General features: G+C 38.8%; 1 protein-coding gene across 1 annotated transcript; it reads left to right on the top strand.

The window, feature by feature from the left end:
• Positions 1 to 17,115: 17,115 nt before the first annotated feature.
• On the top strand, positions 17,116 to 99,772 carry ENPP3 (ectonucleotide pyrophosphatase/phosphodiesterase 3). Its single transcript, XM_052645924.1, has 25 exons — positions 17,116 to 17,277; positions 23,164 to 23,239; positions 35,010 to 35,132; positions 36,897 to 37,022; positions 40,525 to 40,585; positions 47,328 to 47,425; positions 53,116 to 53,195; positions 54,979 to 55,098; positions 55,639 to 55,748; positions 57,202 to 57,267; positions 57,906 to 57,978; positions 65,219 to 65,327; positions 66,660 to 66,788; positions 67,164 to 67,195; positions 68,280 to 68,407; positions 74,518 to 74,584; positions 75,952 to 76,039; positions 77,911 to 78,089; positions 79,725 to 79,776; positions 81,489 to 81,643; positions 88,143 to 88,278; positions 90,193 to 90,270; positions 90,953 to 91,085; positions 92,765 to 92,921; positions 99,602 to 99,772. Exons 1-25 carry the CDS (start codon positions 17,116 to 17,118, stop codon positions 99,770 to 99,772), a joined length of 2,709 nt encoding a protein of 902 aa, XP_052501884.1.
• Positions 99,773 to 137,367: the final 37,595 nt, after the last annotated feature.

Raw genomic sequence — 137,367 nt, forward strand, 5'->3', positions numbered from 1 at the left:
AGGGATCTTCCCGACCCAGGGATTGAACCCGGGTCTCCCACATTACAGGCAGACGTTTTACCGTCTGAGCCACCAGGGAAGCCCATCAAATTAGGAGAGGAGTACATCAAGCCTGTATATTGTCACTCTGCTTATTTAACATCTATGCAGAGTACATCGTAAGAAATGCCAGGCTAGCTGAAGCACAAGCTGGAATCAAGATTGCCAAGAGAAATATCTATAACCTTAGATATGCAGATGACACCACCCTCATGGCAGAAAGTGAAGAACTAAAGAGTCTCTTGATGAAAGTGAAAGATGAGAGTGAAAAAACTGGCTTAAAACTCAACATTCAGAAAACTAAGATCGTGGTATCTGGTCCCATCACCTCATGGCAAATAGATGGGGGAACAATGGAAACAGTGAGAGATTTTATTTTCTTGGGTTCCAAAATGACTACAGATCGGTGACTGCAGCCATGAAATTAAAAGATGCTTACTCCTTGGAAGAAAAGCTATGACCAACCTAGACAGCATATTAAAATGCAGAGACATTACCGACAAAAGATACATCTAGTCAAACCTATGGTTTTTCCAGTAATCATATATGGATGTTAGAGTTGGACCATAAGGAAAGCTGAGCACCGAAGAATTGGTGCTTTTGAACTGTGGTGTTGGAGAAGACTCCTGAGAGTCCTCTGGACTGCAAGGAGATTAAACCAGTCAATCCTAAAGGAAATCAGTCCTGAATATTCATTGGAAGGACTGATGCTGAAGCTGAAGCTCCAATGCTTTGGCCACCTGATTGGAAGAACTGACTCATTAGCAAAGACCCTGATGCTGGGAAAGATTGAAGGCAGGAGGAGAAGGGGCTGACAGAGGATGAGATGGTTGGATGGCATCACCAACTCAATGGACATGAGTTTGAACAAGCTCCGTGAGTTGGTGATGGACAAGGAAGCCTGGTGTGTTGCAGTCCATGGGGCCGCAAAGAGTTGGACACAACTGAGCTACTGAACTGAAGGCACTGTGGGGCGAGGTTGGCTGCAGGCCACCGCTTCCCAGCTGAAGCGGGAATTGCTTCCTACTTGGTGCTAATGCTTTTATACCTCAGGAATTTAAAAAAAAATACTTGAGGCCTAGGGGCTGCAGCCTGCGGGAAATGCCCCTCCTGCAACTTGGGTCGACTTGATGTCTGTGAGCTGCTGACTTTCTGGGGCTCCATCAGCTGCCTAGAGCCAGGAGTTGAAACTGCACTTTTCTTGACAACAGGGACCATGTCTTCTCTACTTGGTAACCTCACTGGCCTTGCACAGTGCCAGAACACAGCAGGCTGTCAATGAAGTTTTTTAAAATGAATGAATGCATCATAATTGGTTTTTAATTGTTTTAATTAAAACAATTGAATAAAATCTACTATTTTCAGTTATGATAATCTAAAAGCAATAATATTTGTCAATTACTGAATACCTCGAAACTTTGGTAAGGATCGGGGTGGAAAAGGGTGGCAATGAGGAGGATTGGCCCACTGGCCTGGTCGGAGTATGCCAGAGCTTTATTCCTTCAAGCATCAGTTTGACATATTTGTGGAAACTTGGTCTTATTCTTCAAGCTGATTTAAGGGTCTCTTCTTTAGCCTCATACAACACTTTTGTGCAGAAGTACTAGAGAATTTCATTTATGAAGTATTTATCCACTGTTCCTTCAGTACTAGGTATTTAATGAACTGTATTGAAGAGTATATTTTGCAGAATGCCCAAGCTAGAAGGGTGAGAGAGTCAGAATTATTAAAATCCAAGTACCTTAGGGATCTACTTTTTTGTTGAATGCTAAACAGATTGTTTTATTGTGGATTATCTTTCATCAGATTCACTTCTAAGACAGCTTTCACTTACTATCTAGCAGATTTCCACATTTCTGCTCTGTGTTCCAAATCATTGTATTCTCAGCAAATGCCAGCTGTTCTTGATATTGGCCAGGGCTTGTACAGTTAAGTAGATAAGACGGTCAGTGGACTTCCCAGGTGGCTGTAGTAGTAATGAACCTGCCTGCCAATGCAGGAGACTAAGAGATGTGGGTTCCATCCTTGGGTTGGGAAGATCCCCTGGAGAAGGAAATGGCAACACACTCCAGTATTCTTGCCTGGGAAATCCCATGGACAGAGAAGCCTGGTGGGCTACAGTCCATAGGGTTGCAATGAGTCAGACAAGACTGAAGCGACATTGCATCATCATCAAGATGGTCTGTAAGAATTATTTGTCATAGCCAAATGCAATTAATTTTTATCTTATGCTCACTGATGCTCCATTTATTAAATAAAAGTTGGCCATCCATTTTTAGACCTTCTTAATGTGTTTTCCCCAAAGTCATTTTTTAAATTGATGTATAATTAAATGGCAACACACTCCAGTATTTTTGCCTGGAACAAGAAGGTGGGGTCTGGGCTTCAAAGGGAAGTAAGGTATTCACAGCAGGGTGAAAAGAGTTAACGTTTGGTGATCAAATATATGCCAGGCCATCTAAACAATAGAACATAGGTAAGACTTTGATCTAACCAGTTTGGTAAGTTCCTCTTTGTCTATCACGCCTAGTTCATATTTCACTATACTATTTATGGTGTGAGCTCCTTCCTCAAACAGGTCTTATATCTTAAATTCTTTTAGTTAATAAGTGGTGGGAAGTTCAAAGATTCTTCCTGAGTCTTTTCAGCATTCCAGAGTGGCACATTTGGGGGCAGCCTGCCCTGAATCAGTGCTAAACCAACTTTGCTTCCATGGGATACATGCTACTCAGTTATAATATGTTATCCCTTTTATATATTTCTGAATTCTGTTACTATTTTATTGAGATTGTATTTTTTTCATACGCCACTATCATCACCAACTCCTAATAAAACATGTCTTTTTTTTTTTTTGGGTGATCAGCTTTAACTAGTGAAAAAACTCCTGGGTATCATACGGGTCCAAATGACCTTTAACTTTTTTTTGAAGGTTGTGGAATACCTCATACAGCTGGAACTCATGCTGTTCACTTGCTAAATTTTGAGCTAATAATTCTCCTGTTGTGGCTTTGCTATACCAATATTTGACCTGGAAGATACATAGTTCCCAACATTTGGTATGTATATGCAACACCGTATGCCACTGTTAGGGGTCCTCAGTGATTCAGTGGTTAAAAAAAAAAAAAAAAAAAAATCCACCTGCTATGCAGGAGACAAGAACTCAATCCCTGAGTTGGAAAGATCCCCTGGAGTAGGAAATGGCAACCCACTCCAGATTTTTTGCCTGGGAAATCCCATGGACAGAGCAGCCTGGCAGGCTATAGTCCATGGGGTCGCAGTACAGTTGGACAGTTCTTAGTGGCTAAACAAGAGCAATGCCATTTTTACTATGTAAGAACTTCTAACGATTATACAGTGGAAGTGAGAAATATATTTAAGGGACTAGATCTGATAGACAGAGTGCCTGATGAACTATGGACAGAGGTTAGTGACATTGTACAGAAGACAAGGAGTAAGACCATCCCAAGAAAAAGAAATGCAAAAAAGCAAAATGGCTGTCTGAAGAGGTCTTACAAATAGCTGTGAAAAGAAGAGAAGCAGAAAGCAAAAGAAAAAAGGAAAGATACACCCATTTGAATGCAGAGTTCCAAAGAATAACACGGAGAGATAAGAAAGCATTCCTCAGGGATCAGTGCAAAGAAACAGAGGAAACAATACAATGAGAAAGACTAGAGATGTCTTCAAGAAAATTAAAGATACCAAGGGAACATTTCATGCAAAGATGAGCTGACTAAAGGACAGAAATGGTATGGGCCTAACAGAAGCAGAAGATATTAAGAAGAGGTGGCAAGAATACACAGGAGAACTATATAAAGAAGATGTTCATGACCTAGATAATCACAATGGTGTGATCACTCACCTAGAGCCAGACATCCTGGAATGTGAAGTCAAGTGGGCCTTGGGAAGCATCACTACGAACAAAGCTAGTGGAGGTGATGGAATTCCAATTGAGCTATTTCAAATCCTAAAAGATGATGCTGTGAAAGTGCTACACTCAGTATGCCAGCAAATGTGGAAAACTCAGCAGTGGCCACAGGACTGGAAAAGGTCAGTTTTCATTCCAATCCCAAAGAAAGGCAATGCCAAACAATCCTCAAACTATTGCACAATTGCACTCATCTCACATGCTAGTAAAGTAATGCTCAAAATTCTCCAAGCCAGGCTTCAGCAATGTGAACTGTGAACTTCCAGATGTTCAGGCTGGTTTTAAAAAGGCAGAGGAACCAGAGATCAAATTGCCAACATCTTTTGGAACACTGAAAAAGCAAGAGAGTTCCAGAAAAACATCTGCTTCTGCTTTATTGACTATACCAAAGCCTTTCACTTTGTGGGTCACAACAAACTGGATAATTCTGAAAGAGATGGGAATACCAGACCACCTGACCTGCCTCCTGAGAAATCTGTATGCAGGTCAGGAAGCAACAGTTGTAAGTGGACATGGAACAACAGACTGGTTCCAAATAGGGAAAGGAGTGCGTCAAGGCTGTATATTGTCACCCTGCTTATTTAACTTCTATGCAGAGTACATCATGAGAAATTCTGGGCTGGATGAAGCACAAGCTGGAATCAAGATTGCCAGGAGAAATATCAATAAACTCAGATATGCAGATGATACCACCCTTATGGCAGAAAGTGAAGAAGAACTAGAGAGCCTCTTGATGAAAGTGAAAGAGGAGAGTGAAAAAGCTCACTTAAAGCTCAACATTCAGAAAACAAAGATCATGTCATCCGGTCCCATCACTTCATGGCAAATAGATTGGAAACAGCGGAAACAGCGTCAGACTTTATTTTTGGGGGCTCCAAAATCACTGCAGATGGTGACTGCAGCCATGAAATTAAAAGACGCTTACTCCTTGGGAGAAAAGTTATGACCAACCTATACAGCATATTAAAAAGCAGAGACATTACTTTGCCAACAAAGGTCCATCTAGTCAAAGCTATGATTTTTCCAGTAGTCATGTATGGATGTGAGAGTTGGACTATAAAGAAAGCTGGGTGCCGAAGAATTGATGCTTTTGAACTGTGGCATTGGAGAAGACTCTTGAGAGTCCCTTGGACTATAAGGAGATCCAACCAGTCCACCCTAAAGGAAATCAATCCTGAATATTCACTGGAAGGACTGATGCTGAAGCTGAAACTCCAATACTTTGGCCACCTGATGCGAAGAACTGACTCATCTGAGAAGACCCTGATGCTAGGAAAGATTGTAGGCAGGAGGAGAGCGGGATGACAGAGGATGAGATGGTTGGATGGCATCACTGACTCAATAGACATGAGTCTGAGTAAACTCCGGGAGTTGGTGATGGACAGGGAGGCCTGGCATGCTGCAGTCCATGGGGTCATGAAGAGTCGGACACAACTGAGCGACTAGACTGAACTGCACTGAAGAACTTCTAAAATCCTGATATAAAGAATTCAAATTTTCTGCTGGAGACTAACTTCATGAGTTATCCTGAGTGTATTAGTTTGCTGCCATAGTAACGGAAATAGGTGGCTTAAAAAACAAAATGGTGCTTTCTCACAGTTCTGGAGGTTAGAAGTCTGAGATCAAGTTGGTAAAAATTTGAGATCAAAATTTCCTATTTTTCTCAGTAAGTCAAAATCCGTTAATATCATTATTTATATTTACAAACATATCAGAAATATTTGCAATTCATAGGTATATCAGTTGGTTGGTTTCTTTGGAGGCCTCGCTCCTTGGCTTGTGAGCGGCTGTCTCTTACCTGTGCCTTCACATGCTCCTCCCCCACGCGTGTCTGTGGCTAACGTCTCTTCTTACAAGTACACCAGTCATACTGGGTCAGGGCCCACCACAATGACCTTATTTTAACGTAATTACCTCTTTAAAGACCCCATGTCCAAATAAAATTGTTTTGAAGGTGTGTATTTGAGGGGCATACAATTCAGCCTAAAACTATTTCCTCTGGGCCACCAAATGCCTGTCCTTGTACTATGCAAAATACATTTCACCCATCACAATAGCTCACAAGTCTTAGCCATTTTAGCATCAATTCCAAGTCCAAAATTTTGTCTAAATATCTAAATCAGGTATAGGTCAGAATTGAGGTGTGAGGCATCCTGAGGCAATATTCCCTTCCAACTATGAATCTGTGAAATTAAAAAGCCATAAAACTAAAAGAAGCTTGCACCTTAGAAGAAAAGCTATGACAAACCTAGACAGTGTGTTAAAAGCAGAGACATGACTTTGCTGACAAAGGTCTGTCTAGTCAAAGCTAAGGTATTTCCAGGAGTCATGTAGGGATGTGACAGTTGGACTATAAAGAAAGCTGAGTGCTGCAGAATTGATGCTTTTGAACTGTGGTGGCAGAGGAAACTCTTGAGAGACCCTTAGACAGCAAAATCAAACCAGTTAATCCTAAAGGAAACCTACCCTCAATATTCACTGGAAGGACTGATGCTAAAGATGAAGCTCCAATACTTTGGCCATCTGATGCAAAGAGCCAACTCACTGGGAAAGACCCTGATGTTGGAAAAGTTTGAGGCAGGAGGAGAAGAGAGTGACAGAACTTGAGATGGTTGGATGGCATCATCAACTCAATGGACATGATTTTCAGCAAACTCCATGAGACAGTGAAGGACAGGGAAGCCTGGCATGCTGCATTCCATGGGGTTGCAAAGCGCTGGACATGACTGAGCAGCTGAACAGCAACAACAGCAAACCTGTGAAACCAGGTAACAAGCTATCTGCTTCCAAAGCATAACGGTAGGACAAGCCTAGGATATACATCCCCATGTCCAAAGGGGAAAATTGAAAGAAATCAAGGGGTCACAAGTTCCAAGCAACTCTGAAATGTAGCTGGGCAATTTCCTTTAGATTTTGAGGCTTTTGGTGTGATGCTCTGTCCTCCAGGTTGCGGATGGGGGTCGGCTCAGGAGAGTTTGTAGGTACTTGACTGGAATGACATGGGCATCCAAGCATGGGAGGAGATAGTGGTGAGGTTGAGAGGTTGAGAAGAAAAGAGAGGCTTTCTTCTTTTTTAGCAAAAAGAAAAATTATGTGGAGCCGACCAAAACAGATGGAGCAAAAGGGTGAACATAAACGTGTACTCAAGGAAGTGTGTTAGTGGTCAAACCAATGTGACTAGATTGGTTCAAAGTAGAGGCTTGGCACTGGGAACAGGAAATGCATCAAAAGTTCAGGAAACAAGCAAAGGCAGAAAAGGAGATTATGGTGACCAGTAGGACTTGGACAAATTGAGATCATCTAGGGTGTCTTTGGAAAGAAGGCCAGATCACTGTTAGAGCCGGCCTTCAGACAAATAGTTGGGTCTGCCTGGAGAGTGAGTCCAGAGTAGTACCTCTCAGAATTGGAGAGCTCTGAAAGCTAGGATGGGTAGTTTGAGTCAGCAGCTATTGAGATCATCATTTTGGGTGTATGAATAAAGGAGTGAACTTTGAGGAAAACAGAAACCTTCCAGGACCCCCCCCAAAAAACCCCAAAATGCAACAATATAAAACAGAACCATTTGGTTTTGAAGAAATACTGCCTTAGGTTTGAAGATTAGGGAGTGTACCTACCTGCCTAAGGAATAGGGTATAGCAATTCTAATGGAAAGCTGGAAACCCTAGAAGTTGAGGATGGAGATGAAACAGTTTAGAACCTTTGGAGGCTGGGAGTGGATGGGTCAGTTTGCTACTGTTGTTGCCTTCTCGCCCTAGCTTGCTGATGCTTGTCTTAGTTGAAGTCAGGTGTAGAAACAGGGGTCAAAGACCATTCAACTGGAGGAGCCTTTCTAAAATGAGACATGTGAATCCATGAATCATTGTCTTTCAGTCTGGCTGTGCATGGATTAGTTATTAACAATGATATCTGTTAAGGTTCTTCTCATTCTGATTGTAAACAATCTTTTATTTCATGCCCGTTCCAGTAAACAAAATCTCCAGGTTGAAATTCATGATCCTTTTCATCTGAGAGTTTTCTGGAAAAGTCATTATCAATTTTTAAAGTGTCTCTGTGAGACCCTGTCAATAATATAATATACTTCCTTTTGCACCATTGCGAGTGAAAGTTTCCAAAATACTGCTTTCCCCCCATAACCAATTTTTTCAGATGCTCATTGAGTTGAAAGATGTACTGGTGTAGTGGCAGTTGGGCTCCAGTAGACACTATAAATTTGTTTTGTTCTGTCTAAATCATTCCCCGGAGAAGGAAATGGTAACCCACTTCAGTATTCTTGCCTTGGAAATCCCATGGACAGAGAAGCCTGGTGGCATATAGTCCATGGGGTCACAAAAGAGTTGGACATGACTTAGTGATTAAAACAAAACAAAAAAACCTCCTAAACCACTTTTAGTTTAGTTTAGTCATGGGGTCAAAATTCCCTGCTTTTGTTGCCATATCTGTTTCCCTTCTATGGTGGCAATTTCTTGAGTCCCTAGGAAAGGAATCTTTTATTGGGTTAACAGGGCTGCTGGAGAGCAGTGGACATTCTCAAGGTTGCACAGGATGAATATTTAAAGCTGCTGTTGGGCTGCAGCATCAGCAAGCTGTTTCCTTTAGTTTCCCCAGTGTCAGGCTTGGAATGCCCTGTTGTTTTAATAATTGTTAAGTGTTTTGGTAATTGTATAACAATTAATAACTGTACAACCTATTTTTAAAAATAGATTGTCCTGAAGAGGTTAAAAACCTCATTGTTTTGTTAGCACTTCAAAAGTATACTGACCTCATTATAAATTCTTGTTACATGACCTTGTTACCTTACCAGGCGTTTTCATGTTAGCACAGCTGGTAAAGAATCTGCCTGCAAAGCAGGAGACCACAATTTGATTCCTTGGTCGGGAAGATTCCCCTGGAGAAGAAAATGGCAACCCACTCCAGTACTCTTGCCTGGAGAATCCCATGAATGGAGGAGCCTCGTGGGATACAGTCCATGGGGTTGCAGAGCCAGACAGGACTGAGTGACTTCGCTTTCACTTTCCCTGGTGGCTCAGCTGGTAAAGAATCTGCCTGTGATGTGGGAGACCTGGGTTAACAAGATCCCCTGGAAAAGGGTATGGCTATGCACGCAAGTATTTTGGACTGAAGAATTCCATGGACCATATAGTCCTTGGGGTCACTAAGAGTCAAACGAACGACTTTCACTTCACTTCACTTCACCTGACCTTTAGTTGACAAGCTAGAGTAAAGAATTCATGTGACTTGTTCTACTGACTTTGTTTCTGGTAAATAAAAGTTTGTAATTACATTCCTTGTGGATATTATTGCATTTGCAGCTTTTTAATGACCTTGCGTGTCAATTAAGTAAGACCTATCTGTAGATCTGCTTAGATCAGCCTTATCAATAGGAGTTTCTTGTAAATCATTCCTGGAGCAACAAGATAATCGGTTAACAAATTGGAGCCACAGTCATTTGCTTCTTATGATGCTGGAAGCAAATTTGCAAGATTAATGTTATTACATCCAACCAAGGTGATATGAAGGGCAGAAAGCAACAGTAGTTCATGAGAAGTTTGTTGGCTTACAGAATTGTGCTGAACGTAGTAGAGTTTAGAAGAGACTCAACTGAGTGTAAGATATAATCGGTTAAAGGAAACCCTGTTCTTATTTCTTTAGTATTCCATCTGAAATATCCCTCATACCTGCTACGAAGTCTAATTTAGTTTTGGAGCATGAAAACAAGTCATCCACAAGCATCAGAATAAGACAGTAACTGTCTATAAATGAAAAAGACTTAAAAAGCATGGTTAAAGACCTGACTACAAGGCAACTATTAAGGAAATTGGCAATTTCTGTGACATACAATATTTTAATATAATAGCTAGTATTAACACTGACAATATTCCAGAACTCTTCAAATTTTAGCAACTTCATATGATTTCTAGAGGCTTTACATTAATAATATTTACCTATACAACTTAAGAAAATGTATTATTACTCATTTGGCAGTGTTCCCCATGTAATTTTATATACCAGATATGTCTTTCTTTGGGATTTACAAGAGCCCTCTGAAGCATCCTGAAGTTAGCTGGAGGTCAAAAGGATTTCATGAATTTGATTTTAGAAAGATTGCCAGGAGAACACAAGGTTTTAAACATTTGGCCAAGTAGAACCATGTCAGTGTGAAGCCATGCTTATTCATACAAACAAAATGACAATAAGATTTCAAGGGCAAGTGAGAAAAGTTACTGGTAAAGAGGCTTTATAAATCTGTTACCAAAAGCAGATGAATATTTCAAGAAAACTTTGTCTTCTCAACAGAAAAGTAAACCAAGTTGCAGTTTTACATCATTTCACCTTTAAAATTAAAATTCATTCATTATTTATGCATTTAAATTTATTTTTAATTGGAGGATAATTACTTTACATCATTATATATGTTTCTGCCCTATATCAACATGAATCAACCATAGGTAATCATATGTCCCCTTCCTCTTGAACCTCCCTCATACCTCCCACCCCATCGCACCTAAATTCAATGTAACCCCTAAACCAAATTATATCAAAGGGCAGTCAGCCAGTTCACTCCAAAGATCCCTCTAGGTCCCTGCCTAGGAAATGTACTGGTAGCCTCTTAGACTCCAAATCCCAAGAAAAACAGCTAGAGTACAATTCAGGACATTTAAAGCAATGATGTTCAGATATCAGAAGAACTCACCAAAGCACTTTAGGAATACCAAGAAGAGGGTAGGACTCAAATGGCCCATGCTGGGACCAAGCACTGGTTTAGGGTGGACTCCAGGTGTCCTCTGTGGGTATTTTTGATGTTCTGCCAACTATGCCAAGAAAGTGTTGACAAAAATGCAATTGCCTATCAAGTAAAGAAAGTAAAAAAAAGGGAATTTTATTTGAGCCAAACTGAGGATTATAAGCTGGGCAGCTCTGAGAACTGTTCTGCCTGTTAGAAACTAAAGACACAGCCATATACATTTTCAAGACAAAGGATCATACATCAAAATGTGGTTCTGGAGAAGACACTTGAGAGTTCCTTGGACTGCAAGGAGATCAAACCAGTCAATTCTAAAGGAAATCAACTCTGAATATTCATTGGAAAGATTGATGCTAAAGATGAAGCTCCAATACTTTGGCCATCTAATGGGAAGAGTTGACTCATTGGAAAAGACCCTGATGCTGGGAAAGTTTGAGGGTAGGAGGAGAAGGATGACAGAGACGATGTGGTTCGATGGTATCACTGACTCAATGGACATGATTTTGAACAAACTCTGGGAGATAGTGAAGGACAGGGAAGCCTGGCGTGCTGCAGACCATGGGGTTGCAATGAGTTGGGTATGACTGAGAGACTGTAAAACATCAGAATGTTCACCAAGGATACATAGTGAGCAGGAATTCACAATGACCCCTACAGAGCTGAGAAAGAAGGTTATTCTTTAAGAAGTTACAGTGCTAGCATCAGAATAAAGGAAAAAATTAAAAAAAAAACAACAACTGAACTTCACATTTGAGCAGGGATCCCCCTCTTTGAGGAGCTCTGTTGATATGTATGCAGATAAACACTGCACATTAGGGAAGGAGGGAGGGAAGGAGGAGGTCCAAAAAAGCACAGAGAGAGAATTTTAGATTTACTTTTTCCTTGTGCTGCCTTAAAACATACATTTTATTTCATCAAAGTATAAAAGTATTTTTGCCTATGGTAGGCAGAATGTCAATGTCCTAATCCCCAGCCCTTGAAGATATGTTAAATTACATAGCAAAGAGAAATGAAATTTATAGATGAAATTAAGATTGCTAATCTGCAAACCCTCAAATAAGGAGGCTATCCTGGATTATCTGGGTAGGACCAGTATAATCCAAGGGCCCTTCACAGCAGAATAGATAAATTGAAGAGAAGAGTCAATAGGAGATATAACTAAGGAAGAATGGTCAGGAAGATGCAAAGTTTTTGGACTAGAAAGCGGAGAAAGGGGACCCAAGGAGTGTAGGCGGCTCCTGAAAGCTAGAAAAGGCAATAGAACAGGTTGTCCCCTGGAGGCTCCAGAAAGGAATCCAGCCCATCTGACATCTTGAACTTAGCCCATTTGAACTTTAAACCAAGAGGACTGTAAAATAATAAATCTGTGCTGTTTTAGGCCACTAAGTTTATGATACTGTGGCCTAAAATTTGCTAGCAAATTATGTGGCCTAGTTTGCTACAAAGCCACAGAAAACTTATATGTATCTTAAGTATCAATATTGGCTATCTGACAGAGATTATTTGTGTTATAATATTTACTATATTGGGCTTCCCAGATGGCTCAGTCGTAAAGAATCTGCCTGCCAATGCAGGAGATGCAGGTTTAATCCCTGGGTTAATGCAGGTGAAGATCCCCTGGAGAAGGAAATGGCAGCCCACTCCAGTATTCTTGCTTGGAAAATTCCATGGACAGAGGAACCCAGTGAGCAGCAATCCATGGGCTCGCAGAGTTGGACACAACTGAGTGACTGAGCATGCAGACACTATTTATTATAAAGTAATATTTTAAAAAAATATAGTAGAGGCATTCTTACCCTTCTTTTTATTAAAAGATATTTTTTCTTTACTTTTAATGCTGAAGATTTCAATATGTGTTCTATAAATAACACAACTTTGTTAGATCTAAAACCTAGCTTGTCATCTTTCCAGAGAACTAGCCTGCTGTCCTGATAGCCCTCTATCTGCTCATGATCCCACTCTTCTTTGGGTGATCTGGGTTTAGAATCAGTCCCCAAGCTCAACCTTCATATTTTTCAAACCCAGCTCATATTCATTTCCATAGCCTTCCTCTGACTTCATCGCACTGGGTCTGTGACAGCTATACCTACCTGGCCTTTTCTGGCTTCATCTCCTCACTCTGGTCCATTCTCTAGAACCAGGAAAATATTCCCAAAGCAAATTTTTTATCCTATTACTCTCTGCCTCCAAATCCAGCTTTGGAATTTCATTTCCAAAAGACTCACATTTCAATTTTTCCAATTCAAACCTTTTCATTTATTCCTTCTTTTGCCACAAACTAATTTTTGACTCCAGATTTATTATTCTTTTAATCATACCACATAGATTTTACAGACTGAAGAATTCTTATCCTTATAGCCTATTCTCATGTCCTGGATCATTTTATCTGTTTATAGAGGCTTTGATTCAAACGGTACTTTAACTCAGACCGAGAGTGCTTGTTGTGTTGTCCAGAATTTAAAACCTTAGTTTTTTAGTTATTCACTGTGAAGTCAATTGATAACACTATGAATATCATTGTTCAAGTGATGGGTTTCTATAAGTACATTAGTGCCAGACTTTGGAACTGCAGAGGACCAGTTAGTGAATATTTTAAGCTTTGTGGTCCAAGATGCATAACCAAAGGTATTAGGTAGGTATATGCATGAAATCAAAGATGTGTGCACTTATATAGTAAAAGAGGAAACAAAGTTCACAAATTTTTATTGATAAAATTGAAAATAAAATAGAGCTTTTCTCCTCTTGGTTTGGAGGATAATATTTTATTTAATTGAGGTTCAGAATTGTTCTACCTGGTCACTCAGATGGTAAAGAATCTGCATACCGTGCAGGAAACCTGGGTTCAATCCCTGGGTCAGGAAGATTCCCTGGAGAAGAGATTGGATACCCACTTCAATATTCTTGCCTGGAGAGTTCCATGGACAGAAGAGCCTAGGGGCTACAGTCTGTGGGGCCACAGCTGGACACAACTGAGCAAGTACACTTTCACTCTCAACTCCAGTATTCATCTGTGCTGACTCTTCATGAGATTTTATGTATTTCATCTTGAAAAGCAATTTATCACACACATGCTGCTAAGTCACTTCAGTCGTGTCCAACTCTGTGCGACTCCATAGACGGCAGCCCACCAGGCTCCCCCATCCCTGGGATTCTCCAGGCAAGAACACTGGAGTGGGTTGCCATTTCCTTTTCCAGTGCATGAAAGTGAAAACAGTGAAGTCATTCAGTTGTGTCCGACTCGTAGCGACCTCATGGACTGCAGCCTACTAGGCTTCTCTGCCCATGGGGTTTTCCTGGCAAGAGCACTGGAGTGGGTTGCCATTGCCTTCTCCTATCATACACATAGTTATGCAAAATACTATCAGTCCACGAATATGGATTCTACTTTTTCAGTCATTTTTTGGAGATCTAGTAACCCAGTCACTATATTAATATTTCCGTTTCGAGAACTTGGGTCCTATAGTCCATGGTGAGATTTTACCTTGTCCCTTCCTATATGCTGCTGTCTCTTAGCCCTGGCTTGGCATTGCTAGCACCACTCCCACCTGGACAGCTTGTTCTAGATTCAGCTCCAGTTTGAGAACTCCACTTGCCAAGGGCAAGCTAGCATCTGTGCTTCCTAAACCCATTTGCCTATATGGTTAGCCTTTTCCTGCATTTTTTCATAATAAGCCCTCTTTGAATTTGGCCACCTGCCCATCCATCCCTGCTATTATTTTATTTGAAGTCTCCCTATCTTGATGGACCTTTTCCTGTTGTTGGACCTGAGTCTAATATAAATCTCACCTCCACCACACTCAGTGTACCTAGTTTCTCTGAACCTTCCCAGTCCTGCTTGTCCAACTGCCACCCAAGCTCAGGTGGGAGAACCAGGAAGGGCAGTTGATGTTGGCAGGCCCCTGGGGCTTTCCCAACACATTAACCAGGGTGCTTACTGTGATTTTAGAAAATTCCAAGAATTCTGTGCATGCAGGGACCTTGTAAAATTTAAAAATTATTTATGATTGGTGGGGGATGTAGTGGTAGCTGCCTTCTAGAATAAGAGGATTCTAAGCATTTGAACATACAGAGTGAAGTTTTCATAATCCAGAAGGTGGAGATTATTCTAAAATGAAGGGAGAAAGAATAGTGAGACTTCCAGTTCCATGGACAGAGAAGCCTGGTGGGCTACAGTCCATGGGGTGCAAAGAGTCAGATACAACTAAGCAGGCATGCATGCACGCATACAAGATTCAAGTAAGTTAGTGCAGGTTCAGATGACACAGGCAGTCTAGTCCAAAGTCTAAACTGCATGGAAGATGTGGATCTGGCTGATGTCCAGTGCTTAGGAGAACTGTTAGGAAGTTTCCAGGACTCGAGAGACTCAAAAGAGGTTGGAGCTTAAGATTCAGTTAGGAGAAATGTTATAACAGAAAATATGACTGGAGGTTAGGCAATGCCAATATCTCTACTGTACACATTTGTACATGCCCCAGGTAGATTCTCTGAGGCTTACTTCTGTCAAGCTCTGAAGACCTAAGATATTTCTCTATTATAACATCCGACAGTTATAGGCATGGAGATAATCTGAGATCAACTTACAAAATCAAGAATCCAACGCCGAGTCTTTTACTTTGAAACAGACGTAAGACTTTATCAGAGGTCTCCTGACTTCCTTGTCTGGTCTTTTCTTGTGTTCTCAAGGTTGAAAGGGCTTGAGAAACAAGAGAGAAAGAAGGGAGAATGGGTGTTCTGGCAGTGTGGGAGATTAAACAACTGGTTACCATAGCCTAGCCAAGCTGACATACAAAGCAAACTATAACAGAGAGGAAGATAAAGTGGGAGCACTGAGAACCAGACTCAGAGAGACTAGATGGTCTTAAGTGCGAATGTGCTTAGTCACTCAGTCGTGTCCAACTCCTTGTGACACCATGGACTGCAGCCTGCCAGGTTCCTCTGTCCATGGCATTTCCCAGGCAAGAATACTTACTATGACTGACTATGCCCTCTTCCAGGGAATCTTCCCAACCCAGGGATCGAACTCAGGTCTCCTGCATTGCAGGCAGATTCTTTACCGATTGAGCCACCAGGGAAGCCCCAGAAACCCAGAAAAAAAACAAAGGCTTATATTACTAGGTGAGTACCTAAGTCCTAGGAATAGGATTTATAGTCCTAGGAATATCTTGCTTTTGAGACAAATTGTGATGTAGGCTTAATCTTTCTTTTATATAATAAGTATGTCATAGCACAACAATAATGACAAAATACCTTGCTGTGGGAATCTGAGAACCTGTCAGAAACCTACTTCTGAGAGATCACTCACCAAGGTGGTCTGAGCAGATGACCAAGTCCCTCAGGTCTGTTAGCTTTATCTGTAGGGGATTCCCAGGTGGCATCAGTTGTAAAGAACCTGCCTGCCAATGCAGGAGACATAAGAGACAGGGGTTCTATACCTGGGTCAGGAAGATCCCCTAGAGAAAGGCATGGCAATCACTCTAGTATTCTTGCCTGGAGAATCGCAGGGACAGAGGAGCCTGGAGGGCTATGGTCTATAGGGTTGCACAGAATCAGACACAACTGAAGCGACTTAGCACACACACATGTACAATTGGCAAGTTTGATTAGAATCCAGAGTGAATGTTTTCAGGAGAGAATTCAAAAGTGTATATAGGACTCAAAGCAAAGTGTTTAGACTAATCTTGGCTACATTAAAAAAAAATCACTAGGAAGGATATTTAAATATACTGCTTCCTTTGTCAAAACTCCAGAAGATTTTAATTCAATCAATGTGGAGCCTGGGCTTCATAACTTAAAAATTAAAATTAAAGAGCTACTTTGGGCAATTCGAAGTTTACCCAGTACAGAGAACCATTTGCCAAAGATATTCAAATATGGTCCTGCGCATTTCTGAATTTCTAAAGACCTGGTGGTTCATTGTGGTCCATGGAAAGAACTCCACAAGACCCTGAATTAGATTTTTTCAAAAGACAAAAAGAACAGTTCTCTACTGCTGCTGCTGCTAAGTCACGTCAGTCGTGTCCGACTCTGTGTGACCCCTTAGACGGCAGCTCACCAGGCTCCCCCTTCCGTGGGATTCTGCAGGCAAGAACACTGGAGTGAGTTGCCATTTCCTTCTCCAATGCATGAAAGTGAAAAGTGAAAGGGAAGTTGCTCAGTCATGTCCAACTCCTAGCGACCCCATGGACTGCAGCCCACCAGGCTCCTCCATCCATGGGATTTTCCAGGCAAGAGTACTGGAGTGGGTTGCCATTGTCTTCTCCGACAGTTGTCTACAGTGTACAGAAAATGAACTTTCATCTCATGACACTATTGTTATTACAGCTTTTTTTTTTTACTGTCTTAGCTATCCAATCATTAAAGAGCTGCGCTCTTTGCAAACATTTAAAAGCCAGTCACAGTGATGTAATTCATGCAGTTTCTCTTTGCCAGACTAGAAAAAGGAAAATCAGTCTGCTGTCTTCTGGTGGAACAGGTTTATTTAGCTAACAGAACAATGCAATCTACACTGAGTTTAACAACGGAAGAAACTGTTAAGAGAAAAACTGTTAAGAAGTACAAAATAATTTGTGTTGTAAGTACATTTTAATATTTTCACCTTTGTAGTTTGTGGCAAAAGGTACAGGTATGACTCTAGGATTGTATTTGCTTGTGTTGCAATTTAAATAAGAAGTTTTAAGTAACTGTGTTCAGTTTATCCCTGATGACAACTCTAAAGCAAAGTGAAGGATTTAAATCACATTTTGCAAATAAGAAATTTGCATAGCAACAAATTAATATTTGGTCAATCTAAAAAACTGGGATCTGTAGCAAAATACTTAGCAGCACTGATTTTACCATGATTATAATTATAATTATCTCCCAAGTCACCTTTGTGCCTTAGTATGTTAAGACCAGAGGGTGAGGAATGAAAATCAGTGTCTTCAATTCTTTTCCAATTCTTGATTTTGTGCCATTTAACTTCACTCCTAGGGATGGTCTCTTTCGCCTGTTTTCTCTTTCTAGTTCTTTTGTTCCGTAAGATCTCCCCTGTCCTAAAACAAGAACTTTCCTTGACTTTATTACATTGTCTTTTCTTTTTACCATCGAACTCCAACTCTCTTCATTGCCTCAGTTTTCTCACCAGCCAAGCGTCTTTTTATTCTCTAGTTTTAGGGTTTTTTTTTACTGCACTGAAGTTGCCTCCTCAAAAGTCATTATTTCTTCTCCCCTGTCGTTCTCCCTGCTAAGTCTCCATAACAACAGTACACAGATATTGTGGAGTAATTTCTCATTTTGAATTCTTTCCCCTTGCTTTCATGATGATATTGAAATTCCTGTTTTTATCACTTTTCTCCTTATCTAAATTATTTGTTTATTTATCTTTCTTCTCTTTGGGCATTTCACCAAACACTGTGTTAAGATCTTTTCCTTAGGGACTCTGACCTTATTCATGGATTTAAGAGTGTATTCTCCACCAAGAATTCCGCATAAGCTGCTAGTTCTCACCTCTGACTGAGTTTCAGTCCTAAGTCAGCAAGTGCCTTCTTGCCCTTCCCCCAGCATCTACCTTACAGTCAAAATTATTTGCATGATTTTCTCACAACTATTCCGCTGCAGTTTTCTCCTAGATTCCCAATTTTACTTAATGCCATCACCATTTTCTCTTTCATGCAAGCATTGTTTGGAGGTGTGAGTGAAACAATGTGTGTAAGTATTGAGCTCAATAACTATAACTAAGGGAACTCTCAAGATATCCCTTTTTTTTTCTGGGAATTTTGACATTTTTTATTCTGGGAACTTTTAGCTCTTATGCCATTTATCATACTTATCCTATCTCATAAATTCAGGGAATTATCAATTCCTTGAGAGCAAATCTTGTTTGTCATATATTTCCCTTCTTTGTATCCTTTTAATGGTTTATCAGTACACATAAATAGAAGATCAATATTTTAAAATCATAGTTTCAACCGTACTATTTCTAGATTTTAGTAAAAGTTGTACTAAGAAATTTAAAATGTACCTGTGTTTCTAGCATTCTTTATTCAGTTAAGCTAAAATCAAATGTTGGTTTCTCAGTAATTTTTGGAGTTCAGAGTACTCCCCTCTACAATTTGTAGATAGCATAAGATAGTTTAAGATATATTTGCACCTTAATATCAAGAAACTTGTTCAGAGTTACATAGTTAGAGTCATGATTATACAAGATTGAAAATGAACCTTCTTACCCTTGAGGCTTTCCAGGTGGCTCAGTGGTAAAGAATTCACCTGCCAGTACAGGAGATACAGGAGACTTGGGTTCGATCCCTGGGTCGAGAAGAGGAAATGGCAACCCACTCCAGTGTTTTTGCCTGGAGAATCTCATTGACAGAGGAGCCTGGCGGGATACAGTCCATGGGGTCACAAAGAGTCAGGCATGACTGATAGTTTTAACGACAGCTACAGCAACAACAAAAGACAGCTGCAGCTGCTGCTGCTGCTAAGTCGCGTCAGTCGTGTCCGACTCTGTGCGACCCCAGAGACGGCAGCCCACCAGGCTCCCCTGTCCCTGGGATCCTCCAGGCAAGAACACTGGAGTGGGTTGCCAGTTCCTTCTCCAATGCATGAACATGAAAAGTGAAAGTGGAGTCTCTAGACGTCGCTTATTTTTCCAGCAAGTTTGAATGGTAAAAGAACCAAAAATAAGGTGTAAACTGAAATGTAGCTGACTCTGATTCCTGAGGTTCATCATAGGAAAGTGTCCCAGTGCATTTTTGCTTTGTAACATTTTAGGCTTAATCTAAATCTGTGGCTTTTGAGAATGAAAATAAGGGGGAAAGTGCTAATGGTGTTATTTAATCACTGTTTATGTTCACTTTTCTTCTTCATCTTCTCTACTGAATGAACACCTGTGGGAGGTCACTGACCTTGGGCTAACTTTGAAACTTCATATGAGAATTGTTTTCATAGTATTTAACATGCTTCCCCATCCTTGAATTCATTTCCATTTTAAAAGTTAGATGTGTTAATTTTTAGTTGATTTCCAAAAGGCAAACAAACAAACAAATCTATACCTTATGTAGGGTCTTTATTATCAAAAGCAAATTTTGATACTGGTTTTTTTCTTTCATTAAAGTGATTTTTTAAAAAAATAACAAATTTCATAAAATTCTTTCCTAATTTCAACTAAGAAAATACACAACTTGAGTTGCAAGGTAAGTTTTATTTGGTACAAAATGAGGGCTGCAGCCCAGGTGAAAGAACCTCAGATAGCTCTGAGAGATAGCTCCAAAGAGGCAGTGGGGGAAAGTCAATATAAAAGATTTTGGTGAAGGGGGTTGTTGTTATTCAGTCGCTCAGTCAAGTCCAATTCTTTGCTACCCCATGTACTGCAGCATGCCAGGCTTTCCTGTTCTTCTACATCTCTCTGAGTTTTCTTAAACTTACGTCTGAGTTTGAGTTGGTGATACCATCCACCATCTCATCCTTTGTTGCCCCCTTCTCCTGTCTTTCCCAGCATCAGGGTCTTTTCCAATGAGTCTGCGCTTTGCGTCAGATGGCCAAGGTATTGGAGCTTCAGCTTCAGCAACAGTCCTTCCAATGAATATTTAGGGCTGATTTCCTTTAGGATTAACTGGTTTGATTTCCTTGCTGTCCAAGGGATTCTTCAAGAGTCTTCTCCAGCATCACTGTTTGATAGCATCAATTTTTGAGCACTCAGCCTTCTTTATGGTCCAGCTCTCACATCCATACATGACATAGATTTGACTTATGGACCTTTGTTAGCAAAGTCATGTCTCTGCTTTTGAATATGCTAAGATTATCACAGCTTTTCTTCCAAGCAGTATGACTACTGGAAAAAACATAGCTTTGACTATGTGGGCTTTTGTCAGCAATGTAATGTCTCTGCTTTTTAATATGCTGTCTAGGTTTGTCATAGCTTTTCTTCTAAATGTCCTTTAGTCTCATGGCTGCAGTCACCATCTGCAGTGATTTTGGAGCCCAAGAAAATAAAATCTCTCACTGTTTCCACTGTTTTCCCCATTTGCCATGAAGTAATGGGGCCAGATGTCATGATCCTAGTTTTTTGAATGTTGAGTTTAAGCCAGCTTTTTCACTCTCCTCTTTCACCTTCATGAATGGAAGGAGAAGTTCAGTGCTATTAAGCACTCATTTTACAAAAGATTTTCTGTTAGTCATAAGGAACTCATCTAAATATGAAGAGATGCAGGGATTAGAATCCTGAAATCAGTTTCTGAAAATAGCTAGGTATCTAAAGACCTGCTCCACCAGATTCTCTGGAGCACGGAGTGCCTCACTCCGCCCTGAACTCCCTCAGGGGGTGTTAAAGGTCAACAGCTGCAGCAGCACAGGGTTCACCCTCCCACAGAGTCAGATGGCACATGCCCTCGTCGTTCGGTCGCTGGCAATGCTCTTGGCAAGTGCCAGTTTGTGAAAGTGTAAGTGTTGGTTGCTCAGTCTTTGTGATTCCTGTGGACTGTAGCCCATCAGGCTCCTCTGTCCATGAAATTCTCCAGGCCAGAATGCTGGAGTGGGCTGCTATTTCCTTCTCCAGGGGAATCTTCCCAATCCAGGGATCAAACCTGGGTCTCGCACATTGCAGGCAGATTCTTTATTGTCTGAGCCACCAGGGACGCTATTTTGTACTTGATATAAGTAATCTGTGTACCTAATTAGTTACTTAAGTAAACTGTGTGTTCAACCTCTATCATCCAGGATACTTATCATTGGACTTGATGGGGAAAGAGGTCAGTGAAAAGAAATCTCTTTAACTTATATCACAGTTTAATTTCAGTCATAGTATGAAGTCCATTACACTGAAGAGCTTTGTCAGCATGGTGATAACAATTATATACAGAATCTTTAGTCAATGACTTCCAGATTACCCTAAAACATTTGTTTGCTATATAGATCAAAGCAGGTAACTTGCTAGTTAATAGTTTGGAGATTATATTTTTATATGTTAAATATATTCAGAGGAGAGTGAAAAAGTTGGCTTAAAGCTCAACGTTCAGAAAACTAAGATCATGGCATCCGGTCCCATCAGTTCAGTTCAGTTCAGTTCAGTCGCTCAGTCGTGTCCGACGCTTTGCAACCCCATGAATTGCAGCACTCCAGGCCTCGCTGTCCATCACTAACTCCTGGAGTTCACTGAAATTCATGTCCATCGAGTCGATGATGCCATCCAGCTATCTCATCCTCTGTCCCCCCCTTCTCCTCCTGCCCCCAATTCCTCACTTCATGGGAAATAGATGGGGAAACAGGGGAAACAGTGGAAACAGTGGTTGACCTTATTTTTCTGGGCTCCAAAATCACTGCAGATGGTGATTGCAGCCATGAAATTAAAAGACGCTTACTCCTTGGAAGGAAAGTTATGACCAACCTAGAGAGCATATTAAAAAGCAGAGACATTACTTTGTCAACAAAGGTCTATCTAGTCAAGGCTATGGTTTTTCCAGTGGTCATGTACAGATGTGAGAGTTGGACTATAAAGAAAGCTGAGTGCTGAAGAATTGATGCTTTTGAACTGTGGTGTTGGAGAAGACTCTTGAGAGTCCCTTGGACTGTAAGGAGATCCAACCAGTCCATCTTAAAGGAGATCAGTCCTAGGTGTTCATTGGAAGGACTGATGTTGAAACTCCAATACTTTAGTCATCTGATGCGAAGAGCTAACTCACTGGAAAATACCCTGATGCTGGGAAAGATTGAGGGCAGGAGGAGAAGGGGACGACAGAGGATAAGATGGTTGGATGGTATCACCGACTTAATTGACATGGATTTGGGTGGACTTGGGAGTTGGTGGTGGACAGGGAGGCCTGGCATGCTGCGGTTCATGGGGTCGCAAAGAATTGGACACGACTGAGCGACTGAACTGAACTGAACTGAAATATCTTCACTATTTTCTCATGATCAGAAACCCTGTTTCCTGGAAATGAGGTAGTTCATGATTTCAGAGTTTTGGGATACTTTTAAATAAATAAGGCTTCCTTTGTGGCTCAGAAGGTAAAGAATCTGCCTACAATGCAGGAAACCAAGGTTTGATCCCTGAGTTGGGAAAATCCTCTGGAGAAGGGGATGGCAACCTACTCCAGTATTCTTGCTTGTAGAATTCCTTGGCAAGAGGAGCCTGGTAGGCTTCAGTCCATGGGATTGCAAAGAGTTGGACAGGACTGAGTGACTAAAATAAATGAATCATTTAAATAAATGATCTCCAAACATTTATCTAGTTAAGAAAGGAAAATGTGCAAAGATAATTGGCCCCCTTGGTTTCGTTTTTACTTTAACTCAATTTGGGGTTAAACCAACTGGGATTAATGTATTTGAATTTAAAATCTGTAATCAACGGTATTTTAAAATTCTGGTATTATGAAAAGCTAGCACACTGTGCTGCTTTAACAATCACTGGGAGAGACGGGGTATCTGGATTTTTGTATATTTTAATGAAATTGTAAAGGTCACATTTTTAAAAATTTTATGACAGGTCCTTCTCATTTTGTTGGTGGCTGTGTCAGTTGCATTAGGCCTGGTGGCTGGACTCAGACGACCAGAAGAGCAAGGTACACCCCTCAGCATTTCCGCAGAATGTTTTTTTCCTTCTTTCTCCTCACCTTCACTATTAGAACTTGGACTTGCCCCCTCTCTCCTGCATGTAGCTCTCCCCCTGCTAGGCTCCTCTTTCTCCCATACCCCATTTTTGTGTGGTTAGCGCTATCCATTGCCACTTCTGGACTTTCCCCTTTGACCTCATCTCCCTTCTTATTTGAGGTTCATATCATTCCAGTTTTTCCCCACTAACTTTTCATCACCTTTCTAGAGGACTTTGGTAACTGGATCAAAGGTTCCTTCTCTCCCTACTCCTACTCTATCATTAATACCAGATGATAAACTCGGCCTTAAAAGTCTTAGTTGCTTCACTCCCAGGACCTCTAGCCACCACATTTGTACTTGACATCACGTTAATATTACCCTATCCTTGAAATCTAGTTATTTCTTGGTTAAGCAGTGCCACTTTCTTGAAATAGAGTGCACAGTAAGAGCTTCACAATTATTATTACTATTTTTGTCATAAGAAGCAAAGAAAAAATAGATTCATGGCTCAAAACATCAAAACACCTCACATGTCTTTTGCCATATCCTATTAGTATGTAAGAGTAAATAAACCATTTATAAGTGACTCTATAAATGCACTTTATGTGTATTTACTAATTTTGATATGTGTTGTTTAGACACTTTTACTCAGGGAAAGTATTGAAAGGTTGTTGCTGACACACGAAAAGATGCTGGGATTCTTGGCCTCTGGAGGAGAAGAATTCAATCAGGGCCAGAGATGAGGCTTGACCACTCAGAGCTTTGTGTAATAAAGTTTTATTTAAGTATAAAGGAGATAGAGAAAGCTTCTGACATAGACATCAGAAGGGGGCAGAAAGAGTACCCCCTTGCTAGTGTTAGCAATGGAATTATATACTCTCTAATTAGTTATTCAGCTCAGTTCAGTTCAGTTGCTCAGTCGTGTCCGACTCTTTGCGACCCCATGAATCACAGTACTCCAGGCCTCCCTGTCCATCACCAACTCCCGGAGTTCATTCAGACTCACGCCCATCGAGTCAGTGGTGCCATCCAGCCATCTCATCCTCTGTCGTCCCCTTCTCCTCCTGCCCCCAATCCCTCCCAGCATCACAGTCTTTTCCAATGAGTCAACTCTTTGAGTCCAAAGAATGTCTAGAGGTTGTTAAGACCTCACTAGACCTACTCCCATAATTTACATTTTAAGATAATAGGATTAGCCAGAAAGTTTTTTCCAGCGACTGTCCTCAAGCAGGATACATTATTGTTATGTAATCCTAAGGAATGTAGAGAGGAAAGAAGTTTGTCCCTTATTCCTCCTTGAGCACTCCAGACCCCTCTCTCCTTGGGGACCCCTAGACTTTTTATCAACCTGCTTAGAAAATGACTCTCTCAGTATGAGGTCAAATGTTAGAGAATTTATTCTCCTTTTTCATTTGGTTGTTCAGCTTCTAATGTGACTCCAGTGGAGAAAGTCTTATTGCTTCTTTATTGGGAGATCCTTGGTGATGTTAACTGGCAATTTTTCAACATGTTTTCAGTTAATTTACAGACACACAGCTCCCCCAGTGTCACATGTGAATGCAGTGGAACTGAGAGATGGGCATTGACTAGAATATGCCCATCTTTTCTGGTCATTTTGCTGCTGTGTTTCTGAGCTGCAGTTCCAGTCCTAGATCTAGCAAATGTTGGCAGGCCATTTTGGTGGTATTATTCTGATGTTAGTGCATACAAGTGGGCATCAATTCTTGGTTATTTCCTCCCACAAATCACATAACTTAATTGCAAAAGGCAGTAGTAATCTCTAAACAAAATCTCCAATTAATCCAGCTCTTTCCATCCCTTCCTTATGTTAGTACAGCTATTGACAGGCTCCCCAGAGTCATTGTTCCTCATTCTTTTCCTTTCATCTTGGTCCCTCAGGGCTTATATGCCATCCTTCCCCTCACCCTCTTGCCCAGGGGATTGGCATTTAACACTGACCCCTCTTTGCCAGCTTCCTTAACATAGTCACCCCCTCATTCTTCCACCACAAGTCTTGTTTTACAATCCCCAGCTCTTGATCATTTTCACCATTCTCTGCTCTAATTGACCTACTTTTCATAGGCAGTATTTTTTTTTCAAGTGCAAGTGTTTAAACTAGTTTTTTCTAGTTTGAATGACAATTTTATCATTTTTTTGTGCACATCCTTTTTTTACTTGTTTTCAACAAATAAGCACTGACTCTGTACTCAGTGCTATTCTAATTACTGGGGATATAGTGATACAAGAAACAGACAAAAATCCTTCAAAGAGTTTACATTCTAGCATGGAATACGGACAGGAAAAAAAATATGCAGTATATATTATATATATTATGATAGAGAAAGTGCTAAGGAATAAATAAAACTGAAAAGGGGAACATGAAATATAGAATCAGGGAAGGTAAGAAGTATGTAATAACTTTTGAGTAAAGAGCTAAAGGAAGTGGGGAAGAAACAAGGATATTTTGGCAAAGAACGTTTTAGGCATGAGAAAATAGCAAGTGCTATTCTTGCCTGGCATGTTCTATTTAAAGAATAACAGGAGATCAGTGAGCTAGAACTAAAAGGATCAGAGGGAGGGTAGTCATAAAATGAGATCAACCAAAGAGTCAGATCATAGAGGGGATGGTAGGTCAAAATATGGGCTTTAGCTTTCATTGAGTGTGATGGGGATTGATTGGAGGTTTTGAGTAAAAGAATGACATGGCGGTGTTTGCGTTTTTTTTTTTTTTCTTTTTAGTTTTAAAAGGTTTGTAGTTTTTTTTTTTTTTTTTCGTTTCACATATGATATTATACATGTTTCAATGCCATTCTCCCAAATCATCCCACCCTCTCCCTCTCCCACAGAGTCCAAAATACTCTTCTATACATGTGTGTCTCTTTTGCTGTTTTGCATACAGGGTTATCATTACCATCTTTCTAAATACCACATATATGCATTAGTATACTGTATTGGTGTTTTTCTTTCTGGCTTACTTCACTCTGTATAATAGGCTCCAGTTTTATCCACCTCACTAAAACTGATTCAAATGTATTATTTTTAATGGCTGAATAATACTCCATTGTGTATACATACCACAGCTTGCTTATCCATTCATCTGCTGATGGACATCTAGGTTGCTTCCATGTCCTGGCTATTGTAAACAGTGCTGTGATGAACATTGGGGTACACGTGTCTCTTTCAATTCTGGTTTCCTTGGTGTCTATGTGCAGCAGTGGGATTTCTGGGTCATAAGGCAGTTCTAGTTCCAGCTTTTTAAGGAATCTCCATGCTGTTCTCCATAGTGGCTGTACTAGTTTGCATTCCCACCAACAGTGTAAGAGGGTTCCCTTTTCTCCACACCCTCTCCAGTATCTATTGCTTGTAGACTTTTGGATAGCAGCCATTCTGACTGGCGTGAAATGGTACGTCATTGTGATTTTGATTTGCATTTCTCTGATAATGAGTGATGTTGAGCATCTTTTCATGTGTTTATTAGCCATCTGTATGTCTTCTTTGGAGAAATGGCTGTTTAGTCCTTTGGCCCATTTTTTGATTGGGTCGTTTATTTTTCTGAAATTGAGCTGCAGGAATTGCTTGTGTATTTTTGAGATTAGTTCTTTGTCAGTTGCTTCATTTGCTATTATTTTCTCCCATTCTGAAGGCTGTCTTTTCACCTTGCTTATAGTTTCCTTTGTTGTGCAGAAGCTTTTGATTTTAATTAGGTCCCATTTGTTTATTTTTGCTTTTATTTCCAATATTCTGGGAGGTGAGTCATAGAGGATCCTGCTGTGATGCATGTTGGAGAGTGTTTTGCCTATGTTCTCCTCTAGGAGTTTTATAGTTTCTGGTCTTATGTTTAGATCTTTAATCCATTTTGAGTTTATTTTTGTGTATGGTGTTAGAAAGTGTTCTAGTTTCATTCTTTTACAAATGGTTGACCAGTTTTCCCAGCACCACTTGTTAAAGAGATTGTCTTTTCTCCATTGTATATTCTTGCCTCCTTTGTCAAAGATAAGGTGCCCATAGGTGCGTGGATTTATCTCTGGGCTTTCTATTTTGTTCCATTGATCTATATTTCTGTCTTTGTGCCAGTATCATATTGTCTTTAGGGTTTTCTATGTAGAGGATCATGTCATCAGCAAACAGTGATACTTTTACTTCTTCTTTTCCAATCTGGATTCCTTTTATTTCTTTTTCTGCTCTGATTGCTTTGGCCAAAACTTTCAAAACTATGTTGAATAGTAATGGTGAGAGTAGGCACCCTTGTATTGTTCCTGACTTTAGGGGAAATGCTCTCAATTTTTCACCATTGAGGATAATGTTTGCTGTGGGTTTGTCATATATAGATTTTATTATGTTGAGGTATGTTCCTTCTATTCCTGTTTTCTGGAGAGTTTTTATCATAAATGGATGTTGAATTTTGTCAAGGCTTTCTCTACATCTATTGAGATAATCATATGGCTTTTATTTTTCAATTTGTTAATGTGCTGTATTACATTGATTGATTTGCAGATATTGAAGAATCCTTGCATCCTGGGATAAAGCCCACTTGGTCATGGTGTATGATCTTTTTAATGTGTTGTTGGACTCTTATTGCTAGAATTTTGTTAAGGATTTTTGCATCTATGTTCATCAGTGATATTGGCCTGTAGGTTTTTTTTTGTGTGTGTGGCATCTTTGTCAGGCTTTGGTATTAGGGTGATGGTGGCCTCATAGAATGAATTTGGAAGTTTACCTTCCTCTGCAATTTTCTGGAAGAGTTTGGTTTTAGCTCTTCTCTAAATTTTTGGTAGAATTCAGCTGTGAAGCCATCTGGACCTGGGCTTTAGTTTGCTGGAAGATTTCTGATTACAGTTACAATTTCTGTGCTTGTGCTGGGCCTGTTAAGATTTTCTATTTCTTCCTGATTCAGTTTTGGAAAGTTGTACTTTTCTAACAATGTGTCCATTTCTTCCAAGTTGTCCATTTTATTGGCTGATAGTAATATCAGTTGATAATTGCTGATGGTAGTCTCTTATGATCCTTTGTATTTCTGTGTTGTCTGTTGTGATCTCTCCATTTTCATTTCTAATTTTAGTGATTTTATTTTTCTCCTTTTGTTTCTTGATGAGTCTGGTTAATGGTTTGTCAATTTTATTTATCCTCTGAAAGAACCAGCTTTTGGCTTTGTTGATTTTTGCTATGGCCTCTTTTGTTTCTTTTGCATTTATTTCTGCCCTAATTTTTAAGATTTCTTTCCTTCTACTAACCCTGGGCTTCTTCATTTCTTCCTTTTCTAGTTGCTTTAGGTGTAGAGTTAGGTTATTTATTTGACTTTTTTCTTGTTTCTTGAGGTGTGCCTGTATTGCTATGAACCTTCCCCTTATCACTGCTTTTACAGTGTCCCACAGGTTTTGGGTTGTTGTGTTTTCATTTTCATTCATTTCTATGCATATTTTGATTTCCTTTTCGATTTCTTCTGTGATTTGTTGGTTATTCAGCAGCGTGTTGTTCAGCCTCCAAATATTGGAATTTTTAATAGTTTTTCTTCTGTAATTGACATCTGCTCTTATTGCATTGTGGTCAGAAAAGATGCTTGGACTGATTTCAATTTTTTTGAATTTACAAAGGCTAGATTTATGGCCCAGGATGTGATCTATCCTGCAGAAGGTTCCATGTGCACTTGAGAAAAAGGTGAAATTCATTGTTTTGGGGTGAAATGTCCTATCAATATCAATTACGTCTAACTGGTCTATTGTATCATTTAAAGTTTGTGTTTCCCTGTTAATTTTCTGTTTAGTTGATCTATCCATAGGTGTGAGTGGGGTATTAAATTCTCCCGCTATTATTGTGTTTTTGTTTATTTCCCCTTTCATACTTGTTAGCATTTGTCTTACATATTGTGGTGCTCCTATGTTGGGTGCACATATATTTATAATTCTTGTATCTTCTTCTTGGATTGATCCTTTGATAATTATGTAGTGTCCTTCTTTGTCTCTTTCACAGCCTTTGTTTTAAAGTCTATTTTATCAGATATGAGTATTGCTACTCCTGCTTTCTTTTGGTCTCTATTTGCATGGAATATCTTTTTCCAGCCCTTCACTTTCAGTCTGTATGTGTCCCTTGTTTTGAAGTGGGTCTTCTGTAGACAACATATATAGGGGTCTTGTTTTTGTATCCATTCAGCCAGTCTTTGTCTTTTGGTTGGGGCATTCAACCCATTTATGTTCAAGGTAATTATTGATAAGTATGATCCCATTGTCATTTACTTTATTGTTTTGGGTTCGAGTTTATATACCCTTTTTGTGTTTCCTGTCTAGAGAAGATCCTTTAGAATTTGTTGGAGAGCTGGTTTGGTGGTGCTGAATTCTCTCAGCTTTTGCTTGTCTGTAAAGCTTTTGATTTCTCCTTCATATTTGAATGAGATCCTTGCTGGGTGCAGTAATCTGGACTGTAGATTATTTTCTTTCATCACTTTCAGTATGTCCTGACATTCCCTCCTGGTCTGAAGAGATTCTATTGAAAGATCAGCTGTTATCCTTATGGGAATCCCCTTGTGTGTTATTTGTCATTTTTCCCTTGCTGCTTTTCATATTTGTTCTTTGTGTTTGATCTTTGTTAATGTGATTAATATGTGTCTTGGGGTGTTTCGCCTTGGGTTTATCCTGTTTGGGACTCTCTGGGTTTCTTGGACTTGGGTGATTATTTCCTTCCCCACTTTAGGGAAGTTATCAACTATTATCTCCTCAAATATTTTCTCATGGTCTTTCTTTTTGTCTTCTTCTTCTGGGACTCCTATGATTTGAATGTTGAGGCATTTAACATTGTCCCAGAGGTCTCTGAGATTGTCCTCATTTCTTTTAATTCATTTTTCTTTTTTCCTCTCTGATTCATTTATTTCTACCAGTCTATCTTCTACCTCACTAATCCTATCTTCTGCCTCTGTTATTCTACTGTTGGTTCCCTCCAGTGTTTTTGACCTCATTTATTGCATTATTAATTATATATTGACTCTCTTTTATTTCTTCTAGGTCCTTGTTAAACCTTTCTTGCATTTCCTCAATCCTTGTCTCCAGGCTGTTTATCTGTGATTATATTTTGTTTTCAAGATTTTGGATCATTTTCACTATTATCATTATTTGGAATTCTTTATCAGGTAGATTCCCTATCTCTTCCTCTTTTGCTTGGTTTGGTGGGCATTTATCCTGTTCCTTTACCTGCTGGGTATTCCTCTGTCTCTTCATCTTGTTTATATTGCTGTTTTGGGGGTAGCCTTTCTGTGGCAATTTGTGGAGTTCTCTTTATTGTGGAGTTTCCTCACTGTGAGTGGGGTTCTATGGGTGGCTTGTCAAGGTTTCCTGGTTAGAAAAGCTTGTGTTATGGTGGGTGGAGCTGGGTTTCTTCTCTCTGGAGTGCAATGAAGTATCCAGTAATGAGTTATGAGTTGTCAGTGGGTTTGGAGTGACTTTGGGCATCCTGTATATTGAAGCTCAGGGCTATGTTCCTGTGTTGCTGGAGAATTTGTGTGGTATGTCTTGCTCTGGAACTTGTTGGCCCTTGGGTGGTGTTTGGTTTCAGTGTAGGTATGGAGGCGTTTGATGAGCTCCTGTAGATTAATGTTCCCTAGAGTCAGGAGTTCTCTGTTGTTCTCAGGATTTGGACTTAAGCCTCCTGCTTCTGGTTTTCAGTCTTATTTTTACAGTAGTCTCAAGACTTCTCCATCTATACAGCACTGATGATAAGACATCTAGATTAATGATGAAAAGTTTCTCCACAGTGAGAGACACCCAGAGAGGTACACAGAGTTACATGGAGAAGAGAAGAGGGAGGAGGGAGATAGAGGTGACCAGGATGAGATGAGGTGGAATCAAAAGAGGAGAGAGAAAGCTAGTCAGTAATCACTTCCCTATGTGCTCTCCACAGTCTGGATCCCTCAGTGATGTTCACGGAGTTACACAGAGAAGAGAAGAGGAAGGAAGGAGACAGAGGTGGCCAGGAAGATAAAAGGGGGGAATCAAAAGGAGAGAGACAGATCCAGCCAGTGATCAGTTCCCTAAGTGTTCTCCACAGTCAGGAACACACAGAGATTCACAGAGTTGGGTAGAGAAGAGAAGGGGGAGGGAGGAGATAGAGGCGACCTGGTGGAGAAAAAGGAGAGTCCAAAGGGGGAGAGAGCAATCAGGCCAGTGATCTCGCTCCCAAGTAAAAATGGGTAATGAAGATTGGGTTCTTAAAGGTACAAAATTGAGAACAAATACTATAAAGCAAAGATTAAAAATCTAGAGTAGAGGTTGGATTTTCAAAAATACAATATTAAAGAAAAGAAGAAAATAAAGTCACAAGAATTATAAACTATATATATATGAAGTTTGCTTTAAAAAATAGAGTCTCTTTTTTTTTGCAAAGTAATAATAGGTTATAAAAATGAAAATTAAAGGAGTAATAGAGGACTTAAAATAAAAAAATAAAGAAAAATTAAAGAATGATAGTAAAAATAGTAAAAATACATCTAGGACTTTCTCTGGCATTGTTGTGGGCAGTGTGGAGTCAGTTCATTTTCGGATAGTTCCTTGATCCGGCTTATATTTCTCAAGATCTATAGGCCCCTTCCTGTGTAGTTGGTACTAACTACAGGGTTTTAATCTATTGCACCTGTCACTTCCAAGGAGGTTCCCTCTGTTTTAGCTTCTTCTGTTTGCTGGTCTCATCAGTGTCTAATTCCCACCCTGACACAGGGGGCGGTGGTGGACACTTTTTTAGGCTCACTCGTTCAGTCGTGCTGTGGAGGGAGGGACGCTGCAAACGAATAACACTGGTGCTTGCTCACAGTGTCTTGGCCACACTGGGTTTGCCCCTGCTCACGGCATGTGTGCTTTCCCTGTCTACACTGCTTAGGCTCTAGGTTGCTCTGCCAGGAACTATCTGAGACCGGCCCTGGGTTGCATGCACTTCCCAGGTCTAAGCTGCTCAGGTTCAGGTACTCGGGTTGTCCTCAGAGGTGCAGATTCGGTTGGGCCTGCGTTTTGTGCCCTTCCCAGGTCCGAGCAGCTCAGGTGGCCAGGTGTTTGGCGAGCGCGGTCGCTGTGACTTATCGCCTTCCCCATCCCTGCTGCTTGGTTTTCTGGGTGTACAACTGGTGCACCTTCTCAGGTGGATGTTGACCGTCCAGAATCCCAAGAAGTTTTGGTTAGCAACTAAGCCTGCTTGCATTTTGGTAGATAATGCCTCTCTGGGGCTGCGATTGCCCCCTTCCAGCTCTGGCTGCCCTCACCTGCCTGTCACCAGGCAGGGGGATGGGCTGGGCTAGGTCTGCTCAGTCCTTTGTTCTGTGAGCGGGCCTGGCGGTGTCTTAGGTTAGGGCTTTTCGCGTGGTAGCTATCCCACAGTCTGGTTTGCTATCCCAAGTTAGTTTCCTCAGATTGCCCTCGGGGCATTCAGGCCCGGTCCTTACTCTAAGCAATGCAGCCTGCGCCTCCCTGCCCAGCTCCCACTTGCTAGGGGCAAATGCAGGCATCTGCGCTGCTTCTCCGCTGGGGGAGTTACTGTTGGGCACGTAATCTGTGGGTTTTAGTTATTTATTTATTTTTCCTCCCAGTTATGTTACCCTCTGGTTCCAAGGCTCACCACAGACTCAGCAGTGAGAGTGTTTCCTAGCGTTTGGAAACTTCTCTCTTTTTTCAGTCCCTTCCCGGGATGGAGCTCCATCCCTACCTCTTTTGTCTCTCTTTTTCTCTTTTATATTTTTTCCTACCTCCTTTTGAAGACAATGGGCTGCTTTTCTGGGTGCCTGATGTCCTCTGCAGGCATTCAGAAGTTGTTTTGTGGAATTTACTCAGCGTTCAAATGTTCTTCTGATGAATTTGTGGGGGAGAAAGTGGTCTCCCTGTCCTATTCCTCTGCCATCTTAGGACCGCCCCCTGTTTGCTTTTCTATGTGATCACTCAGGCTGCTGAATAAATGCCCGAGTGATACTAGAAGTAGAGAGACAAGTTAGAAAATTATTGCAATGATATAGGAGAGCCATACGTCTTGGACCAGGGTGGTAGCATTGTAACTGGGAAGAAATATTTGGATCTGGAGATCTTTTGATGTAATAGATAGACTGTATCAACAGGTTGAATATGGAGTAAGAAATAGAATAGTCAAGAATGACCTCAGGGTTTCAACATGAACTCCTGATAAGGAATTTCCATAATTGAGATTAGATAAGACTGTCGAAGGAGTTGGTTTGGGAGGAATAATCAGGAACTCAGTTTTGGATACGTGAAATTTGAAGTATCTACTAGATGTCCAAGTAGAAAAGTCAAAAAGTAGTTGGATATATAAGGCTGGCATTCAAGGAAGTTCTGACTGCACATAAAACACGGTGAATACCAGCATCATATGTGGGATTTAAAGCAATGTGACCAGGGTATGCTAGCCTTAAAGGATTGGAAGATGAAGGAAGAAGACTAGGAAAGAGTGGACAGGAATGTGGGAGGGAAGTCAGGTGATTGCTGTGTCCTGAAAGCCAAGTGCAGAAAATGTTTCAAAGGAGCAGAATGAAAGTAAAAATGTAAAGGCATTTTATGTAAATGGTATATTAACCTTTCCCCTTACTTTCTCACTAAACTTTGTTGCTATCTAATTGCTATGCATGCACCTATTCTTATGCACCTATCTACTTATTGCATGTATCCAACATGTCATTTGACCTATGCCCTCTCCCAGTGTTGCTTTTCTGATATCATTCTGACTTAAGATCCTTTATATATTTCTCCTGCTCTTTCTCTGGGAGCTTCCCAGATCTCTCTAACCCTGTTGATACCTTGGTATGAGTTTTGCTGTGAAAATTTGGTGAACAATTTTGATGTAATAATGTTTGCTCTTCAATTCTGGGAAATTTTATTATGATTTCTTTAACAATATCATTTTTATTTTCTTTGTTTTCACTTTTCAGTACTACCTCCCTGTTTCAGGGTCAGCTAAGTAGTAGACTCAATTACATCTGCAAAGCCCCTTTACCATGTAAGGCAATATATTCATAGACTCGAGGATTAGGGGAGGGAACCTTCCTGAGAGCCATAATTCTGCCTACCACACCCCTCCACTGAATTTTTCATTACTGCTCTCACGCTTTTTATTTCCAAGAGCACCCTGAACATGATTTGCCTTTTTAAAATTAGTTTACTTCTTATTTCATGAATGTGATATCTTTTCTGAGCATCTCAATCAATTGCGTGTGTGTGTGTGTTTAACTCTTCTACTCCTTGCATTATTTCCTCTTTAAAAGCTTTCCGTTTTTCTCTTGTTTGTCCTGATCCTTCATGTTGGATGCTATCCTGCTATACTCAAAAGTCTGGTGACCATCTGTTCCATTGAAAAGTAAGACTTGTTCATCCTATTTTCTCATTATGGCTGTCCTCCATGTCTGCTGCCTCTGTGATGAAAGCAATTCCTCCCACTTTCTTCCAAATTAAGAGCCTTCTATTCTGAAGTGGGAGGTGGGGTCCAGACTTTCAACCAGTTTCACTACATTTAGCCTCTGTTTGTCCCTCCTACCCTCTCCTAATTGCCCCTGGTGTCTTTGAGTCTGGGACTTCTCTAGAGTCCTGGGGAAAAACCAATTATTATGTATTACTCATTATTTATCACTTTGCACTCATAAGTCAGGTAATGCAATAAAACTTCTCTTTTTCTGTCCTAATCTGTGCTGGGTACTTCTTGTGCTTCCACCATCAAACTTTGAGACATTGGATAACTGCTGAGCACTGATTGCCTAATCCCTTCTCCCTACAGGCAGCTGCAGAAAAAAATGCTTTGATGCTTCACATAAAGGACTAGAGGGCTGCCGCTGTGATGCGGGATGCAAAGGCCGAGGCGACTGCTGCTGGGACTTTGAAGACACCTGTGTGCAATCAAGTACGAACTCTGAGAGCAAATTTATTAGCATGTTGGTTGTGTGATCATTAATGCATGTGCAAATGTTCGCCAGACACTTGTGTGTTAATAGTTTGCTTGGACTGACGTAACAAAATCCCACATACTGAGTGGCTTAAGCCACAGAAGTTCTGGAAACTAGAAGTCTAAGTTCTAAGTGTTGGGAGGGTTGGTTCATTCCAAAATTGTGAGGGAGAATCCATTCCCTGCCTCTTTTCTAGGTTTTGGTAGGTTGCTGGCCATCCTTGGTGTTCCTTGGCTTGTAGCAGCAAAACTCAAAAATCTGCCCTTATCTTCAGATGACCTTCTCCCCGTTTCTTCACAGTCTTCCCTCTGCATGTGTTCATGCCCAATTTCCTCTTGTTACAAGAAGAATACCAGTCACACTGGGTTGGGACCCATGCTAATGACCTCATTTTAATTTGTCTGCGAAGAATCTTTTCTAAATAAGGTCACATTCATAGTAATGGGGGAAGAGAGTTAAGACTTCAGCATATTTGGGAAGGGACACAATTCAGCCCATAATACCTTGTATTCAGGATCTAGTATTAACCTGTCCTCTTTTTCGGTATTCTAAAGATAGAATTCACACTTTGTTTAGTTGAGGTTGAGGAATAACAGTTTCCAGCAGATAAAATACCGTCAAATTATACACATTTCAAAGGCAAGTTTTCCTATGGCTTGTCATCTTATTTAATTTCATTTTTAGTGATTCTTGGAGAGCATGACTCCTATAGAAAGCTGGTGATTCTTGGTGATTCTGATGCCAGTGCTCCATAGTGCACACCTTGAGAAACATTGTTCTTTTTTAAAAATTTATTTATTTTAATTGGGAGGAACATTGTTCTTGAGGTGGAAGAGACAGCTTAGTTTGCAATACCTAATTTTCTAGGAAGTCAAGGAAAGTGGTGGTGGCATGTCTAGTGGTTTAATGGTAATGAAGATTAGAAGAGTAGAGCTCCTTACATTACTCTGAAAAGGGCTTGAGGTAGAGGAGATAACCCAGTATGGATAAGCTCTGTATTCCCTTTGATTCATTATTAAAAATCTTTTCTTTCTAAGCACATAATATATAATGAAGAATGAAGAACACTGCATGACTGAAGCATACAGCTGTCACCTAGCCAATGCATTTGTCTGATCATAGGGCTGACATTAATGCCAATCACCATTTCCTGGCAGGTGGCCCTTTAGGAAACAATCTCCTCTAGATCTACCGAAACTGATCTCACATTAAGTGCTTATCTTGGAAAAATACCAGAGGCACGTTGGGGAGCTGATCTACCATTCTTTACTGTCAGCTGGAATGTACCCTGGCTGCCTGTGTGCTTACAGACCTGACCACGTTCCTGTTACTCCTGTTGTCACTGCCTTTTCCTTGATGTTGGTCCTTAGATCAGGCTGGGCAGGCTGCTTTGGGGTGGAAATGGTCACTCAAGGCTGGTAGTTCATTTATCCTTGGGTGGGAATAGGACAGGTGTTCAGTTTCTCCAAACTCAGAGGTGTACCTGATAGGTAGACCAGAAACACAGCTTATAAAGCTACATTCCTCTCTGCCACCCATGCCAAAAGAGGAAAAGTGGTGGATTGCCCCTTATTTGTGTTATGTATTTTCATTTGTGGATGCAGATAAACTAAGCATTTGACTGTATGATAATACAAGAAGAAATGCATGAAGTGTATATTTTTGGTATTGGATGGTTAAAAGAGGTTGTATGCTCAAAATTGAAATGTGTAATTCTTCAGCTCAAATATGGACGTGCAATAAATTTCGCTGTGGGGAGACCAGATTGAAATCCAGCCTTTGCTCTTGTTCAGATGACTGTTTACAGAGGAAAGACTGCTGTGCTGACTATAAGAGTGTTTGCCAAGGTAAGCAGGTGTTGCCCCTTTGCCTCCATGAGTTCAGTGACCCTAGAGCTGGCCTAGGCTGCAAGTATTAACACCAGTTAAAGAATTTTTAGCCACTCTGTGTGGAAGAAAAGATACAATGTGTTTACTGTGAGAAGAAATGTGTTTTGTGTATGATAGAGAAAATGAGCTCACAGCGTAGATATTATAGAAGAAAAAACTCAACGTTCCGTGTTGTCTGTAGAGCAAGATCTTTTTCAGTCCAATGACTATCGTAGACATCCTTGTGGTTTGAGACATGGGATGGCAGATCCTAAAGTTAAAACATCGCAAACAAGATTCTCTGGCCCAAATAGCAGTTGGTTAAACCAATAGGATTGTTGAAACAACTATGTTCTGAGTGGTTGGTTTAATGGCTGATTTAGGACTGGTGAGAAGTCATGCAGAGCCAAGATGAGAATCCAGGTTTATCAATGCCTGATTTCACTTGCTTTGCTACTTTAGGGGTGCAGATTTAAAAAAAATCACCAATCTCTCTAAATATCTGGTGAGAGTTAAGAAAAATGCACACATACATTTAGCAACAAAATTGCTTCAAGTTTTGCTGAAGCAATTGCTGTCAACCCTTTTCTCATAATCAACATGTGTAATATTTTTAGACAAAAAAGAGATTAAATTGAATTTTGATTTTTTTAAATAGGAAGAAAATGTTATAGTAGAAACATTATTATCCCTTAGTAGAAAATAGGTTTTGCATTAATAGACAAATCAGTTTTTATGCAAAATATAATTGAATATCAGCTAAGAAAGGCAATCAGAAAGGAAAGTAAAAGCTCCAAATGGTAAGTCTGTTTTTAAATAATAATCGGTACTTAACAGTGAATATTGTGTCATTAAAAATCCATCTAAATTCACAAAGCAAGTATAGTTTCCAGTTTGCTTGTTTCTCTAACAAGTTCACTGACCATACTGCCTCTGACCTTTGTAGTCTCCTGCCTTCTACCCTAATTTTAGAACTCTTAATTTTTTATCTCAGTAGTGATTCTCTGGTCATGTGGTAAATTTTCTCACTGAATTCATTGCACAGTGTTTCTTGAATTTAGCAAAAACAAAAGCGATTGTTACAGGCAATGTTGAAGTTTACCATTACCACTAATTAATTACTTTGATAATGTTCCCTGAATCATTTCAGTTTTATTTTTTAAACAAAGGTGTTTTCTCACTCTAAGAATTCAACACTTCACAGAGGTAAATGATTCTTGCCAAAATTGTGTCTCCAGGCAGGAGTTGGAGGGAATTTGAATAATTTTTTGTGTAAGAAACCAGCTAGTTACTTTTATATTTTAAGTTTAGAATTTTGAAAAAAAAAGGATTAATTTCTAATGTACAGATGGAAGAGAACAGTATGTTTTTACCATAGGTCCGTCACCTTTCTTCAGCAATGATCAGCTCATGACCAGTCTTGTCTCATGCTGATACAGTGAAATTTTCAAAAAGATAAAAATATGACTCTAATAAATACAAAGCAAATATATCAAAGAGTCATTAACTCTTTAAGGAGTCTTAAGCTGGTTCAGAGGCTCAGAAACTAAGTATACATAGAACTGAAAGCATGTTGGAACAAAATCACTAAAGATATAATTTTTGGTGGGACACAAATGATTTGCTGTGTTACAGGACAATTTACCTGCTATCAGACAAGAATCAGTTACACTGTTATTAGTTTTCTACTGATTAAATGAATCCTTGTGTGTATACTCAGTCACTCAGTCCTGTCCGACTCTTTGTGACCCCACCAAGTTTAGCCCACCAGGCGCCACTAGGCTCTGCTGTCCGTAGGATTTTCTCAGCAAGCACACTGGAGTGGGTTGCCATTTCCTCTTCCAAAACGCTATCCTTACTAAGGTATAAAATAAATACTAAAAGATAAGCTCGATAAAGGTATATACTTCTAGGCAACTAGACAATCCAGAGAGGGGTTTTTAAGATTATAATAATTAGCAGCATAACATTAAAATGAAGTCTAATTATCAGTTCTCCTTTTGCTCATTTTCAAGTTTTGGAGTTTTTTCTTAATAAAATACCCCCAACCTAGCTTTCAAAATTTTAGATTACATCAAAGGAAATCCTAATGTTAATATCATTCATCTATAAATATTTTTAGCATATATCTAAAAAAAGATGAACATTTAACAAAATTAGAATACGTCAATATATCTAAAAATGTCTTCAGAAATTATAATATTTATTATCTGTGTTCAGATTTTTCTGTTCCATGATATTAAAAAATATTTGTTTCAAGTAGGGTCCAAAGAGATTTCAGACATTTCAATTGGCTGATATATTTCAAGTCCCTTAAAAGTAGGTTCTCCCTTCCTTTAGTTCCTCTCCTGCAATTCACATGTTGGATAAAGGAGTCATTTATTCTGTAGAATTTTCCAGTCTGGGATTTGTAGATTGGATCTTATGTGACTTAAGCATTTTGTCTTCTCCCATATTTCCTGCAAACTGGTAGTTAGAATTAGAGGACTGTTCAGATTCAAGTGTCTACCTACCTATCTATCTATCTATCATGCATTCTTCACAAGTAGTGGTGTTACTTCCATCAAGAGCCATATCTGTCTGTTTGGGGTTATTTTGGTCATGTTAGGCATGTATGATGATTGCATGGCTCCATTGCATGTGTGCTGAGTTGCTAAGTTGTGTCCAACTCTTTGTGACCCATGGACTATAGTCCATTAGGAGTTGCAAATGATGGCATTCATATTAGATCATTTCTACTTCATTAATGAGCTGAAATGTTCTATAAATAGAAACATCCATGGAGTGAGAATTTTTAAGTTATGATATTAAAAATTTGTTCAGTTTTTCCCATTTAATATCAATATCAATTATTCTCCTTGGTTATTTCTCCTTTATTCTTGCTTTCTTTTCATTTTTCTTTAGACTATATACCTATGTCAATTAAAGGGCCCCTGGTAGCTCAGTTGGTGAAGAATTTGCCTGCAGTTCAGGAAACCCAGGTTTGATCCCTGGGTCAGGAGGATCCCCTGGAGAAGGGAGTGGCAGTTCATTCCCATATTCTTTCCTGCGAAACCCCATGGACAGAGGAACCTGGTGGACTACAGTCCTTGGGGTTGCAAAGAGCCAGACACAACTGAGTGATTAACACTCATTTATTAAGCTCATTTTTTCCTAGTGGTTGGGAAAGCATTGTCTTCGAGGGAAAAAAAAAAAAACCATTTGGGGAAAAAAAAAAGAAAGAAGCAATTGTCCCTTTCCAGCTAAAAGAATTCCCTTTGTTTTCTTGTAAAGATGGGCTTCTTGATATTGTTAGTATAGATTACTGATCTGTGCAAATTGCTACAGGCACTGACCTTGCCAACATGTGAGCTAGCATTTAACACCTTCTGTATGAATTTCGTCATTGGAGTAGCATGAATTAAGTCATTTGGAAAGATCGAATCCATTGAATGTTGGTTTCTCTTTTCTTGTCTAAAGATGTTGATCTCATGCTTTTCAGGAGAAACCCCATGGGTGGAAGAAGAGTGCAGCACAGCCCAGCAGCCTCAGTGCCCAGAAGGGTGAGACGGACACGGCCGTGTTTATCCTCCTTTAATAGATGGAACGTGGAAATGTAGTTAAGGCAGGACGAAATTTCCTCCACCATGTTTACACTTGAAAACAAAACAATTAACAAAAGATTAGCTTCCTTGTAGCTTCCAACTCACAACACACTTTGGTTTGCTTTATTGTTTACAAAGCAACTTGTATTAAGTTATTATCTTACAACAATGACTTAAAAAATGGTTGAAGTATCTGTAGTCACATCCCAATGTCCTATAAAAATCAGAACTAGAATTTAGATCTAAATGATGTTAGCCCAAACTCTTTTTCCATTGTCATCCTGGCCCCTCAGATTTATTCTCACTGAGGGAAAGGGAAGAGAATTGTCCATGGAAGGCCTCACTGTGCAAGGTGGACCTTGGAGAATGGATGAGGAAAACTCTGTCAGGTGGGCATGGGTGATGAACATGTGAGGCATCACATCTCACCCCACATTCCCATGAACTCCTTCACATGTTTATGATGGCTGCTCCTGGACTTGGTCCAGCCCCGGAAGTATGTCCCATGTCCCCTCGCAGTCAAGGTGGATTTCCCCTTTGCCTCTGGTATTCCTTTCTGCCCTTCATCTGCTTCACTCTTCTGGCCCAAGCAGTGAGTGGGAACATGATAACGAGACAAAAGAAAGAGAAAATACTATCAGGCTATAGAAAGAATTGATGGAGACATTTTTAGATAATATTACTTCATTAAAAAAAATGTGTGTGGATAATGTGTCTATTTGTATATCATGTTACTTTGGTTTATACCAGATCCAGCTATCCTTTTCAGAAGTTTCTAGTTAGAAGAGTAAAGAATTTAGAATTAAAAAAAAAAAAGACTTGAGTTTGGGTCCTGATTTCCTTAGGACTTTGCCTTAGTAACTTCCTTAAACTTTATCTATAAAATCAGAATAATAGTAATAATAATAATAGCAATAATAATAGTGCCAAGTTCAGAAGATTTCATGTGAGAAGAAAATCAACATCCTGATTGCATAGATGTATGACACTGTTTTTAAGCTGCAAGATTATTCTGAAGCCATATTTATAAACATAAATTTTAAAATCAGAATTGTGCTAATGACTTTGAGAGTTGGACTATAAAGAAAGCTGAGCGCCAAAGAACTGATGCTTTTGAACTGTGGTGTTGGAGAAGACTCTTGAGAGTCCCTTGGACTGCAAAGAGATCCAACCAGTCCGTCCTAAAGGAAATCAGTCCTGAATATTCGTTGGAAGGACTAATGCTGAAGCTGAAACTCCAATACTTTGGTTACCTGATGCGAAGAACTGACTCATTGGAAAAGACCCTGTTGCTGGGAAAGGTTGAAGGCAGGAGGAGAAGGGGATGACAGAGGATGAGATGGTTGGATGGTATCACTGACTCAATAGATATGAGACTGACTAAACTCCAGGAGTTGGTGATGGACAGGGAGGCCTGGCATGCTGCAGTCCATGGAGTCACAAAGAGTCAGACACAACTGAGCAACTGACCTGAACTGAACACAAATTGCAATATGTCACTTAAATTCCTGGATGATTGTTTTCTACACACTGTAAACAGTCCAAATTTTCTGTTTTTATTTTTTGAGATGTAGTTCTTGTGCATTGAAGTGTTCACACTTCAGTATAATTTTTAGAAATTCAGAAACCTATGTAACCCACAGATACAGAATATTTCCAATATATAGAATATTTCCATGTCCCCAGAAAGATGTCTCTGTTCTGATTTTCATCACCATCAGTTCAGTTCAGTTGCTCAGTCGTGTCTGACTCTTTACGACCCCATGGACTGCAGCACACCAGGCTTCCTTGTCCATTACCAACTCCTGGAGCCTGCTCAAATTCATGTCCATCGAGTCAGTGATGCCATCCCACCATCTCACACTCTGTCGTCCCCTTCTCCTTCTGCCTTCAGTCTTTCCCAGCATCAGGGGTTTTTCCAATGAGTCAGCTCTTCAGATCAGGTAGCCAAAGTATTGGAGCTTCAGCTTCAGCATCAGTCCTTCCAATGAATATTCAGGACTGATTTCCTTTATGATTGACTTGTTTGATCTTACAATCCAAGGGACTCTCAAGAGTCTTCTCCAGCACCACAGTTTTTGCTGATTGTATAGAGCTTCTCCATCTTTGGCTGCAGAGAATATAATCAGTCTGATTTTGGTATTGACCATCTGGTGATGTCCATGTGTAGAGTCATCCCTGTGTTGTTGGAAGAGGGTGTTTTCTATAATCAGTGCATTCTCTTGGCAAAACGCTGTTAGCCTTTGCCCTGCTTCATTCTGTACTCCAAGGTCAAACTTGCCTGTTACTCCAGGTATCTCTTGACTTCTACTTTTGCATTCCAGACCCCTGAAATGAAAAGAATATCTCTTTTGGGTGTTAGTTCTAGAAGGTTTTGTACATCTTCATAGAACCATTCAACTTCAGCTCCTTTAGCATTACTGGTTGGGGCATAGACTTGGATTATTGTGATATTGAATGGTTTGCCTTGGAAACTAACAGAGATCATTCTGTCGTTTTTGAGATTGTATCCAAGTAGTACATTTTGGACTCTTACGTTGACTATGAAGGCTACTCCATTTCTTCTAAGGGATTCTTGTCCACAGTAGTAGAAATAATGGTCATCTGAGTTAAGTTCACCCATTCCAGTCTGTTTTAGTTCACTGATTCCTAAAATGTCGATATTCACTCTTGCCATCTCCTGTTTGACTACTTTCAATTTACCTTGATTCGTAGACTAGGTTCCTATGCAATATCATTCTTTACAGCATCGGAAATCCACAACTGGGTGTTGTTTTCACTTTAGCTCTGTCTCTTCATTCTTTCTGGAGTTATTTCTCCACTGTTCTCCAGTAGCATATTGGGCACCTACCAACCTGGGGAGTTCATCTTTCAGTGTCATATCTTTTCATATTGTTCATCACCATAGATTCATGGTTTAGAATTTTATGTAAATGCACTCATACCATATATCCTTTTAAGTCTGTCTTTTGTTTTCTTTTTTGTTTGTTTGTTTTCTTTTATTGTTTGCTTAACCCAGTGTTTCTGAGACTCATAAATGTTATTGCATGCATTGTTTATCTCACCTGGGCTTTTGCACAGTGTGTTTTCCCTGAGTGAAACATTCGTCCCTTTCTCTTTTCATATCATTTCAGTTTGTTCTTTATAGGTCAGTTCACACATCATACCCCCTGGAGAGCCTGCTCTCACCTTACCAAGACTGAATCTATACACTTGCATAGCATCCTGTACCTGCATCTAGTCCTTAATCACTTCTGTTTACTTCTTAATTCCATCCCCTAGATAAGCGCTGTGGGACTTTCCTGGTGGCTCAGATGATAAAGAATCTGCCTGCAGTGCAGGAGACTGGATTTGATCCCTGGGTCGAGAAGATCCCCTGCAGAAGGGAATGGCAACCCATGCCAGTATTTTTGCCTGGAGAATCCAGACAGAGGAGACTGGTGTGCTACAGTCCATGGGGTCTCAAAGAGTCAGACACAACTGAGCGACTAAGCACACACACACAGTTAAAGGCTATACTTCCTTAATGCCTTTATTCTCAGTATCTAGCACAGGTGACAAGTTCCCTGGTGACTCAGACAGTAAAGCCTCTGCTTGCAATCCAGGAGACCGGGGTTCAATCCCTGGGTTGGGAAGATCCCCTGGAGAAGGAAATGGCAACCCACTCCAGTACTCTTGTCTGGAAAATCCCATGGGTGGGGGAGCCTGGTGGGCTGTAGTCCATGGGGTTGCAAAAGAGTTGGACAGGACTGAGTGACTTAACTTTCACTTTCACTTTTTTAGCACAAGTGAAATGAAGTGAAATTTGCTCAGTTATGTCTGACTCTTTACGACACCATGCACTATACAGTCCTTGAATTCTCCAGTCTAGAACACTGGAGTGGGTAGCCTTTCCCTTCTCCAAGGGATCGTCTCACCCCAGGGATTGAACTCAGGTCTCCCACATGGCAGGTGGATACTTTACCAGCTGAGCTATCTGGGAAGCCCATCTAACACAAAGTCCATCTCAGGTACTTGTTAAATGGCTTCAGTTCAGTTCAGTTCAGTCACTCAGTCGTGTCCAACTCTTTGCAACCCCATGAATTGCAGCATGCCAGGCCTCCCTGTCCATCACCAACTCCCAGAGTTCACTCAGACTCAAGTCCATCAAGTCCGTGATGCCATCCAGCCATCTCATCCTCTGTCGTCCCCTTCTCCTCCTGCCCCCAATCCCTCCCAGCATCAGAGTTTTTTCCAATGAGTCAACTCTTTGCATGAGATGGCCAAAGTACTGGAGTTTCAGCTTCAGCATCATTCCCTTCAAAGAAATTCCAGGGCTGATCTCCTTCAGAATGGACTGGTTGGATCTCCTTGCAGTTCAAGGGACTCTCAAGAGTCTTCTCCAACACCACAGTTCAAAAGCATCAATTCTTAGGCGCTCAGCCTTCTTCACAGTCCAACTCTCACATCCACACATGACCACTGGAAAAACCATAGCCTTGGCTAGACGGACCTTTGTTGGCAAAGTAATGTCTCTGCTTTTCAATATGCTATCTAGGTTGGTCATAACTTTTCTTCCAAGGAGTAAGTGTCTTTTAATTTCATGGCTGCAGTCACCATCTGCAGTGATTTTGGAGCCCCAAAAAATAAAGTCTGCCACTATTTCCACTGTTTCCACATCTATTTCCCATGAAGTGATGGGACCAGATGCCATGATCTTCGTTTTCTGAATGTTGAGCTTTAAGCCAACTTTTTCACTCTCCTCTTTCACTTTCATCAAGAGGCTTTTTAGTTCCTCTTCACTTTCTGCCATAAGGGTGGTGTCATCTGCATATCTGAGGTTATTGATATTTCTCCTGGCAATCTTGATTCCAGCTTGTGCTTCTTCCAGCCCAGCATTTCTCATGATGTACTCTGCATATAAGTTAAATAAGCAGGGTGACAATATACAACCTTGATGTACTCCTTTTCCTATTTGGAACCAGTCTGTTGTTAAATGGGTTACTCTTCAGTAAATGCATATTCTGGGAAACCAAATGGACATCGTCCAGACTCTCCTCACAATTTCCTTTATAATGTGCAAATAGATGGCTATGCTAATATTTTTTTTAGCTCTACTCAAACATATTGAGAGAAATGAAATTATTTTTGTTTTTAGCTGATAACAGCATTTAAAATTTTCTTTATGATAATACTGCACATTTGTCAGAATTTTTAAAGACGTATTCTAACCAAATTCCTTGGAAACACATATTCTTATTCAACAGTATAGATAAACTGCTTGAGCACAGAGTTGAAAATTTCTTTGCCATTCTTATTTGCATGCACTATGTTTAAAATTCAAAACAAAGTTACTGTGTTCATAGCTGTTATTCATAATAGCCCTAAACTGGAAAGTATCCAAATGCCCATCAACAGGATGAATCAATTGTGGTTTACTCATTCACTGGACTTCTAGACAGCCATGAGAATGAATGATCTACAACCACATGCAAAATTATGGATGGACCTCAAGCATAATGTTAAGTAAAAGCAGCTAGACACAGTGGAATGCACACTGTATGATTCTGTTGCATACAAATCTAAGTACAAAAATAGACACAGCTAATCTATGCTGTTAGAAGTCAAGACATTGATCATCTTAGTGAGGTGTGGTTTGCATAAGTTTTTGACTAGATGAGAGCATGAGGGAAAGATTCTAAGTAATACTCTGTTTTGTGATCTCGGTGATGGCTACACAGTGGCGCTCAGTATAGAAAAGAATCATGAAGCTATACATCTTTAATTATGTGTGTATAAAATACAAATACAATTTTAGAAGTGAAAAAAATATTAGATGGAAAAAAAAGATAGTCACTGGCTATAAAAGTTACCTTTTATGGGTAGCCAAAGTTACCTTTCATTATTGTAACTTACATACTCATCTAAAACGAGATTGTAATGCTTTGGAAGTTAATACTAATACGCTGAAAGTTCAAAAATGTAGAACTTTACAATAATAAAACATAAATTTCAGAGTTCATGAATTCCATAACACAATAACAATAGTTGTATCCAAAAAGTGGTAGAATAATTGTAACATATAATTTTGAGTGTGAGCATTGAACTCAGGAATCATTGCTTTTGGATATTTAGCCAAAGCCAGAATTGTGAAAGGTCTACAATATAGAATTCCATTTCTGTTGATGTTTTGTTGGTGAAGAGAATAGATTTCAAGTCTTTCTGAGGCTGAAGCCCCTGATTTTTCTCCACAGCTCACTGCCTGTTCATTGTAAACACTCAGGGCTAGACAAATTTCTTACATGGTATACTTGAGCGTCACAGATAGCCAGTGACAAGGAGCAAATGGAAATAAAGTTAGCCAAAACCGTTTAAACTCTAGAACTCAAAAGAAGGTAGATTCCCAAGTTAAAAGACCCAGATAATTTATGTGACACCTTTAAAAAAAATTGTACATTTAAAATAATAATAATAATAAAATTAAATTAAAAAAAAGAATGTATCCATATTAAAAAAATTGTATGTTTTTATATGGGTTAACAATGTACTGGAAACACTGATTATACAGGGAAATAATATTTAAAAAGAAAAAGGGAAACTTAGAACTATTTCTGACGTACTTTCTTAGCATTCTCAAATTTAGAGAATTGTAAGTAGTATAGAAAAGAGTCTTTTTGAAAAAATCAAAATACTGGTCTAAATTTTTGTTTTCCACTTTCAGATTTGACCTGCCACCAGTTATTTTGTTTTCCATGGATGGATTTAGAGCTGAATATTTACAGACATGGAGTACTCTAATACCTAACATCAATAAACTGAGTAAGCCTCCTACTATCAGATGTGTATGGATGACAGGTTAACTAGTTAGTTAATCTCTAAATAGTGCAGCTTTCTTTTTGACCTTTAATGTTAGTGATTTGTCTCAGCCCAGCTCCTCTCAAGAGTTCTGATGACTTTATTATTGACATCTATTTTATACTTGTTGGCTCCTCCTTCTTTTTTTGCAGCATGCTCATCTTTTTGTTCATTTTGTGATTGAATATAACTTCTGCTCTGTGAAAATCTGTTCCTAGATAATGTCTCAAAAATGGTGCTTATCATATCTAGGTTCTAGGTTTTAGCAAGGTGGATATGACAAGTAAGAATAGGAGCCTGAAGGAACCCGAGGAGACCAGACAGACCAGCATATACCAAGGCTCCCATAGGTGAAGGGGCTTCCCTGGTGGCTCAGTGGTAAAGAATTTACCTGCCAGTGCAAGAGATGTGAGTTTGAACCCTGGTTTGGGAAGATCCCCTGGAGAAGGCAATGGCATTCCACTCCAGTATTCTTGCTTGGGAAATCCCATGGGCAGAGGAATCTGGTGGACTAGAGTCATGGGGTCACAAAGAGTTGGACACAACTTAGCAACTAAACAACAACAACCATAGGTGAAAAGTCCAGTATCTCTGTCCAGTTCTGCAATCAAGATGCCTGGAACCTGGCTCCACCTCTTACTAGCAAGTTTACTTCCCCTGTTGGTGCCCCAGTCTCTACATCTGTAAAATGTTCACTTCCCACCTAATAGAAATACCACGAGACTATATACATAGTGGACCTTGGATGGGTTTAAGTTATTACTATAATTGTCATTTTTATTGTCATCTTTATCATGATGTTGTATTTTTGTGTTAGGGCATAATTTTATAAAGTTGATAATAGAGAGGAATGGAGTAATAACCTATATTTGGGAAAAAAATCTGAAAGAGGATAGATACACGTGCAACTGAATCACATTACTGTACACTTGAAACTAACACAATGTTGTAAATAAACTATACTCCATTATGAAATAAAAAAAAAAAAAGAGGAATAGAATAGCCAAGGACATAAAGCTAAGAAATATCAGAGGGTTGGCTCCAGGGCCCACGCTGTTCAGTGCTCTGCAGTTCCTCTCTTACTTCCTCCTTTTGTTAGGCCCTCTTTTACATCCATGGTCCTCAAATTTTAGGACAGTTTTATTTTCCTCCAAATTATTTTTTTAAAAAGCTGCTTGACTCTAAGCTGATCACCTTTTCTGGACCTTAGATTCATCATTTGTAAAATGAGAGGATTCAGTTCAGTTGCTCAGTTATGTCTGACTCTTTTCGACCCCAGGGACTGCAGCATGCCAGGCCTCCCTGTCCATCACCAACTCCCGGAGCAGTATGAAAATTTTACAGTATGAAAATGAGAGGATTAGACCTAATTATTTCTACTGCTAATTCCAGCCCTAACATTCCTTGACTGTAGAAGGATAAATTACTTCCCCTTGCAACACAAAGGGCTTTGACTCTTCAGCCTCCCCCTCACTCTTTGAGGCAGATCTTAAGCTAACAGATTAAGAGGTTGGTCTCTGACAGAACTGGCTCCAAATTCAGGATTTGTCAACTGCTGCTGAGTCACTGTGTCCTGGAAAGTAATTAACAACACTCAGTTTCTATTTCCTTATCTGCATTTCCTCTAGTAGTCTAGATAGCAAAACCTGGGTCCCAAAGGGAATTTATCTAACCAGGCTGAACCGAACCTCTTTAGAAGTGGAATTATTTGATTTGTTCATCCCACAGAAACTTGGAAAGGACACCAGTGAAATATTGGGCCATTGAGAGTCTTCCCTTTTGAAGATTTATACTATTTTTTAATAGTTTAATAGTCTCTTTAATGTGTGAAGACATCACCAAGGCAAAATGGGCTCTTCATTTCTAGGAGGCCCAATTAAGAGTAGATGTGGTAAAAGAGTTAGGATTAGGACCTCCAGAGAATGGTAGGCTTGAGATGAGGTATGTGACAGAAGGCATCACTTTAAGGAAGTCTAGGACTTCATCTCCATCTCCATCAAACTGCCTGGAGACTGAGCATGGTCTAATACCACAGTGCCATGAGATATACCGGTGACTACCAAAGGGTCATGGACTCTAGTGAGAACATTTTTTGTCTCAATGTGAATGAGAACAGACAAAAGAAGGTCCAGGATCAGCAAACTGTCAAGTGAGATAGAAGTAATTTGTCTTGAACTGGACGTCAGATTTCTTGGAAAGTTAGATGTGAAACTGGGGTTATGATAAGACTAGTAGTAAGCATCCTTGTATCCCAGGGATAAATCTCGCTTGACTTTGGTGTATGATCCTGATAATGTGCTGTTGAATTTGTCTTACTAGTATTTTGTTGAATTTTTTTAATCTAAATTCATGAAGGTATTGGCCTGTAATTTTCTTTTTCTTTAGTATCGTTATCTGGCTTTGGTATCAGGGTAATGTTAATCTCACAAAATGAATTTTAGCATATTCTCTCCTCTTTGTTTGTTTGTTTTTTGGCAAAGTTTGAGAACTGGCATTAACCGTTCTTTAAAGGGTTTCCCTGATAGCTCAGCTGGTAAAGAATCTGCCTGTGATTCAGGAGACCCCGGGCCTATCCTTTCTTTCCCCCAAAGAAAGGATAGGCTACCCACTCTAGTATTCTTGGGCTTCCCTGGTGGCTCACTTGGTAAAGAATCCACCTACAATGTGGGAGACCTGAATTCAATTCTTGAGTTGGGAAGATCCCCTGGAAAGGCTACCCTCTCCAGTATTTTGGCCTGGAGAATTCCATGGATTGTAAAGAGTCAGGTATGACTGAGCAAATTTCACTCTCCCTTTTCACTTTCCTTCTTTAAATATTGGCATTAATCCACCTTTAAAGGGCTTTCCTGACAGCTCAGTTGGTAAAGAATCTGCCTGAAATACAGGAGGCCCCAGTTCAATTCCTGGGTCAAGAAGATCCTCTGCAGAAAGGATAGGCTTCTTTAAATATTAGGTAAAATTAACCTGGGAAGCCATCTTGGGCTTTTCTGTTAGGAAGTTTTCCATTACTTGTTATTGGTTGGTTCAGATTTTCTATTTCTTCATAATTCAGACTAGAGAAGCATTAGAAGTGTTAGTCACTCAGTCATGTCCAACTCTTTGTGGCCCTATCAACTGTGCAGCCCACCAGGCTCCTGGGTCCATGGAATTTTCCAGGGCAAATACTGGAATGGGTTACTTTTCCTTCTCCAGGGGATCTTCCTGACCCAGGGATTGAACCCAGGGCTTCTGTATCATGGGGAGACTCTTTACATTTGTTCATAATAGTCTCTTATAATCCTTTTTCTTTCTGTAGTGTTGGCTTCTGACTTCACTGATTTGAGTCTTCTCTTTTTCCTAATGTAGCTAAAGTTTTGTCAATTTTATCTTTTCAAAAAACCTACTTTAATTTTGTTGATTTTTAAAATTGCTTTTCTCTTCTCTGTTTCACTTATTTCTGCTATAATCTTTATTGTTTTTTTTCTTGTTCGCTGACTTTGGAGTTTGCTTGTTCTTTTTCTAGTTCCTTAAGGTATAAAGTTAGGCTGTTTGCTTGAAATTTCTTCTTTATTTAATGTAGCTGTTTACTGCTATGAACTCCTTTCCTTGAAGCGTTTTTGCTGCATCTGTACATTCTTCAGCTATTTTATCCACTCATCCATTCAGTCTTCTATTCCTTCTTACAGTTTATAGTTACTATGGGTATATATTTATTCCATATATGTTTTCAAATTTTTGGTGTATTTTCTTTTTAAAAATATGTTTTTTAAGGAACAAAGTATGCAAATAATAAACTTAAAAAATGATACTGAAAGTTACAACAGATTCTTTCCTGATCTTCCTACTTTTTCTCTACAGAAGCAACTATTCTTTATTATTTTTATCCTATTTATTGTGCATCCTTCCAAAATTATTCTGTTCAGTCATAATTTAAGTGATTAAGATCAGGAAGAAATGATGATAGGTCTTGCTTATGATGAACTGTTCTCTAATAGCTCTTGTTCAAAGGCAGGTGGTTAAAAATGGTAGCTTGAATCTGTAGATAGTCCACAGATATGTCCTGTTTAAGACTAGGAAAGTGTCATGTTTTCACATCACTGGTAACTTAGTTTGCTTTTTATTCTATGCTCTGTGCCTTTAGACACATTTAAGAATTTGAACACATTATACATGCTTCAGGGAAGTAAAAGCAGAAATCTCATATCTCTCTTTATTGTATGATTGTCTTCTCCACTTAAATTCTTCTAATTATGTCAGTAGATTAGATCTCATTTTATATTTCTTATCATATGATTTCATAACAATATTAAATATATCTTTGTCTATTTGAGGACAAGGTTTATTTGTTGGTGGTACTGACTAAAAAAAAAACAAAACAAAAAATGGTTATTTTAATCTTTGATTATACATTATGACCTAGAGCAAGCTTTAGGTTCAAGTACATCAGAACCACTTTGGGCACTTGCTAGAAATGTAGATTATTATTATTATTTTTTTTTTAGCTCCTTTCCCTCCACCTTTCAACCCTCACTATCCCCACCAGATTCCTATTTAGTAGACTTGATATTGGATCCAAGAAGATTCTGAAGGAGGAAATTCCTGGATCATATTGGAAATACTGGTTTCCTGGCTGGGAAGGAGACCAACTCCAAGCCTATTTGAGAAAAACTTTATTATTTGCAGATGCAAAGTTTGTTGCTTTCTGGACAACAATCATTTGCATCTTTTGGTTTAACCTAAATAGAATCTCGAGTGGTGAAGTTCTCTTTTAGAATTAGAGGTGATAGGATTTTGGTACAGAAAATGTCTCATACTTCACCCTTGCAGAGGAAATAGCGATGTACCTTAGTGGTTCTGACCTTCTTCAGCAAGGTTATTGCACAGATGAAAACAACAAAATAACTGAAAGCAAAATTAATGCCCTGCTTTGTGGAAAACAGAGCACAGGAAACTTCGCCGATCAAATGGAAACTGTACTGAAAACAATAAGGTGGAAAGTTAATTTTGTAAACGTTGCTATGTGGCGTGGGCTTGTGCATTCACACAAGTCCAATTCCTTTTCGGTTTTCTAGATAGTTGTGTTGGCTTTTGTTATATTGGGAAGCAAAGATTATATAGAAAATTTTACTTTAATGAGCCAGGTCAGAAAGAGTGGAACAGCAAAAGCAAATACAACTGGCACTGTGTTGAAAGTTTAGGGTCTTTTTAGCTCAGGTGTCAGCAGTCTGGGCCTTTGGGCCAAATCTGGCCCACTCTGCTTATCCCTATGGTCTGCTAATGCTGAGAACTGTTTTCGTTCTTAAATGGTTGAGGGAAAAAAGAACACCTTGTGCCACGCAAAAGAAATTACATGAAATTTCTTTGTCTTGATGTCTACAAATAAAGTTTTGTTATAATAGAGCCATGCCATTTGCTCAAAGCCTATTTACTTATTATCTGGCTCTTCACAGAAAAATTTTCCTGATACTTGACTTAGCACTCTCCTCTCCTGAAAACTGTCATTCCTTGAAACAGAGGAATTTTAAGCATCAGAATTTTAACCTCTTGCTATCTGCAATTCACCCCCTAGTTAGTTTTCTATTTCTCTGGGAAACTTTCATGTTCATAATTTTAGTTATTCAAACAACTTCTGAGGAAGAAACAACGTCTTAATTTCTCACTGTCCTTTGTTGCAGAAACATGTGGAGTTCATTCACAATACCTGAGACCTGCCTTTCCAACCAAAACCTTCCCAAATCATTATACCATTGTCACGGTAAGTGCTTGGTCCAGTGGCAAGACTGACAGAGCCCCGATGGGCAACTGACCACACCAGACGTGCTGAGGCAGGAGCTGGCCAAGCCACAGATTCAGGATCATGTGTGGTAGCGATCACAGCTTAATTCAGGCTGGGAAGGAATGTCTGAGTATGAGGCCAGTCCAGGGCTATGAGATGTTATCTATGAATGAATGTCCCAGTGTTCAGCTTATTTATCTCTGTGACAGGCCAAGATAGCCTCTAGGAAATGGGAAATACCTTCTACTCTGATTGTTTGATTAGCCCCCATTTATCTGAAGGTCTGTGGGAATGGTAGGCTATGTATGCAGACAGCCACTTTGATGTGCAGAATCTCTTTCTTATCTAGTTTTAAAAATTATATTTAATTTGGTGAAGTCTCTTATTTCATAGTTGAATTCAAACTGGCTATATCTCTTTAAATAAAGCAAATAGAGCAATGAATTCTCTTCAGTGTATGAGAAGATGTACATGAAATGATCAAAATGAACTCAAAGGAAGATTGAGTTTTTTAATATTTATAGATTCAAGGCACATCTTAAGGAGTCCTCTGCCTCAACCTTTCTTGCCAAAGAATATTATATTTTTACTACTTTGCATTTAGTCTTTTATTACTGTGTGTTAGTTGTTCAATCGTGTCTGACTCTTTGCAACCCCATGGACTGTAGACCCCCTGGCTCCTCTGTCCATGGGATTTCCCAAGCAAGAATACTGGAGTGGGTTGCCATTCCCTTCTCCAGAGGATCTTCTTGACCCAGGGATCAAACCCAGGTCTCATGACTGAGCAACTTAGCGCAAGCACCCGCACGCACACACACACGTGTAAGTCTACATACATAATATATAATACATATATGTGTTGTGGTCATACATATATGTATGTTGTTGTTTAGTCGCTAAGTCATGTCCAACTCTTGCAACACCATGGACTGCAGCCTGCCAGGCTCCTCTATCCATGGAATTTTCCAGGCAAGAATACTAGAGTGGGTTGCCATTTCCTACTCCAGGGGATCTTCCTCACTCAAGATTGAACCCACATCTCTTATATCTTTTGCATTGGCAGGTGGAATTTTTTTCCACTAGCACCACCATATGTCTATATAAATAAGGGATTATGTATAAGTGCTATTACTATTCTATATATGTGCATGTATCCATATTCATATATATATAGTAATGTTCTGAAATGATGACCCTAAAAGTCTATCTAAATGTAGTTATAATTGCCTATGGTATCATAGACATTCAGTGAAAATGTGTGGAATGATTGAATGAGTCTTTGTGACTGGAATGAATGAATGAGTGGATTGATGGATGAATGATAGGGAGAAGCACAGAGACTTGACAAGCTTCCTTCTAGAGTGCTGATAACACATTTTAACCCATTGGCCAACATCTGATACTTAATAGCTTCTATGTAACAAATATCTTGCTCTTATGGCCAATAAACCAATTCCTAATCATTATTGTAATATAGAATCTATAATCAGAAGTTATTTAAGAGTTACATTAAAACCATCAACACAAATCATCTTCCTAACATCATTCATTTGCAGCTATGGACCATGGTGGAACTGGTATATATGTAAAAATAATACATGTATTTGGTATTTGGGTTCAGATCTAGGGGTTTTATATTGAAAGGTATATGACTTCTTTTCAAATAAAAATTATAGGTCTTATGCTATTTCAATTTAAATGCATGTTTTGTTAATGTATTACTTTATCTTAAATCTTTTTTTTTCTGAAATTATCATTTTAGGGGTTATATCCAGAATCACATGGCATCATTGACAATAATATGTATGATGTAAACCTCAACAAGAATTTTTCACTTTCTTCAAAGGAGAAAGATAATCCAGCTTGGTGGCAGGGGCAACCAGTACGTGTCATTCTCCATTTCCCCACATGACAATGGATCACTGTTCTCTCTCCACTCTGAGTTTTACATTGTCTTTTTAATTTCTCAGAGCTAAGGGTGGGAAGGTGCTTAAGCACTATTTATAATTATGATTTGGATCTTTTCAATGTATATAATTGTTCACCTAATTTGCCTTGAGACTTGGATGTTGAATTATAAATATATCAACCTGGAATTTACTCAGAAAGATTATCTGTTAACTTCTAACTCATTGCATTTTATAAATTTTTAAAAGGGAGAGAAGAACTGTACAATTTTACTAATTTGAAAAATGATCTTTCTTATTGCTTTCCTATGTTTTTTGATTTTTGAAATGGATACCTAGATAATAACTTTTTAAAACTGCTGCAAGGACAAATTCAAAATAATTTCAACACCTTTTAATAATTAAATAATTTTGCAATGGTTTAATATTGTTCAGTTTCTCATAAATAGCGCCATTTCTACTCAAACTGATTATTTTCTTGACCTCCACTTATTTAAAATTTTCTCTTCTTATAGATCTGGCTGACAGCAATGTATCAAGGTTTAAAAGCTGGTACTTACTTTTGGCCAGGATCAGATGTGGCTATAAATGACACCTTTCCTTCCATATATAAGAGATACAACGGGTAGGAAAACACCTGCAAATGTAATCCTATCTAGGCAGGAATGATTTGAATTTTTTGTTTGTTTGTTTGGTCTTAATCATAATGGTAATTTTATTTTTCCCATTATTTGGGCCAAAAATCTTGAAGTCAATGTTGATTCCTCCCTCTTACATCTCTTATCCAGTTTGTCAGTAAATGCTTATGCCTCTAATTCAAGATATATGCAGTCTGAGAATTTTTGATTACTTCCAGCACCAACACTGGTTTGAGCTGTCATCCTCTTTGTCTGTATTACCTCAGTTGCCTTTTAACACATCTCCCTCTTTCTATGTCTGTTTCTTGTAATCTATTCTCAATTCATCAGCCAGAATAGTTATTTAAAAAAAAAAACAAGTCTGAATACGACACTGTTTTGCACCCCTCACTTTCAAGGCTCTCAGTTTTGTACAGAATAAAGCCAACAAGCCCTGGTTGGTAGTGGCCCTGCTATCCCCTTGCCTCTTAGACTCCTTTCCTAACATTTTCCTGGGTTCTCTCACCCTTCTCAAGCCATGCTGACATTTTTGGTGGCCCCAGTACACCAGGACACCAAGCTTGCTTCCACTGCAGGGCCTCTGCAAAGGCTATTCCTCTGCCCGATATAATCTGACTCCATTTATCTGCATAGCCCACTCCTTCACCTCCTTCTGGCTGTTGCTCAAAAATTACCTTCTCAATATTGTCTTAGCCTGATCACAGTAAGATATCAAATTCAAATTCTCCCACTTGAGTTTCTCCAGTGCCCCTTCTTCTGGTTCCCGTCTTCCTTTTTTTCCCGCATTTATCACCTTTTAATACACTATGTAATTTATTTATGGGCATCACTGACTCAAAGGACATGAGTCTGAGCAAACCTAGGGAGACAGTGAAGGACAGGGAAGCCTGGTGTGCTTCCTTGTGTTCATGGGGTCACAAAGCCTGGTGTTCATGGGGTCACAAAGAGTCTGACACAACTTAGCAACTGAAGGACAACAAACGGCCTATTTATTGTTTGTCTTCCTTGACTCTAATATGACCTCTAGGAAGGAAGGCATCTTTGGTTTTCTCACTGATAAATTCCATTTAAAAGGAACAAAATTATGGCTGACAATAGATAGTACACATAACTGCACAAATGAATGAAGTGAACAAAAATAAGCAAATTGAATGGATGAATAGTAACTAATGTAAAACAGTTTTATTTTAATTGGAGTAACAGTGAAGGAGAGATGAATGAGAAGGAAAGACACAATTTATATCAAGGCACAAGTATCTCTGTATAGATGTTGAAAACAGGAATCTCTTTGAGTAATATTAAATCCCTCTCAGTGTTCTTATAGTATATGAACACCAAAGAAACGTCCAAAAATATCAATCTGTCTCCTTGAGTAGGAATATAACAAAGTTCTCCTTGAGTTGGTGAATTTTTTAAAGTTATTTTTACTTTTCATTTCAGAAGTGTCACATATGAAGAGAGGATATTTACATTGTTACAGTGGCTGGACCTACCCAAAGCTGAAAGGTAATACTTAGTGTCAGGGAAGTGCTGGCTTAGCGGGTTATCTGTGGGAATAAAGTGAAAGTATTTCTTTACTTTAAATGACTATTTTGGGGAAAAAACAAAGCAAAACTTGGCATTTCCTTTTTATGGGCATTTTTCAAGAATTGTTCCTAAAACTAGGCATTTAAAGAAAGAACTTGTGTGGCAGAACAAAGGGTCAGTAAAACGTCATAAACCAGGAAACACAAAGGGCTGAAGCACATCAAGAGAGGCCTTAACCGCAAGAACAAGACAGATTGTTCAGAACTGAGTCAGACCAGTGCTTACATCCTGGAAGGTCTTGTTTACTTCCTGCTGGACCACTGTTCTTGCCAAGGCCAAGTGGAACCACTAGGCCTGGATGAAGAGAAGGAGGTGAAAGTGAAAGTCACTCCATTGTGTCCAACTCTTTGTGACCCCATGGACTATATAGTCCATGGAATTCTCCAGGCCAGAATACTGGAGTGGGTAGCCATTGCCTTCTCCAGGAAGACAAGGAAAGATTAGAGGAAAAGAGGAGGAAGCTGCCACAAAGTTCCAGATCCACAAGTCTGCCAGATCCAACATGTACCTTTATTCCAAATGAATAACGTCTCTCTCTGTTTCGATTTTACCCCTAGACCCGATTTTTACACCGTATACGTGGAACAACCTGATTCTGCAGGACACAATTATGGACCAGTCAGTGCTGGAGTAAGTTTTTCTTTTTTAAACAAAAGTAAATCATCTGACCTTCACCCACAGCATGAAATGCTATTCTTTAATTTCCAATGAATACAAGTGTATGTGATATATATAAGAAGACATAAATAGTTAAAAATATAAAAAATAATCTGCTTAATCAGCCATAAAATAGTTAGAAGTCTGAAAAGAATATCTCTTATTAACCATATCTTGATTAATTTGATAACATTTATTGAGTACTTAGATTCTGTGTTGTTACTTCATGTAAGAAGAACATCAAGGCTAGATCCTGTGTGTCAATATGTTAATATACCCCATTTCAAGCCATGTCACCTGAAAGTCCATTGTGAACTATCAAGCTGTCTATCAAAGCACAGTTCCTTAAGAATTCATTATAATTAGACGATATATTACTGATCAGGCAGAGTTATTCTCTGTCTAAACCGCCATTACAATTCAAGTAGACTCTTCAATACTTGTCTCTTCATTATCTAAACCATTTTGTATTTACTACAGAAATATAGTCCTTAAGTATGATTTTTTAAACAAGCTGATTCTCTTCTAAAACCCACTCGAGCCTGCATTGTCTTAGACACAATGTAAAGGTGCAAAGGTCCCGTGAGTATGGTGTCTCCCACCCCCCCACCCCCCCACCCCCGCCGCCATGGAGAATCACATCATGGTTGTCCTCAGTTGGAATGCAAGTGTGTTTATTCTGCTAGTGTGACTTAGCTGCTGGTTAGAAATAACCTTCTTTTCCCTTCTCATTAAATCAAAATGATTTCTAATACAAGCCGCACTCAAGTCTGACTACTTTGAACCCATTGGTTTTTTTAGTTGCTCAGCTGAGTCTGACTCTTTTGCGACCCCATGGACTGTAGCTCGCCAGGCTCCTCTGTCCATGGGATTTCCCAGGCAAGAAGAGTAGAGTGGGTTGCCATTTCCTACTCCAGGGTCCCTTCCTGACCCAGGGGTTGAATCCACATTTGTTGTATCTCCTACCTCGCCTGATAGATTCTTTACCGCTGAGCCACCAGGAAAGCCCATGGAACCCATTAGTCCTCTTTTATATTTCTACGCCACCCTTGACTCACAGAATTCAAAACCTAATCAGGTTATTCTAAGAGTGAATGGCTTCACTTCAGTTCAGTTCAGTCCCTCAGTCAAGTCTGACTCTTTGTGACCCCATGGACTGCAGCACACCAGGCTTCCCTGTCCATCATGAACTCCAGGAGGTTACTCAAGCTCATGTCCATTGAGTCAGTGATGCCATCCAACCATCTCATCCTCTGGTGTCTCCTTCTCTTCCCGCCTTCAATCTTTCCCAGCATCAGGGTCTTTTCAAATGACTCAGTTCTTCACATCAGGTAGCCAAAGTATTGGAGTTTCAGTTTCAACATCAGTCCTTCCAAAGAATATTCAGAACTGATTTCCCTTAGGATGGATTGTTTGGATCTCCTTGAAGTCCAAGGGACTTTCAAAAGTCCTCTCCAATGCCACAGCTCAAAAGCATTGACTCTTCAGCACTCAGCTTTCCTGATAGTCCAACTCTCACATCCATACATGACTACTGGAAAAACCATAGCTTAAACTAGACAGACCTTTGTTGGCAAAGTAATGTCTCTGCTTTTGAATATGCTATCTAGGTTGGTCATAACTTTTCTTCCAAGAAGTAAGCGTCTTTTAACTTCATGGGTGCAGTACCATCTGCAGTGATCTTGGAGCCCAAAAAAATAAAGTCTGACACTGTTTCCACTGTTTCCCCATCTATTTCCCGTGAAGTGATGGGACTGGATGCCATGTTCTTAGTTTTCTGAATGTTGAGTTTTAAGACAACTTTTTCACTCTGCTCTTTCACTTTCCTCAAAAGGCTTTCTAGCTCTTCCTCGCTTTCTGCCACAAGAGTGGTGTCATCTGCATAACTGAGGTTATTGATATTTCTTCTGAAATCTTGATTCCAGCTTGTGCTTCATCCAGCCCAGCATTCTTCATGATGTACTCTGCTTGGAAGTTAAATAAGCAGGGTGACAATGTATAGCCTTGACATACTCCTTTTCCTATTTGGAACCAGTCTGTTGTTCCATGTCCACTTACAAGTGTTGCTTCCTGACCTGCATACAGATTTCTGAGGAGGCAGATCAGGTGGTCTGGTATTCCCATCTCTTGAAGAGTTTTCCACAGTTTACTGTGATCCACACAGTCAAAGGCTTCAGCGTAGTCAATAAAGCAGAAGAAAATGTTTTTCTGGAACTCTCTTGCTTTTTCAACGATCCAACATATGTTGGCAATTTGATCTCTGGTTCCTCTGCCTTTCCTAAATCCAGCTTGAACATCAGGATGTTCACAGTTCATGTACTGTTGAAGTACATTAGCTTACTAGCGTGTAAGATGAGTACAATTGTGTGCTAGTTTGAGGATTCTTTGGCATTGCCTTTCTTTAGGATTGAAATGAAAACTGATCTTTTCTAGTCCTGGGGCCACTGCTGAGTTTTCCATATTTGCTGACATATTGAGTATAGCACTTTCACAGGATCATCTTTTAGGATTTGAAATAGCTCAACTGGAATTCCATCACCTTCACTAGCTTTGTTTGTAGTGATGCTTCCTAAGGCCCACTTGACTTCACATTCCAGGATGTCTGGTTCTAGGTGAGTGATCACACCATCATGGTTATCTGGGTCATGAAGATCTTTTTTTGTATAGTTCTTCTGTGTATTCTTACCACCTCTTCTTAATATCTTCTGCTTCTGTTAGGTCCATACCATTTCTGTCCTTTATTGTGCCCATCTTTGTAGGAAATATTCCCTTGGTGTCTCTAATTTTCTTAAAGAGATGTCTAGTCTTTCCCATTCTATTGTTTTCCTTTATTTCTTTGCACTGATCACTGAGGAAGGCTTTCTTATCTCTCCATGTTATTCTTTGGAACTCTACATTCAAATGGGTATATCTTTCCTTTTCTCTTTTGCCTTTCACTTCTCTTCTTTTCACAGCTATTTGTGAGGCCTCCTCAGACAACCATTTTGCCTTTTTGCATTTCTTTTCCTTGGGGATGGTCTTGATCCCTGCCTCCTGTACAGTGTTACAAACATCTGTCCATATTTCTTCAGGCTCTCTACCAGATCTAATCCCTTGAATCTATTTCTCACTTCTACTATATAATCATACGGGATTTGATTTAGGTCATACCTGAATGGTCTAGTGGTTTTCCCTACTTTCTTCAATTTCAGTCTGAATTTGGCAATAAGGAGTTCATGATCTGAGCCACAGTCAGCTCCTGGTCTTGTTTTTGTTGACTATATAGAGCTTCTCCATCTTTGGCTGCAGAGAATATAATCAATCTGATTTCGGTGCTGACCATCTGGTGATGTCCATGTGTAGTCTTCTCTTGTGTTGTTGGAAGAGGGTGTTTGCTATGACCAGTGTGTTCTCTTGGCAAAACTCTATTAGCCTTTGCCCTGCTTCATTCTGTACTCCAAGGCCAAATTTGCCTGTTACTTCAGGTATTCTTGACTTCTTACTTTTGCATTCCAGTCCCCTATAATGAAAAGGACATCTTTTTTGGGTGTTAGTTCTAGAAGGTCTTGTAAGTCCTCATAGAACCATTCAAATTCAGCTTCTTCAGCGTTACTGGTCAGGGCATAGGCTTGGATTATGGTGATATTGAACGGTTTGCCTTGGAAACTAACAGAGATCATTCTGTCATTTTTGAGATTGCATCCAAGTACTGCATTTTGGACTCTGTTGACTATGATGGCTACTCTATTTCTTCTAAGGGATTCTTGCCCACAGTAGTAGATATAATGGTCATCTGAGTTAAATTCACCCATTCCAGTCCATTTTAGTTCACTGATTCCTAAAATATTGATGTTACTCTTGCCATCTCCTGTTTGACCACTTCCAATTTGCCTTGATTCATGGACCTAACATTCCAGGTGTCTATGAAATATTGCTCTTTACAGCATCAGACTTCACTTCCATCACCAGTCACATCCACAACTGGGTGTTGTTTTTGCTTTGGCTCTGTCTCTTCATTCTTTCTGGAGTTATTTCTCCAGTGATCTCCAGTAGCATATTGGGCACCTACCGACCTGGGGAGTTCATCTTTCAGTGTCCTATCATTTTGCCTTTTCATACTGTTCATGGGGTTCACAAGACAAGAATTCTGAAGTGGTTTGCCATTCCCTTCTCCAGTGAACCACATTTTGTCAGAACACTCCATCATAACCCATTTGTCTTGGGTGACCCTACACAGCATGATTCCTAGTTTCATTGAGTTAGACAAAGCTGTGGTCCATGTGATCAGATTGGTTAGTTTTCTGTGATTGTGGTTTTCAGTCTGTCTGCCTTCTGATGGAGAAGGAAAGAGGCTTATGGAAGCTTCCTGATGGGAGAGACTGGTTGAAGGGGAAATTTGTTGTTGTTCTGATGTGCAGGGCCATACTCAGTAAATCTTTAATCAAATTTTCTGTTGATGGATGGGACTGTTTTTCCTCCCTCTTATTTACCTGGGGCCAAACTATGGTGGAGGTAATGAAGATAATGGTGACCTCCTTCAAAAGGTCCCATGCAGGCACTGCTACACTCAGTGCCCCCAACCCTGCATCGGGCCACCACTGACCCACACCTCTGCTGGAGTCTCCTGGACACTCACGGGCAAGTCTGGGTCAGTCTCTTGTGGGGTCACTGCTCCTTTCTCCTGGGTCCTGGTGAGCACAAGGTTCTGTTTCTGCTCTCTAAGAGGCTTAGTAACTATCTAAAACATATTCACCATTTCTTCTTTTCCATTTTAATTGTTATCCATGTTTGATTTTATTTGAGAGGGAATACACTAATCTGAGGCTTCCAAGGTGGCTCAGTGGTAAAGAATCCACCTGACAACGCAAGAGACCCGGGTTCTATCCCTGAGTCAGGAAGATCCCCTGGAGTAGGAAATGGCAACCCATTCCAGTATTCTTTCCTGGAAAATTCCATGGACTGAGGAGCCTGGTGGGCTACAGTCCATGGGGTCACAAAGAGTCAGAACGACTTAGCGACTAAACAACATCTCTAATCTGCATTTGTCTGATCCCTACGGCTGACATTAGGCACCATATCTTTTTCTTCCTTACAGTGCTCTAGTTCAGTATCCAAATAAATTTTGAGTATAATTTGGACAAGTGCTTCAAAGGAACAGATCAGGATTTCCTGAGAGATCTTGAGGGGTTAAGGCTGGTTAGAAAGTTCTCCGAATAACAAAAGGGAAAAAAAGCTTACAAGTGGCCTGATTAAGGGAGGAGCTGAGCACGTTAGAAGAACACATAAAATGAGCAATGGATGGACAGACAAATGGATAGGTGGCTAGACACATAGACAATATGATGATGGTAAAAATAATAATAGCAGCTACTTCCTACCATGTACTGCTCTATGCCAGGTGCCGTGTGGATCACCGAAGGAGAACCATCTCTCACTAATGTCTGAGCCCTATGAACTAGGGGAGGGGGCTAAGGGAAAACCTGTAACAGGAGGCAGGCACCAAATCTTGCAAGTTCTTCTAGGCCATAAAGTGTGCAATGAAAATATTGAGGCATTTTAATCAGGGAAGGACCTGATCAGATCTATGTGAATTTTAATACCATTTTTACTGTGTAAGAGGAATGGGTTAGAGGAACCAAGGGAAAGTAGGGAGAGATGAGTTAGACTTTGCAACATTTCAGGAAAGAGATGGTAGTGACTTGGACTATGATAGTGACAGCCATTGTGGATAGAAGATGTGTTTGAGATTAAGAGATAGACTTAATATGACTTTGTGTGAGACAGGTGATGGGGTAGGAGAGTTTCAGATTTTTAACATAAGCAGGCAGGTTCATTCCAATAAGGCCACTGAAGGGGATCTTCTTAGAGGACATTATTTTGTAATTGGGATGCCTGTGATGTCTAAATGGAGATGTCCAGAAGGCAACTGAATGTGGATTTAGAGCTCAAAGGAGATGAAGATCAGACTGCTTGGCAGTATTTTTATAGACAGTCATGGAAGTGGAGATGTCCTAAAGAAAGAAAGAGTGAAGCAGGAGAACAGAAGGATTAAGACTAAGCCTCACGTGAAATTTAAGAAGAGGCAAAACAGATGGAGAAACATTACCTTGTTCTAGATCTTTAAGTTAAACCTCAAGTTTCCTGGTCTCTATAACTGGAAATTCCAATAGCACCATCCATGAATATTTACTGAGAGAATTAGATTTCATTAGATAGTGCACTAATAGTAATTGGCTTGTAAAATTCTTTCTCAAAAATAAAAAGCAATAAGTTTCCCCAATCCATTACTATTATACATTCTATTTACTGAAAAAAATAATGAAGTCATGTTAATTACAAATTTATTCACTTAAATCTTAAGTCAATTCAATGTACTATATTGATAAAGTATAGAAAAATCTAAAATCATGAAAGAATACAAACAAAATAAAAATGAACTCCAATTCACTATTCAGAGACAACAACTGTTAACAGTACCTTGATATATTTTATCTTGGTTTTCTGTTCGTGTGCTTTTACTATGAAATGCTAAACATGTTTGAAAACAAAATTGCATTATGCAATATGTATGAGTGTGTATACAGTTTGATTTTAACATTTTCTATGTACCATTGTATTGTGATTGTTTTCCTATGGTATTTGTAAAATATATATGTATATATTTTAGTGGCTATTGAGCATGCCCACTGGAGCATGTGGCATAATTTTTTTCTTGTATTTAAATTGTAAATAAATAATGTGATGACTGGCCTTGCATGTAAATCTCCGTTTGCACTCTGTTTACTTCAGATAAACACCCAGGAACAGTATTATTAGGTTACAGCTTACACCCCTCTCTAACTCCCTGGCTACACATTGTCATACAGTCTTCTAGAACGTGTGTAGCCATTTGGGCTCCTACGGAAGTGTCTACGGACTCTTCTACCCAGCATTGGACACTATCAGGAAAGTATTTGCAGTTGAATAATGTTTGTTGATGTTGAACACTTTTTCTCAGATATTTATTGACCAGTCTTCTGTCTTATGGAAAATGCTTTAATATTTTTTTGTCTATAGGAATATAAGGAATTGGTCTTTTGTACATGTAGCATGGGTGCTGGGCTCTGATATCCTATTCAAAATCCAACAATTTTGGAGAAGGAAATGTATTTAATTCTTGCTCTGTTAGATAATAACTTAAGTAATTAAGCCTTAACTTATGAAGATGATCTTAACTCCAATTTTTTGTCCTTAGGTAATTCAAGCCTTACAGTCGGTAGATAATACTTTTGGATTGTTAATGGAAGGCCTAAAGCAGAGAAACTTAGTCAATTGCGTCAATATAATCCTTTTGGCTGACCATGGTATGCTTTTTTAAAATCATTTTTTATCATTGATTCTATCTTATCCCTTCGGGGAGCACACAAATATAATAAGGAATTTTAGAGTCTGTATTTCTAGACCTAAAAGCTCTTAAATGCATTAAGAATGATAGGCTGTGATGACTAGAGGACCAAAATTTGTACTTTAAGTTTAATTATTCTAACAGTCATTCTGAAAAATTTATCCATACATTTCATTTTCTGTAAAAATGGAGTTAGAACTATCCAGGGATACAGTTGGGCTGTTATTCAATCACAAAAAGTGCCCTTTTTTCCAGTAAATGATTCTTTCATTTAGATTGCCTTCAATTGACTGTGTTGACTAACTTTACGATGTTCTGCGTATTTTTCTAAATCATGTGAATAGACTTCTCTAAAGTCCTAGCACTCCACATTTCTCTACTTGAGGTTAGCTCTTCATTTCAGTTAACTTGTATGTTTAAGGAAGTGAGATGCTGCCACGCCCTCTGCAACCTCATTTTTAAAGTACTCATTCATTCAACAGATATTTTTAAAGTGCTAACTCAATGCCGAGCAGTTTCCTCGATGTGGTGTGTGAGGAAGTACATAAAGGAGAGGTGGACCTTTTCTAGATGGGGTGGCCTAGAGGGACAAGAAGATGAAAAGGAGCATGTCTGTAGAACTTCTGTATATATCTTAGGACATCAAGATGATGTGAAACATAGTAATTAAAGAGTTTCTAATTGTTCTAAAGTTAAGGGAAATGTTTTAATACATATCTTGTTAAAAGAAATTATAAAACATAAAAATAATGAAGTAAATAAAAATAATACAAAGAAAAGTTTGGACTGAGTCTGAAAAATCTTCAAATAAAAAAAAAGAGTTAGCTACCAAATCTTTTTAGGAACATATGCTGCTCATATAAATTTAAATAAGACCCTTATGAAAAATAAATATTCTTTAAACTTTGTTCTCCTACTTATTTTACTGTTTTATAAAAATGCATGCTATCTTTGGGATTTGAAAGTATTTCATCTTGCCTTATGTACAAATCAAATTTTACAGATTAGCTCTCTATAGAGAACATTCTTTTTCAAAATTAACTGATCTACATTGAACAGATGATCTGTTTATAATTCTTATCCATTCTTTCTTATAAACCTGATTCTTCTCTTCTACTAACAAGACTTTCAAAGCCTGCCATTTAGAATGAAGTAATTGGGTAAACTGTAAAGCTTCTCAAAAACTTGGTTTGATATATGTAACATAAAATATCTGCTGTTTGACCTGATCAGAGACAACCAATTGTTACCATCTTATACATTCAGTGAACATTTTTTTTTTTAAATTCAGGAATGGATCAGACCTATTGTGACAAACTGGAATATATGACTGATTATTTTTCCAGTATAAACTTCTACATGTTTGAAGGACCTGCCCCCCGCATCAGGACTCGTAACATACCTGATGATTTTTTTACCTGTGAGTATGAAGATGCCCAAATAGAAAAATAATGGTAAAACTAAAAGCAAATAATATAGGCCCCTAATTCTGAGAATTCAGGCATTACCAGGCCCCCTCTTCTGACTTCTTGGGAAGACTACACAGAAGTAAATAAGAAATTAACATGTTTAAGTACTCTCTGTTGATAAAGTCTATGGTAATATCTAACATTGTTAGGTTAAAATATATTCCACTCCATTCTTAAATACTAAAATAATTCTTTGCTTAAAATACTTTTTATTTAATTGTACCAGATCATAGTCATTAATAAGCTATGTCAATTCACCTGAATTATTTAAATTTTATAGTTGTGAAGTTTCAATTGTAATATGACTTGTTTTTCTTTTCAAACAGTTAATTCTGAAGAAATTGTTAGGAACCTCAGTGTAAGTATACTGTCTCCTAATACATATATCTAGATTAATATAATGTCTTTAACCTGGGTTTCAAGAAAATTGTATTCTGTATTATCCAGTCCAAACCATTTATAATTTATTTCTTAAACCTCAGTCAGCAATTTTTTTATATTCCTGTCAGTTGCTTTTATTTTAGCTGTTTTCATTTTGAAATTGACACCACTATAGGAAATTTGTTTTGGTACCAATTTCACTGACTTCTAAATTGAGCGGGCTAATGTTTCATTCAAAGAATCTAGGCTAGTGAGTTTTGGGCAACATCATTTTTCACATTTTTGTATGATTTAATATCAAGAAATAGCAAATCATGGATTTTATAGATCTTTTTATAGAGTTAAGAGCAGTCATTTCTTTAAGTATAATTGAAACTGCTTTTAATTGGCTCTTGCATCTCAGGTTGTAAAAGCAGGGCAAATCTAGACAGCTCAAAGCAATTGGGATTTTTCAAGGTGAAGTTCACCACTTCTGGAGACTGTGTAGTGGTTTTAATAATTCTGTGTTTAAAGTATATTTGCAAATATATATCTATTTATATGGATTCATAGGTTAACCATTGCTTAGGGTGGGGCTAGATTTATTTACATATAGGTAATATGCAATTATAGTAAAAGCAGAATAAAATGTGAGTGACTGAAGATACAGAAACACTAGGGAAAGAATAGTTACTATAACCTGGGACACACTGCAAATTTGAAGTATGAATGACTGCTTAAGCAGAAATGCCTTCATGTTAATCACTTCTTTTTTCTCTTACACCTAATATCCTGATCTTGAATAAGCATGAGGGGTCATCTTATCCCTGCTAGTGAGGGTTTACATGTAGTGTACCCATGCTGATGGAGGGGCGGTGTAGTGAATTTTTAATATACAGATTCTAAATCCACATGTTGTTTTCCCTTAAGAAGTCCTGTTGGTGAGTTGAGGAAGGGCAAATGCTTAATAATCCCAGAGGTGCAAAGGGATTTGATAACACAGGCTTTGGAAATCCATTACATTTGTGCAGAGTTTGCCCATTTTATAGATGTCAGGAAGAAATAATTTACCTCTTTTTCAGTGCCGAAAACCTGATCAGCATTTCAAGCCCTATTTGAGTCCTGATTTGCCAAAACGCCTACATTTTGCCAAACATGTCAGAATTGACAAAGTCAATCTTTTGGTGGATCGACAGTGGCTAGCTGTGAGGTTTGTGTGTCTAATGTTTCTCGTAATACTTGTAACAATCATCTTTCATAATAAATTTTCCTTGACCTTATCCTGTTATTATGATCACATGAATCTTCCTGAGCATGACAATTTCTTGATCTTTTATATGTTATCTAGCACTTCTGTATATGAAATGACTGTTACTAGGTTGCCAGCCTTAGCATTCACAATGTAGATAAGAATGAGGAAGAAGGCTGACTGTATCAATTGTTACAGAGATTATTGGTACCAGCACGTTCTCAGTCTCCACTCTGGTCTCCGTTAGGTGGCAGACAGGATATAAAAATGATTTTAGTTGTCTCACAGGCTGGTAATGAGTAACTGATTAGATGGCTCTCTAAGATCTTTGTCATCTTTGTGGTTTCTCTGAAAGAGCATGCTTATGTCTGTAAGGCCAAGCTAACCAATTAGTTATAACTTTTTTTTTCTAGTTACAATTGTGATTCACATTGATCATTGAGCATCTGGAAAATATGTCTGTTTTCAGAAAATATAATCCATAATTCCATCCCCAAATAACAAATTAATTAATTGATTCGGCAAAATTTTATCTGTGCTTTCTCTGTGTGTAGCAAACCTTGTTCTAGGCTTTTGGGATACAGAGATAATTCCTGCCCTCCTCGTCAAGTGGAGAAGTCTGATAATAAGCCAGTACACAAATAAATACACCCTATCTGGTAGTTTACATTCCCTTTTACATTCCCTATCTCACAGTCCCTATATTTTTTGTATTTCATTACAGTATTTTTTCCATATGTGTAAGTGGATATAAGTGGAATCAGATTCATATTATGTTTTCTGGCCTATCTTATTTGTATGTTACATAATACAGAGGAAAATAAAGGCACAGTAGCTGAAAGATATGTTTAATAAAGGAAGAGGAGATGAAGGAAGAGAAGAAGTTGGGCACTAATATAAATGTGTACAGAATGAGGAACTGAAGATGTACTAGAGTCTATTTTCTGAGGTAACAGAAAGCCAAGCAGAGCACCACTCGGCCAGAGAGAGTGCAGTTTAACATAGTGCCACTAGGTGGCACTAGCCTTTCTTCTTGAAGTTTGAGCTCCTTCAGCTCAGTGGGCTGTCCTGTGCCTTAGGACAGCATTCTCTAAAAAAAAAAGGATTAAAATATATGAACATGATTAAGCTTTACTTCTGTTAGATTATAAGTTTTTAGTAGTGTGTGTTTGTAATATATAAATGTGAGTTCTCCAAATATTTACTGTTAAGGATATGAGATCAAATGGTATAAGGAGATGAATTAGGAGACTAATAGTACAACATGAGAAAGTGCCCATGGGTTTGACAGCATGGACTATGGGCTCTGGAAGGAGAGCCCAGCCACAGTAATACCTCTGGGTTTCAGTCTTTATTCAGTTCAGTTCAGTTCAGTCGCTCAGTCGTGTCCGACTCTTTACGACCCCATGAATTGCAGCACGCCAGGCCTCCCCGTCCATCACCATCTCCCGGAGTTCACTCAGACTCACGTCCATCGAGTCCGTGATGCCATCCAGCCATCTCATCCTCTGTTGTCCCATTCTCCTCCTGACCCCAATCCCTCCCAGCATCAGAGTCTTTTCCAATAAGTCAACTCTTCTCATGAGGTGTCCAAAGTACTGGAGTTTCAGCTTTAGCATCATTCCTTCCAAAGAAATCCCTGGGTTGATCTCCTTCAGAATGGACTGGTTGGATCTCCTTGCAGTCCAAGGGACTCTCAAGAGTCTTCTCCAACACCACAGGTCAAAAGCATCAATTTTTCGGTGCTCAGCCTTCTTCACAGTCCAACTCTCACATCCATACATGACCACAGGAAAAACCATAGCCTTGACTAGATGGACCTTAGTCGGCAAAGTAATGTCTCTGCTTTTGATAATTCTGTCTAGGTTGGTCATAACTTTTCTTGCAAGAACACTGGAGTGGGTTGTCATTTCCTTCTCGAGCAGTGAGATGTAAACAGAGCAGCAGCCCCAAAGTTCAAGTTGTGAGAACTTGGGCATAATATTTCAAGGCTTCATTTTCTCAGCTGCAACATATCATGAGCCTGGTTTTACTATTCTCTTGCTATGTGAACACAAAGTAAACTAACTTACATCAGAGGAATTGTTGACCACAGCCCTAACCAGAGCAACAGGAAAGTCTCACCTGATTAGATCTTGGGGTTATTCTATCTCCAGCTCTTAACACATGAAGCTCAGGCTACCTGTTTTCTAAGTTAAAATACGTCATCTTTAGTTATAATGTTCAATATTTGATAAGTAGATTAGATTCCATTGTTGAAAATTACAGCAAATTTCATCATTTAATATAATCTATTTTCCTCCTTCTCCTCCTTGTCTTGCCCTTTTAAAAATGTGTTAGATTTTACTAGTTTGGAGGAACCCAGTTATTTGAAACTAGTTGAAGTAATGTTAAAGTTCCCTTTTAGATAACATGAATAATAGCTTTTTATTTGATGAATGGAAACTGACAAATCATAAGTAAGTCCAGGCACCTTTCTCACAGTGGAGATAGACACAGACCCACTGAGGATAGTCACCCAGGCAGAGAGGATGGCAACAATTCTAATCAGGTGTAGCAACTGTTGCAATGGGATCAAGGACAAGGCACAAGGAAACAAAAAGAGTGATTTCACACTGTGGGTGCAAATGCCAGAGAATGTCAGAGAACACTCTCTGGAGGGCCTGACTTCTGCTCTAGGTTTTAAAGACTCAGGATGGGTTAGGCTACATGCTGTGACAAGGCAGGTCTGCCCAGGCAGTTGTCATTCTGAGCATTGTACAGAGACACTCAGCCCAGAAGATGAGTGAGAGAGGAAATCTAACCCTTGCTCAGCTCAACAAGCCTTGACAAGCTGTGTTACAGGAGGAGATGGACCTACTTTCCTTGCTGGAAGGCACTCATCTGCTTGCCAAGCCTTGGGCACTGGCAGCTTGTAACTTCTCAGAGGTGCTTCTTTCTCTGATTGCTCAGCTCAGAGCAGTGGAGTACTTTATTTTATTTTTTTTTTAAGCCAGTAGGAACTCTGGGGCAAAGGAAGGTGGAAAGATAGTGTCAGGTTTCCAGGCAGAAGGATCAGACTCCATCAGCTGAAAGTAGATCCATATTGCTAGAGCGCCTAGTGAGTAAAGCTGACCTCTGCACAAAGGACCTTATTTGTCACAACTAAGGAATGTGACTTCGTAAAGAAAGTAGGAGAGCACTCAGAGATAGAAGGTGGCTCAAGGTGAAAAGGTTGGGATTTGCATTTCAGAGCGCTCACTCCAGCTGCCCTAAGGAAGAGGATGGTCAAGTGAGTAGCACGGAGGCCAGTTAGAAAAGTGAAAAAGTGTTAGTAGCTTTGTCGTGTCTGACTCTTTTCGACCTCATGGACTGTGGCCCACCAGGCTCCTCTGTCCATGGAATTCTCCAGGCAAGAAAACTGGAATGGGTAGCCATTCCCTCCTCCAGAGGATCTTCCTGACCCAGAGACCCTACCAAAGTCTTTCGCATTGCAGGCAAATGCTTTACTACCTGAGCCAGCACACGTCATAACCCATTCTTTAGCATGATGACGGCCCCAAGGGAACCTTGGAGCCATGGGGGGTGGTAAAACTAGTCAGTTAGCACACTACTGGGCAAAAATGTACGGTGAACTCATGACTTAGATTTTCCAGGAAGTTACTGGCTCATTTTATTCTGTCTCACATTTGTACTCATTAAAACACGTGTTTCCATTTCCAGGAGGGATATATAGTGTTAAATACATTCGAGGATGTGTGTGTATGTGTGTGTTACATGGAAGATTCTGCAGTTCAGAGTCAGGATAACCAGTTAAGGTCAGATCCATCATAGCACAGAGCAGTGAGAGTAGAAGAGAAAAGCGAAGGAAAAGTAACAGATATGGCAGAGAAAGATAGGACTTGGTAACTAACTGGGTATCAGGAGAGGTCTTGCTCATCGCCCATCTTTGTCGTTATCCAGTTGTGGCAGAGAAATGGGGCCTTGATTTTGACTTTATTAATTAAACACAGAGAAGAGAAAAGAGAATTTGCTCCAAGAGATTTTAGATAGTACTTGGAATTTGAGCTAAATTTTGAAAGATAAAATCATTTCATCTTTTCCAAGTGCCAGCTTCCGTTTTTCCATATATAATTTCCAGAGCCAAATTAGTGTTTGGAACACTTGAACATGAATAATTAGAAGAACAAATTTCTAAAGTTTTCATTTGGAAAACCATAGAAAATAGAGTTTTTCAAACACTATTTTTGTCTTTTGCTTCCAAATGCAGTTTTGTAATACTAATGTTTTTCTAATGGAGCTGGATTAGGAGCTGAAACTATAAAAACAAACAAAAACTAGATTTTTTTTTCTGAAAACTGAAAAATACATAAAGGATCGATTTTAGAAAATTTTATCAATGACTTGGTTCAAAAGACCTTTTCTTTCTTTCATTAATGAATACTCTAACTTTCCACACAGAAGTTAAAACTGAATTCACCTCAAATAGTTCCAATAATCTTAGGAAAACCAAATATCTATTCAATAAGGATAAAAACATTTTTTAAAACAAGTTTTACCTTCTACCAACAATTTTATTAGAATTAAGATGACATGAGCTGGCACCTTACAGTAATGAGCTTAAATCCCATTTAAAATAGGACTTCTCTTATTTTCTCCATCCTGGGTAGTATTTAGTTTCTCCTTTCTTCCCTCATTTGGGTAGAGTTGAGTGTGACCTGGTCACTGTTGAGATTTATTTTTATTTTTTATTTAAGATGAGTGAGAATCAGTTATGAATTTTTAAAAAGTTGAGTATTTTTAAGACACTAAATTAAAGCCTGTTCTTAAGGCTACAGTGTAAATAACCAAAACACTGTGTATGTGAGTGTGTGTGTGTATTTGCCCATGGGGTAGGGAGAAGCAAATGAGAGAAGTCTTGTAAGGCCCAAGTTTGGATATAGTCGACATTTTCCCTTGGGGGCCTACTTTGAGGGCTTCGCAGGTGGCGCTAGTAGTAAAGAACCCACCTGCCAGTGCAGGAGACATAATGAGGCCGGGGTTCAACCCCTGGGTCAGGAAGATCCCCTGGAGGAGGGCACGGCAACCCTCACCAGGATTCTTGCCTGGAGAAGCTCATGGAGAGAGGAGCTACAGTCAGGCTACAGTCCATAAGGTCGCTGAGTCAGACATGACTAAAGCAACTCAACATGCGCACTTAATTTGAACCAGTATAAAACTGTCGTTCAGTCGCTAAGTCATGTCTCTTTGCAACCCCTTGGACTGCAGCTCAACAGGCTTCCTTGTCCCTTGCTATCTCCCAGAGTTTACCCAAGTTCATGTCCGTTAAATTAGTGATGCCATTCATCTCATCCTTTACTGCTTTAAATAATTTTGGTTCATTTATCACTATTTAGTTTTCAAGTATGAAAACTGTATATAAAATAGCTAATATTGCTCAATTCAAAGATTAAAATGTGAAAATGTAAGCAAAATACAAATAAATTGATTTTTAAAAGTCTTTCAAGTAATAGAACAACCTCCTATGGAAGAAAATCCCAAAAGTTAAATATAAACTCTGAATTTAAAGAATATACTGGCTTTTCCTGCTCAAATGTTATAATTAACTTACCCTGAGTTTTCTCTGTCCATATTATCATATTATTTCCCTAGACATACCAGCCATAAAATAGGAATTTATATTTTCCCCAGTTCCAAAGATATATTTTTAAAGTACTGAAATGCTTAAAGAAATATATTAATGAAATTAATCTTAATCACACAGACATGGCTGTGTAAACATTCAAGTAAGCCTGAAGACAATTTTTTAAAAAATATGTGACTTTGTTTATCTTTCTCTTAATGTTTAAGAGTCAAACATTTTTGAATTCTATTTATAGATGCTGGAATTCTCCTTCCTTCTCTCCTACCATTCTCTTTGTTCTTCTGTGGCTGTGAATTTGAGCATGAAAATAAATATATTTATGCTATTGTTGACAGAAAATTTTACTTATATAAAAGCAGAAACCACATCAAAACCTAGAAAGCTCAGTTTGCAATAAGGTCTCATATCAAAATAGACTGATCACAGTGTAATAATATTTTTTTTATAGGAATAGAGACTATTCGTACTGTGGAGGAGGCAACCATGGTTATGACAATGAGTTTAAGAGCATGGAGGTAACAACTTATTGCCTTTTTTAAAGCAAATATTTATTGAGCACCTACTTTGTGGCAGACAATGTTCAGGACTCTTGAATACATTTGTGAACAACACAGATAAAGACCTCTGCCCTCGTGAAGTTTTCATTCTAACAGGTGTATATAGAGAATTGGCATAACAAAGCAATATGCTTTGCTGATTATCTTGGGAAGGTATATATGTGTATATTTGTATTCCTGTCACCTGAAAATAATTGCTTACCCATGTTTGATTCTGTTCTTCTAGTTATTTATATTCTAAAACAATTAGATCTGTTAGACATAATGTAATTAAGTTACCTTTAATTAGAGCAGGAAATGGCAACCCACTCCCATATTCTTGCCTGGAGAATCCCATGGACAGAAGAGCCTGGCAGGCTACAATCCACAGGGTCGCAAAGAGATGGACATGACTGAGTGACTAACACACAAAATCAGCTAAACATAAATAAAAATGTTTAGGTCTCTTTATCCTAAAAGTAAATGAGAGATGTATTTGAGAAATCAGTGAGCAAATATAAGTTGTACAAAAATTCAATGCTTAGAAATTTCAACATTTTTTGTCATGTAGTAGTAATATATATGAATGGTGATATGCAAGGAATATAAAAAGAATATATGATTTGTGTGCTACTGCTAAGTCACTTCAGTCATGCCCGACTCTGTGCGACCCCATAGACAGCAGCCCACCAGGCTCCCCTGTCCCTGGGATTCTCCAGGCAAGAACACGGGAGTGGGTTGCCATTTCCTTCTCCAATGCATGAAAGTGAAAAGTCAAAAGTGAAGTCGCTCAGTCGTGTCCGACCTACAGCCTACCAGGCTCCTCCGTCCATGGGATTTTCCAGGCAGGAGTACTGGAGTGGGGTGCCATTGCCTTCTCCTATGATTTGTGTGATGAATTTCTAATTTATATTATCCAGATATTGTAGAACTGTGCTGGCATTGATTGTCCACTATTATTTGTATTCTCCTGGTCTGTTGACATAGGAGATGCTATGGAAGTAGGTGGATTTAGAAGTAAACACAGTATAGATTATACTTGATCGCACTTAGTACAATATCATAGGTAGAAATGATGCAAAAAATCATTTTCAAATCTGGAAAGCAGGCAATATTTATGATAACTATAAATGGAATATTGAAAATTGTGATCACTCCATTGTAACTTATATAATATTGTACAACAACTATACTTTAATAATAAAAAAAACATACAGCAAAGAAAATAAATTATGGAAAGCATTCCTTACAGAGGAATAAGATATGAATAGAAGAGTTGTTAAATCATGTCTCTTATCTGTTTTTGAGTTTACATGGCATTTAGTAACTGGACTTTTAATGCCTAGGCTATCTTTTTGGCACATGGACCCAGTTTTAAACAGAAGACCGAAGTTGAACCATTTGACAATATTGAAGTCTATAACCTATTATGTGGTAAGTATATCCATATATATTCAACAACCAAATGTGAATTGAGTTTCAAAAATATGAATTTTGAAGTTGGTGATATGCTGATATCACTTCTAGGTGATATCCTAGAAGTAGATGCTCTGCCTTAGGAAGACAGAAAGTAGAAAAAGACAAGGGAGAAATATTTATTAATCAGAATTATTCAGCTATAAGTGTGAGGTTTTTTAAAGTAATGATAGACACTAAACCTTGGGAGAGGAGAAGGAAATGGCGAAAATATTTGGAAGGAAATGGCTCCAGTATTCTTGCCTGGAGAATCCCATGGACAGAGGAGCCTGGTGGGCTACAGTCCATGAGGTCACAAGAGTCAGACACGATTGAGTAACTAAACAACACCAGACCTTGGGAGACCAGCTTTTCTGTTAGTTACTATATGGAAATTTAATAGAACTTAGGTAAACAAAATTACACTTCCAACTTCTCAAAACATGAATAACACACCTAAAAACAGAAGTATTTTCTTGTGATTACAGACAGAAAGCTTCTGGAATAAAAGGAGGTTAAAAAAAAAAAGTCCTGTTTGGATCAGCACTTATTACACTCAATGTTAAAAACCTTAAAGAACTGGAGTTTTGGGGAATCTAACCCACCTTCCTGCTGATATGCTTACCTCAGACCACACATCACTTAGCAAGACAATGAATAAGCTGCAATTTCACCTTTCACTTTAGGAATTTGTTAACATAAATTTGCTCCCAATTGTCACTCTTAATCTTGCCACTGGCCTGTGGTAATTGAATATGACTTAGATACCAAAGACTATCCATTTAAAAAAAATGTGTTGTAGCCTTAACAACTTAAATTCTTGGTTCCCAAGGCTGAGTTTGTGGTCAGAGCTGCCAGCCCTTTTCAGGGAGGGTTTAAAAGGAAAAAGAGAGGATGGCAGTTCTAGGAGAGATCTCTTTGAAGGCCTCAGCAGGAGCCACGTACAACAAGGGTATGTTGGTGCAAGCTTTGTATGTTCTGTTTTTATAGGAAAAATTATTTTAAGCAGAGTTCACCAGTTTATTACTTTAAAAGTATCTGTACTTAAAGAACTTTCCTATAACTAAGCAAATATACTACAAGTAATATTATAAATTATTTAACTTCTTTAAACTTGTTTTTACTGAAAGGGTGGCTCAGAAGTTAAATCCGCTGCAATGAAGATTCAATCTGGGTTCAATCCCTGGGTCAGGAACATCCCCTGGAGAAGGAAATGGCAACGCACTCCAGTATTCTTGCCTGGAGAATCTCATGGACAGAAGAGCCTGATGGGCTGCCGTCCATGGGGTCGCAAAGAGTGGGACACAACTGAGCGACTAAGCACACAAAATTGTTCTTACCAAAAGTATAGCTTTTTATGCTGCTGCTGCTGCTGCTAAGTCGCTTCAGTTGTGTCTGACTCTGTGCAACCCCATAGACGGCAGCCCACCAGGTTCCCCCATCCCTGGGATTCTCCAGGCAACAGTACTGGAGTGGGGTGCCATTGCCTTCTCAGAGCTTTTTATGCTAGAAATCCATGATATGCTTAAGGCATAAAGTGACCATTTAAGCAAAGATACTTCTCTCTGGAGGAACAGAAACAGTTCATGAATATTCCTGCGGCTCATTTAGAGCAACTGTTCCTATTTTCTTTTTTTCTCTCTCTCTCTCTTTTTTTTTTTTTTTGGCTCCTATTTTCTAGAAAGATGAGGTAGGTAAATTGGGAAGGAAAGGGAAAGCTGGTAAACCAAATGGCATATACAGCAGAATTTATTAAAGAAGTAAATAGCAGGTGTTTGCTTTCTATCATCTTCTGCATAGATGTTGCTGCCTTCTAATTTAAAACTCCTTTGAATTTATTTTTTAAACAGATCTGCTACACATTCAACCAGCACCAAACAATGGTACCCATGGTAGTTTAAACCATCTTCTGAAGGTGCCTTTTTATAAACCGTCCCATGCAGAGGAATTGTCAAAGTTTTCTGTTTGTGGCTTCACTGCTCCATTGCCCACAGATACTCTAGCATGTTCATGCCCCAGACTACAAAATGTAAGTAATAACTTTATGGATCCATAAGAGTGTAAAGGGCAAGCTCATCTATAACCAGGGTAGCTAACAACCAGGTTTCTAATTTAGCTCAGATGTTTACTAAATGAGTATGTGGTTTCTCTGAACCTTATCTGGAAATAAGAAATACATTGCAAGATTAAGTTTTTGAGTATGTTTGGTAAACTGGAAAGCACTATTTGGCAATTGTTACTCCATGGTGGGCTAACTGTCCCTGATCATTCAAAACAGTGGAATCCTGGGGCTCTCTTTGATTTCCCTCATAAAATACCTCTCCTACAGCGTAAGAATCATATGGTCAAACATGGTTATTTCAGAACAATAATACCTAGAGGGGCCAAGGACTGAGATCTAGCATCAGACACACCCACTAGAATAGGTGGTGTTGAGTCTGATCAGCAGGAAGTCTAGCATTTTCAGTGGGAGGTATTTGATCAACGCTTGAACACTGGTTGACAGTCAGCACTGGGAAGGTCTTTTTAGTGGTCAAGTGCCAAAACTAGTTCAGGAGTAGGATTTCAGATTCCCGGAGACTCTCAACAAGGTGAGATTCCAGTGCTAAGAGGGGTTTCCCAAAGGCTAGCGATCAGAACAGGAACTCAGAATACAAGGAGAAAGCCCCTACACCTCTGCACGAATTGGAGCACATGGGTAGGGCTGAGATTTCAGAATGGAGTTGGAATGCAGTTATCAGGAGTCTATCAAGCTCAAACTAATGTCAAGGTACACTTGATGCCAAGTTCCAAGGGTGGTTGTAAAGCTAAGTAATCAGTTGCTGCCTCAGGTAAGAGTTGTTTCTTACATTCAGGGGACAGGGAAGACTTTCCATTCTCTAATCCTCAAAATAACATTATATCACAGAAATAAGGGCATAAATAAATTACCAACCAAAAACGATTTAAAGGGACAAAAATCTAAGCTTCCTGCAAAAAATCTAATCTACACTGAAGATCAGAGTAAAGGTGTGGGTTTCCTACTGCTCCAGATAACCTCAGTAGAGCCACTATTTAAAGTAATGATAATAAATGTCATGAAGCAGGTGTTTTATTCCCCTGTTTAGAGATAAAGAGGACTCTGAAAAGTTAGATGAATTGTCCAGTGTCTCAGAAGCTCAGTCTATCTGACTGGAAAACACAAGTTCTCTGTAAGGAAGGTCCCTTCCTGCTCAAAGTGTGGTCCCAGGACCAACATCTGCATGGCTTGCAAGCTGACTGGAGATTCAGAATCTCAGGCCCTACTGAGCTCAGGCATACACCGAACCAAAATTTGCATTGAAGCAAGACCCTCAAAGGAGTTGCATGCACATATATTAAAACGTGAGAAGCCCTGGGATGTTGTCATCCCAGCTTAGTAGTTGATTCCAATCACAGTCAAAATGATCAGCCTTATCAATTTTTTCTTTGCAACTTCCCACACAAAAAATGTATTCCTGCGAATAGTAATATCTCCGTATCTTTAAGTTAGTGAAATAACTGGTATTTAAACTCAAGTTAGTCTGACTTTTTTGTTCAGTAGTAAAACATTTATGCGATTACTACAGAAATAATCTTGGTACCTTGTAAAATATATGTTGTTACTTTGATTCACTTCTTCCCCATCTCCCACATTATCTTGCAGAATTCTGACCTTGAACGTGTGAATCAAATGCTAAATCTCGCCCAAGATGAAAGTAAGTCAATAGAAACTATATTAAATCTTTGTTGTTTAGCCCTAACAAAACACCATATTGTCTTTTTGGGGCTTCTCTGAAATAAGCTTACAGTCTCTTTTGACCGTGAAGATTTTATTGTCAACACACAGGAGGGAAAAATGCCGCAGATCTAATCACAACATCATAAGCACGCAGTAGTTGCAATGGTTCCAAGGATGGGACAGACTCCTTGAAACGGCTATGCATCACCTATAATCCTCTATTCACTTTTTTATATGTGAAAAGACAAATTGCCTGGGTTTAAGTCCTGTGTTACTGCTTGCCAGCTGTGTAACCTGGGCCAGATTACTTAACCTCTCTGTATCTCAGACTTCTCACCTATAAAAATAGTACTCATATCATGTAACTGTAAAGATTAAAAGAGCGGATGGGTAGAAAGAATTTAGAAGTGTCTGGTCTGAAGTAATGTAGTTATTACCTGTTTTCTCTTTTATTTTTTACTTAAAAATTTTTTAATTGTGATATAATTGATATATAACATTATAGTAGTTTCAGGTATACAATATAATGGCTTGATATTTATATTTATTGTGAAATGACCATCACAATAAGTCTATTTAACATCTGTCCCCATACACAGTTATAATTGTTTTTCTTATAATTAGGGTTTTAAAAGTTTGCTTTCAGTCAGTTTCAAATGCGAAATACTGTATTATTAACTATTGTCAACATGTTGTCTTTTAAGTATTCTTGTACAAAACTCTCTAGGCCTGTTTTGTCATTTGTAAACTGGAAATACCTATTTTTAGACCTGTTATGAAGATTAAATGAGTTAACATACGTCTGTACTTAGAATAGTGCTTTTCACACAGTAAAAGTTCAGGAAATATGTTGGCTATTTTGATAATCTTATAATCTATTGTTATTCCATGGCATAAATACTTTGCAGGATTTTTAGCCATCAGTGCTTGATGAAATCTGGAATATAATGGCAAACAAAAAAGAATAAATACATTAAGACATACTTTTAATAAAATTCCAATTTCTTTCCTAGGACAATCAGCAAAGTGATTAATCTTTGTTATAAGTATGTGCTTTTAATTTTAAGGTTTTATCTCTTCAAGTATGTCTTGTGAACTGTTAGCTGTTTAGCTAAGTAATTTATCTAAGCCTTAGTTTCATAATTTGTAGAATGGAATAATAACACCTACCTCATAGGGTTGTTGTTAGACGCAAAGAGGTTAAATAAGTAAAAGAGTTACCAGCTGCTGCTGCTAAGTCGCTTCAGTCATGTCTGACTCTGTGTGACCCCATAGACAGCAGCCCACCAGGCTCCCCCATCCCTGGGATTCTCCAGGCAAGAACACTGGAGTGGGTTGCCATTTCCTCCTCCAATGCATGAAAGTGAAAAGTGAAAGTGAAGTCACTCAGTCGTGTCCAGAGTACCTGGACAATAGTAATCCATCAGAGATGGGTGGTTTCTATGCATAGACCCCATGGACTGTAGACTGCCAGGCTCCTCTGTCCATGGAATTCTCCAGGCAACAATTATTTACTGCAATGGGTTGCCATTCCCTTCTCCTGGGTATCTTCCTGACCCAGATATTAAACCTGAGTTTCCTGCATTGCAGGCAGATTCTTTACCATCTGAGCCAAGAGCTCAGAGCCAGGCTGTACAATAGAAACATTTGCTAATTTCACATTTTTATTTTATGTTATTTTTATTTTAGTAACAGCAACAGAGAAACTAAATTTGCCATTTGGGAGGCCCAGGCTTATACAGAAGAACAAGGAGCCCTGTCTCCTTTATCACAAGGAATATGTCAGTGGATTTGACAAAACTCTCAGGATGCCTCTTTGGAGCTCGTATACGGTCCCTAAACCAGTAAGTTACCATGTCCATTGGTCCACAGAGGCTGGAAAGAAACTGTAGTTTGTTTGATTTTTCTTTTAGAGTGATACTATTTTTTAATTTATTTTTAAAATTGGACTATAATTGCTTTACAATGTTGTGTCAGTTTCTGCTGTACAACAGTGTGAATCAGCCATATGTGTGCATACATCCCTCCTTCTTGAACCTCCCGCCCAGCCCCCACATCCCACCCTTCTCTCATCAGAGAGCAGTGAGCTGAGCTCCCTCTGCTGTGCAGCAGCTTCCGACTAGCTGCCTGTTTCACACATGCTAGTGTGTATGTATCAGTGCCGCCTTCTCAATTCATGCCACCCTCTCCTTCCCCTGCTGGGTCCACAAGCTGTTCTCTACATCTGTGTCTCTCTCTATTCCTGCCCTGCAGATAGGTTCATCAGTTTCATTCTTCTAGATTCCACATATGTGTTAAGATCTGGTATTCATTTTACTCTTTCTAACTTACTTTACCGTGTTTGACAGACTCTAGTTTCATCCACATCACTACAAGTGACCCAATTTGTAGTTCTTTGACATTTTAAATGCGGAATTTTGATTTCCAGTAGAGATACCAAAAGGAGCCCACTGGGCTTGTGGTTTGTAAGACAGTGTCCCAGGTTTTACTTGCAAATACTTGCAAGTGCTACATGAATGCAAAAGAGGGATACTTGGTGTTTTGCTTGAAGAAAGTAGAGTGTTTACAGGCCAGTTGGCCAACTGGTATGGCAGGCAGAAAAAAGGTTTCAAAGAGAAGCAACAGGAAGTACAGAGGCACACGTTTCATTTGGTATTTCCCAAGTATTGGTGGGTGCACCTAAGAGGTGATGGTAATTTATTTATAAAAGGTTTTGTTATTTATTTGATTACTTTAAAATACTATACTATCTGTTGTGTACCATGGTAGGTACAATAAACATAACGTGAATAAGAGGTAATTTTCTCCTATAGGGTTTAGCACTCTAAGAAGTCAGGCTAGACTTCTATGCATATAATAGGGGTCAGGTCTCTCCAGATTGAAGTTGAGAATCCAATTGTTTCAATCCTCTGTTCTTGTTTACTATTTGGCAAACTCCTTTTCAATTAATGTCACTGGGACAATTGGCTTCCATAAGAAAAAAAGAATCTCAGCTCCTTACTTGACATCATATACAAAATTAAATTACTGGTGAAATTATAGACCCAGATGTGAACAGCAAACCCATATTTTCTCTTGTGTATATCTCTATGGCCTTAGGATAAGGAAGGAATTCTTAGTACATAGAACAACAACAAAAACTAAAATAATTCAAAGGAAATTGATTAATTTACATTAATGTGTGGCAAAAAACTAAGTGATGGATGGATTTGCATTTCATATAAGAAACAAATGATGAATATACAGGAGAAGGAAATGGCAACCCACTCCAGTATTCTTGCCTAGGAAATCCCATGGACAGAGGAGCCTGGCAGGCCACAGTCCATGGGGTCACAAGCACTTGGACCTGCTTAGTGACTAAAGCACCACCATAAGTGATGAGTATACAGAATAGTACTTAGGATCCAGAACAGGCTGTAAATTTCTGCCTATAAACAAGAGAATCACAAGCATCTTACTTAATAAATGGGCAAAAGATAAGGACCAAGCAATTGAACCTCATTAACAATTAGGAAAAAATAAATAAAAGCAAAAATCAATCTGCCAAATATCAACCCAAGCACTCATTCATGGCAGGAATGGTTTTATTTAAGGCATTCCCCAGGACCATACAGCTGCCCAGTAAAAGTTTACTAAGTGAATACACTGGATAAATTAATCCCAACCATTATTTTTAAAGAGCTAAAGAGAAAGCAGTACTCCCAACCACAAAGGTAAATAATCAGGAAGCTATTTTTTGTAGAGAAAATTGGTATTTTAGATACAAAGATTCTGATGACAAACCCCTACTTATTACTGTTCTTTGCTAAGGATACAGATATTCCATCTCTTTTTATGGAAAGGAAGTGATCGGTGGTATCCAGTTTATTTACTCTTCTTGTTCCAATTCAAGAGTTTTGGAGAAAAATAAGCATGTTTTCCCACAACTAATTAAGGCTTTATTTGTTCTCAAAGCCAACTCTCCTGCTGACAATGGTTTAATTGTGGCCAGTGGTAGACAAGCACTCATGTTGTTTTCCAATGTTGGCAAATATTTTACAAAGTTACCTGAGTTCATATGTATGGTTAATGGCGACATCAATTTCTTAATAGGCACAGTGTTCAGTTATTTGTGATTTTCATACAGTGAACATACTGTGAAGCATATTATGAAACAAATATGAAGTTATTCATTCCTTAAAACTAATTTCTGTTTGTTTTTGATTTTGAGAGGGGCAGTATGTTCATGGCCAGTTTTATTAGTCAATTCTCTTTTGAAAAATCTAGGTACCTGGGATTATGTGCTGGTAAGGGGAATGTTTATGTTTCTAATACTTTCCCCTGCTGTCTTGCATTCCTGAATTTATATGAGCTTTAGCGGAAACCAGAGGCAGAGAGATTTTAAGTGGGCTCAGACTAGGAGTTTAGTACAATTCTTTTTTTGTTATTGTTTTAAAACGAGCGTCTTTGTTACCCAAAGTTCCTGTCCTTTCACTGGTCCCACAGAACTGCTTGTGTATTTCTCCCTCCATGTGACAGGATGGAATTCTAGCAATTTTCTGCTTTCTAATTCAGAAATTACTCTGTTAGTATGTTGTGGTTCAAGAAAATTACATACAAGGATGTTTTGAGATTCACATAAAAAATGTTGTAAATCAGCCCTGTGTTTGAAAAATCAGACTTTAAATAAGCACTTTTTGGAGCGTGGACCCAATTGGCTTGTGTTTTTAAGTTTTATGGAGCTTTTGTTTTTCTGTGGCTTTGGTGGGTTTTCTAATTGTTGTTGTTATTATCTCAGAAGAGTTTTGGGGAAGTAGTTGTGATTTGAAATCAAGGTCCTAGAGCAATTGCTTCAAAACTGTTAAGGTTGATCAGACTGTATAAGGATTTTGCTTTTGTGCTTCCTCAGCAGGAAGATGTAAGGTGTTCATTTTTTTTGTTGTTGTTGCTAGATGAAAATTTAAAATAATAGCAAAAATTACAATTGTTATTTAGCATATACAATTCAGAAATTGAATATGAAGTCAAAAGGCTTTTTCAGAGAAGAAAATCAAGGACACTTTGAAAGATATCTCCCTCTGCCTATATATAGGGAGAAGGATATATATATATACAAATATGTACACGTGTATACATATGTATAAATTTCAAATGATGGAATATTTACAAAGCCTTTTTGTTTCTAAAGCTTGTTAGCAGTGATATTATAAATTATGACCCAAATATGTTTTGTGAGTCTTTAAAAACTAGGGACATTGTTGTGTATTGCAAAAGATTTTTTTGAACTGTAATAAATATTTTTCCCTATAGAAAAAAAAATGATATGACCAGAAAAATAATTCTAAAATGTGTATAATTGTTATTCTTACCATAAAGCAAGATAGCAGTTCTTCCATCTTCCTATAAATATGTTTTAGCTTTGACATTCAGCCTACAGATAAGGAGAGTTTATAATTTCAATAAAAATGATTTTATCCCTTTTTAAGTTCTGCTTTGTCTTCATGCCCAACCAGAAAGTATCTCACTTTCCTGTCTGTGTTCATCATCTACTTCCCTTGAAGAATTTTGAGAGCTAGAGAGTTCAGATTTCATCTGAGTGTCTGAGTTCTATTTATTGTTTTCCTGACTTTCTATCCTCTGACTTAAAAAAACTCTAAGGAACTCAGAAAAGATGGCAGGATGAAACATCAACTCAATATTCTGGGTGTCCATATGGTTTACTGGGTTAGCTGTAAGTCTCCCTGGTTCTCTCACTTCGCAACATCTTTTTTTGGCCATACCTAGTGGCATGCAGAACCTCCTTCACCAGAAACTGAACCCCTGCCCTCTGCAATGGAAGCATGAAGTCTTAACCATTGAACCACCAGGGAAGTCCCTGCAACATCTTTATGTGCCCCTTTCTACCAAGCAAAGAAACCTGGTCATTCAGAATTATTCAATTTATGTTTTTAAAAGAATATGAACAAATGCTTTTAGCATTCTAGTGTCCATCACCAACAGGACAATGAAATAAATGGTGAGAGTGGATATACTGTATCTAAAACAAATACCTTCATATTTCTTAATCTACTCCTTGTTTTGGTGGCTATATCACTGAGGAGCTTCCTAAGAAAGGAAGAAGGGAAGATATATATTTGAGACTTCATCTCAAATGTGCATCTCAAAATGTTTTTATTCTAAATAATATGCATAATTATGGAATAGCTTTAGAATTTCAGAAATATGTTTTCTTCAAAATTAATGATATTAGACTTCTAATGTTTGTATATGCTCCTCCCTTTTTTCTATCTCTTGTTTTTAATTCACTTTTTGAGAAATAGCTGCAATTTCATTTTCTAGAGCCTATTGAAAATTTTATTTCTGCTGTCATGTTTTTAAATCCCAAGAGCACTTTCTCTTATCTCCTTCCTTTAAAAATGCTTTCTGTTCTTTCTTTATGATACCATATGTACACTCATCTAGCTAAGAAGAGAGTTTTCTTCCACTCTCTGCATTGTCTGTTTTTCTTCTTGGTTCCTCTTCCCAACCCCAACGAATATATCTGATGGTCCCTGGCTGTCAGCTCATGTTTTAAGGGTGAAACACTAAGCTATAGGCTCCATTATAGATGAATTAGGAGGACCAGACATCTCGTTGGAGATTCTCAATTGTATCTAATTTTCTTTTCAGGCTGGTTTGTTTTCCAAAGAAAGGACACTTCTAATCTGAATCAACATACACAGGGACGATGAGACAGGAGGGAATCTTACCATTCAGTACATAGACTTTTAAATTTAATTCCATTGCTGTGTACGTGTGCTTTAGCCTGATTGTCCTTCTGGTTCAGCCTCTCCAGTGAGCAAACATTCTGTCTGGCCTCTTTTACAGACTTTCAACCTATCCTCTTCTTTCCAACTTTACACACATCCCCTGTTGTTAGGAGACTCCCAAGTTCTACGCCTCTGGTGTCCTACAGTAAGAATCAGCTTCTTTGGGCTTTCCCCAACTACAGGCTGTTGCTTGTCCATGTTCACTGGCTTACCAAGTCAAGGTTACAGTAGTAAACAAATACGTTTCTTTAACTTCCTGTTTCTGAAAAATTTTTATCATCTCTTATGTGTCTTTATTATTACTGTTCTTTTAGTAGGATTTCAGAAGGAAGCAAAGATAAATGTTTGTGTACAATCAAGTTGAGAAATTTACTCAACTTCTGTATAGTTTTTTCCAACTGGAGTACTGCAGTATGTTAGGGGTACTTTCTCTACTTGTCCTTCCCCTCATCATCTCCCATCTGTTCTATATCTCATCTTGGGGATAACACACAGTGTAACTTGCCTTTTCCTTTGTTAACTGATCTTGTGCATTTTATTTATTTTTCCCCAACTTTATTGAGATATAATTGACATATAATGTGTATAATGTGATGATTTGATATATGCCTATATTAATAAAATAATCATCACATATGTTTTAGCGGTAGTCGTGATTTAGTCACTGAGTTGAGTCCAACTCTTGCAACCCCCTTATTAGACATCATAGCTAATTTTTGCTTTTAACACAATATAGTGAATAGAGGAAGAACATTCTAATTTAATCTTCTCTTTTATAAATTGCGAAATGATTTTTTTTAAAAAATAAGTACACAGAGGGCAATAGAGAGCTTATGAATCAAAATCTCTGAAAAATTTAAATGAATAGCAAAATGTTTATATACTCATATGCTAATCAAAATATGATTATATAATACTATATCACCTTAAGTACTTAGGTGGCACATTTATAGGACACCAGCTAGTAAATAAATTATTGTGTCATTCTTTAAATAAAGTTGCAAAGAAAATAAAAAAATTCTTATATTTCATAACCAATAAAGCATAGCTACAAATTTATTAAAGTTCCCAATTAAGTAAATTCATACAACTATAGCTTCTTTAAGTTAATCTTAGGTAACACTAGAAGTTCTTGTTCAACTGAAAAATACTATTCTTAATTCTATCTATATTTTAAATATAAATTGTTTATATTTATTTTAAATTTTTAATTGCAAGCACAATATAAATTACCACCTAAAAGTTAGATCCCAAAAGGATTTGGATGTTTAGGAGTAGCTCTCATTACTTCTCTGTACTCAGTTCAGGTTTTATTCTGCAAATAATCCTTTCCAAAGTGTATTTGATTTGCCCTCCCTGTGTCCCTAACCAAAAGGGAACCACAGAAGAAAACATTGCTGAAGACATCCATTTCCATCACTTGCGTAGACCTGATTCACTAAGAAAATAGGAAAAGGTTAAGTGAAAAACATTCTAGGGAAGTTACAAACCATATAAGGGGACGGGTGAGCCACACGTGGGCGTCATTTTTTTCTTCTCTTCTCTCTTTCAACAGGGAGACACATCGCCTCTTCCTCCCACTGTCCCAGACTGTCTGCGGGCTGATGTCAGGGTGGCTCCTTCTGAGAGCCAGAATTGTTCCTTCTCTTTAGCAGACAAGAATATCACCCACGGCTTCCTCTATCCTCCTGGTTTGTATAACTCTTTTTTAGAGCAGCAGCTTAGAAAGCCCTCATCAGCTGGATGTGGGCATGTGCCTTAAACATATGCTCCCCACCAAAACTACCTGCTTGGGCTAAACTAGCTGCCCAGGAGGTTTCCAGTGGTTGTGGGCCAGCCTGGAGCAGTGCAACAGCTATAATAAAAGCTAATAAATTTTGCACTGGGAACCACACATCAGCTCTGATCTGGCCCAGATGTTCAGAAAGTTCGGCAGGTTTAAGTTTAATTTTAAAACTGAAGTCTCTTTGGAGAAGGACACAAGCGTTTAAAAAAACAATTTTTTTTTTTTTCTCCATTCTAAGGCTTGCATAGAGAATGCAGCTGTGAGTATGAAGACAAATTAGCCTGGAATTTGGGCCTTTTGCTCACGCTGTATACCCAACAGCTTTAAACTGTGGATTAAGCAGCTGAATGAACTTGAAATATTTTTTCAGAAAGTTTTTCTCTTGGGAACATGCAAAAGCCGGTGTGATTTTTCTAAAACTCAAATCTCTTCTCTGTTCAGCAAGGGTTGTCATTTCCTTAATTTACTCAAGAGATTTTCAACAATTTTAACTTCTGGGAAAGGGTTTTCTCCAGATATTTGGCTTCAGTTTTCTGGAAGCCATAACCAAAAAGGTCACTTTAGAGATTTATAATTCAGAGATTCTGAGGCTTACAGTGGGAGAGAAAAGGCTCAATGAAAGCAAGTATTACATTGATTCAAAATTCCTAACAGAATTAGGATAATAAATTGATGTATCTTACTATAATCTCTAGAGACAATTAGAGCTCCATCAAATGTATGTAAACCCTAGGACAAATCTGAAATAGTTGCAACATTTGATCCACAAAAATTTTTAAATTGACCCATAAAATAGTGTCTGTTAAGCCTTAAGATATTGGTTGATTTATAAATGTTTGCCTTGATAAGGAAATGAAATTAAAAGCTAAACAGCTTGTCTCAAAAAATATCAAGGCTAGAATGAAACTCCCTTCTAATTTTTCATTACAAATTCTGTTAGCAATTCCATTCTGGGCAAATTCTTATTTTTCTCTGAAAAGAAGATAATGTTTATTGACTTTCCAACTTTCAGAGTTTAATTTAAAAAGTAGAAAAGTTATAGAGGGTCTGAGGACTGTGAACAGCATCTGAAATCTTTAAGAAAAAAGCCAAAAAATCTTGCTTCTCTTTTCCTTTCGGTGCCCATACATTGGCCTTTCAATAGAGTATTAGTTAAGGTAGCCAAGTGCAGTTTAAATAAAAATAGTGTTATAAGAAACACTCATAGGCTTGCAGGAATTTAAATCCTCTCAATATTTCAGCGAGAGATGCTATGAGACAAATGAAGCACAGAGAGACATAGCATATTGCCCAAGTGGGTCAGCTGGTGGGCAGCAGAGCTGGGATTCCAACCCCAGTATTCTGGGTCCAGAGTACACACACCCAGCACACACTCTGCTAGACGTCATGTCCCTGAGTCTTCAAAGCCAATTACAAGGCCTAGGGAATTCCATGGACAGAGGAGCCTGGTGGGCTGCATTAAGAGTTGGGCACAACTGAGCAACTAAAACATTCACTTTCTTTGTAAATTCAGTATAATCTTATCTTGAAGCCTTAATTTAATTACATTTGTGAAGACACTATTTTTCTACCTATCACCTTCTGAGGTGATGGGACGATAGGACATGGACATATCTTCTTGAGGGTCACCAACCATCTGCAAGGTATCAGATGCATAAGACTGCCTGAATTATGAATGACGTCTACCAGAGAGTGTTTTGTGACTCTGTGTTTTGTGTGTTAATAAATTTACATTAAAATGTAATAGTAATAGGCCTATTATATAGAATGCTATATATTCTTTTGTAGCTAGAGTTAATAAGATTTATTTGTTTTGCAGCAAACAATAGAACTTCCAACAGTCAATATGATGCTTTAATTACAAGTAATTTGGTCCCTATGTATGAAGCATTCAAAAGTAAGTATATACTTAGATTATTAATTTTGGTGACTCTTTGAATTTCTAAACTAGACACATCCTTAACTGAAATTTGTTTATGTTACTAGTCATTTTGTTCTTATGTTTTAAATATTGAAACAGGAAGGATATTTAACATAAATTCTTTTCACCTTACTTGAACTTTGGGCAACTTGTTGCTAGAAATTTGATAATATTTTAATCCTAATTTTACTGTAAAGAGATAATCACAAAATAAAACTTTTAAAAATTGTACACATTTGTATTTATATATGTACAATTGTATGTAATAATGCAAATGTATTATTTCCATACAAAATAAAATTTTTCTGACACTCACCATAAGTAAATGAAATGTGTTCATCCTGAGTCATAATTTAAAAGGCAGTATGTATGTTCTGATCATTGTTTAATATTGTCTCCAAAGCAGTTCAGCCCTCGGAAGGCCTTCGGAGACATATTTAACTATAATTTCAAGACTGCAACTACATCAACAACAATACCTACCATGGATGTGGCTATTTAGTTTTGCTGCTTAGACTGTTTTGCAGAATTCCTCAGTGACCACTGACAAGTATTGAAGTAGAATTGGATGTTATTTAAATGTACTTGTTTATAATAGAAAATATTTCCATGTTCAATAAAGGTAGATATTTTAAGCACTTTATTCCTTTATTTTTAGCCATGTGGAATTACTTCCATAGTGTTCTCCTTGTAAAATATGCCATGGAAAGAAATGGAGTCAATGTGGTTAGTGGACCAATATTTGATTATGATTATGATGGCCATTTTGATGCTCCAGATGAAATTGCAGCGTAAGTAATTTGAAACCAAATGGACATTTTGATTTAGCAATAGGGTATCATAAGGGGAAACCTAAATATTTTAAATTAAAACTCAGTATTCTATTATATAACATATTTATGTAGAAATATAATTGTTGACTATTTTCAACTAGTCTATCAAAAGAATTCACAAAAATTTTATATGGTAAAGACTTAAACCAACAGGCAAAGAAAAAAATGTCCAGGAAAGGTTTAGCAAATTTTTTATTTGGAAAATTTCTCAGCTAATGAGAAAGGAAAACATAGTTTTGTGGCAGCTAAGGAAGCAGGGAATGCTCACTGTGCTATCAGAAAGTAGAGAACCATTTCAGCAATAAATAAAAAAAAATCAAGAAGTGACTATTCAAAATATTGCCCAATATTTCAAATAGTGGATGATTCATGAAAGTATCTCCCAGGAGAGATTATAGGTGTCCTGTAGAAAACTAGTCCTGTTTATCTTTATAAACTTTATATTTACAACTGTCTTTGTAAACTAAGCTGTATATTTTTGTACTAAACCTAGTCATATAGATTGCTAAGGATTACTCCTGAATCCAGGTCTCAGGAACAGAGAGTTGAAGTGTCATCCATGATTTTTCTATTATCAAAATAGATAATAGAAATGTACTAAACTAAATGTACTAAACTATGGTAATGTCTAAGCCTAGACTATGTAAAACAATGATCTCTACTTATACCTTCTGATAAGATAACATTTATGACCACTAATTAAGCTTGTCACCTTTTAAATTTTGTTTGCCTTGTCCTTATGTCAGTGTTTATTGATCCTGTCTTTCTCCATTTAATAATTCTAGCAAATGTTTGATAGCACTTTACTCCAAGCTAGGTACGCTTCTAAGCATTTACAGATACTTTATTTAATCTGAGAAAGATCCTCATGTTAAATTCCATTAGCTCCCATTTAGAATAAGAAACTGAAGCACAGAGAGGTTAAGAAACTTGTACGTTCCATAGCTAAGTAGTAAAGCCAGAACCCAGGCAGTCTAGCTCTGATTCTAAATCACAGTAACATAGTTATACCAGTTATACCATACTTATACCAGTTCATTTTCCTGTTAGTGGACTCACAGTAATAGCTTACCTTTATTTGGCACTTGAAACTTTTAAAGGCACTTTTATGTTTGTTATCTGAGACTAAAGGGCTGTCAGATCAGTTGTATGAATTTATCCCTGTCTATGCTGTGAAAATGGTACCGCAGGATCACCTCCATGTTAAAGCTGAGGAAACTTAGACAGTCATAGAATATTAGAGGATTAGTACACATCCTATGTCTAGTAGAAGTGTGCGGCTAGTCTTGGAATCCCAGATCCTTCATTCCCAGCCCCTGCTCTATTAGGAAATGTCACTAGAAAGTATAAAGTCAACAAAACTGGGAGGCAGAATATCATGCTCTGCTTTTCTTTGTATTCTAATATTTTCCATGGTAGAATGACCAAGCTTGGACTTCTGTAAATCTTGATTCTGGCTCAACAAGGTTTAAAAATGTGTGATAAGATTTTATATTTTCTATTTATTTACTTTCTTTAGCTATAATTTTACCTTGGTGTTTCTTAAAAAATATATATATATATATATATATATATAGACACATAATCTTCAGAAGCAAAAGTACAATAACATCAAATGTTTTCAATTATGCTTTTAGCTATGCAGTCAACACCAGTGTTCCCATTCCAACGCACTACTTCGTGGTGTTGACTAGTTGTAAAAATCAGAGCCAAACCCCTGATGCCTGCACTGGCTGGTTGGACGTCTTACCCTTTGTCATCCCTCATCGACCTACCAATGTGGAAAGTTGTCCTGTGAGTATGCCCCCAGAGAGGCCCTGGGCCCAGAGAAAATGATTCATCAGAGCTCATCTGGGCTTTCATAAGGTGGTTCTGACTACAGTACATATTTTAGGTGTTTCCTAGGTTAGAGTCATACTAAATGTGACCTCGTTTTTGAACTTTCCCTTAGACTACTGATCTCTATGTAATTAACATTAATTTAAACATGAATATTTAAATATTAATGTAAACATGTACATGCTTACATGAACATGTGTTTATATATGCTTGTCATATATATTTTGTTTAGATATATTTACTCACATTCACTAATAAGGGAAGGGTTGTAGCTTATTAATCTTTTATTCTGAATGCATACCTTAAGGTTCTGTCCCAATGTTGGCACGAAATTAATGCTTCCTAAGTGAATACATAAATATAAAAATCCCATCAACTTGAAACATGAGGTCTGAAAATATACATATATATTATGTATATATGTATATTTTCCTAAATATATACATATATTTACAAAATAAGTTGGTTCAAATGACATTCCTTGTTTAATATCATGTACTAGGCCACTTCAAAATCTTGTGGATCAAGGCAAATTACATGTAAATATTTACTTTGACTTCATATATGTTCTTCATAGAAAAAATATGCATCCTGATCATTGATCTTTACTGAAGTCATTCAACAAATATATTGAATACCTTGTAACTGCACAGTATCATGACAGATTCTTTTTAGAATGCACCAGGGAAGAATATATTGTCTCTGCCCTCAAGGAGTTCATATATAACTTTGATATGTAAATTATATATGTAAATGTGATGCACACACACTAATGGGTTAGTTGATCATATAAGAATTATTTTTAAAATTAGAAAGTAAAAGACACTACAAAGTTGGGATTCATTGCCAAATACTGTTATAAGGATATACTGTTTCAAATTCAAAACACATCTAGCTGGGATAATCAATAATGGTTATATAAACTGAGGTGGAAGTAAGGCCCTAAAAGATGGGCATCATTTGAACAGAATGAAAAGATTAGAAACACTTTTCCATGGAGATAATGAAGGGAGGGACTTGGTAACTGCCTGGATGCAAGAGCCAAAAGAAAATGGAGAGTCAAAGCTGAATCAGAGATTTTAAATGTAGACAATTAGGAAAAAGAAAGGGAAGTTAGGAATGAGAACTATTTTGGCAGGTAGGTAGGATAATTAAGAGTAGGCACATTTGATTTGTAGAAATGGGCATTCACATGGAAAATCCCATGGGCTATTAGGGATGGATTAAAGCTTAAGTTCTAGGCCAGGTTGAGATTCTTCTCTATTCTTTCAGGTATTGAACATGTAACTGCCTTCATCATGCTATGTACTCTGGGCAATACACAAATAAATCAGATATGAATTATAGCAAAAAAAAAAAAAGGCTCATAGTCTAGCACTGAGAAGCCTAGTCAAATAGAGAAAAGAAAAATAAGTGGCACAAAGAGGGACAGGTATTTCAAAGGAGAAATACTTTCTGGTAAGGAAAGCAACATTCTAGCTGAGTCTTGAAGATAGGGTTTGAACTTGAGTGTTTGATGGTTGCTTTCACTGACTAGAAATGGAGCGCAAAGGTCAGAGGCTAAGCAATGGATCACTCACAGTCCTAGAACCATGAAGAGTTTCCAAACAAGAAGCTATCAGGAGATGTTGTATAGTTGACACTCTTCTCATTTGTCTTGTCTGAAGTTTATTTAGTTGAGACAAGGGGAAGCAATTATTATGCACTTCCTCTTCTAGTGGCAGACTTCTGTGACTGACACTCTGGGTATGATACTCTTTTCCACTCAATCAGGAATAAATAGTTCTTTATCATAGAGGTTCTAGGTAGCCACTCATAACGGGTGTGCAAAGAAGAAACTATTTGCTATCCCTAGTTTAGGCCCTTATTACCTTCTATTAGGACTTTTAAAAATGAATTTTAAGTAGCTTCATTGTCTCCTGTCCTTTTCACCTTGACCTCTGTATACCATGACTAAGTTCCTCATCTTAAAATTTAGCTTTCAGTTACAAGTATTTTCTCATCTGCAAACTTTGATTATCTATATACCCTGAGTAAAGTGAAAGTAAAGTCGCTCAGTCATGTCCGACTCTTTGCAACCCCATGGACTGTAGCCTACCAGGCTCCTCCCTCCATGGGATTCTCCAGGCAAGAGTACTGGAGTGAGTTGCCATTTTCCTTCTCCAGGGGATCTTCCCGACCCAGGGATCGAACCCAGGTCTCCCAAATTCCAGGTGGATGCTTTAACCTCTAAGTCACCAGGGAAGCCTGAATAAAAGTACTGTACCAAAACAACAAAAATCTCCCAGCCTGTACTTAAGGCTTTTCACAATTTACCCTCAGTTGACTTTGCAGACCCAACTTCCAGGCCAACTGAAGTTCTTGAAATTACTTGACCAGCTCTTGGTTTTCCCTACCTCCATGTCCTTGCTCATGAGCTTCTCTCTTCTAGAATGGCTTTCTCCTCAATCTGTTAAAAATTCCACCTACACTTCAAGGTAAAGCACAAATGGTACAAAGCTTTTCCTCTGCATCCACAGTGGAGATGATCTCAAAATTAATAAGGCATCATTTCTATTGACTAAGACATGAAGACCAATAAGCTGGACATACTCCAAGACTTTAAAGAATTGACAGGATAGTAATCAGGGCATGACACTGGATAAACAGAACTATGAGACATAACATGTTGAATATGAAACAAGCTATGATTATAAGAGAGGCTGTGACATTGATACATGTGACTGTCAATTTGATATGAAGGAGGGAAAGACAGGACGATAAAGTCAGGTAACTGAAAATTTAGGTGTGACTGGCCAAGAAATACAGAAAATGATCCGTTGTTTTGTGAAAGATAAATTTGTTGTTTGTGGTCCTTCAATTGAGAAGTTAGTTGACTACCTAAGAGGCTACAGTAGAGAACAGGATGCAAATGCATGGGTTTTGGAGTTGAAAATCTGAGTTCATTTACTGATCTGGCCTCTTTGGCGAAACAGCTGAGTGTCACTTTCCTCAAATGTGTGAAACAATTCACCCCCTAATGATGTTGTTGTGAAAATTAAATATTTCATATAGATTCCTAAAAACTCTCAATAAACAGTAAGCAAGTGGCGGTCATTATAAAGAAATCACATTTCATGAAGGAGTTACATTCTAAAGTCAATATAAAGTGAAATCTTGTATATAGATAAAATCACATAGAATCAAATCACCAAGAAAGTACAGTACCTACACAAGCTATACCTTGAAAAGAAAGTTAAAGTGTTAGTCACTCAGTTATGTCTGACTCTTTGTAACCCTATAGACTATTGCCCACCAGGCTCATCTGTCCATGGAATTCTTCAGGCAAGAATACTGGCGTGGGTTGCCATTCTCTTCTCCAGGGGATCTTCCTGCCCCAGGGATAGAACCTGGGTCTCCTGAATTGCAGACAGATTCTTCACTGTTTGAGTGATGTAGAATCCGCCAACACTTCCACTAGTATTAGAACAAGAAATTGTGCTTTAATTGTGAAATTGTGAAATAGTTAGCTTGCTTTAAGGGTTATACTATATGAAAATTCTGCATTTTTAAATATTCTAATCACTGAGTCTGTGGAGGTACTCACACTACAAGAGGTTTGAGGCAACTGACACCATTTGTAGAAATGGTAGATTCACAATTCCACCGCACACTTGATGTAGAGAACTTGATTCTTATTTTCTTTCTTCCTTTGTTCTTCCATCATTTCTTCCCTCTTCCTCCTTTTTCTTTTTTCCCTTAACTTTGTATTATTAAATTCCCGTCAGATAAATGAGAATGTTGCTGTAAGTCCACGTGACTATCTGTGTTTTAACTTAGTATATGTTGGAAATGTAATTGTGTGTATGCTTGGTAGTTCACTCATGTCCAGCTCTTTGCAATCCTATGGACTGTAGCCAGCCAGGCTTCTCTGTCCATGGAATTCTCCAGGCCAAATACTGGAGTGGGTTGCCATTTCCTTCTCTCGGGGATCTTTCCGACCCAGGGATTGAACCAAGGTCTCCTGCATTGTAGGCAGATTCTTTACCATCTGAGCCACCAGGGAAGCCTGGAAATGTAATTGGGGGTATACAATTGTATTGTAAATAGAATTGGGGATAAGACAATACAAGTATGGAATTTAGAGGAGATCAGAATTATAGAGATAGATTTTGTATTAAATCACAGGAGTGAAATGAAATTGCCGAACAGAAGAAAGTAGAGAGAGAAGGCCCAAAGATCAGATGTCTGTTCTTCCAAGAGGGCAAAAAACTGAAGTGAGCTGAGGAAACAGAAGGTGTCATTGAATAAGGGAGCAGAGCTATGGAAGATAAAGAAGGAACTTTCAAAACAGCTAAGCGAAAGGGCTACAAAAATCCCACTAAGTTAGGCGATCCTCGTCTAGATGGTTTCATTAGTGTGATGCCAGCAATGACCAGACTATATATAAGTGAATAAGGAAGTAGTTAGGAGAAAAAAACACTGAAACTGATATCACCTCAAAAAACTTACAAATTGAGTTTTATTTGGGGTGTATACAATTTTATGTAGTAGGTATAATACATATAGATTAATAAATAGATTATGTAAATGATCAAAAGCATATATTTAAATGTGGTTCATAGAAACTCAATATACACAAGGCTTCTATTCTTTCGGGATGCATTGGTACACTAGAGCAGTTGTCTATAGCTGAATGCTGTTCAGATTGGTTGGTGCTGGTGAACCAACCATTTCATTTCTGATATGAAATAGCTTGAGTATTACCCCTGCCTAGGTATAATTATGTTGTTCTTTAAGATCATTTCTTTGCAGTTTTACAAAAGATTGTCAGGTGTTCACTAAACATTCAGTTACATGGATACCAAATAAGCCAGGAGAAAATAGAATAATAAAAGCCAAATGGGAGAAAACTTTCTGGGAAAAGTGATCAAAACCATTCAATGTTGCTAAAATGTGAAAAAGTGAAATGAAAGCCGTTCAGTCATGTCCAACTCTTTGCCACCCCATGGATTATACAGTCCATGGAATTCTCCAGGCCAGAATACTGGAGTGGGTAGCCTTTCGCTTCTCCAGGGGATCTTCCTGATCCAGGAATCGAACCAGGGTCTCCTGCATTACAGGCAGATTCTTTACAAATTGAGCTATGGGGAAAGCCCTAAAGAGTGAAGGCAGGAAGAAAAGACTGAATTTGATTCCCATTAGAAATATGAGTTAAAATTAGCACATCACATATTTATTTAACAAACAATAACTCACCTCATGAATCTTACCTGGAAAAATACTTTAGAGGTTTGAAACAGTGATTTCCTCTTATACTTCCTCTGGCTCAAATAGTAGCTGCCTATTTTAAACTTGCATATTTAAAAAACAAGTGAACAAGTATGCTAAAGTTAATTGAAAGTTATCCATGCAGACTCATCTAATTAACGAACTTGTAAACGTTCTTACTTTAAAAAATAGCTAGAAATTTAGCAACTTCATATGACTGTCAGAAAAGTCAAAAATAAAGAATAAGGAATTTCATAGCAATCCATGGCTCCAAATTATTGAACTAACCCATATATATATGTGTGTGTGTGTATAATGTTTATGGTAAAGTTTTTTTTACTATGCTATTTATATTTTTTTCAATATACTATTTTTTATTTTTAGTTAAAAACCTACTGAAAGTCAAATGGCCAAGAAATATCTGAAAAGACACTCAATAATACTCAGAGTAATAAACTTTAAACATGGATAAAGCACTATTTCGCAACATGGTTTGGCAAGGATGTGGGGAAATGGGGATTATCCTCCACTGTCAGTGGAAGTGTAGATTGTTGTATACACTTTGAAGAGTGTTCAGTTCAGTCGCTCAGTCATGTCCGACTCTTTGAGGAGTGTTAGGTTTACTATTTAGTAAAATTAAAGTGGCATATACTCCATGTTTATATATCCTAGAAACTCATGTTCTTAAACATAGAAGACATTTGCCAATTTATTCATGACACTATTATTTATAATGCCAAAAATACTATCAATATGTCAATGAAAATATAAACTCAGCTGCCACAAACCATAGCTAAAAATAGATGATTTAACTAGCTTTAGATATTTCACTATGAATAGATTACAAACATAAAATTGAATGAAAAAGTATAGAATCTCATTTATATCATTTATATAAGTTTGAAAACATAAATCAATGCTATATATTTTATATTGATGTTCAGTAAAAGTTAAAAAAACACACAGACTGGATTCACACTGACTCATGAAAATGATTTCCTCTGAGTAAGACCTGACTTCATAGTCAATGTTTAATTTCTTTAAAAAGTTATATCTGAAGTAAATATAAAAGTGGCTCTACTTTATGGCAGTCTGTATTTGCTATCGTATAGTTTGTACTTGCGTCTTTCTTTTTACGTTAACATACAGCAAAATTTAGCTCTATCAAATTAAGATTTAAGGCAGTAAAAACCATACGAACAAATGTCAAATCAATGAGTTGGATATTTTAAGCTAATATAATGTTCTATGTCAATATACCTGAGAAAAAAACAAGCAAACAAAAAAACCATGGGAAAAAGGGACAACTTCTAAGTAATAAAAGAATTTTCTGTTGATGAAAAATCATGCTCCAGGGGAAATAATCTTTTGCTTTTCTGTTTCAGGAAAATAAACCAGAATCTCTTTGGGTTGAAGAAAGATTCAATGCACATACTGCCCGCGTGCGTGATGTGGAACTTCTTACTGGACTTGACTTTTATCAAGAAAAAGCACAGCCTGTCTCTGAAATTTTGCAACTAAAGACATATTTGCCTGTATTTGAAACCGTTATTTAACTTAATATATAAAACAACTTTGGCAAATTGTAAATGATTTTTTTCCTGTTGAAGACCATAAAATAAAATTTTCTGTTTTCCTTAACTCCACTAAAAGCTGTATTGTGTAATTTTAATTATTCCTTTCTCTCTTTCATTTATATAAAACTATAATGTTTTAAAGTTACACAGTTTGCACAGACTGTGCTGTTATTCCTTCCTTATTATCTCATTTATAATCCTTGGCTATCTTTTTCTTCCCAACATTATCTAAATAGAAAGCAGAGTACAAGAAGTAGGTCTCACTTTTGAACCGAATCAATTCTACATCAGTTTTGTTATAAAACTTTTTACACTTAGCAATCAGGAAATATGTATTAAAATAAAAAGAAACACACATTGCCTTCATTCAATAATTTCATTTGTAAAAGTGGTGCCAACAGATATACTTTGCACAAATGCATGAAAGTATCATCTTTTACGAAGACCAAGTGGTAGTGATGGTTAAGTTGCTAAGTCATGTCCAACTCTTGTGACCTCATGGACAGTAGCGCGCTTGGCTCCTATGTCCATGAGATTTCCCAAGCAAAAATACTGGAGTGGCTTGCCATTTCCTTCTCCATACAAAGACCAGAAAATAACCTAAAAGTCTTGTTGAGCAAATTATGTTCATGCATGCTAAGTTGCTTCAATTGTGTCCGACTGTGTGTGACACTATAGACTAGCCCATCAGGCTCCTCTGTCCATGGGATTCTCCAGGCAAGAATCCTGGAGTGGGTTGCCATTTGCTACTCCAGGGGAATCTTGCCAACCCAGGGAATGAACTCGCATCTCATGTTTCCTGCACTGACAGGCGAGTTCTTTATTTCACCATTAGCACCATGTGAGCTAATGGTAAGCCCAGGTGAGCAAATTATGGAGTTTATTTAAACAAACAATGGAATGTGACTCCACTGCTATAAACAAAGAAGTTGGTCTATATACTGATGATGGTATGGCTATTGTTAAATGAAGGGCAAAGAGTGGTAGAATAGCGTGTATAGTATGCTATCATTTTTAAGGGACGGGCAAAACTTCTCTCTAAGTGAAAGTGTTAGTCTCTCGGTTGTGTTGACTCTTTGCGATCCCATAAACTATAGCCCACCAGGCTCCTCTGTCCGTGGGATTCTTCAGGCAGGAATACTGGAGTGGATTGCCATTTCCTTCTCCAGGGGATCTCCCCAACCCAGGGGTTGAACTTGTGTCTCCTGCATTACAGGCATATTCTTTACCGTCTAAGCCAATCTCTTTAAGAGCTGGATAATAAAAAGTTTTTAGGCCATACAGAATGTTGCAACTACTCAACTCTGTTAATACATCAAGGAAGTGGTCATAGATGATACATAAAAGGAAGTGGAGTAACTGTGTTTCATTAAAACTTTATTTACAAAAACAGATGGGGGCTAGGATTGATCCATGGACTGCAATTTGTCAACCCTTGATTTATGTCTTAAGCCAGGGTAGCACAAATTAATACTGAGAGATGGAGATACAATTTTTATTTTGCGCCTTTTGACATTGCCAAAAATTTTTTTTAAAAAAACTTACTTTATACATATGTATCTCTTAAATTTTTCAAAATTTGATTTTTAAAAATTTATTTGTTTTTTATTGAAGGATAATTACTTTACAGAATTTTGCTGTTAAATGTGATTATTAAGCAAAGAGATCCCAGTATTCATTTGGTAGGTAATAGTATTGGTCAGATTTTAAGATTTGCAGACTGGCAATGTTCCAGACTCCTTTCTGATATATATACACCAGTTCATCCAAGGGACACAGACTTTGTTAGTGACAAAAAATCTTGTGGCCTGAGCTTCAAAAAGTCAGACTATTACTATTATGACTTCAACTGAATTAATTATAGCTAAAAGTTAAATGTTAGCTTAGGGTCATTGGATTTTTATTAACGCCACATAAAGAATTGGATTTAAAATGTACAATATAGAGAGGCTGAAAGACGAGACAAAAAGATGGAAATTATTTCCAGCTAAGTGTCAGTCAATGTTGATGCCCTGTATATACACAGAATTCCTCCAATCAGTGGTCCCCTGCCCCACCGTGGCCTATAAACCAGATAAGACCACCTGGAATTTAGACCCCACTTTGTGGCAAGACAGTGAAGGATGGTTTAGTGCTGAACTGCATTTAAACTCTGGATGCCCTCATTAGTTCTGAATTTCTGTTAAAGTAACTAAATTGTTTTCGGTGTCAGATTAAATGGGTGCTCAACACAGAAATAAAAATTTCACAAAGAGAAACATTAAAATCACATATTTTTGCACAGAGATTGTGTAATGTACTTTTTTTGGTATCATTATCTCATTAAAAAGATATATGTATGTGTAAAATCATTCTGACGGAAAGACACTGAGTTAACAATTTATGGAATTACAGGAGATTTACAATTGCTAATTTATAACTGTCAGTATGTAGTCTAGTTTTTATAATGAACTTGTTTGTAAAAATGTAAAACATACAGCTGGTTGCATTAAGAGAAATATTTATTTAGAAAGAATTTGAAAGACACAGAAAGGTTGTAAGAATAGCATAAAGAACTCTGTATAACCTCCACCCATCTTTACTAATTGTTAATATTCTCATTATGTATATTTATGGATAGCTTTAATTTTTCCCCTGAACTTTCTGAGAGTACATTGGAGTCATCATGCCCATTTATGCAGCAAAAGTTCAGGGTGTATCTCCTAAGATCAAGGACATTCGTACAACCACAGTCAGGAAGTTTAATGATGATACAATATCATTTTTTAATCCAGATCAAATCTAGTTTTTTTCTCATCTTCAGTTATGTCCTTTAAAATATTTTATTTTCTGTGACCATCCCCCGCCCCCGCCCCCAAACAGAATCATGCATTGCATTAAGTTTTCTTTCCTCTTTGGTACAACATTTCCTCAGCCCCTACCAAGTAATGTTAACATTTTGCAGAGTTTATTTATTTTGTAGGCTGTTCCTCGGTTTGGGTTTGTCTATATTTCCTCATAATGTTTTGTATTTTTGGCAAATGCTACGTCAGTGGTGGGCTTCCCTGGTAAAGAATCTGCCTGCAATGTGGGAGACCTGGGTCTGGGTTTGATCCCTGGATTGGGACGATTCCCTGGAAAAGGGAATGGCTACCCACTCTAGTATTCTGGCCTGGAGAATTCCATGGACTGTATGGGGTTACAAAGAGTTGGACACGACTGAGTAACTTTCACTTTTTTTACATCAGTGATAGCGTGCTCAGTGCTTCATTTCTGGGAACACAAGATGTTCAACTTTACCATTACTGCTGAGGCCAAATTTGGTCCCATGGTTACGTTGGTGTTCACTAGGTTTTCCTTCTACAAAGAGAGTGTTTACTCCTTATAAATTGGGAGTTATTTGTGGTGAGATAGTTGAGAACCAGAAGTATCCTGTTTCTCGTTAAATTTTTACCTGTTTTTAGTATCCAATAATAATTCTTCCTTGATTCAATTTTTACTATGACAGTTCCAAAGGGTGATTTTAAAAACTGCCATTATTCCCCCTATATTTATTGGCTTTCTACTGTAAGGAAAAGAGTTCCCTTCTTATTTTTTATTTGTTTTTTTTTAATCTGTAGAGACTCATGAATTCTTTCTTACTCCAACTGATTAAAATACACTGAATCATTGTTTATTTTGGTACTCAAATCACCCTCAGACTTGACCTGTGTAAGCGCCTATAAGTAGGCTCTTATGTCCTTTTGACATGTCATTATTTTTTTAAGAACTTCCTTACTTTTTAGTAAAAAGAAATGTTTTAGGCTCATCTTGTATGACCTGTACTAACTCTGAAATCAGCCATTTCTCCAAGGAGCTCTGGTTCTATTTATTCAGTGCTGGTGTCTTAATTAATTTTGGAGCATCACTGTATCTAGGCTCCTTTAGTCAACAGAAGTATGATCTGTAGCTACATCTCTGTCTGTGTCTCTCCATTTATGTTTATAATTACACATATAAAATGCAATGAGTTCAGTGACCATTCAGTAAGGTTATGGTCCTTTCTAACTCCTCATTTCGTAATAGTATCTTCCTTCTCCAATAGTGAGAAACTTGTCTCCCAACATTATCAATATTTTTATTCATTGCTCACTCTTACAATACAAGGAATGAAGGAATTGCTAAACAATACCATTGAGAGAAAAAAATCTGCCAAGTAGAATTAAGAAATGTTTTCGGTTCTTTGTGTCTCTAGACTTAGAATTTATAATCAGATTCTGTGTCCCAAAATGACTAGGATTAATTTTTCCCCCTTCAGTATAGATACATTATTCTTTCACGGATCATGCCTTTGGTGTTGTATCTGAACATCACACCCAAGGTCATCTAGGTTTTCTGCTATGCTCTGTGCTAGGAGTTAATAATTTTGTATTTTACATTTATGTCTATGATCTATTTGGAGCTGATTTTGTGAAAGATGTAAGGTCTCTGTCTAGATTAATTTTTTTTTTTTGCACTTGGATGTCCACTTGTTCTAGCATCATTTGTTGAAAAGACTACCTTTGCTCCATTGTATTGCCTTCACTCCTTTGTCAAAGATCAGTTGACTACCATAGTTAATTAAGTCAATCCCCTATGTGAGAGCCTTTAACTGTTTCCAATATTTTGTAGTTACAAATATACTGCAGTGAATAACTTAATCCACATGTATATGTGTTATGTGTTATATGTTAGTGTCTGACTGTTTGCGACCCTCTGGACTGTGGCCTGCCAGGCTCCTCTGTCCATGGGATTCTCCAGGCAAGAATACTGGAGTGAGTTGCCTTTCCATTCTCCAGGGGATCTTATGGACCAAGGGGTTGAATCTGGGTCTCCTGCATGGCAGGCAGGTTCTTAACCACCTGAGCCACCAGGGGAGCCATCAGGGAATCCATGTGTAATTTTGTTCAAAGTGTATCTTCTGTAAAAATTTCTAGAAGCTGGTAAGCATATATATGGCAGCTTTTTTTTTTTTAATAGAAGTACTATATTGGCACAACTTTAATTCCTAAATCGGTACATCAAAATCTGAACTTAGAGATGTAGTTTTCCTCCATCAGAAAAGCAAAGATTTATTTTTTCTAAATCATAAAAAGCACATACTCATTGTAACACTATCCAAACTACATGCACATATATATACTGTTTCAGTTCAGTTCAGTTCAGTTCACTTCAGTCGCTCAGTCGTGTCCGACTCTTTGCGACCCCATGAATCACAGCACGCCAGGCCTCTCTGTCCATTACCAACTCCCGGAGTTCACTCAGAGTCGCATTCATCGAGTCAGTGATGCCATCCAGCCATCTCATCCTCGGTCGTCCCCTTCTTCTCCTGCCCCCAGTTCCTCCCAGCATCAAAGTCTTCTCCAATGAGTCAACTCTTCTCATGAGGTGGCCAAAGTACTGGAGTTTCAGCTTTAGCATCATTCCTTCCAAAGAAATCCCTGGGTTGATCTCCTTCAGAATGGACTGGTTGGATCTCCTTGCAGTCCAAGGGACTCTCAAGAGTCTTCTCCAACACCACAGTTCAAAAGCATCAATTCTTCGGCGCTCAGCCTTCTTCACAGTCCAACTCTCACATCCAAACATGACTACTGGAAAAACCATAGCCTTGACTAGACAGACCTTAGTCGGCAAAGTAATGTCTCTGCTTTTGAATATGCTATCTAGGTTGGTCATAACTTTTCTTCCAAGGAGTAAGCGTCTTTTAATTTCATGGCTGCAATCACCATCTGCAGTGATTTTGGAGCCCCCCAAAAATAAAATCTGACACTGTTTCCACTGTTTCCCCATCTATTTAACTACATATATAACTATTTTACATATAAACTATATTATAAATATATTAAAATCACACATAGTCACATCAACCAATGATTATAACAAATTCTATTAATTCATGACACCTGGAGATAGCTTTCCTTTGAATGTAGTATTTGAACATGGCATTTGGGGAAATGTCAATCCACATTACTTTGGTTCAGAATCAGGTTTTTTTTCTCAGGGGAGTTTCAAAGCTTTCAGGTAAATACTTATGTTTTAAGGATTTTAAAACTTTCTACAGAAAATTTAACTTATTGGAGTAAGTCAGGAAATGGCTACTTCGTATTTCAATAAATCCCTTGACATTTTACAAATTGATACCCACAATGTGTAGCTGAGAATTAATGGAACCTTAGGTGGAGAAGGCAATGGCACCCCACTACAGTACTCTTGCCTGGAAAATCCATGGACGGAGGAACCTGGTAGGCTGCAGTCCACGGGGTCGCTAAGAGTTGGACCCGACTGAGCAACTTCACTTTCACTTTTCACTTTCATGCACTGGAGAAGGGAATGGCAACCCACTCCAGTGTTCTTGCCTGGAGAATCCCAGGGATGTGCAAGCCTGGTGGGCTGCCGTCTATGGGGTTGCACAGAGTTGGACATGACTGAGGTGACTTAGCAGCAGCAGCAGGAGGTGGGTATAGTCATGATCCATGTTAGTATTCATGACCAATCATCACCCCAAGTCTTCCAGTTATTTTTTGACTTTTGCACAATAGAGCTGTATCATCTCCCAGGTGATGCAATTGTCTTTCCTTTTTATTCTACTGACATGGAAACGTGAACAACTCAATTTATGACAAGTCCTTTGTATATAATTGATACCTTAATACTACAGAATTGCTTGCTTTTAAATAGAGGAACCTCATATTACTGCTATTTTAAATTATATGTATTTTGGTAGACAGGCATATAAGAGGGACCTTTTTGTGAGTTCCAATGTTACTGAATCAAGTATTGCAATTAATTCTTGTTTGCAGAAGAGAACATTCTAACTCAAGTGGGGTCAGCTGAGGTCTTGGGAGCAGACTTGGAAAGAAGGGAAATTTTAAAGTTTGGTTTATTTTCCAGATTTAGTTAGGATTCTGGAAATTTATTTTCTCAATGCTTTTCTCTCTTTCTCCTTATTTTTCTTTCTTTCTTTCTCCCTTCCTCTCTCTCTCTCTTTCTTTCCTTCTTTGTAACCTCTCAGGGTTTTTAGTGACAGAGTTTGAATTAAGGGAGCTCAGGGTCTATTCTTCCATAAAGCATCAGAAACAAGTGAGTTTTCTGGGCAAGTAGAAACAGAGGGGTGGAGATAAACAGGATGAGGTGGTGCACCTATGTATGTGCCAAGAATTCATCTTCAGCCATTAATTTAGCTGGAGTTTAGTATAAGAATATCCAGTGTTTGATCATTTAGAATAAATACATGAAGTTTCTAGCAGCCTATATTTACACTTATAGATTTGACTGATCTTGATTTTATAAATCCTGTCTGGTTTTGGCACTTGAGGTTATTTCCCAACGATAGATGGGTTCCTTTAAAATCTTCTTGCCCTAGGGAAATCTCTTTCCTTCCTCCACCTCCATCCCCACCCCTGCATCACCACGACTCTACCACCACGGCTTGTCATCTGTTTACTTTGAGAGGGCTGGGCCTGGGAATGGAGACAGGACATAAACTGAAACAGTTTTCAAAAACACAAACAAGGCTGTTAGAAGAAACTACTTCCTTTTTACACAGGACTCTTGGCAGACCACAATCACTCCCTCAATCAGTGGACTCACGCTCGTACAAACTTCCAGACAGGAACAAACCTCAGCCTTCCAATGACAGATTTGTGTAATTCTGAATTGTCCCAAATCCACATTATAAACACAGCTGAATAACAACTAGTAAATTACCACACCAGACTTAGGCTGGTTCAGTTATTCTAAGATACTATGTTTCTCAATGTGTAAAATTAAAGATGTTATAGGTGTAGAAGAAATCTAAAGAGGCCAGCTAGTCCATCTTGCATGGCTCACTCCACTAAAGAATGTGTGTGCTTTGCTAGTCATGTCTGACTTTTTGTGACCCCATGGACTTTAGCCCACCAGGCTCCTCTGTCCATGGGGTTCTCCAGGCAAGAATACTGGAGTGGGTAGCCATTCCCTTCTCCAGGGATTGAACCTGAGTATCCTGCGTTGCAGGCAGATTTCTTACTGTCTGAACCACCAGGGACCCAATAAAAAATAATGTTCTGTATCTCTAAGGAATAAACAAAGACCTTAAACCACTTTTCCTATTTCTAAAATTAAGATATTTTGCCTAATGGTTTGCAGTGTCTTCTCTATTTAATGTGTTATTACAAAGTTTGTTTATAATAGTCTTCCAAGGAATAATCTCTTCCCTGTTGTGTTATGAGGTGGTATCAAGTTGATAACAGACTATGCATTCCTAATTTACAGACATCAAGATTTAAATTTTGGTTTCCCAGCTGTGTGACCTGGAGCAGCTTTCTTAAACCTACAACTTTCTTAAACTAAGAAAAGCTGTCTTAGTTTTCTCTTCTGTAAAAAGGGAGTTTTTAGTACCTACCTCATAGTCATTGTAGGTATTTAATATCTTTCCATATTTAGAATACATGCAACAGAGGCTCTACCATGGTAGCATCACCTTCTCTCAATTGTACAGAACACTCTTTTTGAATGAACCGGGCAATTGCTTCTGCTTCACCTAGGCTTGGGTACAATTTCAATGACTCAAATTTTTGAATTGGTGTCCAGGTTGACCTTTGCCCTGTGATTTGGAGGGCTGACTCTCATATTTCCAGCCAGAATGAGTTAGTCACATTCATAGCATCTCTATCATGGTTTGTGGTTGCCCTGATCTTTAAATTTGGTCTGCCTCTATTACAGTCCTTATTCACTGGTTAGGTCCAAGAATATTTTTATAAGTTATGGCCACATTAGCAATTTAAGGGCAAAAGAAAAGGAAGATGGCACGGTTAATCCTGTTACTCTAGGATACAGAAAAAACCGGAAATATTGTCCACAGTGACTCCAGTCAACTGACTTTGGCAATAGATTCATTTATTACCTCCTGATCTGTCTGGATCTCATCTCAGAAAATGGGCTTATTCTGATGATTTCATCATCAATTATCCCCTCAGATTGTGACTTCATGCTCTTATAGCATGTAAGAGTTTTTCAAAAATTAAGAACAAAAATTTAGAATCAAATCTTTATTCAATGACTTTGATACTAAATGTCTGCCTCTCTTGTTGTCCCTTGATTCCGGAAACAACTACTTTTTCCTAGTCATTAAACCACATGTCTTGCCTATTTCGGGTCTTCTCATCAAACCTATTTATTTAACTAACATTTATTGAGCTCCTGCTAGGTTCCAGACATTGTTCTACGGCTTTGGATAATCAGTGAACAAAATTGACACTCTTGAGAAGCTTATAGAGAAGAAGAAAAAGAATAAAAAAAATAGATACAACAAATAAGAAAATTAAATTATATGTTAGATAAATGCTATAGATAAAAAAAAAAAAAAGCAGAATAAAAAAGGACCAGGACAATGTGTTGTGAAAATGTGGAGGATAGTTTGCTAAAAGTAATACATAGGGTGGTTAGGGTAAGCCTCCTTGAGAAAGTGAGGTCTGATAGAGACTTGGGGGAGATGAGGTATTAGGCAGGCAGATAGATGGGGGAAGCTGTGAGGTCATGTGCCTGGTGTGTTCAAGGAGCAGTAGGTAACACAACATTGTAAAGCAACTATACTCCAATAATTTTCTTTTCAATTAACAATGGGAAGCCAGCATGACTATTAAGAAAAATATCTTGTCCCCTCAGGCCTCTCAAACTGTTTTCTGAGATACACAAAAGAATAAAAAACTAGATAAAGGAGATTTTTTTAAAAGTTGCAGCCAATTCAAAAAAGTGACCAAAATTTTTTTCTTGTGGTTCTTTTTGATAATCTGAGTCATTCTGCCTCAGAACAAAACCTTCTTGTAAGCAGAGACAATAATGAATGGGGTCTATCAAGTTCCATTTAGCAGTAACAAGTCTGTGAGCCAAAACCTCACGTATAACCTGCATTTTACCACCTATTCATATTACAGTATTGTGCTGTGCTATACTGAGTTGCTCAGGGGTGTCCAACTTACTGCGACCCCATGGACAATAGCCCGCCAGGCTCCTTTGTCCATGAAATTCTTCCAGGCAAGAATACTGCAGTGGATTGCCATTTCCTCTTCCAGGGGATCTTCCCAACCCAGGAAGATGTATGCCTCCTACATTGGCAGGCAGTTCTTTACCACTAGCGCCACCTGGGAAGCCCACCTGGGTATTAGGATAAGCCAAAGGAAATTGCCATTCTTTTAACTCAAAAATTGCTACACATTGACAATTTTATATGTTTTAACCCACACCCCTTTTTGGTAACACTAAAATAACATGAAGTGTTTCATTTTTGGCTAAAAAGAAAGATGAATAAATGTTAATAACAAAAAAACCCATGAAGTATATTGATTTTCAGAGATATAATTTGATATTGTCATGTAGTTATCATTTGTCATGGAGTTTTAATTGTTTAATTTATGAAACATTTTAAAATTCATAAGTGTATGTTCCAAACACTTTCACATATCTTCTCATGTAATTTTAAACAGTTATGCTTACTCCCAGTTCACATATAACAAGCCTGATGGGAACAGAAGTTGAATTGTTTCCTGAAGACCACAGTTACTAGAACGCTGAGCCAGACTGGACTCTGTGTTTTTTGATTCTAAGCACAGTGTTCATTCTGTTTACCATTATTACAATCTTTTGCTATCAATTAATCAAGATATTGAAAGATATAAAAATTTAAAGACCCACGTCTCACCTTTAAGGAGTTGATAATCCAGCCAGGACAATGTTTTCTAAAGTGACTTCTGTGGAATCCTAATCTGCAAGGGTGACAGTTTTATGCATTAGCTTTCCTGCGTCTATTCTGGGTACTTCTGTAAAGGTGTTTTTGACTCATTTAAATCAATGGACTTTGAGAAAAGCAGACTACTCTTCATAATGTGGTGGGCCTCATCCAATCAGTTGATGGACTGAATAGTAGAAAATGTCCTCAAGCAAGAGGGAGTTTAGAAGCTGCCTTAAGACTTCATCCACAATATCAGCTCTTCAGACTTGAACTGTATATTGGTCCTTCCACAGGTGTTGGCTCATTCTGCAGATTTTAGACTTGCCAGCCTCTATAATTGTGTGACCCGATTCCTTAAAATCAGTAAATCTTATTATATATGTTTCATATATATTATAGATATTTTTATATCTCATTAGTTCTATTTCTCTAGAGAAAACTAATAGACCTGGGAAGTTCCACTATAACATGGTCTATATGTTTAGAAAGCACTAAACGCTGCTATGTCCATTGGAAATATATACAGTTCACATTAGTACACCAAAGCTCCAAGGATTTCTTTTATTTAAAACAGAAACTTTAACTGTAATTAAAATAAAAAGTACCAGCAGCCTATGCACATAGTTCTAGTGTTTTAAAGAACACACTTTGGTAAATGTGGAACAACAAAGACAATTAGTATTAACTGGTACTACATGGAAAGACCTGCCAAGTGCTTTAGGAAAAGAACAGGGAAGAAAAAGTCAATAAAGGTGGACTCTTGTATCATATTGTGAGAACTCTGTGTGCTTCATTTTTATTGATAACATGGGATAATTTAATGTCTGTTGTAAGGATTAAATGATATAACACATGAAATAAGCTTAGAAAAGTGATTATTTTATAGGTTGACATTTGCTCTGAAAATTATAGCAAGCCTATGGATCCCAATGTGAAAGAATTTAGTCTTAAAAATGAGACTGTAGGAAAAAATGCATTTTAATGACCATGAAAAACAATGGCAAATTTGAAAACATAATTCTTTTAACCACTATAGAGAGTAGTATTAAACACATTATTAAGATTCAGTTACATTGTCAACTAGAGTGTTGGTGAAAGACTGGCTAAAGGATCTTTGCTCTGTTCTGATAGATCTTAACTTCAAAACTTCTGTTGGCATCGTCTTTAAAGCAATTTTAGTGTATATATTTATCATAATGATTTACTTATATGCTTGTTAGCAATTTAAGAAAATGAATCTTACTCATCTTTGTACCAGTAACAACCAATGTGTTTGATTGATAAGGGCTCAATCAATGCTAAGTTAAACTTCTCTGGCCCTTTTATCCTTGTGCTAGAAAAATATTAAGAGCTTTGGCTACACTAAACTACGCTTAGACTTTAGAAACAAGGGTATAGTAATATGATTTTCCTGCCATATATTTGAATCTGAGAGAGAACAAATTCTGCTCACTTTTAATCTTTCTTCTTTTCTCTAGCTTCCCAGGTACCCTGTAAAGTGTCTATAGTTTACAAGACACATGGACAGTAGACTACAAAAATTTAATTCACAACTAACTATATTATATTCAGGTGTGCAGATGAGTCATCATATGCTGACTGATAGGGAAAAAATAATTAACCCAAAGTCTAATCCTGCTTAAAGCCTGTGTGCTCAGTAGAGTCCAGCTCTTTGCAGTCCCATGGACTGGAATCTGCCAGGCTCCTCTGTCCATGAAAATTTCCAGACAAAAATACTGGAGTAGGTAGCCTTTTCCTACTCCAAGGGATCTTCCTACCCAGAAATCGAACCTATGACCCTTGTGTCTCCTGCATTGGCAGGCAGATTCTTCACCACTAGGCCCACCTGGGAAACCCAGTGTTCAGACACTTTAGGATGAAAATATTTAGCTCTCGTACAGCATCTTCTCTCTTTTTCTCTCTTGGTTGATGTCCAGGTTTAAAAGAAGTGGAGTTTGTGATCTTGTGGGAAGAGATCCCTGACCTCCTAATTCTGTAAGAGTGTGTTGGCTGGCAACTTCTGGCCTTGGCAGTATATTCCTTTCTGCCTTTCATGAAACTGACCTATTGGTCTCCAAACTGGAAATCTATCAGTGGTGAACTCAAGGGTCCATTAATTTGGCTTAGACACCTCAGCCTCTGAGTCTCTTACCACATCCTCCTTCTATCTGGTTGGCCTGAAAGCGTCTTCTACCCCATTGTGGGATCTCCTCTCCCACATGGTTAGCCCTGAGCTTAGGATTCAGGCCACAGGGAAACTGAGTAGTTCCGAAAAGCTAACTTCAGGGGTTCCATCTGCCTACCACTCTGCTCAGTATCTATACTGAGCCCTACATTGGCTCAGGAAAGTTTCCTCCCCAAGTTCAAAACGCAAGACCATGCCTTTACCCCATGTTATTTCCTCATGAACCTAATATGTTTTGTGCTGCCAGAGATATAAAAACTGATGTATCTGCTCTTTCTACTCTTTCTTTTTCTCCTCCTTTCTGCATTCCACTGAGACCAAGAAGGAGCATCTTCTCTCCTTTTAAAACTTCCCCAGTGAAAACTCTATGTTTTGACAGTCAAGCCAATCCCTGAATATGTTAAAGGGGAGATCAAGGAATTTAGGTAATTGTTTCCTCAAATAATAACCTGTGGTAAAAGTCTAGTTGTCTTTGTGCAAAGTCCTATATTTGAACATCAAAACTCCAGTCTTTCTTTTGGTATTTGATAAAAGAATGCAAAACATTAACTTCTCCACTTCATCTGTATCCACATTTGGGCAAATCAAGATCATGGCTTGTGCTCAGAATAAGCAAAAGAGAAAAATCACATTAATGCTTGTTAAAAAAAAATTGGGGGCAGGAATTAAAGATATTTCTTGCTAAATGAGTTTTATGGGGGAGGTACTTACTACTTTAAAATGATGCACACACCACTTAGGGACATAAAAGATACTAGAAATGAGACAAGTGAAAGTTAAATATTCCTTGAATATATTGTACCTTTCTAGGAAGACTTTAAAATCCTTTCTCACTTTTTTCACACAAAAAAACCTAATTTTGAAATAATTATAGACTCACAAGAAGTTCAAAAAATAGTACAGGAGTCCAGTATATTCTTTACCCAGCTTCCCCCAGTGGTAACATCTTATACAACTAGGGTGAAATATCAAAACCAGGAAATGCCATTGTATGATACTGTTAACTAGCCCACTGATCTTATTCAGATTTCACCAGTTCTCACATGCACTCATAAAACATTACTTATTTATATTTACACAATCCTATTCTTCTATTTAACCCTGAAAGAAGGTACAGATGAAGCAAGTGAGGTTCAGAGAATTTAGAGTGCTGCCCTCAGTCCAGTGTGATGTCCCCTCGGAAGAGCATATGGTAGCCAACAGGATGAAACCAACTGGTTTTAAGGGCCCTGCCTAGAAATGTTTTCCTTCTGGAATCTGAACTAGTCCAATCAGAGATTTGCTAAATTCACCTGAAATCTTTGTGCCCCTTTTGAATTGTATGTATTCCTAAGAGATTAGCTCACTCATTTTTTAATTTTTTTCTAGTATCTCAAGAAATGATAGATGATTGAGATGTGGTTAAAGTTTGGAGGATAAGATGCTGATGATAACAGGGATGGGGGGGGAGGACAAGCAAAGGGGGAGTTGGGGGCTATCCAGGGCTAAGATGCTCTCCTCCTTCATAGATATGTTACAGGAAAGCTGTATTCATTAGGTATGACTGGAGTGACCATGGGCTGTGGCCACCACAGACAGGGTGGGTAACACAGATTTTGAGACTCAGCAGCAAATGATAAAGTCAGCTATTAAAACCTAAAATTGTAATTGTTTTTATTTGAAAATAAGAATAACTTACATAATATGTGAGCATAAAACTTGAAACCACCCAAAACAGCAGGATGAAAGTGGAAGAATTATAAGCTTATGTTTCAAAAAGCAATTAGGGAAAAACAGCATAGCATACCATAAGGCTGGAAACCAGTGGTCTGGAGGTTTTAGTATTGCCAGTGAGTAGAAAAAGTTTCCATAGAATTTCATTAACCAAGTAGAGTCAGAGTGACTCAAGACGTGTCTGGAGTTTAGACTTCTTTGATGGAAACTTCGTAGGCTGCATTTTCCTCTTTCCCCACTCTGACTTTACAAGCCAGAGCCCACATACTTGGAAACAGTCACCGGGCGATTACTAAATGGTTGCTGAGTGATGGTGTAAATAGTTGGAAAAAGTCTGAATTTGGATTTATGACAGCTATCAAGGTATGTCGGCCTAACTTCATGTTATATATAGCTTATACACTAATAGGACACGTGAATGTCAAAGGAAAGTCAAAGTTTGCTGTGTGTTTCCAATTAAAAATGCATCTTGATTAGCCAAGTGTGTTATACAAGTGTAGACAAAAAACTTTTTTAGGTTTCTAAAAAAGTTTTCTTACAAAACACTTCACATTGGGAGACTCCGTGTGTTCTCAGAAACCACTGAAATGTGCTTTCTGAGAGGGTACACAGAAGGCTCCCACGTAGAGGGAACTTAAGTCAAGGGGCCCCTGTCCTGTCACCAAGGGCTCCAGGGTTGGCTGGCTCTTTCTTGTCTTCCCAAAGCTTGGGACAAGGACAGGCTGAGAGCAGAACTGACTTTCATATTGTATATTTATTTATTATGTTTATGAATATATGAAGATTATGTATATTTATCCACTGGTAGAAATATTCTCTTAGCTACAAAATTTCACTGCCTTCACCACCACTACACATACATACCTTACTCAGATTTCACCAGTTCTCACATGCACTCACATGCACTCGTACCTGTTTATTGGGTGAATATTTTGATAAACTGCCTGAAATGGAACATAAAACACTCACAAACTGGACTTAACTGGTGCTAAGTAATTATTGCTCTGTTTTTTTTTATTGCAGTGCGAAGGGCTGTTGTTGGTGGAGGGTATTGTTTGGAACAATCCAAAAGCTGGATTTAAGACAGTAGAGTGGATTTTTTTGATTGACCGACAACCGAAGGGAGTGTTGGGGGCAAACAGTGAAGACGAATTTTTGCCAAGTTTTTTTTTTTGATGATATGTGATGTAATTTCCTTTCTTCATTTCCCCTAGAAACCTTCAGTAAAATTAACATTACTTATGATTGAAATTTAGTGTTGAATTTTGGGGGGAATGCAATAAAGGTTTGAGTTAGTTTCAGAGTAGGCCCAGGGTGAGAACAGAAGCCACCACAGAATTTGAGGCATATCTGGGTTACTTAGACTTTCAGGCAGTGATTCATCTCTTAATTGAAAATGTTATTATGACTATTAGGTTATCTGCTATTAATACTTTTCCTTCAACTTAGAATGTTGAAGCAAAGAAGGACTACTTTCTTAGGTGAGAAAGTATATTCTTTCATATATGCTTTATGAATCTATCTGCATGTCACTAATAAAAATTTAAACACTTGTTAAACTCTGAGTGGAGAATTAGAAGCCATTTTGCAAATGGGTATTTTGGACCATCCAGTTAACAGGGAAACTTCAGGTGTAAAGCTACTGCTGCTACGTCATTTCAGTTGTGTCTGACTCTGTGTGACCCCAGGTGTAAAGAGAGATGAATTAATAAACACTTTCACTGAATTTAAAATATTATCTTAAAAACTAAAAATGACTTTAATTTTACTTGTTATAAATCTATAAATGCTTACTGTAAACAAAGAAATACAGACAAGCAAAAGAAATAATGCACGACACTGCTCTATTTAGAAAAGATAACCAACAAGAACCTACGTATAGCACAGGGAACTCTGCTCAGTGTTATGTGGCAGCTTGGATGGGAGGGAAGTTTGGGGGAGAATGGATCCACGTATATGTATGGCTGAGTCCTTTTGCTGTTCACCCGAAACTATCACAACATTGTCAATCAGCTATACTCCAATACGAAATAAATAAGGTAGAAGAGATAATACATGCAATTTTACCAAGCAGAGCAAACGGCTGCTAATATCTGGTTACATGTCCTTCTAGTGCTGCTTGTATTAGGCTCTATTCTGTGTACTGATTATTATTTATCTCCTATTGTATGTGAGCTGAGTGCTCTACATACAATGTTTTATTACTTCTCTTTCTATACTATGAAATAAACGTGATTTTACACAAGTGGAAACATTTGACTCTTCTAAGGGGTAGAAAGCAACCCCTTTGGAAGTTTTCCAAGAGCAGTGTAATTATTTATGGCCTCTGGCACATTAAACAGGTAAGCTTACTTGTCACTGTGTTGTAGTGCTCACCATAACCCTCGCTGCCCAGAAAATGGCCTAAGTCAAAGAATTCCACTAGGAGACTTCAGGAATACACAGAAATTCAGACAAAACCAAACCTCCTAATTCACTGAGAATTCAGGAGTATTCAGCATACAAAGAATTCTCTCTTTGTTAATTGGGACTGTAATATATAATAATATCTTCATTCAGTTCAGTCGCTCAGTTGTGTTCAACTCTTTGTGACCCCATGAACTGTAGCATGCCAGGCCTCCCTGCCCATCACCAACTCCTGGAATCCACCCAAACCCATGGCCATTGAGTTGGTGATGCCATCTAACCATCTCATCCTCTGTCATCTCCTTCTCCTCCTGCTCTCAATCTTTCCCAGCATCAGGGTCTTTTCAAATGAGTCAACTCTTCACATCAGGTGGCCAAAATATTGGAGTTTCAGCTTCAACGTCAGTCTTACCAGTGAACACCCAGGACTGATTTCCTTTAAGATGGACTGGTTGGATCTCCTTGCAGTCCAAGGGACTCTCAGGAGTCTTCTCCAACACCACAGTTCAAAAGCATCAATTCTTCAGTGCTCAGCTTTCTTTATAGTCCAACTCTCACATCCATACATGACCACTGGAAAAACCATAGCCTTGACTATATGGACCTTTGTTGGCAACGTAATGTCTCTGCCTTTCAATATGCTGTTTAGGTTGGTCATAGCTTTCCTTCCAAGGAGTAAGTGTCTTTTAATTTCATGGCTGCAATCACCATCTGCAGTGATTTTGGAGCCAAAAAAAAAAAAAAAGTGATACTGTTTCCACTGTTTCCCCATCTATTTCCCATGAAGTGATGGGACCAGATGCCATGATCTTCGTTTTCTGAATGTTGAGTTTTAAGCCAACTTTTTCACTCTCCTCTTTCACTTTCATCAAGAGGCTCTGTAGTTTTTCTTCACTTTCTGCCATAAGGGTGGTGTCATCAGCATATCTGAGGTTATGGATATTTCTCCTGGCAATCTTGATTCCAGCTTGTGCTTCTTCCAGTCCAGCTTTTCTCACAATGTACTCTGCATAGAAGTTAAATAAGCAGGGTGACAATATACAGCCTTGATGTACTCCTTTTCCTATTTGGAACCAGTCTGTTGTTCCATGTCCAGTTCTAACTGTTGCTTCTTGACTTGCATACAGATTTCTCAAGAGGCAGGTCAGGTGGTCTGGTATTCCCATCTCTTGAAGAATTTTCCAGTTTATCGTGATCCACACAGTCAAAGGCTTTGGCATAGTCAATAAAGCAGAAATAGATGTTTTTCTGGAACTCTCTTGATTTTTTGATGATCCAGTGAATGTTGGCCATTTGATCTCTGGATCCTCTGCCTTTTCTAAAACCAGCTTGAACATCTGAAAGTTCATGGTTTACATATTGCTGAAGCCTGGCTTGGAGAATTTTAAGCATTACTTTGCTAGCATGTGAAATGAGTGCAATTGTGCGGTAGTTTGAGCATTTTTTGGCATTGCCTTTCTTTGGGATTGGAATGAAAACTGACCTTTTCCAGTCCTGTGGCCACTGCTGAGTTTTCCAAATTTGCTGGCATATTGAGTGCAGCACTTTCACAGCATCATCTTTCAGGATTTGAAATAGCTCAACTGGAATTCCATCACCTCCACTAGGTTTTTCGTAGTGATGCTTCCTAAGACCCACTTGATTTCACATTCCAGGATGTCTGGCTCTAGGTGAGTGATCACCCCATCGTGATTATCTGGGTTGTGAAGATCTTTTTCATACAGTTCTTCTGTATATTCTTGCCACCTCTTCTTAATATCTCCTGCTTCTGTTAGGTCCCTACCATTTCTGTCCTTTATTGAGCCCATCTTTGCATGAAATGTTCCCTTGGTATCTCTAATTTTCTTGAAGAGATCTCTAGTCTTTTCCATTCTGTTGTTTTCCTCTATTTCTTTGCACTGATCACTGAGAAAGGCTTTCTTATCTCTCCTTGCTTCATACTTGATTCATTTTCAAATATGAAAGTGTTAGAATTTCCAAAGGAGGAGCTTAGCCATCCCAAATACTCAGGTGGGTGTGTTTGAACCTTGTATATGTTTTGAGGTATTTGTTAAAACAGCATTGCCATAATCAATGCAATCGTTATGGCTGAGATAGTTATGGTTAAGAAATGAATATAGCGACAACTTGATGATGAATATAAAGACAACATGATGATGGGAAAATATCTCATGCTACAAAAAGTATATGACACTTTTTAGCTTTAGCAAGCAATGCATTCTTCTACTATGTTTAAATTTCATAACAGTCTGTACATTGGGGAAACATGAAAACTTTTTTCCAAATGAAATTGTTAAAGCAAACTCTATGAAATATGAGTCACCTGCCAGACTTCCAAGAAACTGACAATCCTGGGTTTCTGTACATGTGGTGATTCACTCTTCCAGGATGTGAATCTTTAAGCAGATATTCTAGAAGGTGGGCGGCAAAGAAGAGAAGCTAAGAGCAAGAATAACAGTTAAAGAGTAGAATGGGTCTTATTTTACACATATGGGTTTCTCCTCTGAATATATATTATTCGTATTTTCACCCATTTTTTAAAATCTTTTGCTTTTTTTTATTTCTGCTCAATGATCTGTGGTAATTTACTTTGAGATGGAGGTTATCAAAAAGCAATGGGATCAGTGGGGGGCTGAATCTTTTTATGTAGCTAATTTTTTATTCAAGTGCCTGGAAGTTTGCCTTTAAGAAGCACTGTTTAAAACCACTTTACCATACCTGAAGGGCTTCCCTGGTCTCTCAGACAGTTAAGAATCTGCCTGCAATGCAGGAGACCTGAATTTGATCCCTGTGATAGGGAAGCTTGGTGTGCTGCATCCATGGGGTTGCAAAGAGTTGGACACGACTGAGTGAGTGAACAAAGCCAAAATTGGATATAAAGATCTGGAACTCAAGAAGAGAACTTTGGGTTCCTGATTTCTGAGTCTTCAGCCCATTGTTTTCAGTTTTATCTGTGGAAATGATCATGCATTAGAGTGATAAAGGGGTCAGAATGTTTAAGGGGAAGAGGAGCAGAGAGGAAGACAGGCAATAGAATGTGGAGAATCAAAGAAAAGGGAACTTCGGAGAGAAAAGATGAGACTTCTCCTTTTAGGCAACAAGAAGGACAAGCTAACCAGACAACATCATTGCTAAGTAACACCTATATGTGTTGAATAAGTTACAACAAACATGCTTTGTTTTAGCCTGGTTTTTTTTTTTTTTTGGCCATGCCGTGAAGCTTGCAGGTTCTTAGTTCCTTGACCAGTGATTGGACCTTGGCTCTCAGCAGTGAAAGCGTGGAATTCTAGCCACTGGATTGCCAGGAAATTCCCTAAACATGTTTTAAATATGTAGCCAAACTTGCAAAAATTAAGGGATGTATCTCTAGGGCCCAAACATAAGAGACAACTCAACACCTGAGTGGTGAGGGTGTGAGCTGGTGCTGCAGCAGCCCTGGGGGTGTTTACCCATCTTAGGGTAAGGGGCTTAGCTTTCCTGAAGGAGCAGGAGATGAGATCTTAAAATTTTTTTAAATGACATTGATATTCATAAAAAGGCAAGTATAAACAAATAGTAACAAGTGTATAATACAACAGTATCCTACTAAAATGCAGTTACAGTGAGGTATGACTACACGGATCAGCATAGAAAAATCTCAAAAGCAATGTTGAAAGAACAAAGAATGCTTCAGAATAATACTTCAGAATTCCATTTAAAGGAAATTTAAGCATACAAAAGATTAAAGAGCATTGATATAAGTAATAAAAGCAGTAATCCACATTTAATGTAGTCCATGTTATTGGTTACTTCTAGTGAGGGAGAGAGAAAGGGTCAAGGAGAGATATGTGAGAGCGTCCATGATATTTTTAGCGTTGTTTTCTTTAATAAAGTGAAAAAAAATAAGGTAAAGTTGTTAAGATTTGTCAAAGCTAGGTGGTTAGGATATGGTGCCTGGTGTATGCTTGAAATGTCTTAATATAATGTGTTAGTGAATAAGTGAAAAAATTGAGATATCATCTGTAAGCTGGAGAAGCCAGAGGGAATGAAAAAGATCTCAGAGTGCAGGTGTGTGCATGTATGCACATGCGCTCCTATGTGTGTGCGTGTTTCTGCTGAGACTGAGGGTGTTCTGGTCAGTCATGCAGAAGGCATGAAGCGGGTTCACTTACATAGGTGAATATACATACAAATGAATGAAAGGTGGCCTTAGCTTTCGCTGTCAACTATAGAGAGAAAAGAAGCCAGAAGATCTGTGATGCAGTGAAATTTAAGAAATAGATCTGAGTGGTAGAGACCAAATAAATGGATAGATAGACACACAGGGAGGCAGGTTTTGAGTTTCAAAGCTGAGTTCACCAGACGGTTGAATTCAAAATACATTAAATATCGTGGTATGAGCCTGTGTTTGTGTGGGTCTAAATGTTTATCTATCTGTACAGCAATCTGTAACTTTTAACGTAGCAGCACACTCCCTTACATCTTCCTTAGACTCAGTGTCTGCTGCCAGTGTCTGGGGGCACGTGGCTAGCGTGGCTAGGGTGGAGGAGGAAAGCAGAAGCCACGCACTATGCCCTGCCCCTGCTGTTTATCTGGCTGAGTACCCACAAAAAGCTGCTTAGCCTTCCTAAGCCTCAGCACCTTCCTAAGCGGTTGTCTTGGGACTGTGAAGTGTGAAAGTGTTAGTCGCTTAGTCACATCTGACTCTTTGCGACTCCATGGACTGTAGCCCACCAGGCTCCTCTGTTCATGGGATTCTCCAGGCAAGAATACTGGAGTATTTCCTCCTCCAGGGGTTCTTCCCAACTCAGGGATCAAACCTGTGTCTCCTGAGTCTCTGGCACTGGCAGGTGGATTGTTTACCACTGAGGCACCTGGGAAGTCTATTCAACTATATGGAGGATGGCAAAATAAGATAAATTTTAATTTTTATATGAAATGATCTATTGCTAAATTAAAAGCAAGCTACAAAACCATGTGCAGAATTTGACACATTTTTCTTAAAAAGTTAACATATATGTCTATATTGAATAGAAAAGACTTGGAAGAATCAGCACAAAATTATTAATGATAATTATCTCTGGATAGTGGTATTTTGAGTGACTTTACTTATTTTCTTCTTGTTGACCTATATATCTAAACTTTCTTCAGTGATCATGAATAGAATGCATAAAGGCAGAAAAGGATAAAAAATACTTCAAAGAGGCATTTTATCACTTTGATTAGCTTATATCATCAAATTATTTGGGGGAAAACGTTTCCATGCATTCCATGAGGGCTATAGGGGAAGAAAAGCTTTATTCTATCATCCTAGGGTCTGTGGACTGAAACTGATAAAAGAGAGAGTCACAGGAGAAAAGCAGAAAATTTTTATTTAGTATTTTTATGTGTTCACGAGTGTCTTCAAAAGGAAAATGTCAGGGACTTCCCTGGCAGTCCAGCAGTTAAGACTCTGTACTTCTACAGCAGGAGATGCAGGTTTAATCCCTGATTAGGGAAGAAAAATGTTTCATGCTTTGGGGTGTGGCCAAATAAATAAACAAATAATGATAAATTGTGGGAATGGGATAAGACAAAGGGATTTGGGGAGGGCATCAAATTGTGAGACTGCTAGAAAATATGGAAGTGAAAGGGTTATTCACACAGTTGTGCCTGACTCTTTGTGAGACTATGGACTGTAGCCCACTAGGCTCTTCTGTCCATGGGATTCTCCAGGCAATACTACTGGAGTAAAGTTGCCATTTCCTCCTCCAGGGGATCTTCCCAACCCAGAGGTCATACCTGGGTCTCCTGCACTGCAGGCAGGTTCTTTGCTGTCTGAGCCACCAAGGAAGCCTGTAATAGAAAATATATGGGGGAGCGAATGGAAGCTAAAGGGTAATTCAGTAGGTCTGGTTGATATACCAGTCTCTGATGTTGAGCCTGTTCTCCTCCTGGTGCAGGGTGGGCACCTCCATCATGGAAAATTTTATGCTGTACTTTTAGACAGAAAGAGAAGATCAGAGGGCCTCATCTGTACCTGCTGCTTCTCAAGTACTTTTAACTCAAAATCATCAGTATGTCAAAGAGGCATGCCTTGAGGTGGCATATTCTGAACCCCTTCAGGGCCGTCATTGGCCTTAGGAAGGCCATATTTTTCCCCTGATGAGACTGTTGAGGGCCACATGCCTGTGGGTTATGTGAAGGCTGATGGGGAAAACAGGAGAGCCAAGAAATGGTACAATGGACACATACTTCTCCCTACCTCCCTCTCATTCCTCCCTACAGTATTCTCAATGGGAAAGATGATCTCTATTGCGCAAGGTCAAAAGTGCTTTACCATCCAAGGTCTCAGGGGGGAAAAAAGAGAGAACAATCTTTATCTCAACCTGTAATCAATGGTGAGCTCTCCAAGCCACAATGCCTCCCTTTTGCTAAGCTAATTATCTTGGTTGAAAGAGTATCTTTGAGCTACTCCCAATGGACAGGTCTCACTGATGAGGAGCGGATTTGGAAACTTGGCTAACAACTCCCAGGGGGGCTACAAACAGGTCTCCTAAGGCTGTTCACAGGCTTTTTCTGGCAGATTCCCAAAGCCTAGAAACCTAAAAAAGTAAAAATAAAAATGAACAGAAGACTTGATTCTTTTTCTCGGGCCTTAGGCAGCCATCCTGGAACTCTTCTCCCAAGTCAAGGCTGGGGGTGAACCCACTGGAATAACTGATCATACATGTGATATTCTCTGGTACTCTTGCCAAGGGGTTCTTTTTGATTCTAATGGCCTGAGATTCTAGGCTCCACTAACTCACTGCCTGGCTGGGATTTTCCTTTTCATTAGAACACTGCTGATTAGATTCAGGCATCCAAAGACCCAGCGTACATGGAAGAAACTAGTCAGAGAGAGGCATTTTAGGGTAACAGTCAAGGACTAGGGTTCTGAGCCTGTTAACCACTGATCAGCCAGTTGTTTAAGCAAAGTTTCTAAGCCTCATTCTCTGAAATGGGAGTAAAAACAAAACTTATTTCAAGAGGTAACTGTGCTGTACTTAGTCACTCAGTTGTGTCTGACTCTTTCTGACCCCATGCACTGTCGAACCCTCCAGGCTCCTCTGTCCACGGGGATTCTCCAGGCAAGAATACTGGAGTGAGTTGCCATGCCCTTCTCCAGGGGATCTTCCCAACCCAGGGATCGAACCCAAGTCTTCCACATTGCAGGCAAATTCTTTACCATCTGAACCACCAGGGAAGCCCAAGAATACTGGAGTGGGTAGACTATCCCTTCTTCAGGGGATCTTCCTGATCCAGGAATTCAGGGTCCCCTGCAAAGCAGACAGATTCTTTACCATCTGAGCCACCAGGGAAGACCAAGAGGGTTAAATTCAATTGTGTCCTTAAATGCCTGGCATATGAGGATTTAATAAACTCAGCATTAGCAAAGAGCAGTTGTGAGGGAGTTCAGGATTGTCCTGATTCTGGTTTGAGAGGTGATAGAAGGTCAGACTGGAGTGAGTTTATGACCAGAATCCTTCTCACTGGGAAACGTGACCATCCCACCTCCTCCAGTGGAGCCTTCTAGGCAGTTATTTCTTCAGGTAAAAGTACTTTTTTCTATTCCCAAACCCCAAACCATCCTCTTTCAAACAGCACTACTGTTGCCTGAAGGTGATGTTTTGGATGTCTGTTTTCTTGAGTAGTTCTTAAAATTTATGCTTATAAATCTATGTTCTTTAACCACAGAACTTCAGAGGTGCAGAAATCTGCTGGGAACGTTACCAGGGAAAAAGAATATTTCTTCTAATGCTGTCAGTTTCCTGGTAAAGGGAATACCAGGGAGCTCAGAATATTTAGGTTATTTGAGATAGCAGGGAAAAATGAACTATTAAATACTAAAAATAAAAAAAGCATTGAATCTACTTAACCTGATCGCTGCAGCTGGCAGCAGTTCATTGCAAGTCAGTTTCAAAATGTGATAGCTTTCAAAGAACCTTTTCATATATTTTCTGAGCTTTCCCTGAAAGGATTCCTTTCTCTGTGAACATTGCTATTTAGGAGGGTTTCTATAAACAAAAATGAATTTGAAGGTAAGCAAGGTTTTTAAAGGAATAGAAGCCTGATTCAGAAATAAATGTTTATTGAACGGGGGAGAAATTCAGCTGATTTTCCCATCCAGGCATACTGATTTTGCTCATTTTCAAATCAGATTCCATGTTTTAAAGTCCCATTTAGGAAATCTGCCAACAGTTCCCTGGGCACAGGCTCATGGCTACCTGTCTATAGTTTTCTGTGAGATTGGGCTGCTACCATTATGTTTTAAGCTGCACACAAAACCTCTGTCCTGTCAGATTCCAAAGTCACTTCTGATGGCTAGAGTGGTTTCTCTAGCTTTGCTGGTTTTGTTTAATAGCTCAGTCATGTCCAATTCTTTGCTACCCCATGGACTGTAGCCCACCAAGCTCCTCTGTCCATGGGATTTCCCAGGCAAAAATACTGGAGTGGGTTGCTGTTACCTACTCCAGGGGATCTGCCCCACCTGGGGATCACACCTAGGTCTCCTGCAATGGCAAGCAGATTCTTTACCACTGAGCCACCAGGGAAGCTCTTCTCGGTTAAGCATTTGCCCTTCAGGCTAAAATGCTATTTTTGCTTGCTTTTTTTATTGTTCCCTGTTTAGAATCTTCACTGACTTTAGCTGCTTGGAACTTTTACAGACGAAGAGAATCTGTTACTACAAAAGCAGTAACTCAAAGCCCTGGAAGATGAGACTGGATGTACAGAAGTGATGACTTTCCGTGTTCCCAACATGCTTGGGAAGAGATGCTAGTTGCGTGTGTGCCTCAGGGATCAGGCACTTTCATGCTAAATATGAAGATTAAGTGAATAAGGCCCTGGGGAAATGCCTGACTCAGAGATGGGCTACAAATGTTCTGCTCTCCCCTCCAATTCCATTCACCCTGCACCACCCTCTCTAAGACAGAAGCAGCTATTATGTGTGCCTGAATACTCTTTTCTCTCAGGGCAAACACCTGAAATTTTCTTTTCAGTTGCTCCTATAGATATCAGTTGCTGTGCCCTGGTTGCTCAGCTGGTAAAGCAGGAGGCCCCGGTTGAATTCCTAGGTCAGGAAGTTCCCCTGGAGAAGGGACAGGCTATGCACGCCAGTATTTTGGGGCTTTCCTGGTGGCTCAGACAGTAAAGAATCTGCCTGAAATGCAGGAAACCTGGGTTAGATCCCTGGCTTGGGAAGATCCCCTGGAGGAGGGCATGGCAATCCACTCCAGTATTCTTGCTTGGAGAATCCCCATGGACAAAGGAGCCTGGCAGGCTATAGTCCATGGGGTCTCAAAGAGTTGAACGTGACTGAGTGACTAAGCACAGCACACATACCCCCACCTCAGTATCTTTGTAGTTTCCTTGGATTAAGAATTTCCTTCCATTTCAGTTGTGGTGGCTGAAAATGAACTCAGTACCCAGCTGAGGTGACCGCCACAGGAGGTGGCCTTTTTATGCCTTCTGAGCACGATTTCTCTCGCAAGACAGATCAAAGTCAGTTTCCTAGCTCACTCCGTGTGCCACTGAACTGCATCATGTCCCAGAGGGTCCCTACACACTCCACCCTCAGTCCACTGTTAGTATCTTATGGAAGACTCTGTCAAATGCTTTTTGGAGATCCAGCTGTGCTCTGATTATGGCATTGCCTTTATTCAGCAGCTTCCAAAAAAGAAATAGTGTTGTTTTATTATGAGGGTGGGGATTTTTCTTTTTTTCATTGAAAAGACATTTATTGAGTGCCCAGACCATGGTAAACACTCAGTAAGTGACTTTAGAGTGAATGAATGAATGAATTTGTAGTTCATGAATTATTTTGGCTTATGTTACTCCTTCAGACTGATTTTTAACATATATGTTTTCAAGTCAAACTTATATAATTTTACTTATGCGATTTACTCCCAGGTGGCACAGTGGTAAAGAATTTGCCTGCCAGTGCAGGAGACACGGGTTCAATTCCTGGATTGGGAAGATCCCCTGGAGAAGGAAATGGCAACCCACTCCAGTATTCTTGCCTGGAGAATCCCATGGATGGAGGAGCCTGGCGGCTATAGGCCAAGGGGTCGCAAATTCAGACGCAACAGAGCAACTGAGCACGCACACAACTAAAGCAGCTTTACTGTCCTCTTCTGTCTCTCAGAAAATATGTTTCAACTTGTTTGAAGTGGCTCAGAAATCTTGAAAGCAGTTTCCCTGGAGAAACTTTACTTTGGGGATAAACTGGCTCAGGGAACCATTCCTTTTTATTTCACAATCTCACATGTCTTAGGCGTCTGTCTTCTCACTGTTCCACAACTTGGTCTGAAGTTCATTCTTTCCTAAAAAAAAGGCCAAAAAACAAAATCAAACAAATTTTTGCTCCTGCTTTCTCTATATAATTCGTTAACATTTCACTATGTGCCATGAGAAACAGGTGTGTTTTCTCTAGTTTTTTAACTTTGAATACTATTCATGAGACTCTTATATTGTCCTTAGGTGTCTATGGCTTAAGAAATGCTGTGTGTCTTTCTGCTGTTGTTACCTAGGTTGGGATGGAAAAAACTTTCCTCTACTCTTCTAATTTCTTCTGGCTGTTCTAAGAATTAAATTGATATGAGACAGATTAACAGGAGAAGATCAAACAAAAGTTTAATAACATGCATATTGGGAGAGACAGAACAACAACAAAAAAACCCCACCAAATTTGTTTGCCAGAATGGTAGAGCCCTGTAATAAATGTGTGTGTGTTAGTTGCTCAGTTGTGTCCAACTCTTTGTAACCCCATGGACTGTAACCCATCAGGCTCCTCTGTCCATGGAATTCTCCAGGTAAGAATACTGGAGTGGGTTGCCACTTCCTTCTCCAAGAGATCTTCCCGACCCAGGCATTGAACCCAGGTCTTCTGCATTACAGGTAGATTCTTTACCATATGAGCCACCAGGAAAGCCTTCAGCTAAGGACAAAAGAGGATACTGGGATAGTGTTTTGGGGCCTTAAAGGGGAAGAAGAGAATTCACATGGAGATAGAGAAGTAAATGTTTGGTAAACAAATGTTTGCTGGGCCTACAGAGACAGTGAGCCACAGAGAGAGATTTAACAAACAGGCTTTGCTACATCTTTCCTGTCTGCCACACCTGGTTCAGACTACAGTATGGTATGGTGACAACCCCCTTCCTGGAATAGGTCCTCTAGCAACATTAGGCAGTTTGGGGAAAGTCAGAGTTTTTTCCTAAGTCTTTTGGGCCTTGATTGTTTTCAAATAAAAATATTGTAATCAGTCATTCATTCATTCAGTCAGTTCAGTCACTCAGTTGTGTCCAACTCTTTGCTGCCTCATGGACTGCAGCACCCCAGGCCTCCCTGTGCATCACCAACTCCCAGAGTTTACTCAAACTCATGTCCATCGAGTCAGTGATGCCATCCAACCATCTCATCCTCTGGCATCGCCTTCCCCTCCTGCCTTCAATCTTTCCCAGCATCAGGGTCTTTGCAAATTAGTCAGCTCTTCGCATGAGGTGGCCAAAGTATTGGAGTTTCAGCTTCAACATCAGTCCTTCCAGTGAATATTCAGGACTGATTTCCTTTAGGATGAACTGGTTGGATCTCCTTGCAGTGCAAGGGACTCTCAAGAGTCTTCTCCAACACCACAGTTCAAAAGCATCCATTTTTTGGTGCTCTGCTTTCTTTATAGTCCAACTCTCACATCCATATATGACTACTAGAAAAACCATAGCTTTGACTAGATGGACCTTTGTTGGCAAAGTAATGTCTCTGCTTTTTAATGTATTGTCTAGGTTGGTCATAACTTTTCTTCCAAGGAGTAAGTGTCTTTTAATTTCATGGCGGCAGTCACCATCTGCAGTGATTTTGAAGCTCCCCAAAATTAAGTCTGACACTGTTTCCACTGTTTCCCCATCTATTTGCCATAAAGGTATGGGGCCAGATGCCATGATCTTAGTTTTCTGAATGTTGAGTTTTACGCCAACTTTTTCACTCTCCTTTTTCAGTAAGAGGCTCTCTAGTTCTTCACTTTCTGCTGTAAGGGTGCTGTCATCTGCATGTCTGAGGTTATTGATATTTCTCCCAGCAATCTTGATTCCAGTTTGTGCTTCATCCAGCCCAGCGTTCTCATGATGCTCTCTGCATATAAGTTAAATAAGCAGGGTGACAATATACAGCCTTGATGTACTCCTTTCCCTGTTTGGAACATGTTGTTGTTTGGAACCTGTTGTCTGTTGAACAGAGTGTTGAACAGTCTGTTGTTCCATGTCCAGTTCTGACTGTTGCTTCCTGACCTGCTTACAGATTTCTCAAGAGACAGGTCAGGTGGTCTGGTATTCTCATCTCTTTAAGAATTTTCCACAGTTTGTTGTGATCCACACAGTCAAAGGCTTTGGCTTAGTCAATAAAGCAGAAGTAGATATTTTTCTAGAACTCTCTTGCTTTTTCAAAGATCCAACAGATGTTGGCAATTTGATCTCTGGTTCCTCTGCCTTTTCTAAATCCAGCTTGAACATCTGGGTCATTACTACACCTAGAAAACCCATGCCACACTGAGTGCTTCATGCATAATTTTTATATTGACACTATTTTTGCATTATTATAGTAAGAGGAACCGAAACTTCAGATTAAGTAGTAACTAATTTAACCAGAAAATGCAGTCAGCATTAGAACTCCGATTTGCTTCCTCAGTGCCTCCACTCTTCAACTACATGACCCTGCCTACTGACTTCCATTTATCTATTTGAAAAATATTTATTGAGTGTATGTACCAGATGCCAGGCACAGTTCTAAATACTTAGGATATGTGTATGCTCAGTCACTCAGTCACATCCAACTTTTGCGACCTTATGGACTGTAGCCTTCCAGGCTCCTCTGTCCATGGGATTCTCCAGGCAAGAATACTGGAGCGAGTTGCCATGCCCTCCTCCAGGGGATCTTCCTGACCCAGGATTGAACCCATGTCTCTCAAGTCTCTTGCATTAGAGATTTCTTTCTTTACCACTGAGCTTGCCTGGGAAGCCCCGCTCAGGATATATCAGTGAATAAAGACAAAACTTCCTTCCCTTTTGAGTTTTAGATTCCAATGGGAGAGACAGACAAAAGAAACAGTATAATTTCAAATAAAGTTATATCCATGTTAACAAGTGCTAAGTTCTGCAATGAAAAAAAGGAGGCAGATTCAGAGGAATCAGGAATTACAGGCAGTGTGGGCCAGGGCAGGTTGCCAGGTAAAACAGAGAGTGAATAGAGAGTGAATCTCACTGGAAATGTGGCATTTGAGCCAAGATTGGAAGCTGAGGGATGAGGCAGCCATGCAAATCTCCAAGGAGAGGATTTCCAAGCAGGGGGAGCAGTGAGAGCAGAGGGATCTGTCTGGTCATCTGAGGACTGGCGAGGAGGTCAGGATGTTCAAGTGTAGGGAGTGAGGAGCAGAGGCGCAGGAGGTTAGGTCAGAGGGGAGACAAGGATCCATGTAGGGCTGTGAATTTAATGGGTGCGTGTAGGAGGCACTTCAATGTTTTAAGCAGAAGCAGGGTACATTCTGCCTTACTTTGATCAGGGTCATTACATCATCCATATTGAGAATAGACTGTTTATGGGGAAAATGTAGAAGGCAGGCCATTTAGGAGGTATTGCTTGATTTACTATCACTTGTATTCTGACAGTCTGGATGTCAGTGGGATCAGTTGAGGGAATAAGTGGTTAGACTCTGCATGTATTAATATTCTGAAAATAGAGGCACAGATCTGCTAAAGGGTTAGATACAAGGATTGAAGTAGAAAGAAAAGTCAAGATGACACCAAAGTATTTGTCCCAAGCAACTGAAAGGATAAAGTTGACATTAACTAAAACAGAAAAGGTTAGGGAGAAGACAAGGAGCTTAGTTTTGACCTTGAGTTTCAGATGTTGATTAGACAGCTAAACGCAGTAGTCAAGTAACCCTTTGGGTACTTCTCAGTCACTTTATATACATCACAGCACAGTTCATTGGTAAAAGTTATTTACCATATAAATGATTTGAATTGTTGGTGAACTCTGGATATCTTTCCCTCATAATCTTTATGTACTGTTACTTATGCCATTGGTGTGATTAATTGATTAGCACCTTCATTAGACTCTAAACTCCAGGAGGGCAGGTATCACCTTTGTTGGTGCTCATTTAGTCATGCTATTTCCATAGCTTAGCCTAGTGCCCGGCAGGTGATAGGTTTCAAGGCAAATTTCAACCACCCAGTAAGTATTTGCTGAATGAATTGATATTTGTTAAAAGAATGAATTTAGAAGAGAGATTTTGATCTGCAAATATTTGGAAATAAAAGAAAAAACATTTTTAAAAATTTTTCGAATCTTACTACTGTGCTATTTTACCAACTGGCTATTTTACCAACTGTATCCACAACTTTCATTCAAGTTTAAAAAAATAATCTTATCTGAAACTGTATTTGTCTTAAATGTGAGATTTCAAACAGCTTGAGGCATCAGGCTATGTGGCTATTAGTATAGCTTATACAATAATACATGAATATTAAATGCTTACATATCTAAGTATATAATTAAAAAAATACATGTATATGATCAAGTTGTTCTCTTCAAGTGAGATGACATGTCTGAAATGACAGTGTATTCCAAGCAAAAAACATTAAGAAGATTCATAGAAATTGCGAATAAGTAAATCAGAACTGTTCTAGATTGTACAAGCTTGTAAAGATTTACTTTATTTAAATGTGATGGATTCAAGTAGTTGGCAATGAAATAAGAGAATAGGGAAACAGTGGGGGAGAAATAGGTGGAGAATCTTTATGCAAAACCCATGGGAGTTTGGATACTTGGCACTCTGTGCTCCTGAGGGACCCAGCCACGAGGAAAGTAAACAACGTGTCCTTGGATTCACCAGTATCCTCGGGGGAGCTTTTTCTGGAGTCTCAGAGCCACTGTTCTTTCTGATGAGGCTGCAGAAAGGAATTTCTCCTTGTTGCCCCATCTCTTGGAGACCTTTCTGAATTTCTCATCCTGAGATGAGGAAGATGAAGTTAAATCCCAGAAGAGCAGGGGTGCGTGAGCTCTGGCAGGACAATGGGGGTACCTGGGAGTATCCCAGTTCATTTAGCTTATTTCCATGATTTTTCCTGGAGCACACCATTTTGACATTCTTGGTTGAAACTGGACTCAAATATGGAAAAAGTGAGATAGACTGTCTGTATCTATTTTTACAAGGGTTTCAGGCCAATTGGTGGGGCTGTAAAATCTGAACAGGCCAAGATTTCCTACAGTTTCCCTGACCTACACCCAGCTCTTAAAGGAGTATATCCCTCATCTATCAGAGATATCTATCAGGGAATAAACTAGATTAAATATCACAGATAGATCTCATGACACTAGTCTGCATGTTGCTTCCTAAGATTTGAGTATATTTTACTAGTTCTCCATGCTTTCCTCTGCAGAGTGAGTAAAAATCTGTGCCTTTGGCAGTGACACATAGCAACACAGTGAAACTTTCTAAGCATCAATTTTTTCATCTACAAAATGGCATAACACTAGATTATATCAGAAATGTTTATGGAGTAATACATATAAGGAACATATACTTGTCACAGCATCTCATAAAGAATAAGTATTCTAAATAGTTGCTTTTAGTACAGAGAAATTGTATGCAATATTATTGAGATGTGATTTAGACACTGGGGACACCTAGCAGTGGATGTGAGTCAGTTGTGTCCTTTTAGAATTCATCATTGCCTTTCCCATATTCTGTGGGTCATTATCTCCCCTCGATATTCTTAGTGACTTGGCTGAAAAATGCCTCTGCCTCTGATTGTGAGCCCTCCAGTATACTTCCTTTGATCTTGAATTAATTGACTAAAAACTCCACAGCAAACAAATCCCCACCAACTTCTGTAGCCGTGTTGCTTCCTGCAACAATCATCCTCAAGTATTCTTCCTCTCCTCCTTCCAGTCTTTACTGAATTGTCACCTTCTCTGTGAGGACTTTCCTGGCCACTATGGTTAAAACTGCAGCCACATCTCTCTCCTTGCTTATTTTTATCTATAGTTTTGACCACTTACTAATATACTAGATATTGTATTTATTTTCTGTGCTGCCTGCCTCCCCCCATGAAACTGTGAGTGACAGGAAGGCAGGGATTTGTCTCACTTTCAGTCACTGCTGCATTCCCAGTGCCAGCCATGTAGCAAGCCCCCAATATCTCTTTGTCTGATACATGGATAGTGAAAGTGAAGTCACTCAGTCATGTCCAACTCTTTGCGACCCCGTGGACTGTAGCCCACTAGGCTCCTCCGTCCATGGGATTCTCCAGGCAAGAATACTGGAGTGGGCTGCCATTTCCTTCTCCAGGGGATCTTCCCGACCCAGGGATCGAACCCAGGTCTCCCGCATTGCAGGCAGATGCTTTAACCTCTGAGCCACCAGGGAATAACATGGATGGGTGTCCATAAAAAAGTGTAAGGATCTTGATGGTGGTGGTGATGGTAAAAGTAGAGATTCAGAGAGATTCAAATAGGTAGCAAAGTGGGAAGATTGACCATGAGGTGGGAAGAATAAGGGACTGAGATGGTCTGATGGGCCTGGTGAGATTAAATACATTTCTGACCACTTAATTCTACATTAGAAGTAGATTAGATGTCTAGTGACAGCTCCTGGGCTAACTTGTCACTGATATTGAGTAAGAGAACAGTTTTTTGTAAACAGAACCCTGAAAACAATCCAGGAACCCAAGGGTCATGGAGTTGGAGGATATGACAGGCTGTCAGAGTGTGGACATGATAACCTAGGATGGTAGGAGAGCAGAAGTGACGTGAAGTTGTTCAGTTGTGTCCAACTCTTTGCGACCCCATGGACAGTAGTCTACCAAGCTCCGCCATCCATGAGATTTTCCAGGCAAGAATACTGGAGTGGGGTGCCATTTCCTTCTCCAGGGGATCTTCCCAACCCAGGGATCGAACCTGGGTCTCCTGCATTGCGGAGAGACGCTTTACCGTCTGAGCCACCAGGGAAGCCCTCTGGAGAGCAGAGAGAACACTAAAAGGGAGCAGAAACGAGGGCAACCTGCATACTTTGGTACTATAATCATTTTTAAGCCAAGGCTGTGTGTGTTCCTAGAGCTTTTCCACGTGTGCATTCCATAACACCTTTTCCAGGTGTGCCTGGCTACTTGCACTGGAATTTTTTGTTCCTGTTGACCAAGGGATGTTTGAAATTGTTCCACTTGCCTCATCAGATGCAGGAATTTGGTTTATCTAACTCACTAGTTTCTGTCTTTTTTTAATCCAGATAATATCTGGATATCTAGGATAATGCTCTCCTGAAGGGAGAATGCTGGCAAGGATAGGTTCAATAGAATGAGGCTTGCAAATAAATACACAAACTGATTTCAGAGTCCATAGTGTCCTCTGCATGCACCCTCATTTGCCACAGTCATTTTAGATGCTCAGTGCCCTCATCTTGGAGAACGCAATGGCACCCCACTCCAGTACTCTTGTCTGGAAAAGCCCATGGACGGAGGAGCCTGGTAGGCTGCAGTCCATGGGGTCGCACAGTCAGACACGACTGAAGCGACTTGGCGGCAGCAGCTCTCATCTTCTTTTGCTTCCTTTTCTATCAGAACCAGTTCCTGAAGTGTCATAGATCTTTTTCCATTAAGATATAAAAGTTAATAAAACATATTCTGTTATCCTTCTCAATCATATTTTCATTTTGATAAATAAAGTACAGATATAGGTAAATAAGGACTTTATGGTTCATGGGGTCGCAGAGTCGGACAGGACTGAGCAACTGAACTGAACTGAACTGAACTGGAATATAGGAGACACGGGAGGTTCAAGTTCGATCCCTGGGTCGGTAAGATCCCCTGGAGGAGGGCATGGCAACATATCCCAGTATTCTTGCTTGGAAAATTCCATGGACAGAGGAGCCTGACAGGCTACAGTTCATAGTGTCGCAAAGAGTTGGATATGACTGAAGCGACTATGCATGCATGCATGCACACACATAGGTAAATAAAAGCCAATCAAAGGCATTCCTAACACAATATGTAATTTCAGCATTTCTGGTTGGTAGTGGATACTGGCACCTGGAGGCTTTGATTTCTGAAATCAGAGTCTTTGTCAATGAACACAAAGATGAGATGCAGTCAGCCTTGCTTACACCTCTGGATCTTTGCTTCCTAAGGCTGAGGACCTTCAGGGTCCTGGAAAGATTGATCCATGTAGAGTAGGTATTTCGCTTTTAATTAGAGAATATAGAGATCGTACAATCTTAAGATTCCACTCTTCTAGAATCACCACTGATCAAGAAGAAATGTAAATATTCAGTAAATCTTAGGTATAGAAAGCTAGCCAATTCATCATTTTGGGGGCCCGTTCCCACTGGTTACTCTGTGCGGTAAACTGACTTTCATCTTCATTTCTCCACAAGAAACGGTCAGCATCACAACTTGTATATGTTAGCATTTCTTGATTGTTCCAGCACATGTGATTTCAAATTTGCTCATGGCTTTTCTGAGAACTATTAGTGCACTCTCACCAGCAGAGCTGTATTCCAAGAGTTGGAGACTAACAAGCATTAATCATGAAAAATACTTTCCAGTTGTAGTAATGAAGTCTGGTTTCTTTGGTTACTTAGCAAAAAGCAATAAGCAAGCCTATATTGATAAATGTGGGGCAGGCTTCCCCTTTTCCTCTTCTACCCTACTTCTCTCCCAGGAGATTGGTGTAGAGAAAATTGCTCTACCCGGGATAGCAACCTTCCTTGTGTTCAAACTCTCACACAGAGCTCCATCAGCTCACTCTCCAGGCACACGACTCAAGCTTCATGTGTGATCCTTGGGTATTGGGTTTGCAGTTTCTACAGGAAGGCTGACTGGGGAAGGGGAGGCTGGGGACAGACACAGGCATTTGTGCCTTGGGCTAGGGCAGTGATAGACGCTGGATTTCTCTTTCTTGCCCTCTGGGAAGCTAGTGGTCACCTTGACACCTACTGTCAGTACAAATCTTAGCTCTGGCATGAGAGTCATGCAAATTTTCACAAACAGCAGAAAAGAGGAAAAAGTCTGGACAGTGTTTCAACATTTTAAAATTTGTGTCCCTCTTGAAAAACAAATGAACAAAGTTGTTGTTGTTTAGTTGCTAAGTGGTCTGACTCTTATGTGACTCCACGGACTGTAGCCTGCCAGGCTTCTCCATCCATGGGATTTCCAAGTCAAGTATACTGGAGTGCATTGCCATTTCCTACTCCAGGGATCGAACCTGCATCTCTTGCATTTATTGGCAGGCAGATACTTCACCACTGAGACACCAGGGAAACCCTTAAGTAAACAATTGTTGCTGTTCAGTCACTTAGCCGTGTCTGACTCTTTGAGACCCCATGGACTACAGCACACCAGGCTTCCCTGTCCATCACCATCTCCCGGAGTTTGCTCAAATTCATGTCCATTGAGTCGGTGATGCCATCCAACCAGCTCATCCTCTGTCATTCCCTTCTCCTTCTGCCTTCAGTCTTTCCTAGCATCAGGGTCTTTTCCAATGAATTTGTTCACATCAGGTGGCCAAAGTACTGGAGCTTCAGCTTCAGCATCAGTCCTTCCAATGAATAAAATGAATAAAACATAACTTAAAATTTCAGAATAATCATTTTTATTTGATTTTCCAAGTGTAAAATTATATCTAAGTAGTCTTATATAATCCATGGAAGATTTCTGGTCTGAAGTATGGGTGATTTTGCCAGGGGTTATCTTAAGGCTTGGAGGTGGGGATTGGCGGGTAGAGACTTACTGGAATTGTCCACTTTCCTTCTCTACAGAGGGTTCAGCTTTATAAAACCTCCTGACATTTTGGTTCTACTAGGAGTGTGTGGGATCCATCCAAGGAAATGAATTTGGCAGTTATCCCAATGACTTGATTAAGGGGAACAGTCAACTGGAATAATTCCATTTGATAAGCATATTTTCTTTCTTCCATTCTAGTTTGCCTGCTATTCATGGAATAAAGTGGATGGTTTCCAAGTTTGAAGCTTATGCATAGATCGGTTCTAATACTGGTGGAAAATTTAGAAACACAGAATGCTTTGCAAGCCAGGTGATTATTTTTTAATGAGCTTATTTCCCATTGTAAGCTGATTATACATGTAGGAGAATCATTTCAAAATGCTGTTTCTTTAACAGGATGATAGCTTTCAGAGACTTCTTTCTACTACTTCTTTCAGCCAAAGAATAGCTGAAAGTCAGCAAAATCTTTATGTATTCATGATAATAATATCTTTGTATTATTATGTCTAATTATATATATGTATATATCACAAAATAACAAAACATCCTTGGAAAGAAGATAATAGGGGATATCAAGTTAGGGAAAAGAGGATCAGGGAATATCCACAATCTTCCTTATGAAAGGATATTTGCATGTTGCTTATTACCTGAAAACTGATGTCATCTTGGAATTACAGACTCAAGGGAGTAAGAATAGTCCACGATGGGTCAAAAAGAAGTAATATTAAGCAGCAAACAAGTCTTATGTGATTTCTTTAGAAGTGAACTTCTTCATAGTTGGGGGAGGGCAGAGGAAAGG

Source organism: Budorcas taxicolor, chromosome 9 (genome assembly GCF_023091745.1).
Source record: "Budorcas taxicolor isolate Tak-1 chromosome 9, Takin1.1, whole genome shotgun sequence".
NCBI classification, from domain to species: Eukaryota; Metazoa; Chordata; class Mammalia; order Artiodactyla; family Bovidae; genus Budorcas; species Budorcas taxicolor.

Coding starts and splice junctions, on each gene's coding strand:
- ENPP3 (XM_052645924.1), top strand. CDS start 17,116: ATGCAGTTTCTCTTTGCCAGACTAGAAAAAGGAAAATCAGTCTGCTGT. Junction 40,586..47,327: donor CAGCCTCAGTGCCCAGAAGG/GTGAGACGGACA, acceptor TTCCACTTTCAG/ATTTGACCTGCCACCAGTTA. Junction 90,271..90,952: donor TATGTATGAAGCATTCAAAA/GTAAGTATATAC, acceptor CTTTATTTTTAG/CCATGTGGAATTACTTCCAT.